This window comes from Garra rufa, chromosome 5 (genome assembly GCF_049309525.1).
Source record: "Garra rufa chromosome 5, GarRuf1.0, whole genome shotgun sequence".
Lineage (NCBI taxonomy): Eukaryota > Metazoa > Chordata > Actinopteri > Cypriniformes > Cyprinidae > Garra > Garra rufa.
In genome coordinates, this window is record NC_133365.1 from 9,727,659 (window position 1) to 9,871,837 (window position 144,179).

At 37.8% G+C, this 144,179-nt stretch overlaps 6 protein-coding genes across 8 annotated transcripts in view; 3 read left to right on the plus strand and 3 right to left on the minus strand.

The window, feature by feature from the left end:
- Positions 1-13,696: 13,696 nt before the first annotated feature.
- Positions 13,697-72,435, minus strand: LOC141335097 (mediator of RNA polymerase II transcription subunit 13-like). 2 transcript variants are annotated; one of them, XM_073840403.1, is made up of 31 exons: positions 71,781-72,435; positions 58,478-58,712; positions 45,006-45,090; positions 43,500-43,583; positions 43,070-43,209; positions 42,779-42,973; positions 42,559-42,696; positions 41,375-41,522; positions 41,213-41,278; positions 39,930-40,502; positions 38,400-38,589; positions 37,609-37,687; positions 36,594-36,715; positions 35,967-36,066; positions 35,680-35,888; positions 34,649-34,818; positions 33,559-34,439; positions 31,952-32,131; positions 31,612-31,835; positions 30,927-31,113; positions 28,563-28,806; positions 26,600-26,843; positions 26,337-26,525; positions 21,612-21,835; positions 21,385-21,527; positions 21,152-21,310; positions 20,826-20,990; positions 18,164-18,330; positions 17,918-18,079; positions 15,383-15,492; positions 13,697-15,020 (listed from the first exon to the last, which is right to left on the minus strand). In XM_073840403.1, the coding sequence occupies exons 1-31, from the start codon at positions 71,856-71,858 to the stop codon at positions 14,888-14,890; spliced, it is 6,024 nt and encodes a 2,007-aa protein (XP_073696504.1). In that variant the 5' UTR covers positions 71,859-72,435; the 3' UTR covers positions 13,697-14,887. The 2 variants fall into 2 exon arrangements, with proteins under 2 accessions (XP_073696504.1, XP_073696503.1); XM_073840402.1 differs by having other exon boundaries at positions 41,213-41,281.
- A 14,716-nt stretch (positions 72,436-87,151) lies between these two features.
- On the minus strand, positions 87,152-92,135 carry mtfp1 (mitochondrial fission process 1). The gene is made up of 4 exons (XM_073841274.1): positions 91,960-92,135; positions 90,087-90,214; positions 89,776-90,008; positions 87,152-87,688 (listed from the first exon to the last, which is right to left on the minus strand). Exons 1-4 carry the CDS (start codon positions 92,027-92,029, stop codon positions 87,622-87,624), a joined length of 498 nt encoding a protein of 165 aa, XP_073697375.1. The 5' UTR covers positions 92,030-92,135; the 3' UTR covers positions 87,152-87,621.
- Positions 92,136-92,942: 807 nt separating this feature from the next.
- lman2la (lectin, mannose-binding 2-like a) lies at positions 92,943-99,891 on the plus strand. 2 transcript variants are annotated; one of them, XM_073840384.1, is made up of 9 exons: positions 92,943-93,119; positions 94,607-94,725; positions 95,970-96,087; positions 96,184-96,266; positions 97,739-97,771; positions 97,890-98,051; positions 98,125-98,239; positions 99,198-99,317; positions 99,405-99,891. In XM_073840384.1, exons 1-9 carry the CDS (start codon positions 93,002-93,004, stop codon positions 99,545-99,547), a joined length of 1,011 nt encoding a protein of 336 aa, XP_073696485.1. In that variant the 5' UTR covers positions 92,943-93,001; the 3' UTR covers positions 99,548-99,891. The 2 variants fall into 2 exon arrangements, with proteins under 2 accessions (XP_073696485.1, XP_073696486.1); XM_073840385.1 differs by having other exon boundaries at positions 92,981-93,119; positions 93,940-94,725.
- Positions 99,892-102,156: 2,265 nt separating this feature from the next.
- wbp1 (WW domain binding protein 1) lies at positions 102,157-108,580 on the minus strand. Its single transcript, XM_073840349.1, has 4 exons — positions 108,341-108,580; positions 107,077-107,179; positions 105,685-105,852; positions 102,157-104,157 (listed from the first exon to the last, which is right to left on the minus strand). Exons 1-4 carry the CDS (start codon positions 108,401-108,403, stop codon positions 103,781-103,783), a joined length of 711 nt encoding a protein of 236 aa, XP_073696450.1. The 5' UTR covers positions 108,404-108,580; the 3' UTR covers positions 102,157-103,780.
- A 356-nt stretch (positions 108,581-108,936) lies between these two features.
- LOC141335125 (ADP-ribosylation factor-like protein 3) lies at positions 108,937-113,827 on the plus strand. The gene is made up of 6 exons (XM_073840447.1): positions 108,937-109,002; positions 110,644-110,787; positions 110,882-110,998; positions 112,059-112,109; positions 113,051-113,236; positions 113,483-113,827. Exons 1-6 carry the CDS (start codon positions 109,000-109,002, stop codon positions 113,528-113,530), a joined length of 549 nt encoding a protein of 182 aa, XP_073696548.1. The 5' UTR covers positions 108,937-108,999; the 3' UTR covers positions 113,531-113,827.
- Positions 113,828-139,269: 25,442 nt separating this feature from the next.
- pax8 (paired box 8) overlaps positions 139,270-144,179 on the plus strand; it is a 10,969-nt gene continuing 6,059 nt past the window's right edge. Inside the window, exons 1-5 of the mRNA XM_073839864.1 lie at positions 139,270-139,291; positions 142,118-142,283; positions 143,243-143,440; positions 143,539-143,615; positions 143,705-143,830. Coding sequence (XP_073695965.1) covers positions 139,270-139,291; positions 142,118-142,283; positions 143,243-143,440; positions 143,539-143,615; positions 143,705-143,830 — 589 coding nt within the window. The remainder of the gene's footprint in view (positions 139,292-142,117; positions 142,284-143,242; positions 143,441-143,538; positions 143,616-143,704; positions 143,831-144,179) is intronic.

Below are 144,179 nucleotides of genomic sequence, written 5' to 3' on the forward strand. Positions count from 1 at the left end.
TGGGAAGTCACGGGTTTGACTGCCGTTCGGGTGCACTTTCACGAGTAGAAGGTTGGAAAAACACGAGTAACGGGTTGCCTGGAATGCGGCATAAGACTTTGAGCTGGTTCAGGTGTGTTTAATTAGGGTTGGAGCTAAACTCTACAGAACAGTGGCCCTCGAGGAGCAGGATTCGACAATTGTTTCCTAAGAAGACTGAAAATCATAGGTTTGGAACATAAATGGTGACAAAACATTTCATTTCATGCAAAATGCCACCACATCACAGCAGATATGAAACAGCTAAATCTGATGTCTTTTTTCACACTGTCTGGACAAGTAATCATTGTTTTCTGACATGTTGATTAGTTATGGAAGGAGGACAGTCATCATCCTCTGTGAAACCTGTCCATTGATCACTGATCTCCTTGAGTGCTTCATGCATCAGCCTGAATCATCTCCTGTTCTTTCTTCGGCGAGGCACCGTTGAAGAAACACTCATACTTTTAGTCGATGCTACTTTCTACTTTAGAATTTTTTATGTTCAGCTTTAATCCTCCTCCTCCTTCTCCCAAGGTTTCAGGTGAAAGTGGTGACAGAACAGTAGTGTACTGTCTCCCTGTTTGCTGCACACTGTCTTTTGTAAATCTATTATCCAACAATAAATGTTTCAAACAGAAGTACATTATTATCACATGACCTCACTGCATTGCATGTTTAATTTAGTGAGTGGCGTCCAGTTAATAAATGTTGCTGGTAGCGAGCTGTTCATTCTCATTAGTCAAACAACAGGTATTTCCTCACTATGATCAGCCACAGATGTCACAGATTTGTTCTGAAATCAAATGTGAATTTTTTTTTAGAAATACTGTACACAGTAGCAGTGCTGAGTTTGTAAAATCAGCAATCAAAGTAATAAACGACTTCCTACCACTGTGTTGCATTTAGTTCAGTTCACTTTCACATAAACAGCATGTTTCCTTGCATATTTTCCTGTCAGCAGTGCTTTAGCAGCAGGCCCATAGTCCGAGTGCTGCTGCAGTTCTGCAGTCTGTGGTTCAGGCGATTCTCGATGGCTCTAATCAGCGTCTGCTAACGGCGGCTCAAAAACAGCAACTGTTTGAAGAACAGCTGCATTTGGCAGCTGCTGAGCAAGCCGATCTCAATGCTGAAACACTATCAGTTATAGAAGAGTTTCCAGTTAAAAGAACTGCAGATTATTTCAGGGAACGTGGCTCTCTGGGTTCGAGATGCTTCTGTTGTTTTTTGTGACGTCTGAAGCGCAATGCTTCTGGGTAAAAAACTCTCAAACAAATTATTTCAGTGTGGCGGTCGAAGGTTATAGAAGAACTGCTGTGAACATAATGAAGCTCTATGAAGTCTGTCTAAAGAAGACAACATGAATTCCAGTTTGTCCTGTTTACTCATATTAAATTTGGAAGTTGTTACTGTAAAAAATAATCATAATAATAAATTAAATAAAAAACAGCTTTGTTTGAAAAAAAATCATAGTTTGACCTACAAATTCTACAGAATAATCTGTTTCTCTGAGATAATGTTAAATGGTATGAATGCTGTTGGATGTAAATAATGACACTTTACAATAATGTATTCAATTAATGCATTAAAGCACAAGGTTTTTATAGCATTAAGGATCAATTTTCTTTTTTAATGCACTATTGATCATTTTTAATTCATGATTGTTCATTATACATTAACTTTATACAAACGTGAAAATGTATTAGTGTTTATAGAAATTTAAAATGTAAAAAAAAATACCTTTCATTCTTAATTCACCCTAGTATTTGCTTTAACTGATGTTAACTAACCTTTAAATTCATCTGGTTAAACATGACAGATTCAGTTACAGTTCTGTCATTTATTTTAAAGCTGCAGACACTCTTTTTCTTTCAAAGATGATCAAATAAATGAATCCATATTAAAGAAAGGCGTTCCATACTGTTTTATTTTCAGTATCAAAGCCTTTTAACATCTTAAGAACAGACCAAAAACAGACCGGCTTCTCTGTCTGAAGGGTTGATAGAGGACTGGAGCAGATTGCTGAAGCTAGCAGCCAATTTGTGTCTAAATGTAGTTTTGACAGACTTAAATCTGTTTGTGTTAGTAAAAGTACAGCCGTACTGAGAGCCTTGACGCGTCAGCCGCTATGTCTGGATCTTAATAACAAGTGTGCTGCATGACTGAAGTTGATTATTTTGAACTAGGTTGAACTGATTTTTGTTTGTGTGTGTAGTTCGTCATTATTGGAGAAACGCTCTGCAATGCTAGCTGGCAGCTTTATTGTGCAAGAAACCACATTAGCTAGCTAGTGCACGCTGCTCACAAGTCTTTAAGGGTTTGTGATGATGGAGTAAAATGATGATATATTTCCCTGATGGTTGAAAAACACTTTTGAATCAGTGCGTGGTCCAGTCGCGTATAGAAACACAACTTCAGTGGGGCGCACACTGATGGTCCATGTAGATGCCATTGTGAGTGTGTGTGTGTGTGTGTGTGTGTGTGTGTGTGTGTGTGTGTGTGTGTGTTTTAAGTGTGCATTCATGCTGTCGTGTCTGTCTGCCTGGGTGAATGGAGCATCTGTGATAGATGCTTTCACTGCTCTATTCTCCACTAATTGATTTCAATCTTCCCTCCTCAGAACATGCAGACACTCAGCGCCGCCATTCCCGCAGCTCAGCTCTCCGTCGGCTTCGTTCTTCTGCTGGAATAAAAAGCCGCTCTCGGGCCTTTAGTGGTGCCTGTGTGTTTGTTATAAATTTCCCACTAACTTCACGTGGCCTTTGATCTCTGAGAGAGAGACAGGCAGACAGAGGAAATGGTGGGTTTCTCAGACGCAGGAAATCATATAGATTATAAAACATAAAAGATTTTTTGAGTCCAGGTCTTGAAGTGTGTGATGATGTGAATGGTGGAGCTTCAGTTCATCAGTCACACTTTCACATCATACAGAAGTGATTTCTCACATCTTTTCCACATCCGCCTTTCCGTCGACTGGACACTTTATTTAGACACATTAATTGATTAATTACATGAATGCCATTGTTTACCATTTGCTTATTAGTGAACTAATTATGCTGAAAGCCGAAATTCTAATTCTTGAGTCCACTGACATAAGAAAAACAGCTCAACAGAGAGCCTGCTGGGATATGTTTACAGTGACATCTGCAAACTTCACTCACAGCTTGATTATGGCCAAAGGACAATTTGCTTAGGCTAATTAAAATGAATAAAGTAAACAATTAATACTGAAAAAAATAAAGTGATTTTTTAAGTGTTTTTATAAATTAACAGATCAAAGGCTCTGTTCTGTATCTGTGTGTATGAGTGTGTCTTTGTGTGTGGTTCAGGTATACCCTATGGGGACAAAATGCCATGACATGTCATGAAAATGACATTTTCTTGTGGTTTAGGTGTAGGGTTAGAGAAAGGGGATAGGAATACAGTTTGTGCAGTATAAAAACTATTACGCCTATGGAATGTCCACATAAAACATGGAAACCCACAATATGTGTGTGTTCGCGTTTAGCTACTGCTTTAGGAACAAATTTATCATTGCGCTAAATGACAAAAACCTCCATACGAGATACAGAAAAGTAAACCATGCTGTTTTTTATTCTAAATTGTAAAACGAATTCGGTTATGGTTTGTCTGTACTATTTATAATTAGCTGTATATAAAACTAAATCTATGGTACTGCATGTCCCTGTTTATAAACGCGTGTTTGACTCGTAAATGTTTGATACATGTTGTTTACACTCGCTTCATTCAGAGACTAATGATATTAAAGAGAAACAGCTCTGAAATTAAGTTCCAAATGCTATCGATAAATGTCTTTTCCTTAACGCTTGACTTTTCTCTACTTCATATTTTTATTTGTGCGTTTTCCTTTGTTTACTGTTTTAGTCTGTGAGGATTTTACGCCTGTTTAATAATCGACACGCCAAATTCGTTTATGTGATCATGCTGTGGCATTATATGAAGCAGTGAACTCATGAATATTACATTATCAGAGTGACTCTCATTCACGGACACTGCACCTATAATCGAACTACAGTAATTTTACTAACAATTATTTGTTATTTTATATGATTTTAGTAACTGAATTAACAACAAAAAGTCGGCTTTAATTTAAATCATTTAGCCTACACCTCTATACAAATGTATTATTTACACTTCATGCTATTATATGTAAAATATGTCAGTAAGATCATACAAAATATAATGTTTTATTTTTCTAAGCCTTATAAATAAAACAATTTTAAAATGCCTTATTCAACTATAATAATTATTATTATTGTTGTTATTATTGTTATTATTAAAATAATGGTATTTAGCGCCCTGCAGTGGTTGAATTGTAGTTTTGAATTCCTCGCTATTTTAAATTTAATATTTCTTGAATTTGACATTTATGATATGATCTCTTTCTCTCTCTCTTTCTTTCTCTGTCTTTGAGTGTGTGTGTGCCTATTTCACTATTTTGGAAACAAATATGTACTCATAAGTGAGCTAAATCTGTCCTACAAATGTGTTCCCGTTTGTAAAAAAAAAAAAATAATAAAATAAAGTAAAAAAAAAATGTTATTGTAAAATGCAAAGAGCTTTCTGTTAGGATTAGTGTGTAGGTTAGGGTTAGGTTATAGTGTTTATAACTAGCTGTATATATAAAATCAATAGAAGCGTATAGTCTCAATTCAGATAGCTAAGTAAACGTGTGTGAATGTGTGTGTGTGTGGAGAGAGAGTGTGCTGTGATCAGATACTTGATTTATGTAAATAGACACTTGCTGAAATGAAAGCTGGAGTTTGTTCTAATACCTTCATGAGAATTCGAATCATCTGTCAGTTCAGACCGTTTTAAGGAAACGCTTTCACTAGTTCAGAGGGATAACCTTGCTGGGATCGTTTGAAAATCTGTCTTTTTCAATGAACTGGCAAACTCTTCTGACCTGTGTTTTCACTTTAACCTCCTTTTTTGTCATAAATGTTAATTTGTTTTGATGTGTTGATAGTTTAATGTGAGTTTAAAAAAAAAGTCTGAGCAGATTTGTGACTGGAGGGAAATTATTACACATGGATAGAGACACATTTTACTAAATAAAGTATTGACTACAAAAAAAAAAAAAATCAAACAAAGTGGAATAAATGTTTCATCGGTTTTGTATAGCAGTGCTTTTTTCTATCTCACCATCAACGTGAGTTGTGATAAAGCCGAATCCGTGATCTGGGAATGAATGCAGACTCTATGTGTTTAAGGGATCGAGCAAATAGTCACAGACAATAAAACATCTGCAGTCAACTGTCTTTCTTTCTTTCTTTCTTTCTTTCTTTCTTTCTTTCTTTCTTTCTTTCTTTCTTTCTTTCTTTTACATTTCTGTGGTTTGGTTTTGGCTACATTGTGACCAAATGACACTTAAAGCTGAAATCAGCTACACTGTAAGGAGCAGTAAACACTCCCCATGAGAAAAACAGCTTAATAAATACAATAATGTCCTCATGGATATGTAAAACTGCCGGAAACGTTTAAAATACGAAGACAGAAGTAAGTTCAGTATTTAAAAAATGAATAAATAAATAAATAATATTTATAATATGTGTGTGTACCTACTTTATCATATTTTTCGGACAAACTACCCAGAAGTGAGCCAAATTCTTAAGGTTAGTGTGTGGGTTTAGAGTCAGATAGTATTTATAACGAGCTGTGTAGAAAACCAATAGAAGTGAAGGGAATGTCCATATTTAAATAGCAATCGTGAGTGCATAAGTGTGCGTGTGTTTGTTTAATTATTTCCTGTAGGAAAAATAATGAAACAAGAATAATTGTCTTTTTACAGTTTCTTTCAGAATCCTTATCATTTATATTGATGCACACACCAGTAAAATCCCATTTACTATCGGCTTATTCCATAAGATGACCACACGACCGTAGCCTAATTTTTGATTGATAAAAGTAAACAAATGTCTTGCTGTACGCATCCTAACCTTTCATAAGAACTTACAAAAGCTGAAAACTGTAATGCAAACTAAAATATAATTTATTAATGTTTAATGTAAATAATTAGGTTGGCCTGTGTCTGTTTAATTGTGTTTAAAATATTCTATAATATGTAGCCTATTCAACATTTACTTGAGCAGTGTGCCAATATTGTTCTCCTGGCTGATTTACGGTGTTTTCGGGCTTTTAGTCTCATCAGATCATCAGATTTAAAGGCTGCTCTGGGTTTCATTTGTTGAGCAACATCGCTCTCTAGTGGAGAAAAACTGTGTGTGAATCAGAAAAGATAGATCATTACACTGATCTCACGTGATAAGATTTAAGATAAAAAACAACAGCACTAGTAACTGAAGAAAAACTTTAAGAGAGAAAAACGTCCACATGATATGATACGTTCTGTCTCATTCATCCGCATTTATTTACATCTGTTTATGCGTCAGTTGAATAAGCCCAGACCTGTCTAGAGTCAATTAAAGGCGTCATAGCTGATTATTGAAGTGGATCAGTGAGCTTAACCCGTCTTTGAAGTGGTCTGAGCTCAGCATTCATCTTCTTTTTGGCGAGTTTCTTTTCATTTGTCAAATGCGGCATTTACAGGAAAAGAAACTCTGTTTTCACATTCTCTCAGGCTGTTAAATGACATTTGATTCCATTGCATATGACGATAAACACACTCTTCAACACAAACCAGATCCGATTCAGATTCACACCATAGAAACAATAAAACCAACCGGAATCGCTTCACTGTGTGCAGATTTGCATGTTTTCACAATCAGTCTTTTTATGTTATTTGCTGTGTTTTTGTATTTGTTAACAAGTGTTACAAGGGAAATAAACTCAATGCTGCAACATTAACATGATTAAACTTTATTCAATTTAATTAAAATTCAACACATGTAGTTCTGATATCCCTGCCAAAAAAAAAAAAAAAAAAAAAACAGCTAAAACCTGGGGGATGTGACCCTGGGCCACAAAACAGATTAGTATAGGACAATATTTGGCAGAGATACAACTATTTGAAAATCTGGACTCTGAGGGTGCAAAAAAGTATTGAGAAAATCGCCTTTAAAGTTGACCAAATGAAGTTCTTAGCAGCAATGCAAATTACTAATCAAAAATTAAGTTTTGATATAGCCACGGTAGGAAATTTACAAAACACACTGCAAAAAATGCTTTTCTTACTTAGACTTGTTTCCAGCCAAAATGTCAAAAAATTAAAACAAGTCAAAATTAAGTGAGTTTTTGCTTAGAACAAGCTAAATAATCTGCCAATGGGGTAAGAAAAATAATCTTATTTCAAACAGAAAACAAGATTATTTTTCTTGCACAATTGGCAGATTGTTTTGCTTGTTTCAAGCAAAAACACGCTTAATTTTGACTTGTTTTTACTGAAAACAAGAATATGTAATATATAATATATAATTTATGTAATTTTTACTTGCCTAGAAAATCCTTCTTGATTTAAGAATTTTTAGATATTTTGGAAACAAGACAAAAAAACTAAGTAAGAAACGCATTTTTTGCAGTGTATCTTCATGGGACATGATCTTTACTTAAAATCCTAATGATTTTTCAGCATAAAAGAAAAAATGATCATTTTGACCCATACAGTGTATGTTTGCCTATTGCTACAAATATACCCGTGCTACATAAGAGTGTTTTTGTGGTCCAGGGTCACATACAAAACCATGAAAGCTGTTCAGAACTCATCAAAACAACAGTGAGTCTCTCTGTGCACTCAGAACACACACACACACACACACACACACACACACACACACACACACACACACACACTGGTTTACATGTTTTATGGGGACATTCCATAGGCGTAATGGTTTTTATACTGTACAAACCGTATTTTCTATCGCCCTAACCCTACCCTACACCTAAACCTAGCCCTCACAGGAGATTGTGCACACTTTTACTTCCTCAAAAAAACTCATTGTGCATGATTTATAAGCCTGTTTCCTCATGGGGACCTAAGAAATGTCCCCACAAGGTCAAAATCTACTGGTATTCCTATCCTTGTGGGGACATTTGGTCCCCACAACGTGATGAATACCAGGTACACACACACACACACACACACACACACACACACACACACGAACACGCTCTGGTGTGTTTCTGTAGGTTCGGCTGCTTATAGTGTGTGTGTGTGTGTGTGTGTGTGTGTGTGTGTGTGTGTGTGTGTGTGTGTGTGTGTGTGTGTGTGTGTGTGTGTGTGTGTGTTTGCCCTCTCACCTAATAAACTACAACATCAACAAGAACATTGCTGACCTACCGCACAGTTTGACCTATCTGTGACTGCAGGCCTGTAACACACACACATACTATGACAGCTCAGAGCTGATGGTGGAGATGTCACAGCTCCTCAACACTATAGTTCATCATTGGGTTCATCTCACAAACAGTTTGAGTCATTTGAATGTTCTTAAACTAGTAGTTACATTTAAAACATGTGAACTAAAATGTTTCAATAAAACATTTCATGAACAATGTAGCCTATAAATAACATCCTTGTGCTTTTGTTTTGAGAACATTATAAAAGAATAGAGAACTTTGAATGGGCGTTTCATTAATGTAACTGGAAGAAAGGTTATTCATTGTCAGAACATTTTGAGAATGTTTGGCTGGTGTGTCTCTTTGTACATTCTCATTGTTATTGCATAACAAATTGCATAACCGTAGTACATTTTTGTTTATTTTCCCTAAATATGAAGATTATGTGCTCCTTTTTCTCACTACCAAAACAGTAATGACAATTATATGGGATAACACTCAAAAAAGTAACCTAGCTCAAAGATGCTAAACAGCAAAGCACAGCTCTGAACAGTGGTATACAGATAAAAACTAAATGTTATGGAAAAACTCCCAAAAAAGTGTGCTTTGTGATAAGACCTGCCTACTTACACCTTGTAGCTATGAGAGAGGGGGACACAGGAATATTTACTGATCATAAATTTATGGATTTAGTTAAAATCAGTCTCAATAGACTAAAACACACACTGTTTCGGACTTGAAAAATGTGGGACACATTTACATAAAGTTTCATAATTTACAAAGAATAAAAACTTCATATATAAATTCACTTGTTAGAATAAAAAAAAATATATATATATATATATATATATCATAATTTTCATGAATTGAAATTTAGGGGTTAGGGGTTCAGGACAGCCAACTTGAAACTGAAAGTACCCAATAAATGATGATTTTATATATATTAAGCTTACTGATATTTTAAATATTATTGTGGGTTTCAGTAGATAATAGAAGGATCTTAATAAATATCTAAGATTTAAATGGACTTAAATGCTTTTTAAATGCACTGCAAAAATGCTTTTCTTACTTGGATTTTTTGTCTTGTTTCCAGACAAATATCTAAAAAGGAATTTCTAGACGACTAATGGGTATTTACTTGTTTTCAGAAAAAAACAAGTCAAAATTAAGTGCGTTTTTGCTTGAAACAAGCAAAATAATCTGCCAGTGGGGTAAGAAAAATAATCTTGTTTTCTGTTTAAAATACATTTTTTTACTTACCCCATTGGCAGACTTAATTTTTACTTGTTTTTTCTGAAAACAAGAGACTAATTTTTACTTGTTTAGAAATTTGTCTTGATTTAAGAATTTTTTGATATTTTGGCTGGAAACAAGACAAAAAATAGAAATTAGAAAGTACGGTTTGTACAGTATAAAAACCATTACGCCTATGGAATGTCCCCATAAAACATGTAAACCCAACATGTGTGTGTGTGTGTGTGTGTGTGTGTGTGTGTGTGTGTGTGTGTGTGTGTGTGTGTGTGTGTGTGTGTGTGTGTGTGTGTGTGTGTGTTATTGTTCACCAGACAGAATCAGCTGGATAAATTTGACATGCTTTTGTTCCTTAGATTTTTGTCTTGTTTCCAACCAAAATATCTAAAAATTCTTAAATCAAGGAGGTTTTAAAAATTATTAAAATCAGAAAAACCAAGTCAACGGCTTGCTTTTTCTGAAAACAAGACAATAATTTTTAATTGTCTAGAAAATCCTTCTTGATTTAAGAATTTGTAGATATTATGGCTGAAAACAAGACAAAAAAAATCAAATTAAGAATAGCATTTTTTGCAGTGTGATGACTTCAGACCAGTCTGCTGTTTTATTAGACGGGCCTGTGCATATTTGACTTTAAGCGCATGTTATCGCGCACACACAAAGCGTATATTTCGTAGAGGCCATTTGGTGAAGAGGGTTTATGAGGTGAATGTGTGTCGTTTGTATGTGCGACACAATTAGCCCAGACTTTCTCTCATACATTACTGCCATTAGATGGCTGCCCAACTCTTAAAGTGACTCTTCAGCCTCTATTCAATGACCAGTGCATCCAAAGCCGGCCTCCTTATTTGGCCCTTAGTTCCCTTCATTATTTGTCTGTAGTAGCACCAAGGTCCCACGTTATTGAAATTCCAGGGTTGCTCTTAAGTGGGTTCCCTTTTCAGCGACCCTGATCTTCAAATGGGCACTCATGGGTCTCTTTGCTGTACGAATCATCTGTTCGTGTTCCTGAGCACCGCATCTGTCTATGCTTTCATCAAGACCTCATCTAAAGGTCGACAGATCTGCTGTTCTGCTAAAAAGTCGATGAGGTCAACCCACTAATCATCAGAACGAGGAATCGAGTCAAGCCTAAGGTTTCATCCGCAAGTGTTAAATGGGCTGTAAAACAAAGAAACAGTAAATGCCTAGCTATACTTGCTTTTCCACATTCTGCTCCGTCTAGTGCATTACAAAAGCAGATGGACATGTTTGCAGCATGCACACTACTTAGTGGACCTTTCTTTTCAAGAGTTACTGTAAGCTACTTCAATTTGGACATGAATGCATCCAGTCAAACGCACAGATTTTCGAAGTATACTCCATTTGAAAGCAGTCACAAAAAACTGCATGTATACAGTTCACATTTTTTATCCATGCTTTGTGTGGTTATTTAACTTCCGTTAAACTGTAATCAGCCAAAGATTTGCTCTGAAACACAATAATATGCATTTTTATTAATATTAATACAACAGACCATGAAGAACCCCAAAACTTGATTATCTCCACAGCAATATTGCAGATGTGTTAAATATCACTGTAATAACACTGTTATTACAGTAATATTTAACACAATATTGTTGTGAAGATAATCAAGTTTTGGGGGGTTCTTCAGAGTCTTTTGTAGTATTTATGTAACATATTAACTTATAGAAACATTGCAGTGAAATGTGGGAATCACTTTTAAAATAGTTTGTTTGCAATCATGTTTAGTCACTTAGCTTATATGCCTCAATGGCAGGCAACTATTTCAATTTGGTTGAAAAAATCCTCTTCCTAACATAAGGATCACACCCAACATATGTTGCGATTTTCTGTTTATATCTTTCTCTTGTAATAGTGTCTAAACCAGTACAGTACAGACTTTCATCTCTTCTTGTTCTGCTTTTTCAGTCACGCACGTAAAGCAAAACTTTTATTTAAATTCCGAACTGATTATAGCTTAGAAAGTGAGCAAATAGCGCTTCCATATAGTCACTAAAAAGCTGCCACTCACTTCAATTTCGACACTACAAATATCTTACCTTGTTTACATGTGTGTTTAAGCATTGAGTGCATTCTCACTCTCTCCCTGTATCTATTTATATATTTCTTTATTAATATCTTAACATATTATCTTAACCATTTGCACACACAAGCATTATCCGACACTCCTCCTGACCACAGATGGAGGTTTACAAGCCACTTTTTCCTGTGCTTTTCAGTCAATTTCTTGCCGTTGCCCCTTATGAACAGCTAATTTTTCATGCATGATAAAATCTCTTTGTGGTTTCTTGGTTTGACGGATTTGAGCATCCATAAGCAAGGCAAAACATAGGCATTTTAAGTTTTTTATAGTGATTCCTATGATGAAAAATCACTTCCTGCCCTCCAGCTGCATTTCACGCCACAGCAATGACGTCATGTGCGTTTCTTACAAGTTTCTGAAAGTTTTTTTCAATAATGGCTCTTCATAACGTCCTGAAGGACGGAACTCGTAGAATGGGAATTTCTCCCGAAAGAGCGTGCCCGCGCACACATAGGCCAGAGCGAGAGCAAGAGCGTGCCCATCAACGCGCTTCATTCGGCTGCACTGCTGCACCAAACTCAGTCGGGAAGAATGTCTCTAAAGAAGTGTGGAAGTGTAGGCAAAAATAACCTTGCTCAGCTTCCCGAAGAACCAGCGTCACGTGAACAGTGCATGATGCATGACTGCTTTTTCATGCTGTTGATGAATGTTTTATAAACAAGGAACAGTTCTAGAGGGATTTTGGCCACTGGTTTTAGCTGGAAGTAGCTGGTTTTAGCTGGTGGTCTCCCAGCCTGACCAGCTAAGACCAGCCTGGCCAGGCTGGGAGATCACCAGCTAAAACCAGCTACTTCCAGCTAAAACCAGCCAACCAGCCTAGGTTGGTTTTAGCTATTTTTTTTCAGCAGGAAGCTCAGCTGTTTTAGGAGAGAATCGTAAAACTGTATCTTTCTTTTGTAAATATAATAAAACTAAAGACTTTTTGGAGATATGAAGGATTCAGTACTATTCTATAGGTACTCAAGATTAAGATACGATTGGGTGAAACTGTGTGTGTTTTGCCCCCTCTAAACCAAAAACTGTTGAAGAGCAATAATCCTCTATAATCTAAGTCAACACTTCAACAATCAATCGGTTTAAGCTCTTCACTTCACTTGTATTCTCTTAGGAGCTCTTTTGTTTGCTGCAACTCCTCTGACAAAGACACATGGGACCAAGGACTCCTGAAGTCCTGGAACTGGTCTTTCTCACCCCCCCCCCCCTCTTCCTATGTTAAACTTTGACCTTAAAAGTGCTTTTCTACACCTTTTATATTATATATATTTATTTTGATGTTCATTTTTGCATTACTGTTAGACTTTGCACCGATTATCCACAAATGAAAATTATTAAGAAATAAATTGTAAATGCAAAAAGTGGTGAAGCTGATTGACACTTTTCAATAATCATTTTTTAAATGTTAAAAAAGTCAATCTCAAAGGTACCATTTTTGGCATAGCCATGTTACACATACTTACTACAGAAATAACAGAAATAATCCTATGTAGGAAAAACTGATAGTGGGATGTTATGTTTGAAACATTTTCCATGACTTTCCAAGAGTTTGTCAACATATTTGAGAATGGTCTGAACATGTGTGGTGCTCCCACATGAAAATATAATTTGTAATGTTTCTCAATCCAGAGCTGCTGAGAACTAATTCTGAATAATTTTCTATGCTTTTACTTAAAAAAAAAAACACATTTTATTTTTTTTAATTTTAGCTAGAATAAAAATAAAGTGTTTTCCATGTCTACCTTACATTTTGAGTTTGCTATGAATGAGCACTTCTTATCAAACATCAATCTGAAATCTCTTTGCCTCATTAGTTCAACCCCCTCAGCAATCATTTGTGTTTTTGCAATAAGGCAGGAATAGCAGCAGAGGAAACCCAGGTAAAACAAATCATGTGAATGTGAGTTCCTCCTGATTCTGAAGACTTTAGTCATGTTTGGTGTGATATTTATGCCTGAACATTTCAAAGATCCTGCAGATGTGCAGATAACAGAAGAAGATCAAACTAATCCTGTAAACACAAAACTGCTGAAATGACTGTCTACAAGAAAAACAGACAGGTCGATCTTCATTTGTCAGTCATTTACTTTAAAAAACGTGAAAAAGATACAAATCACTGTTGAGTCACATCAGCTTGATATTTAAAATGATGATTGAGTAACAAATGCTGTCATTGGTACAGAAAGCATCATGTCTTGGCAACGCACCCTTGGCTGTACTTCAATAACGTTATATCTATATATTTATTTATATATACTGTATATAGTCATATTTTAAAAAGGCAAAAAAGAAAAAGAACTTCATAGGAGTCATGTAGAATAAAAATGAATCAAACTGACACGAAATGTACAGTTTTAAGAAATATGAAAACACACTTATGAAAAGTGTATTTACAAAACATGCAGGAAAGTACAAATTGCAGGGCAAATTCTGCATCCAGGTCACTCTCGATGGACCGATTTGACATCTTCAAAAAGCAAATAGCAAATAATGCATATCAGTCGAAGTTTTATGCTGAGATATGCTGAATGAACTCTATTGCCTATTCAAGTTTCAATAGCAGAAAATGCTTTATAAATATAATTTGTGCTGCATTTTTAGTTAAGTTATTAAATAAGAAAAGGATTGAAGACATTTCATACGAGAAAGTCAAAAGTAATGCACTGTCATTCATAAAGGTCGTCTCTGGAAAGTGTTTTAGATGTGAACCGGAGCACAGCTGCTCACCACGACACCAGTATACAATCAGAAATACAGTTCATATATAAATATGGCATTTCAGCATCATTTAAAATTAGAGTTTACTCATCTCAAGGCTTCCACTCCGATTCTGGTTCAAAAGGCCTTGATTAAATGGATTCAAATGTTTCATAAAAATAATCTGCAAATGTTGCTTTTACACGATAAACATTCTGAACATGTCAGACATTACTTATTAAGTTTATCAATTCAATGTCGGATCACGAAAGTGCCTTTTTTAAAGAACTCTTTAGAAACATGATGATGCTGAGCTCTGTTTTTAAATGGATAATCACAGTTCATCATCCCGCTCTGTAGGATTTCTATAGCATGAAGTGATAGGGAAGCATTACACTAACGTGTAGCTGTCATCCTCAAAAGTCTCAGCCCTTTCCCTGTTTTAGCCATCTGTCTAGCGGTGAGGGCTCATGTTTGGACTCGGCTATTCAACGTCAGCTCCTCCTGTGAAACCACCAGCTGGCCGAATCCATTAGGTACTTGGAGGAATGGCTGTGAGATCTACAGGAGCTTGAGGATGGCGTTGTACATCTGTGTGAGGACGGTGAAATGAACAGGAAGGCAGGAGCGCCGGTCTTGAGAGGCAGGACTGCAGGTGAGCCAGGAAAGAGCGTTATACTGCTCCAGAACAAACCTAAAACACAGCAACACAAACATCAATCGCTGAAGGCCAGAGCAGACCTCCATACTGGTCCAGGCTGGTTTATAGACCAAAACTGATGGCAGGGGTTAAAGCAAAAAAAAAAAAAAAAAAAAAATCTTTTGACAAAATTATTTTCTCTCAGCCAAACACAATTCTACAGCCATACCTGTCACACACCCACTTAAGCAGTTTTTTTTCTTCTTGTAAATAGGAGTGCAGGAAAATGATCTGATCACCTTGCGAGTCATTTAGTTCATGAACATCATTAATCACACAGAAAACTAACAAATCATTCTGAGACAACTCGTTACTCCTTTAATGTAGAAATGAATTAATTGTTTACTACTACTGACCTGAGCACATCTGAGGTGGTTTTGGAGTCCAACGGGTGAATCCGTGAAGACGTCTTACCAGACACCAGATCGTCTGTCTGAGCGATGGAGATGTGATGATGCAGAGATGCCTGCAGACACAAGCACAAACACATCTTAAATGATTCACTCCTGATGCTTCACTCAAAGGATGAGTGTCACAAATTTACTATATATTCCTGTAGATCACAGCGCTAACAATGCAATGGTCATGGGTTGGATTCCACATGGTTCAGATACATGAACTGATAAAAAGTCTTTTTAGATAAAAGCATCTGTCAGTTCCTTGAACGTAAATGTAGTGAGAAAAAGCAACAGATGCATGTCAGAGTGAGTGCTTGTCCTGCTATCAGGCTCTGGTGAGATTTAGAGTTGTATGCAACGTTTCGGCAATGAGGTTGTCAACAACAAACTGTAAAGAAATTGTTTGTGATTTTTTTAATCTTGTCTCTCAGTTTAAGCAGGTCCCACCAGTGCAGACTGAGATAAGAGTGACTGATGAAAAATTCAGCTAAAAACCAGTTCACATCATTTATGTTTTCTTTGTTCTGTTTTCCTAGACATTTACGACAAACATTTGACATGACAGAACACATTTTTGATGTTGACCCATCATTGAGTGACAAATGTGCATATCTGTGACAAATGTGATCTGTCCCACCACATTAAAAAGTGTCAAAAACACATTATTGCAAGACACATTGTTTGTCTGACAGATTTTGAAAGCTGAGACTTCATTTTATATTAAAAGTACCAAAAGCACAAAGCTTATTGCTATTATTAGGTGGCTGGTGCACTACAAATATACCTAATTAATTCAATTGAAGACATGAAATATTATTTCCAAGCATACTGTCCCTGCGAGTATAACACATGGAAGGAATTCTGATAATAGTCCCACATATATATAAATATATAAATCAATTCCAGTGGCCTGGCAACTTCTCAAGGTGCTCCCAATCCAGGCCATTTGCATAGGCAGGTTATCTCAAAATATTATAACTTTAATTGCTATGAGTTAATTCTTGTCATTTTAACTTTACTCTCAAAAAATTTCAACTTTATTCTCGAAACATTTCAAATTTACTCTCGACTTTTCGACTTTATTCTTGTAATTTCGACTTTATTCTTGAAACGTTAAGACTTTATTCTTGTAAATTCAACTTCATTCTTGAAAAATTTAGACTTTATTCTTGTAATTTCGACTTCATTCTTGAAACATTTCAACCTTATTCACGAAACATTTCAAATTTATTCTCGAAACATTTTCACTTTATTCTTGTAATTTCGACTTTATTCTTGAAACATTTAGACTTCATTCTCGAAACATTTCAAATTTATGCTTGAAACATTTCAACTTTATTCTTGTAATTTTGTCTTCATTCTTTAAACATTTCAACTTTATTCTTGTAATTTCGTCTTCATTCTTTAAACATTTTCACTTTATTCTTGTAATTTCGACTTTATTCTTGAAACATTTAGACTTCATTCTCGAAAAACATTTCAAATTTATGCTTGAAACATTTCGACTTTATGCTTGAAACATTTCGACTTCATTCTCGAAACATTTCAGATTTATTCTTGTAATTTCGACTTCATTCTTGAAACAATTAGACTTTATTAGACTTCATTCTCGAAACATTTCCAATTTATGCTTGAAACATTTCGACTTTATTTTTGTAATTTTGACCCTATTCTTGAAACATTTCGACTTTATTCTTGTAATTTCATCTTCATTCTTGAAACGTTCCTACTTTATTCTCGAAACATTTCAGATTTATTCTTGTAATTTCGACTTCATTCTTGAAACAATTAGACTTTATTAGACTTCATTCTCGAAACATTTCAAATTTATGCTTTAAACATTTCAACTTTATTCTTGTAATTTCGTCTTCATTCTTGAAACATTTATACTTCATTCTCGAAACATATCAAATTTATGCTTGAAACATTTCGACTTTATTTTTGTAATTTAGACCTTATGCTTGAAACATTTCGACTTTATTTTTGTAATTTCGACCTTATGCTTGAAACATTTCGACTTTATTCTTGTAATTTCAACTTTATTCTTGAAACATTTCGACTTTTCTTGTAATTTCTACTTCATTCTTGAAACAATTAGACTTTATTAGACTTCATTCTCGAAACATTTCAAATTTATGCTTGAAACATTTTGACTTTATTTTTGTAATTTCGACCTTATGCTTCAAACATTTCAACTTTATTCTTGTAATTTCGACTTTATTCTTGAAACATTTAGACTTTATTCTTGTAATTTCGTCTTCATTCTTGAAGAATTTCGACTTCATTCTTGAAACATTCCGACTTTATTTTCCAAACATTTAGACTTTTTTTTTTTTTAATATTTTGACTTTACTCTCATAATTTCGCCCTTAATTCTCAAAATATTTCAACTTTATTCTTAAAATATGACTTTAATATCATAATTATAGATTTTTTTGTTTTTTAACGTAGCACTAAAACAGTGTCGTAGTAAATGAGTGCAACGGTTCGTACCTTAAGAAAGAGCGGACACTGATACTGTGCTTGCGGGTATGATGCCCAGAACCAGTGCGGCAGGCCGTCAGCTGGAGCCGTGGACACGTAGTATCCCAGAGCCAGTGGCTGCTGCTTCAGCTCTTCTGGAGCGTCCCGGGACATCAGACGCTCGCCCTGGCTCTGCAAACACACCAAAAATGGACAGTTTCACACAGGCATGTTAACAGCATGACGTACAGGAACAGAGCATGCATTCTGACCCACCCGCGTGTGCTGGAAGTGTGATCCAGAGCCCAGGCCGGACGGCGATCCAGGCGAAGGGACGGGGGACGTGTTGGGCGACGGGTGCAGGGTTCCTGTCAGCAGCATCATGTCGTCGTGACCGATGTCGCTCTCCAGCTCATCAGGGAAGGGCAAACCGAACATATCATCTAAGGATGGACAGAAAGACGGCCTTCAGATTGAGCAGATCTCATGAACACCACAGTCCTTGCATTCAGCACTCTTTATATATATATACAGTCAAACCAAAAATTATTCAACACCAGATATCATTTTTTATATTTTTTTTACTAGAGGGTGCAGGACACTATAGTTCATTTATGTAAGTGGGAATAGTAAAATAAATTAAACTGTGACATATAATATATCATTATAAAGATGAATTTGTTCTGACACTGTTCTGATCTTGTCATATTTTACTACCATTTTCTAAATTATAGCGAATAAACAGTGATAATGTGAGAAATGTTGAAGGTGTCTGAATAAATTTTGGTTTGATTGTATACTATATACTGTTTTAAAAGTGAACTGCTTGATTTTTTATTTGGTTGCCAAATGTAACTCTATTATTGCTCAGCTCTAATCTGCTAAATGCGATAAGGCATTAAGATATTAGGATATTATAAATATTAACATGATGGATTTTTTTTCTGTAAAGCTGCTTTGAAACAATGTGTGTGAAAACCCCTATACAAATACATTTGGTTTGACATTCACACGTCATCTATTTAAAGCAAAAAAAATTACAGAAAGCGGACTATGTGTTCATCACAGGACTGACTTTTCCAGTCAGACTGAGTTCCAGTGAAAGACTCTGAACTTGTGATGGTTTTGTGTGATTTTTGTTGTATAACTGTGATTGTCTTTAGCTGATTTGTTGTTTTAATGGGCAGCTTTTGTAAAACTAGATTTTACTTAAATAAAGGTTGCTGCGATGTCGTACGAAAAACAGCATCACCTTCTGGTGACATTATGAAACACACATGAATACAAGTCCAGTTTATATTCATCATCTGTGACCACTCACACAGTCTGCAAACAAATCAAAACCATCTTTACAGCTAGTGTAAATAACCTAAAGGATGATATTAGTTTTGCACTTTAATAATTGTCCTTTACTTTTTATGTGTATAATGATATTTGATTATTCCTACACAATATAATAGCTCTTATTTTGAAAGGTGATCCTGTGATTTTGTAAGTTTGGTAGCAGTTTATTTAACAGTCCTGTACAGACAAAATTACAATAACTGCGTAATAACTAGGCACTAACCCTGAAACTACCTTTAAACCTCATATATGACCCTGGACCACAAAACCAGTCTTAAGTAGCACATGTATATTTGTACATTGTATGGGTCAACATTATCTATTTTTCCTTCATGCCAAAAATCATTAGAATTTAAAGTAAAGATCATGTTCCATGAAGATATTTTGTAAATTATACCATAAATACATTAAAACTGAATTTTTGATTAGTAATAACAACGATGACGATGACGAAATCATTTCGTTGACGCCACTTTTTTCCATGACGAAAACGAGACGATGACGAGATAAAAATGGCTCGTTGATGACTAAAACATGACGAGACGTGTGTGAGTTTTCGTTGACGAGACGAGAATAGACGAAAATGTTAGTGGGTGGTCCGTCAGACGTTTAAAATGCATGACATTTCTGCTTATTGTGCATGCCAATTAAAACCGAAAAAAGTACCTGCCGCTATGGCAAGCCGTTTTAGCATTAAATGCTCTTTACCATAATAGTATGGCAAGCCGTTTTAGCATTCCATCCTTGTTTGTCTTTTATGTTTTAAAACATTCCTTCATTATTGTAATTATTGGTAAAAAAAATAGTCGATGCGGAAGCTCACATTGTGTTGAATTAGCCTATAGATCTGCTATTTTCAGAACTTATAAGTGACACTACCCAACAGCAAAATACTTACTGACCTACATTAATTTGTTAAAAGACTACTTTTCCCCCAGTTTATTGACTAAAACTAGACTAAAACCTTTTTGACTTTTCGTCGACTAAAACTAGACTAAAACCTTCTTGACTTTTCGTCGACTAAAATTGGACTAAAACTATCACATATAGAAGTGACTAAAATTTGACTAAAACTAATAACCATTTTAGTCCAAAAGACTAAGACTAAGACTAAATCTAAGATGGTTGTCAAAAACAACACTGTTGTTAAGAACTTCTTTTGGACAACTTTAAAGGCGATTTTCTCAATATTCTATTTTTTGCAACCTCAGATTCCAGATTTTCAAATAGTTGTATCTTGGCCTAATATTGGCCTATCCTAACAAAGCTTATTTATTCAGCTTTCAGATAATGTATAAATCTCAATTTGGAAAAATTGACACTTATGACTGGTTTTGTGGTCCAGGGTCCCATTACTAAGATCTTTCTTGGGCATGTACTACAAAATAAAGTGCGAGGATACGGTGAAATTATTTCAGGGTTTAAGTTCATGGATTGAATGCTCAAGGTCTGTTTGTTTACTGTGATGTAGGAGTGATTTATTCTATATTTGTAGGTCTCCTGACCATTTTTCTGGAAGGTCACGCATGTTGTGTTGCAGTAGGTGCAGTGTATGCGTGCGTCTTGTGTAGTGTGTGTGACGGTGTTGTGGTACCAGGGTTGTCTTCAGCGGGGTATGTGCTGGGCGCCACCTGTGTGGTGGAGGAGGTGGGAAACACCAGGATGTGCGTGCAGGACGCATCCTGAGGAGTGTTGAGTTGAGATGTCTGCAGGTTGAGTGCAGTGCTGCGGCCGAACACTGAGCCCATTGTCACTGCATCTGCACACGCATACACACACAAACACACACATTTTTCATTAGTTGATCATAATCATAATGATTCAGCTGTGCAGCCCTATCACTGTTAAGTCTTTACGCAGGTGTCTGATGTCCGAGACCACACAGAACAAAAGCAGCTCGCACAGAAGTGCACGTTTCACCTGGCATCACCACAAAAGATCCCTGCGGCTCCATGGAAACCAGGCATGCGCTGAGAATGGAGGGCGAATCAGCAGTGGACAAACCACACATAAGACACGCCTCCCTCAGCTGACGGCTAATAGAATGCAGCGAATGCTCGCCCAGCAGCACACTCCAGTCTGAAAGAAAGAGAGCCAGCTAATAAATATTCATGAGGGTCTTTGTTAAAAATATATCAGTCCAACTGACACACCTTTTAGTTCCCCATGGCCTAGTCTTCCCAAACGGCCAATCACGATCCTCCAAGGCAGCGATGTCATCTGAATAATGCTCACGCACCATTCCCATAACTTCTGGAGGCCAATTTTACGAGGAGAAAACTTGGGCCGCCGGGCTCTGCGAGTAAAGAGAGAATGCGCCGTTTCTTTAGACTGGAGCTGAAACATTGCAGGTAGATGAACTCAAATGAACAGGCGTCACCTGTTGGGTACGTCGATGTTGATGACACAGGTCTCCAGCAGCTCCCCCTGCTGATCTGTGCAGGACACCAGGATCCAGCGCTGGTCATGTGACAGACAATATCCCACGAACAGCACGTTACAGCGTGAGGGAGCATCTGAACACACGTCACCCACCTCAGACTGTTTACTGCGTGTTGGACCCAGGATGAAGGGCGGAGAATACAGACGTGTGACACTGGGGCTCTTTAACACACACAGGAAACATCATTCACTCAAAAGAAATGAGACAGCAGCAAGTATACAAATGAAACTAATGTAATACATAGTGTAAATACACTAGAGTTTAAAAGTTGGGGGTGGGAAAGATTTTGTAAAGGAAGTCTCTTCTGCTCACCAACGCTGCATTTATTTGACCAAAATACAGTAAAACAGTGACATATTTTTACTGTTTTATAAGTGAATGTATGTTAAAATGTAATTTATTCCTGTGAACAAATCAGAATTTTCAGCTTCATTACCACAGTCTTCTGTCACATTATCCTTCACAGAAAATTATAATATGCCGATTTGCTCAAAAAACATTATGAACGTTGAAAACAGTTGTGTTGGATCATATTTTTGTGGAAACCGTGATGCATTTTATTTTTCATTATCAATGACTTTATTGTCACTTGATCTATTTAATACATCCTTGATGAATAAAAGCATTAATGTTTTTAATTTATTTAATTTTTTTATTATTATTTTTTCATTTTACCAAATACTTTTGAATGGTAGTGTATTATGGTTTCCACTGAAGACTCAAGTAATGGCTGCTGAGTACTCATCTTAGCATCACAGGAAAAAATTATTTAAAAAAAAAAAAAAAAAATACAAAGTGGTTCCTTTAAATTGTAAAAAAGATTTTGCAATATTATGATTTTACTGTGTTTTTGACCAAATAAACGCAGCCTTGCTGAGCAACTTTCAAAATCAAAAACATTGCAAATTGGATACAATTTAATAGAAAAGATGTTTAAATATAAAGTATTTATATATGTGACCCTGGACCACAAAACCAGTCATAAGGTTAAATTTTACAAAACTGAGAAGTATACATCATATGAAAGCTCAATAAACAAGCTTTCTATTGATGTATGGTTTGTTAGGACAGGACACTATTTGTCTGAGATACAACTATTTGAAAATGTGGAATCTGAGGGTGCAAAAAAATCAAAATGCTGAGAAAATCACCTTTAAAGTTGTCCAAATTAAGTTCTTAATAATGCATATTACTAATCAAAAAATACATTTTGATATATTTATAGAAGGAATTTTACAAAAAATCTTCATGGAGCATGATCTTTACTTAATTTCCTAATGATTTTTGGCATAAAATAAAAATCAATAATTTTGACCCATACAATGTATTTTTGGCTATTGCTACAAATATACCCCAGCGACTTAAGACTGGTTTTGTGGTCCTGGGTCACATATTGGGTACTGCAAAAACATGAACAAATGATTCATAAATAATTTGTAAAGATGTGTAAATAGGGCGAATTCAGGTTAATCGGGACACTTTTTGCCATCGAGATACTTCTCCACTGCAAAAAATGCTTTTCTTACTTAGATTTTCTGTCTTGTTTCTAGCCAAAATATCGAAAAATTCTTAAATCAAGTAAGATTTTATAGACAAGTAAAAATGTTTTCAGAAAAAACAAGTCAAAATTAAGTGCGTTTTTGCTTGAAACAAGAAAAATAATCTTGTTTTCTGTTTTTTTGCTTACGCCATTGGCAGATTATTTCGCTTGATCTAAGCAAAAACTCCTTTAATTTTGACTTAATGAAAATGAAAATTGACTTTTTACTCATCTAGAAAATCTTACTTGATTTAAGAATTTTTAGAAATAAGATGAAAAATCTAAGAAAGAAAAGCATTTTTTAATGATTAGTAAACGTGTATATACACTTACAAATGATGAATAGATGGAGTACCGCAAAAACAGGAACAAAAGGTTGATAAATAATTTGTTAGGATCTGTCTACACAACAAAGACCAAATATGTGACCTTTATAGACTGTCATTATAAGTTAGTGAATAATATGTTAACATTAATATTTTGTAGATGTAAAATTTGTAAAAAAGCATTATAGGTTATATATAAACTGAAGTTTAATGACATTTGTTAGCATAACTTTCTGTTAAAATAATTTGTAGATATGCAGAGTGCATGAGACAGTTTAATGACATTTGTAAGCATTACCTAATGATCTATTAAGCATTATATAATGATTGTTAATGATTTATTAACATATCATATCACATATCACCCTTTAAATCATTGTAGAAGTGCATGAACTGAAAGTTGAATGACATTTATAAGCATATCAGCGACCATTAAATACCATTCTGTTAATCATTAGATAATGTTTGATAACACATTATTAAACATTAACAAGCACATTATCACATATTTCTAGATATGTGATCGGTTAAGCATTAAATAATAAATGTTTATTAATGATTTACTAGTGAAAGTTACTATAAAGTGTTACTGCATCAACTTAATGAATAAATGTCAACGCAGAGCACAAAACAAGAATGAGGTATCCCTCAAACAAAGCAATCTATACAGCTCTCTTTATGATAACAAGGGTGATTTATTGGGTTACACTTGTCGATGTTACAGTGTAATTACTGAGTAATATTAATTAACACAATAAAAAAAGTTTGTCGAGACAAACTTTAAGTTGGCTTGAGAAACATTTAAAAAAGTTTAAAAAGTTTAAAAAAAATGTTAAGTCTTAACATTTTTTAAGTTTGATTGTTTTCAGTCTGAAATAGTTTGAAGTTTAAATGTTTTGAAGGCAATACAATCTCCCAGTGATTAGAATGTTGCTAGCATGATTAGCAAGTTGTTAGCATGTTGCCAGCATGTTTCTAGCATGATTAGCAAGTTGTTAGCATGTTGCCAGCATGTTTCTAGCATGATTAGCAAGTTGTTAGCATGTTGCCAGCATTTTTCTAGCATGATTAGCAAGTTGTTAGCATGTTGCCAGCATTTTTCTAGCATGATTAGCAAGTTGTTAGCATGTTGCCAGCATGTTTCTAGCATGATTAGCAAGTTGTTAGCATGTTGCCAGCATTTTTCTAGCATGATTAGCAAGTTGTTAGCATGTTGCCAGCATGTTTCTAGCATGATTAGCAAGTTGCTAGCCTGTTTCTAGCATGATTAGCAAGTTGTTAGCATGTTGCCAGCATTTTTCTAGCATGATTAGCAAGTTGTTAGCATGTTGCCAGCATGTTTCTAGCATGATTAGCAAGTTGTTAGCATGTTGCCAGCATGTTTCTAGCATGATTAGCAAGTTGCTAGCCTGTTTCTAGCATGATTAGCAAGTTGTTAGCATGTTGCCAGCATGTTTCTAACATGATTAGCAAGATGTTAGCATGTTGCCAGCATTTTTCTAGCATGATTAGCAAGTTGTTAGCATGTTGCCAGCATGTTTCTAGCATGATTAGCAAGTTGTTAGCATGTTGCCAGCATGTTTCTAGCATGATTAGCAAGTTGCTAGCCTGTTTCTAGCATGATTAGCAAGTTTCTAATATGTTTCTAACATGATTAACAAGTTACTAGCATGTTGCAAGTCTTCTTCTTGCATGATTGTCATGTTACTGGCATGTTGTCATCATGATTAACAAGTTGCTAGCATGTTTCTAGCTTGATAAGCAAGTTGCTAGTATGTTGCTATCATCTTTTTAACATGATTAGCAAGTTACTAACATGTTTCTAATATGATTAGCAAGTTGCCAGCATGTCACTAGCATGTTTCTAATATCATTAGCAAGTTTCTAGTATGTTGCTCAAATTTTCAACATGATTAGCAACTTTCTAGCTTGTTTATAGCATGATTAGCAGGTTGCTAACATGTTTCTAACATGATTAACAAGTTACTAGCATGTTGCTAGTCGGCCAGTGACATGCTAGTCACGTTAAAAACATGCTAGTAACTTGCTAGTCATGCTAGAATCATGCTAGTGGCTTGCTAATCATGCTAGCAACTTGCTAATCATACTTGCAACATGATAGAAACATGCTAGTAACTTGCTAATCATGCTAGCAACATGCTAGTAATGTAATCATGCTAGCAACATGCTAGTAATGCTAGCAACATGCTAGCGACATGCTAATCATGCTAAAAACATGCTAGTAACTTGTTAATCATGTTAGCAAAATTCTAGTGACATGTTAGTAACAGGCTAATCATGCTAGAAACATGCTAGTGACATGCTAGTAACATGCTAATCATGCTAGAAACATGCTAGTAACTTGTTAGTCATGTTAGCAAAATGCTAGTGACATGTTAGTAACAGGCTAATCATGCTAGCAAAATGCTAGTGACATGTTAGTAACAGGTTAATCATGCTAGCAACATGCTAGTGACATGCTAGTAACATGCTAATCATGCTAGAAACATGCTAGTAACTTGCTAATCATGCTAAAACAACTAAAAACATACTAGCAACTTGCTTTTAAACTTTTAAAACTTTTTTCACTTCTTAAACTTTTTAAACTTTCTTGTCCGGCTTTCTCAAGCCAACTTAAAATTTGTCTTGACAAACTTTTTTATCTTGTTGTCATTATAATAGTAAGTACATGTAACGTGCAACAAGAACACCTTAAGATAAAGTGTTACCATTTACTGTTTTTGGATCACAACACATTACTTGCATCCAGTTCAGTACAGTATAATCAAGCCTGACCTCTGGGCTCTTGAGCGCTGACTGTATGTTGGATGCAGGGCCAAATCCAGTGAGGGACCTGATGTGCGTCTGTCTGGGTAGCAGACGGCGGCTCTGTGAGTATGTGGAGAAGGCCAGCGATCGCAGGTGCTGCAGATACTCAGGACTCTCTCCGCTGGCTGGCTGCAACAGATGCTGACACGGCAACACCTACAAATCAAAGTGAACCTCTGATACACCACTAATGATTTGTGAAAGACGTGTTAGGATGAACCTGTCCTGACCTGTAGCACCAGTGCAGGCTGAATGCTCTCTGGCAACGTGCTCAGCATATCCGTATAGCAGCGCAACAGCGCTAAAAGCCACACGCTGCCCGCATCCACGTCCTCCCCGCCCTCTTCATCTCGTGACCCCGCCCCCGAGCACAGGAAGGGATCCACCACATAAAGCACGATGGCTGGTGGGTGGGCGTGACTGTCTGCTGACTCCGCCACTGTAGGAATGCCAATCCGCTCCCTCTCTGCTAAACTGCAAGAACAATGACATTAATCTCCAACTGCAATAGTTGGTAACTAACAATAGTAATAAAAAAGGATGATAATGATTTAATAAGTTGGGACATTATACAGTTGAGGTCAAAAGTTTACATCCCCCCTTCAGAATCTGCAAAATGTTAATTATTTTACCAAAATAAGAAAGATCATACAAAATGCATGTTATTGTTTATTTAATAACTGACTTGAATAAGATATTTTACAAAAAAGATGTTTAGTCCACAAGGGAAAACAGTAGTTGAATTTATAAAAATGACCTCATTCAAAAGTTTACATCCCCTTGTTTCATAATACTGTGTTCTGACCTGAATGATCCACAGCTGTGTTTTTCTGTTGAGTGATAGTTTGTGAGTCCCTTGTTTGTCCTGAACAGTTCAACTGCCCGCTGTTTTTCAGAGAAATCCTTCAGGTCACACAAATTCTTTGGTTTTCCAGCATTTTTTTGTGTATTTGAACCCTTTCCAAAAATGACTGTATGATTTTGAGATCCATCTTTTCACACTGAGGACAACTGAGGGACTCAGCTATTACAAAAGGTTCAAATGCTCACTGACGCTTCAGAAGGAAAAAACACGAGAAAAAACATTAAGAGCCAGGGGGTGAATTTTTTTTTTTAACAGAATAGAGATGTGTAGGCTACATTTTTCTTATTTTGCTTAAATTTGTATTTTTTTATTTATCACTGCCCTTCAGAGGCTATAGAAGATAGTTACATGTTTCCCAGAAGACAGTAAGTTAAATTTACCCTGATCTTTAAATTCAAAATTTTTCACCCCCTGGCTCTTAATGCATGTTTTTTTGCTTCTGGAGCATCAGTGAGCATTTGAACCTTCTGTAATAGTTGCATATGAGTCCCTCAGTTGTCCTCAGTGTGAAAAGATGGACCTCAAAATTATACAATCATTGTTGGAAAGGGTCAAATACACAAAAATGCTGAAAAACCAAATAATTTGTGGGACCTGAAAGAATTTTTCTGAAGAACAGCAGAAAGTTTAATTGTTCAGGACAAACAAGGGACTTATGAACAACTATCACTAAATAAAAAAAACACAGTTGTTGATCATTCAGGTAAGAACACAGTATTAAGAATCAAGTGTATGTAAACTTGGGTCATTTTTATAAATTCAACTATTATTTTCTCTTGTGCACTATATGTAAACATATTTTATGTGGAATATCTTATTCAGGTCAGTACTAAATAAACAATAACATGCATTTTGTATGATCCCTGTTATTTTGGTCAAATAATTAACATTTAGCAGATTCAGTAAACTTTTGACCTCAACTGTATAAACAATTATAAATTTTCACTTGAAAAAGATTCTGCTGAACGTTTTTAAAAAATTGGGTTTTTCAACAAATTTTCTGCTATTTGCCTTAAAGTGCTGCATTATTCCAATCATGGCATACGTTATTCAACTCTAATGTAAATAAAACTTTGATAACTGAGTAAATTCTGGTAGTACCACTCAGTGACACTACAGTAAATATCACACCACATTGGTGTTGGGGTATATTTTACATAATCAATGAAATACAATAGTAAAATCTATCAAATGATGTGAATTAGCAGTATACTAGTTATTATATCAGTGGTCAGTCATGGGACACACCAGTTCACACAGCATGACGTTCTTAACTACAGTTAAAGACTAAAGTTGTAGGCGCTCTGTGCTGTAGAGTGATGTCTCACCTCTCGGCGCTCTCAGCTGATGGTGTGTTGTTTGAGTCGCCTGTAACCACCTGTCCCGGTTCTGCACCGCTGGACTGGCATGTGGCGGCGGAGATGGGGTTAGGGGTGTTTCCTGAGTTGCTGTCTCCATCAGTGGATACAGGCTGTTGGGTGGATGCTGGCGGAGTGAGAGGAACAGAAGCGGGTGGAGGCTTTGGAGGGACGAGGAGGCTGCTATCCAGCATCAAGGTAGAGAGCTGCGGCCCTGAAAAAGTGATTTGATTGACAGCAGTGGGTCTAGAGGCAGTGTTGTCCAGAATGAAGTGTTCTATCATATGATACAAATATTGGCCATATGTCCTAAAAAACATGCAATGCACAATTATTTACACTCTTGAAAAATACGATACACCCCCTCCAGTGGCCAATTTCTTTCAAACATTTTCACAGACCTTTGAGGCCATGAGTCAAACAGGCCCACTGAGTTTCGTTTTGATCGGCCTCTATCAACCTTGTCTAATGTGTGCTCAAATGTCTGCGGCCACTGGCGACCATGTTTTTTTTTTATACGCGAATGTCCTTAGATACTTGTGGTACTTTGGACCACGATTGTGCACAGCGATTTTCATGTTGAAAGGACAAATGTTTGCATAGTTATAGCTATGTTTTTTCTCTCTTACAGTGCCACCAAATGGCCAAGGTTTGGCGAGGATATCACATTTCATTCAGGGGTTACTAAAAGTGGGCCCGCCCCTTTCAAACGTTTTGAAATTCCTTTGTGACATTGAGTTGAAAGTTAAACTTTTTTTGATAATTATTGATATGCACTCTCCGGAGAATGTTCCTGCAGTGGTTTGGTTCCGATTGGGTAAAAAAAATGTAGGACTAGTTCGCAAAAAAGTAGATATTTCAAAAAATCCAAAATACCCGAAAACTCACAATCAAATTTGAGGCATGCATTTTGTCCGGCGTGAGCCAAGGATTCCAACGACATAAGACACTTGAGCCTGCGACTCACAGTTTAGAAGAATGTTGCTCCAGAACTAACAAAAGAAGTTGATCCAGGAACACATCCTACTTGGTTAAAGGTGCCATAGAATGGAAAACTGAATTTACCTTGGCATAGTTAATAACAGCTCAGTACATGGACATGACATACCTGAGTCTCAAACACCATCGTTTCCTCCTTCTTATATAAATCTAGTATTTGCAAAAGACCACCGAAAAATAGGTCAATTCCAACATAACAGGTCTGTTACGCAACTTCCCCGGGATAGTTAATAGTTACGCCTCCAGCATTTGCATCCCCCCGCCCCAATCATCAGTAATGTCAGCACCTCAGTTAAACAAGGCGAGTCACTCAAGGGACACGGTTAGCTTAATGCTAGCGCTAGCCTGTTACATTGCTATACATAGGATTTCACTTACCACATAAACAGAGAGATGAGTGCGCTGATGATGGTGAATGATGGAGAAATAACTGCCTGATGATGGCGAATGATTTACAGATCTGGAGAATCACTGACAAGCAGCTCAACTTGATTGGTAAGTACTTGTGTCTCTGCATTGTAACTTTACACAGAGCACATGCATCACAGTAATCAGACTAATATATCCGCGATTCAAAATGGCAGATTCAACAAACCGCATATTAAAAGCGGCTAGAGCTCCTAATTAAATATATATTTTTATATATTTAATGTGTGAGCTATTGATAGAGCAGGTCTGTGAAACGGCCAATCAGAGCAGAGCTCATTAATATTCATGAAGCTTCCAAATAACAGAGCATTTCATTCCAGGGGCAAATCCTAGGGTTGTAAATGCACCTGTAAAACCATTTCTGGAGATTTTTTGCCCTTTCCTATGCCATATACCTTCTATGTAGATATCAGAACAATTTAAAAATATTGTATAAATGCATTCTATGGCACCTTTAAATTACTGCAAAAAAGGCTTACCTTACTTAGTATTTTTGTCTCGTTTCTAGTCAAAATATCTAAAAATTCTTAAATCAAGATGCATTTAGTTGATAAGCAAAATAAAGTTCACTGCACATCGTTAGTAAATCCTGACAGTACTATTTTAATGCCAAAAGACGGGTTGCGCTGGCACAAGCTGTTAGTAAATCTGGCTCTCAGTTTTGTTTCCTGGGGAAAAATTTCTAAATTAAGTGAATTTTGCTTAAAACAGGTAAAATTATCTGCCAGTGGGGCAAAGAAATTCCTCTTAAAACACGATTATTTTTCTTACCCACTCCAGCAGATAATTTTAGTTGTTTTAAGCAAAATGTGTTTAATTTATTTTTTATTTTGCAGTGATCATTGGCACAACATCTGGTGATTCACTCCAATGAAACAGGAACAAAATAACAGAAGGGGTTCCTACCGAGTGTGTTTCTGCAGATGTGTTTGTAGAGTTTGAGTTTGTTGAGGTTTTCCTCCTGATGTTGTCCAGCCCAGAGCCCTGAGAACCACTGATCTTCTGTCTCCTCCTCACACTCCATTGAACCCACCGGGACAATCCCATCTCTGGACACCCGTGCTAGCGGACGATGCTTCCCCAGCCGACACGTCTGTGTGCAAGAAGAGAAAACTGAGTTGCCAGAACTCTTTTGATGGACACAGTCCACAGGTGTTTGATTGGACAACAATTTTTAAACAAAAGTGCAAGGAGAGTCCTCAACATTTTCTATTTTCTCAAAATAGTTTTTCAGTCTCAGCAACCTTTCTTTTAGACTCAGGACAAATCTAATTTACTCTGCACCTGCTTCATGAGATAACTGCATAATTAAACAGAGATTAGGGAACACTAATCCTGCTCCTGGAGGACCACTGTCCAGCAGAGTTTAGCTCCAATCTCAATTAAACACACCTGAACCAGCTAATCAAGGTCTCTGGGATTATTAGAAACATCCAGACAGGTATGCTGGCTAAATCGGAGCTAAACTCTGCCGGATATTGGCCCTCCAGGAGCAGTAGTGCACACCCCTGATGTGGATGAAACGAAATGTGCTTCTAATTGAAGAATCACTCATTTACATAAGGGCAATACATGAGTGATAATAATATACCTCATAGACGGCACTGAGCTCCTGGAAGAAAGCTTTGGCGCTGCTGAGCAGGGTGTCATAATTGGGACACAGTACCAGGAAGGCCACATCCCTCTGACCTCCGTACGGCTCCAGCAGAAACTTCTCCCAGAAGGGAAGAGCAAGCGGAGACAGAGACAGAAAATCTCGATCGTATCCCAGTAGCACGCTGGGGATCGGCAGTGGCTCTGGGGATTCCTCGGAACCTGATTGTTGGAATGAGATGTTTAGTCTCAACAAGATTTCAAGATCTGAGTCAAGAAAATACTTTTTATAATTATAGAAAATACTTGTAATGAAGATCTGATGGGTGTAGTCTCACCATAAGAACCTCGTCCAGCCATCTTGTGGAACTGCTGCCATGTGAGAGGACCCTGAACATGCTGAATATTCTCCCAACTCCTGCCCGTCCTCTTCTTCTGGATCGCATCCTGCAGGAATGGCTGGAGGGACAGCAGCATCCGCACCACATCTTGAGAGGATAGCTTGCTGATGTCCAACACTGAGGACACACAAGGTGAACAAACACGTCAATAAGAACACACTGCACTAAACTCACCACCATATATATATATATATATATATATATATATATATATATATATTTGCCAAGCTATGAAACATGCTACCTGTTTCTGAATCGGAAATGCTAGTTCATGCATTCATGACCTCTAGACTGGACTATTGTAATGCACTGCTAGGTGGTTGTCCTGGATCTTCAATAAACAAGCTACATGTAGTTCAAAACACAGCTGATAAGAATCCTTACCAGGTCAAGAAAATATGACCATATTACCCTAATTTTACAGTTTCTACACTAGCTACCTATTAAGTTCCATTTCATTTAAAAAATATACTACTTACTTATAAGGCTCCTAATGGTTTAGCTCCTACGTACCTAACTAGTCTTCTATCACGCTATAATCAAGTCGCAAAACTCCAAACTTTTGGTAGTACCTACGATAGCAAAGTCCACTAAAGGAGGAAGAGCTTTTTTGCATTTGGCTCCCAAACTCTGGAATAGCCTTCCTGATAACATTCGGGGTTCAGACACACTCTCTCTGTTTAAATCTAGATTAAAAACACATCTCTATGTATCTCATAACCTTGTACTCCAGTTATATCTGATCAAATGCATATTATCATTCATTTGCTTGGGTTGAACAGCACCTACGCTATTTTTTTCTCTATTTGCTTTGTTTCTGCCATTCCAAGGTAGTTAGGAAACTACACAAGCTTAAATCTGGATCCAGCTTCATACAAAGATCTGAGATGACCTGAGAAAAGACAATGCCAGCCACTCAGAGAACCCCAGATGATGCCATCCCTGAAACAACATACAACTACCAAATTATGCTATAAATTTGATCGCAACATATAATCATTGCTGTTAATAGTGTTCATTGTCTGTTTGATTACATCATTAAATGGATATCAACTTGACACAGTCAACACTGATAAGCTACTTCTAAATATAACATAGAAACATTACTTTTCTGTAAAGCTAGGGTGTTCGGAGCGGTTGCTAGATAATTTCTTGTCTGGGTGTCAAGGTGTTCATTTATTTGTTAAAGCAGGGATGGGCGTTTTCAGTCCTGGAAGGACTCCAATCCCACAGAAACACACCTCTGCTTTTAATTTTCAAGACTTTGGTTGAATTTCTTGGGTGTGTTTGATTAGGGATAGAGCCAAACTCTGCAGGACGGTGGACCACCAGGACTGTTGCCCATCCCTATGCTAAAGTGTTCTTGGTGGTTGCCGTCATCCCTCTTTTAAGTGGTTGGTAGGATGTTGCTGTGTGGCTGCGATGGTATTCTAGGTAGTTTTCATTTGGTCTGGGTGTTTTTTAGCTGCACTGCTATGAAACTGTCATGCATGATATTCTGGTCTCTAGATCTGGCTTGAGTTCTGCCTTTTAATAAGTCTTACCATTGGTTTGTGGCCAGGTGTGCAGTGCGCTGCTCCTCACCGTAGCCTGTTCCACCTTTCCTCCAGCTGCGTTGTCCACATACTGCAGTCCCTGCACGAGGGCATTATAACACTCTACACAAGCGTCGCTGCTGTCCGTCCACAGCCTGTCTGCTGCCCAGCTCTGCAATAGTGCCCTCTGGCGGCCATGACAGGAACAGCCCGGTGATCTATGCAGAGAGGTCAAGGACGTGATTGGCTGAGAGCACTGCTCCTGTAACAGAGCAATCACCGAGGTAGGTGTCTGTTGCTCCTCAGCTCTTCGGCCGGAAGGGACTCGTCTGCACAGCGCTAGTCTCCTCTCTGCCGCCCGGCCCGCCTCAGAGCCACGGCCAAATATGTCCAGTTCATCCTCCAGGAAGAGGCCTGCCCCGTGCGCCAGCTTTCGGTTTACAATCGCACTGAAACCGCACATGCAGCGGTATTGGTCCTCACAGGTGGAGTCTGGGATATAAACACCAACATCTGCCCCTTTAACATTCATGTTACAGGCACAGATGCAGCAGCTGTCAAAGTTGCGGTCTTTGAAAACATTCAGGACTGAATCAGACAGCAGCAGTATAACGTAAAGACTGTGTGCTTCGGGCAGCGGTGGTCCCGATACAGACGGCTCGACTGAGCTAAGCGGCACGCTGGTGGAGGGGGTTGACGCTGGTGAGCTGAGTTCAGTGCCATCCTGCCTGACAGAGCCTTGTCCACTGGCTGCACCCATGCCACGAGGGGTACGAGGGGTCGGCACTGAGAAGCGAGAGGCAGCCGGAGAGGGGAGGACGCCTGTGGCAGTACCAGTGGAGGCAGCGTTCATCGTCATAGAAGTGTAGTCCTGCTCCAGAAGAGCACCACTGCTGAAGAACATTCATGTGAGATCAAAATTGAACGTCAAATGTATTTTGCCACAAACATTTTTTCGTAAAATCCTTGACCTTCATATAAATCTTGATTAAATGCAAAAATAATTGTATCTTTTATTTCACATTTCACACATTGGATTGTAGTGTCAAATAGTATTTCTTCACGTGATATTTTGAAAAAATTGGACATTTGGACTTACACGTATGTGTCTCTGCTGAAGGGATTTTGTGTGGTCAGACAATACTGCTCCATCTTGGTCATATCTGTCCAGGACGGTCTGTAGTAGCAGTGCTCAGGGATTTTAAGAGGAGGCAAACACTGGCTGGGTAAGGAACGCAGTGGGGTGTACATGGAGCAACCAATCAGTGGCTGGACAGAGGACATATGGGACACAAATGAATAATCAAAGACATGGAAACAAAATAAACTTCAAGGCTTCAACATTTAAAACTTTCAGACAAGGGTTTTCCATAGCAACACTGAAGTTTTCTGTGATGAATTTTCTTATTTTCCCATTATGTTTGCCCTAGTGAAAAGTAATAGATTTAAAATGCATTAATTTCATATTAAATATCAAGTTCAAGTCAATGAACATATTTAGTGATAATTTGGTTAAGACTTACTGGTATAAAAATTCTAAAAATAAAAGTTGTAATTAAACTTCATTTGAAGTACTACTTGTGCACAATACACAATACACATTTCTTAATCTTAGGCAGAAAATATATTTTAATGTCAGTATTGATAAGGATTGTATGGTCTTTAAATAATATTGCTCTTTAAATGCAAAATATTTAAAGTGTACCTACAGTATACTTGCAATAGTTCCACTTTAGCCCAATCAAATATACTTTAGTTGGCCTTCATCACTATTTCCGCACAATTACAGTGCATTAAGTACAAAATTAGTTGTTCCAATTTAGCAGACTGTGAATATACCAGTTTAGTATACTAAAAGTACAATTGCAGGTAATTTTTATTAAGTATATAATATGTAAATGTATTTGTAGTGCACTTAAAATGAAAAAAATAAGTATTTTAAATACATTTTAGTATATTTATTTTTCACTAGGGTCGTTACCGTTATTGCTAAATCATTGTTGAAGTTCATCAGTATCAGTATTTAGACATCATGTTTCAAGCTGCTGCTAAAACCAGCACACAGTCATGAAGCCCAAAGGAGTTTTTGCTTATCTTATCATAGTGAACTAATTTTGGAGCAAAACGCACATGTACATCCTCGGTCATGTCTTCCTCCATGTCCATCTTGAAGTCCATGAAATGGCTGTTGGACTGAGAGCCGCTTGGCTGATCGTGAGCCACCGAGGGGCCAGCTGGCTCTTGACTGGGGGTGTCACGATACGTCACAATGGGAGAGAAGGCAGCGTGCTGCTCTAGAGACGGAGGCGTGGGGAACATGCGCTGGAGCTCTGCTACTGCTGAGAAGACACATCCACACACTGTTAGGGATGATGGTTCTCCTAGTATCTGCTTATTTGTAGTGCTGCTGGACTTACTTGAGGGATATGGCACTGCAGCTCTCCCTTCAACCCCTTGCGGCCGCTCCTCTGCTCCCACAGACCCAGACTTGGCTGATTGCTGGTTTGGAAATGTGCTCTGGTTTGGGTTACATGGAGAAACTTTTAATAATCTTGCCACATTTGAGACATTTTAGAGTACTGAATGGCAGGTCAATGTTTACCAAAATAATCATAAGCCTAAATAGATCATAGTGAGTGTTAGTTTATACTTAAAAAAAACAGCATATGGTTTGAGCTGGTTTAAGCTGTTCCTTAGTTGGTCAGGACCAGCTTATAGCCAGCTTAGGGCCATGCATTACTTTTAATGGAAAATAATGCATTATGTTACTTTTGTGTTACTTTTTGTCACCTGACTGGGCTTGCTTATTTGTTTTTTAATAACAAAAAAAGGCTGAAGAAAGTGCCTCTGGTATGCACTTCACTCCCAGTTTCTCACAGGGACAGGGATATTTCAGGAATAAATGGGAAACACCTGGTTATGATGTTACAAGCAATCCAGGTGTTTACCTACTTGTTTATGAGGTTTGTTTATTCCAGTGTGTTAATGTGCACACAATTTAGAGGATGCATTCACAGCCCTTTCAAGAAGATTTAATATCTCACCGCTAGTTCATCTTCCTCCTCCCCAAAGATATTCTCCAGGTCAGAGATGAGCACGATGAGATCCTTCTCTCTGGTCAGGGGAGGGTTTACTTTGGCATCTGATTCATCTGGACTTGACTCATCTGAACAGGACATCAGATTTTGAGTTATTTGCCATATACAGTTGAAGTCAAAAGTTTACATACACCTTGCAGAATCTGCAAAATGTAAATTATTTTTACCAAAATAAGAGGGGTCATACAAAATGCATTTAATTTTTACACATAAATTATTTCACATAAAATACATTTACATGTAGCCTACAAGAGAAAATAATATAAAAATTACCCAGTTCAAAAGTTTACATACACTTAATAGATTTTTAATGCTGTGTTCTTATCTAAATGATCCACACCTGTTTTTTTGTGATGATTGTTTGAGTTCCTTGTGTGTCTTGAACAGTTACACTGCCTGCTGTTTTTCAGAAAAATCCTTCAGGTCCCACAAAATCTTTGGTTTTCCAGCATTTTTGTGTATTTGAACCTTTTCCAACAATGATTGTATGATTTTGAAATCCATCTCATATGCAACTATTACAGAAAGTTAAAATGCTCACTGATGTTTCAGAAGAAAAACACTATGCATTAAGAACCAGGGGTGTAAACCTTTGAAAGAAATGAGGATGTGTACATTTTTCTTATTTTGCCTAAATATCATAATGTTTCATTTAGTACTGCTCTTCAGAAGCTACAGAAGATGTTTCCCAGAAGAAAAAATGAGTTACATTTACCCTGATCTTCAAATTTAAAAAGCTCTTAATGCAATGTGTTTCCTTCTGGAGCATCAGTGAGCGTTTGAACCTTCTGTATTAATTGCATATGAGTCTCTCAGTTTCTGCAGTGTGAAAAGATGGATCTCAAAATCATACAGTCCTGGTTGGAAAGGTTTCAAATACACAAAAGCCAATGAATTTGCAGGACCTGAAGGATTTTTCTTTTGACTTCAAATGTATCTCAGTGACTAATTGTGAACTGACCTGACTTTGGGGCTGAACTAAAGATGGACATGGCATCTTTCCCCTCAGGAACCACACTGTTACCGTTTACTTCCTCTGACTGCAAGACACAAGACAAACATGTTACAGAGAACTTTTTTTACATGGAAAAAAAATAAGACACAAAATCCTGTGCATATTAGACACAAAAACAAATGAGTGTTTTCCAAAATATGCTGGTTTGACTTCACACACTTTCCGTGAACCAAAGGCACAGGTTTATCTCAGCGTTTACAAAGAAATAGTTGCTCATTTGCGGACTAAATCTGCATTAAGCTCATTAATACTTATGGAAAAAGTTTTTTCTGATCTTAATTCTGATTTAGGTGTTTTTGTCTTTTACTGTGGCATTATTGAAATTGCCAGTGTGTTAATTTTCAGATTTATCCACTTTTAATGGCTACACAAATCAGTGAGCCATCTATATGGCTCTTCATGTCTAAGTGGGCCAGACATCAACTGCAATGTTTAGTTATCGTACATTCTTCCCTGGTGAAAAAAATAGCTAAAACCAGCCTAGGCTGGTTGGCTGGTTTTAGCTGGTCAACCAGCCTGGTTTTAGCTGGTCAGCAGGCTGGTTTTAGAGGGGTTTTGGCCACTTTTCCAGCCTGGCCAAGCTGGTCAGGCTAGAAAAACAACAGCTAAAACCAGCCTGACCAGCCTGGCCAGGCTGGGAGACCAGCTACTTCCATCCTAAACCAGCTAAGACCAGCCAACCAGCCTGTTTTGTTTTGTTTCAGCAGGGTTAACAAAGCAATAAACTCCAGGTAAACCTTAGATTTGCGGCTTGGGTCTCGGCTCAGTCCTTTCAGCTTTTTGGTGACAGGGAAGCTGTACTCAATGTCTCCCTCTTTGAAGTCATAAGGATCATCGGCGGGATCGTCCCCTCCGGCCTGTGACAGTATGTCTTTCCTCACATGCTCCTCTGAGATCTTTAACCTCTTCTGCATCTGTGTGAACAGCCTGAGAAGAAATCCATTTAAGTGTGTTGCTATTGTGAGTGTTTGTGTCTAAGGATCCCACTAGAAACATACTACTTCATAAATACACAAACTTAAGCACTTCTAGCTACACAAATGCTGACCCTGTTGAAAAAAGCAGCATTTGCTGGTCATGTGCTGGTCCTGAGCAGGAGCTAGTTGGTTAGGACCAGCACATGACCAGCTTAAACCAGCTCAAACCAGCAGAAATGCTTCAAAACATACCTAACCAGCATATGCTGTTTTTTTGTCAACAGGGGAATACAGTTAAAGCACAGTCAAATACAGCGGTTTGGACAAAATAATGTGAACACCCATTATTATAGGGTTAATGATTATGTTAACAGTCTTTATGATTATGACAAGACTTCATCAGTGAAGAAGAGTTGTTGGCAAAAAACAAAAGTAAACGATAGAGATCATCAAACACTAAGACGGATTGAGTCCAAACAACACAGAGATACTGCAGCAAAGAGACAGCAAACCTCAATATTCACTTTGAAGAACATGTTTCCACATGTTCCAATTGACCATGAGAACTTCACAAAGCCACATTCATGAAAGAGCTGCAACTGCTAAAGCTTTAATCACAGACACCAGTGTGAAATATATGTAAAATATGGTGTGATGATCATAAAACCTGGACAGTTGGAGTACTAAGATGAACATCAACATCCGTCCTGACCAGACAATTCATCTATACTGAATATGATCAAACCACTTCGGATAGTTTTGGAAAGAAGAAACGATTTTCCTATCTCCAACATCTCTGAAACATCTGGCTGAAGTTGTGTGAATGAAGTTGTGTTAAAGGAAAATGGCAGTAAAAATATGAATATGAAAATATGATGTTCACATAATTTTGTCCAATCCCCGTATGTGTTTACGTTCTCAGTGCCATCACAAGGGTGAGTGCAAATATCTATAGAATCTATTTTCACTATGTTAAAATAGTAGGATTTTCTGCTATTTAAACTACTTATAGTAAATAGTGGCAACTATCTGCAACAATATGCAATAATAATGTATTGAGTGCAAATTATAATTTACAGTTTAATAATACAAATTATTAAATGGATGTGACCTAATTGGGATAATAAAGCCCACCCTATACCTACCCTAACCCTACTCAATATTTTTACTTTTACTTTTCAATTCTTTTTTTAAGTTTTCTTGAAAATAAATGCCTTTTCAACGTGATATGATATTTAAAAAGGGAGAAAAAAAGTTAGGCAAAAGGCGGATTCGAACTCGGGTCGATCACGTGCAAAAAGACTTCACATGTGCATAGAGAGTGTTTCTGTCCTAACATGTGTTCTTTACCTCTTGAGGGCAGCTCCTTCATTTTCTGGCCGGTTCTCCTCCGAGTTGCAGCAAAGATCTGGAGGTTTTATATTATCTGCCGTGGGAATCTTGTACCTTCTCCACCACTCGTTGGTGGTGCCATTTGTTCCCAAAGGCGTCCCGTACAGCATGCTTTCACTCGCCTCCACATGTGTGGGTCCTGACGGCCCCTCCAGACAGTCTGGGATGCCCACTGGGGCCTCCGTCAGCTCGGGGTCCTGCGCCCGTGGCTGGGGGCTCAGCGTAGGTGGCAGCGGTGAAACTGGAGAATGAACGGGGGACTCGGTGGATTTTCTGGCAACAGATGGAGGTTTAGAGTATTTGCAGTCTGACAAAGGCTGGAGTGGAGCATCCAGAGGCATCAGGCCGAGCTCTGGTCCAGAGGAGAGCTGCTGATCCACACACATACGGTGGTGGAAAGGGGTCAGAGACACGCGTTTGGGGCCTTTCTCTGGTTTATCAGGCTTTTCGACTGACTTGTGTTTTTGGGTGGAGGAAGGAGGGATGGAGCTGGTGGATGAGCTTGTGCTGTTCATCTGATGCTGCTTCAACCTACACCATCAAACAGACAGGAAAAGATCAATCGAGCACAATGTAAAGGGTGTTTACTGTCAAGAATCAAGCATTTATAGTTAAAGAAAAGTCAAACTCTGGAATATCATTTTGAGTATACAGTTTAAGGAAGTTATTACATGCAATTTTGCATTGACTGTTTGAGGTGTGTGTTCACAGAGAATCTCTGCATATAGTCACACAGATTTGATGCAGTCCAGGAATAAAGCGAGAGCAGGTGGTCAGTCTGAAAATAGCTGGTGTTTTGAAGGGTTCTTCTTTATGCTTTTATACTATAAATATACTGTTGAAATATTTTAATACAGTATCCATCTTACTGCGAAATTTCAGAAATCAAACTTTGTCATTATTCCAAAACCAGCTTTTATTGAAACCAAGCTTCGACTGAGTTAAGGTCTTTGCACAGTGTGTCTGAAATTTTTGCATGTTAAAAAATTATTCAACCTCACGTTGTGTCAATCATGTCACAACGTTAATAGGAAAGGATGAAGAATCCAAAAAAAAAAATGCATATGAAAACTTCTGATTCAGTGTGCAATGACCTTAATTTTTACAAGCAAGCTAAGGGTGCTTGTATGATTACTGAATGCACTGATTTATCGTGACTGTAAAGTAAGAAACCATCATGAATTGTGAGCAGCCGGACTTCAAGGAGAAATGTGTGTCTGTGCTGTGATGAGGAGACTCACCTGGAGCAGCCGCAGAGAACTTGCTCTTTCGGGCTGGAGAAACCCCACACGCTCGAAGACAGACTGCTGCTGGATCACACACAATCACAGAACATGCTCATTAGTGCATTAACAGGCAATCAGTCTGAACAGAAATAAACTCTCACATCATGTTATGCTCACTTGCACTGAAGTGGATTGACATAACATTCCCTCCAGGCCTCATGGAGCATCCGATTCATCAGCTTCTTCCCAGAATGCTTTGGGCTGACGTTTGGAGCGCTCTCTTGGCTAGACACACTGGAGATGGTCGTCTGATAGCCACTGTCTCCTATAGATTACAGTTTAAACACACATGCACACATTTACATTTATGTCAGAAAGAAATACTGCTGAATGTTAGAGATCAACAGGCATCTCAAAAGCATGACATCAGTCTGAAGCACATTAACCTCTACACTGCAAAAAAAGGGGTTATCTTACTTAGCATTTTTGTCTTGTTCTAGTTAAAATATCTAAAATTTCTTAAATTAAGATCCATTTACTTAATGGATAATTAAGATCTCCCCCCCCCCCCCACTTAGCTCAGGATTTAGCTCAGGATCATTCTTGTCACTTGTGTATTTTACTACACTTCAAGTAGAGTTAACCTGTGGCAAATTCATTTGAATAGGTATGATTTAAAAAGGCACACACTTCTCAATAAAAGTTCTAACAGCTGGAAATGCATATCAGGGCAAAAAGCAAGCCCTGAAGTCAAAAGAACTGCCTTTAGAGCTCAGAGAAAGGAGATCTGGGGAAGAGTTCAGAAATAAATGTGCTGCATTGAAGGTTCACAGAAGCATGTAGCCTCCATTATCCATTTAAATTTTAAGCAGTTAAAACATCACAAAATGTGAAAAAAACTAAGGGGTATGAATACTTTCGCAAGGCACTGTATATCACATTTCTATAGCGTTTTATACAATATGGATAATTTCAAAGTCACTTTAAAGAAATAAAAAGGAAAATAACAGAATCGATGCAAACTTCATCAAATATGTGACAAATCCAAATGCCAAGTATCCTTATTCAAATCAATTAATTTCAATGTTGATTCAGTTCAGCTCAATAAATGTCAATGTTGCAAAAATGCATTATGAAAAAAACTGATTCCGCTTTAAAGCAAAAGACAGTAGTGTCATTATTTAGCTTCACGTTTGGTTCTCATCTGATCAGTGTCACTGCTGTAAAATCGAAGATGTTACTAAATATTATGTGTTTTCTTAAGTTTAATGGATTTTAAAGGTTCTTTATGGAAGTACAGATGCCAGTAATGAAGCTTTATTTGTAAGAGTGTACAACACTAGATGTTTTGGAACTATTACCTGAGCAGGGCCGTCCCGGTGAGGTGGGGGGTGTGAGGGGGGTTCCACAGCTTGAAGAGTCTCTGACCGACACCTGCACAGGTGCATCACTCTGAGCCACCAGCACTAAGGCTTCTGGGTAAACCATCCGCACTCCTCCTGAACGCACACACACAGAGACGTGAGGTCTTTGGACATGAGGACACACACAATTGGACTTGTGTTGTTATGAAATACTGACCTACGATGACCTCGAGTGCGGCATAACTGTGAGGGTCAAAGGTCAGGACACCATCCTCACCGACCATCTCTTTGTGTTTCAGCACCACGGGATAGAAATGACTCCAGTCCTCCATGAGTTTCCGCACCGCAGGGTCGGTCATCTTAAACGCCCGACCCGTCAGCGTCCCGCACAGGCCATATGGACTTAATACCACTACAACACACACACATAACGTGTGACACTCATCATCATGAATTATGTTGGTTCATGCAGCAGCAGCACAGTGAATGCAAGGAAGATGTGACGCACCCTGCAGTGAGCGGCTCTGAGCCAGATGCACATGCTCCTCCGTCACATGATACAGCGGCTGATGTTGTGAAACCTCCACGCTGGTGCACACGCTGCTGTCGCCATGCAGGAAGAACGAGAAGCAGCACGACAGGTGCTCACTGCACACACACAGAGAGAGAGAGAGAGAAAGAGTTAAACAGAGTGAGTGGGTTCATCACTGTACTCCCCTGCAGGAGGCGCCAAACCCAAATGCTTTTCAAACTGTCTTCCTCAAGCATTTCTCAAAAGCCTCTCAAACTCTCATCTGGTGTGGCAGCAGCTGCTGTAAAAGTGTTTCCTCTGAGGAGTTTGTTGTGAGTTATTCACACATTTATAATCAGAGATGTTTCTCTTTTGCAGCGACACATGAAGAAAGGCTTGTAGATGAAGATTCTGGTTGGATGCTCACCTGCTGTTGAGGGGCTTCTCCCCAGTCTTGTACGGCTTGACAAACCACTTTCCAATACGAACAAAATCTTTATCCATCAAACATCTGTAAATTAAACACATTAGCCATTCTAGCTACATCAATGGAACAAATACGTGGAGATAATATTGTTATATTGGGACAGTGTGTACAGTATGAGCATGTGTGAACACTATGTGTGTGTACCGGATGAGTGTGTGTTTGTGTGAACAGTATGAATATGTACAGTATGAATACACTCCTCACATTTCAGCAACCATTTTAGTATTATCTTCTCAAGGGACAATACTATAGAAATGAAACTTGGATATATTTTAGAGTAGTTAATGTGCAGTTTGTATAGCAGTATAGATTTATTGTCCTCTGAAAATAACTCAACATACAGCCATTATTGTCAAAATACCTGGCAACAAAAGCGAGTACACCCTAAGTGATAACAGCAGTATGTTGCTTGACCATGCAAAGCCACATGTCCTATTTATCATGTTAATGTTTTTGTCTGCTTGACAGGACCATACAAAGTTGTGTATCTTATATTAGAGCAGTTCAAATGAGGTGTTTTAAGTACAAATCTCTCATACTGACCACTGGATGCTCAACATGGCATCTCATGGCAAAGAACTCTCTGAGGATTTCAGAATTAAAATTGTTGCTCTCCACAAAGATGGCCAAGGCTATTAGAGGTTCAGTAACACCCTGAAACCAAGTTACACTGCAGTGGTCAGGATCATACAGAGGTTTTCCAAAATGACTTCCATACGGAACAGGCCTTGAAAAGGTCAATCAACAAAGTTGAGCACTCGTTCTGTGCGTCAGGTGCAGAACCTGCTTTAAAAAACTGATGCATGAGTGCTGCCAGCATTGCTTTAAAGGTAGCAGAAGTAGAAGGTCAGTGTTCAGACCATACACCGCACACTGCAACAAGTCGGTTTGCAAAGGTGTCGTCCCAGAAGGAAGCCTCATCTGAAGCTGGCTCACAAGAAAGCATGCAAACAGTTTGCTGAAGACAACCTGTCCAAGAGCATGAATTACTGGAACCATGTCCTGTGGTCTGATGAGACTATAAGACAAATTTGTTTGGCTCAGATGGTGTCCAGCATGTGTTGCGATGCCCTGGTGAGGAGTACCAAGAAAAATGTCTCTTGCCTACAGTAAAGCATGGGGGTGGTAGCATCATGGTCTGGGGCTGCATGAGTGCTGCTGGTACTGGGGAGCTGCAGTTCATTGAGGAAAACATGGATTCCATTATGTACTGTACATTCTGAAGCAGAACATGATGCCTTCCCTCCGGAAACTAGGCCAAATGGCAGTTTTCGAACATGATAACGATCCCAAACACACCACCAAGACCACCACCGGCTATACAAGCTGCACATTGACTACTCTAAAATATATCCAAGTTTCATTTCTATATTATTGTCCCTTGTTGCTGAAATGTGAGGGGTGTACTCACTTTTCAGTTTGAGCATGCACATTATGAACACGTACCTCTCCAGCAGATTGTGAATAGCCTTGAAAAGCAGCGTCCGGCACTCATATGACAGGCCACATTCCCATAATCCCTCTTCCACCACTGTAAGACAATTCCACAACACAGCAGTTAATCACAACTATCTGCATTGTTACAAAACTATACACACACAGACAGAGAGCAGTGGATCTGAGGGTTATTGTGTGTTTCTCATCTGTTATCTCATCTCGTGAACGCTCAGACACCCTGTCAGAAGCAGCACTCAATGTCTGCTCTGAAGAGCCCCTGAGGCCCCTGGAAAACACAGAAACACATCAAATGCTCATTTACATATAAAATAGGAGGAAACATACTTTTGATTGAGCTGTGTGCTTATGGTATATTTATATAAAATATATGGCACTTGTTTTGATGTATTTTGATATTTAATGCAATGACATGTATACATTTGAAAACTGGCACTTTAAGGCTCCAAATATTTTCTTTATCTTTAGTAACAACATTTTGAATCATCTAACTTTTAACCAGTAAGAGTTTAAATGAATTGCATTAGCACCTTCCAGTATTTCCAGAGAATTGTGTTGAAAACAAAAAAAGCATCTGCTCATGTGTGAAGACGGGGCAAACTAGAACGAAGGAAGTGCAAGAAAAAAAAAGTATGTGAAAGCTTTCAAACCAGTGAAAGGAACATGGTGGAGCTTCAGACATGAAGGTTAAGACCAGTTTATCTCAAATAGCACTGACTGTCACACAACAGCACCTGTACCCAAGCTGCTAATGACAAGCACATCAATAAATCACTGCAAAGATACAGCCACAGTGTGAAATACAGTGCCTATAGAAAATCTTTGTACCCCTTTGAAATAGTTACTTTATTTGTCATACAGCCTGAAATCAAACCCCATCCCAAATAACTTTTCCAGCTTTATTTACAAAGTTGGTCTTAAAACATAAAACCAATGACAGAAAAACCACAACAATTCTGCAAATTTATAGAAAAAAAAATTAGAATAACAGGGTTAGTAAAGTCATCAGTCCAGTGATTTAATGCTTGAAGAGCCACCTTTTGCTTTGATAACAGCCATCAGTCTTTTTGGATATGTGTAACCCCTACCCCCAGGTCCTACTAGCACCCATTCTGAGCAGGTCTCGAACCTCTGGCATGGAAGGCGGATGCACAAACAAGGAGGCTAAAGACTGCAGCCCCTCGTGTCTGTCGCTAGTGCGCCTCTTGAGATCAGGGGAGTGAGGTTTACTTTCACAGCACCTACCGCTGGCCTCTGTTACACTCACCCCCCTAAACCTTACTCCCACCCGGGTCACGGCACCAATGTAATCCCTACACCCGGGTCCTACTCTCACCCACTGCAAGTGGGTCTCGAACCCGGGTTTCCGTCATGGGAGGCGGGCGCACAAACAAGGAGGCTAAAGACAGCAGCCCCTAGTGTCTGTCACTAGTGCGCCTCTTGAAATCAGGGGAGTGAGGTTTACCTGCACAGCACCTACTGCTGGCCTCTGTTACATGTGTCTGTGCTAGCTTTGCACACTTGATTAAGGAATATTTGCCCATTCTTCGGTTAAATTCTGTGGTAAGCACCAATGGACTGCTCTCTTAAAATCCATCCATAGATTTTCTATTGGATTTACATCAGGGTTCTGACTTGGCCACTCAAGGACATTCACCTTTTTATCCTTAAGCCATTTCATTGTTGTTTTGGCAGTATGTTTAGGGTCCTTGTCATGTTGAAAGGTAAACGCGTGTTGAAGAGGGACGCAGGTTTTTCTCAAGAATTTGGATGTACTTGGCGGCATCCATTTTCCCTTCAATTCGACCAATCGCCCAGTCCCAGCTGAAGAGAAACACCCCCACAACATAATACTGCCACCACCATGCTTCATAGTAGGTATTGGTGTGTTTTGGGTTTTTGCCCAACATAGAGCTTGGAGTTCAGTCCAAAAAGGTCAATTTTGGTCTTATCAGAGCCAGAAAGTAACTTTTCCAAATGAGTTTCTGCATAGCATAAACGAGAAAGGCTTCTTTTGTGCCACTCTGCCATACAGGCCAGCTTTGTATAAAGCTTGGAAGATAGTTGTCACATGCATAGATTGACCAGACTTTAAAATTGCCTTTGGCCTCCTGGTAGCTTCTCTTATCCATGTCTTCCTGCCTGATCTAGGTAATGTGCTGGTTGTGCCATACGAGGGATAGCTAAAAAGTGTTTTTGTAGCCTTTTCCTAACTTGTGCCTTTCTACAACTTCATCCCAGATGTCTTCTAAAAGCACTTTCCCAACCATGGTGAAATCTTTGATGTTCCATGCACTACTAACAGTGGAATCTTCAAGAAAACAGCTTGTTTTATTCCGAAGTAATCAACGGCACTACTACTGATGTCAGGTTGGGCAATTAGCCTGGTGTTTATTCTGGAAGTTAATTTCTTGCACCTGAGCAAGTTTATAATGGTATACTCAAAGAGGCAGATCACTTTACCAAACCAGCCATTTCACTGATTAATTTTTAATAATCCTCCAGATTTTTTTTTAATTATATTTTTACTTTAATGATGCGTGTACATGCAGCTCAAAAAATGTAGACTTAATTTATTTTATTTTCCGGGGTGTAATGTGACAAAAAGTTAAAGGTTTTCACAGGGTATGATGATTTTCTATAGGCACAGTATCAGAAAGATTATTATTACATGCTGGTGAAGTTCTTAGAAATGTTTTCTGAACTAAAACATTTTTGACTAGAAAAACTGATTTGAGTGAAATTAAAACCACAAAGTGAAGCTGCCAACTTCAGCCACTCACCATGAAACAAAGGATCAGATAAAAAACTGACTTTAGTCTGTTTATCTAGGCCATTGTGTGTGAACTTAGAAGCTGAAACACACATAAAGCACTGAATTGAGGCTATGACCTCTACAGTGACCTCTACAATAACGGGGGAACAGATACAAACCAGCGGAGCAGAGGCTGGTGTTTGGGTGCGGCGGTGCTCCGTGATCTGCTGCTTTGTTGATGTTTCACAGCAGACTGAATGAAATTTCCTTACTCGCCAGAATTTCCTCGTAACCATGGCAACACAGCCGGAGAAACACACACACACACACACACACACACACACACACACACACACACACATTCTCATACACACACACACTATAGTGCTAATGGAGACAGACAAACAGCACTGAATGAAGATCTGACAGTCTGTACCTACAGCTCACACACACACACAAACACACACACACACACACACACATGATGAGATCTACACACTACCATTTGTCTCATGTGGCAGTATGTGATACATGCTCAGCTCTATCAACAGTCAATTCAACTAGACAATAATTTTGATCTCCTCTGTTATGTGTTTATTCTTCAAAGACAGTCATGCAGCTGTCATTGATCTACTCAGCCTTTATTGTTGTCAAGTTTTTCATAATGATGCACAGTTCTTGCATCATTTTCGGTCACCAACACTGTCTTGATCAATGATTTCAGTCAAAACCTTTTTCTTTTTTTTCAGACACATATTTCAAATAACCAAAATGTAATGCTATGTAACTTCACACAGTCCAGATCAGTAAGTGACTGTGGTTTCTGAATAAATTTGGATCTGTGTACATCTACTGTAAGCGCATGAGGGCTCAGATAAGTTTTTTTTTTTACTGTGGTGAGAGACTTTAGGCCTGAAACACAAAGCTTGTTTTGAACGTGCAGCAATTGTTCAAGCTGTTATTACTTTGACTCGTGTATGATCTCACATGCTTTAGTAACTGGCCAGCAGATCTTGAGTGAGTTCACACGTGTTTATTTCAGGCTGTTCTCTCTCTCTCCCTCTCTCGCTCTCTCCCTCTCTCCTCAACACAAATGAGCAGTGACTGAACTGGGTCGCCACTGCATGTGCTGCAGCGCCTCAGTCTGGCCACTAGTGGGAGTCGTGCTGGTGGTGCCGCCGCACACAAAGCTGCTATTGAGTCATGTAGCTGATGCCAGCATGTCTCCAGTCCATTTGATCAATACACTGAGAAGCAGTGGCCACACACACTGCACACTGACAGCGTCTGAATGCAAGACTGAACTACTTCAGTGCTTAAGTATACGTAAGGTTCACACGTCAGTCATGAAATTGATGACAATGAAACAGTGGTAACCATAGCAAAGTTTTGATTTCTTGCAGTTGAGAACAAACTTGATGGCAACAGTTTTACCCATTGACTAAACACTATTTTGGAGCAAAACATCAGGTTTTTACTAACCCACCACTGACACCCTTTGTGTTTAGTTCGTAATTTTGACTTTATTCTCAAAATATTTTGACTTTATTCTCAAAATAATTTGACTTTATTCTCGTCAATTTGACTTTATTCTCGTCATTTCGACTTTATTCTCAAAATATTTTGACCTTATTCTCGTAATTTCGACTTCATTTTTAAAATATTTCAACTTCATTATTAAAACATTTTGACTTTATTTTCAAAATATTTTGACTTTATTTTCAAAATATTTAAATTTTATTCTTGTAATTTTGACTTCATTTTTTAAATATTTCAACTTTATTATTAAAATATTTTGACTTTATTCTCAAAATATTTAGATTTTATTATCGTGATTTCGACTTCATTTTTAAAATATTTCAACTTTATTATTAAAATATTTTTACTTTATTTTCAAAATATTTCGATTTTATTCTCAAAAAATGTTGACCTTATTCTCGTAATTTCGACTTCATTTTAAAAATATTTCAACTTCATTATTAAAATATTTTGACTATTTTCAAAATATTTTGACATTATTTTCAAAATATTTTGACTTTATTCTTAAAATATTTAGATTTTATTCTCGTAATTTCAACTTCATTTTTAAAATATTTCAACTTTATTCTCAAAATATTTAGATTTTATTCTCGTAATTTCGACTTCATTTTTAAAATATTTCGACTTTATTTTCAAAATATTTTGACTTCATTCTCGTAATTTTGACTATATTCTCAAAACATTTAACCTTTATTCTCGTAATTTCGACTTCATTTTTAAAATATTTCAACTTTATTTTCAAAATATTTTGACTTTTCTCAAAATATTTCAATTTTATTCTCAAAACATTTCACCTTTATTCTCATCATTTCGACTTTATTCTCAAATTATTTTGACTTTATTCTCGTAATTTCGACTTCATTTTTAAAATATTTCAACTTTATTATTAAAATATTTTCAAAATATTTTGACTTTATTCTAGTAATTTAAACTTTTTTTTTAATACTACAACTTTATTCTTGTAATTTCGACCTTATTCTCACAATATTTCAACTTTATTCTCAAAATATTTAAACTTTTTTCCTCGTAATTTCGACTTTATTCTCAAAACATTTCGGCTTTACTCTCATAATTTTGACATTCTTAAAATATTTCAACTTTATTCCTAAAACATTTTGCCTTTAGTTTCATAATTTTGAGGAATGTTTCCATAGTTCTTCTCATGTGCCATTGACAGCAGTATCACATATAGTATAATATAATGTCATTCTAAAAGTTCATGTAAATGTTTCCTCTTCATCCACAAGCACATGTAAGCTGCTCTGTGTATTAAGTCTTCCGTAAAAGGATTGTAAGTGCTTTTGAAGCTGTATGACCACATGAACTCACTCTGACAGCACGTCATCCACTAATAAAATCACATCTGGAGTGTGTTTCCAGGTAAAAAAAAACTTTCTGTTTCAGTGTAAACCTCCAGCTTTCACAAAACTCCAGAAATTCATTCATATGTCTCAAACTCTTTGACTTTTGCATGTGTGAGTCATTTTTTGTAAACGTGGGCCAAACTGGAGGAATCTCCTACAGCTTCACTCTCTCTCTCTGTTCAACATCATGATCCATCTGCATCAGATCATCTCATGAACTCCACTATCACACACATTCACATGCCAATCACTAGTTTTTGCTGTTATAAACACTAATTGACTGACTGTATTTGAAGAACAGAGGAGTGTGTCTGTGAACAGAAGTGATGGAATTAAACTGCACTGACTCTTCATTCAGGCCTTGTGCTATGATTTATGGAAACGGAAACAAGAAGAATCTGTTCCCATCCCAATAGCCTGTATTCTATTGACTGAAGTCTATTGACTCCTGCTCCAGATCTCACTATTTTCATAGACTCCAGTGCCAGTTACAGTATACTAATAATTCACTGTAATTTTAAAAAATGCCATGGAGATTTTTACAATGAATATACATACACTTTATTATCAAAATATTTAAACTTTATTCTCAAAACATTTTGACTTTATTCTCAAAATATTGAGATTTTATTTGTGTAATTTCGACTTTATTCTTAAAATATTTTGACTTTATGATCAAAACATTTTGACTTTATTCTCATAATTTGGACTTTATTCTCGTAATTTTAATTTTGATTTTATTTTCATAATTTCGAATAAATATACATTTTCACTTTATTATCAAAATATTTTGACTTTATTCTCAAAATATTTTTACTTTATTCTTATAATTTCGAGTAAATATACATTTTCACTTTATTCTCAAAATATTTTGACTTTATTCTCATAATTTTGACTTTATTCTCAAAATATTTAGATTTTTATTCTTGTAATTTCAACTTTATTCCTAAAATATTTTGACTTTATTATTAAAATATTTTGACTATTCTCATAATTTTGACCTTATTCTCAAAACATTTTGATTTTACTCTCGTAATTTCGAATAAATATACATTTTCACTTTATTATCAAAATATTTCGTCTTTATTCTCAAAATATTTTGACTTTATTCTCGTAATTTTGACTTTATTCTCAAAATATTTAGATTTTTATTCTTGTAATTTCAACTTTATTCCTAAAATATTTTGACTTTATTATTAAAATATTTTCACTTTATTCTCAAAATATTTTGACTTTATTCTCGTAATTTTGACTTTATTCTCAAAATATTTAGATTTTATTCTTGTAATTTCGACTTTATTTTTAAAATATTTTGTCTTTTATATCAAAATATTTTGACTTTATTCTCAATTTTTTTTTACTTTATTCTCGTAATTTTGACTTTATTCTCAAAACATTTTGATTTTATTCTCATAATTTCGACTTCATTCTTAAAATATTTTGACTTTATTCTCGTAATTTCGACTTTATTCTCAAAATATTGTCTTTATTCTCATAATTTTGACTTTATTCTCAAAATATTTTGATTTTATTTTCATAATTTCGACTTCATTCTTAAAATATTTTGACTTTATTCTCATAATTTCAACTTTATTCTCAAAATATTTTGACTTTATTCTTGTAATTTTGACTTTATTCTCAAAATATTTAGATTTTATTCTTGTAATTTCGACTTTATTTTTAAAATATTTTGTCTTTTATATCAAAATATTTTGACTTTATTCTCAAAATTTTCTTACTTTATTCTCGTAATTTTGACTATATTCTCAAAACATTTTGATTTTATTCTCATAATTTCGACTTCATTCTTAAAATATTTTGACTTTATTCTCGTAATTTCGACTTTATTCTCAAAATATTGTCTTTATTCTCATAATTTTGACTTTATTCTCAAAATATTTTGATTTTATTCTCATAATTTCGACTTTATTCTCAAAATATTGACTTTATTCTCATAATTTCGACTTTATTCTCAAAATATTGTCTTTATTCTCAAAATATTTTGACTTTATTCTCGTAATTTTGACTTTATTCTCGTAATTTCGACTTCATTCTTAAAATATTTTGACTTTATTCTCAAAATATTTTGACTTTATTCTCGTAATTTCGACTTCATTCTTAAAATATTTTGACTTTATTCTCGTAATTTCAACTTTATTCTCAAAATATTTTGACTTTATTCTCGTAATTTCGACTTCATTCTTAAAATATTTTGACTTTATTCTCGTAATTTCGACCTCATTCTCAAAATATTTAAAATTTATTGAATGCATTTTTAAATTCAATTTTTGAATTGAATGAATTTCACATTTTTATAATTTATATACATTTTTCTTGTGTCTAGTTCTAAAATGCTTCATTAGATAAATTGTAAGTAAAACTTACATGATTTTTTAATTCTCTTTTTCATTTTCCTGATAATGAATCCATTGAATACAGTTGTGGACAGGAGAGACATTTGAAGTCAAAAAGGTTATGAATCACTGTATTATGGGCATATTAAATCAATTATGTTGGTTGTTTAGAAACTCTGACATTTCTAAAAGTCACTGACATTCTTAATGTTCTTTTTATGTTCTATGTCAGAATGTGCTGATGTTTATTTGTGTTGAAGTGTTTGGTTATTAAACTGCTTCTGCCAGTTAGCATTCAGAATCTTCACTGCAGTCGTCGTCATCGCTCACTGTCTCTATATTCATCAGCTGAACAGTGATTGTGTTTCTGCTGTTTGAGGAAGTAGCGCAAATCGCCTGGTTTCCTGTGCAGAAAAATGAATGCTCACTCCAGCAAGCAGTGATGTGGAACTTCCTCATTCATGACTCAGACGATGGCGCTTTAACACTGCTCTCGACTCAGTCATTCATCTCTTCCATTCAGGTGCACTGAGGCATAAACAGGAAATTGCTGTGGTCATGCCCCAAAAAAACCAGGAAGTCCTGTGAAACATTACCAGCGGATATCAGATTCTCCTTGCCAGTTTAAAACATCTAAGCGAGTGACGACAGCACGTCCGATTATTACGCATTATGACAGCCGCAACAATCCTGTGTGTATAAATAACTATGCAAACGATTCTGCTTAATGAGTGATTATGGGTGAACTCACGTCATCTACTCTTACTCAAATCACCACCACTCCAGTCATTATCACAGTAACAGTATACACAATATAATAATATAACATAACAATATAATAATTCAACTCAAAACTGTGAGTTTGGGACTGACAACCTTATTTTTTGACAGGTGTGGCTCTCAAACGACTCGTTCTCACAGCAGCAGGATCGCTCGCGGATCTTTTAATGTGAAACACAGTGTAATAAAAGCGAGAGATTTTCTCCATCAATCATCAGCATGAGAGAGATTTATGATTCTGCTGAAACAATCATTTCAGGGTGGATTCTGCCAAGAAGAAGAGAAAATGTGAAAATATTCGATGAGAGGATATTTGGGAAATGCACAGATGTGAGAGAGCATCAAAAAAGACGAGAAAACAACAGAAAAAACGTCAAAGAGGAGATGCTGTGTTACACATCAGTGCATTCAGTGCTCAACATGCCGTTCACAACACGACTGCTCTTACATTCACAAACACAGTGTGTTTATAACCGTCAAATAATTAGACTCTGCAACTATAAAACAAAACCGTGACCCAAAACACACAGACGCCATGGTCAGCTTCATCAGCACACGCAAACACACATGTGCTGTTTAAAACAACATCATCCCTGTATCATCAGAACAATAACTCCAGCCATGAATATCCAGAGCTTTCCTCATGTGTGTTTGACACAAGCACCCCTCACATCTCCACAACTCTGTTGAATGTGCACTTTTAATATACTTCAAATCTTAAACATATTAAATAACCTCTTAAAGGTGCCATAGAATGGAAAACTGTATTTACCTTGGTATAGTTGAATAATAACAGATCTGTACATGGACATGACATAAGGTAAGTCTCAAACACCATGGTTTCCTCCGTCTTATATAAATCTGGTGTTTGCAAAAGACCACTGAACAAGAGGCTATACAACAGCGACTACACAATAGTCGCGATCGTTAATAGTTAACCCTCCAACATTTGCATAGCCCAATCATCAGAAGTTCTGCAAGTAGGCTATTGTGAAAAACAAAGTGAGGACAATAGCGAAAATGGCAGATCATGGAAATAAATGTTATGTTCCAGGTTGTGCAGGAGATGTTAAGTGCAGGGATGGGTTGGTGTCTGTACTCAGAAAGGCAAGGAAAACAAATGATACGTTCTAATAAAATAAGGCGAGACACTAAAGGGACACGGTTAGCTTCTTTTGCTAACACTAGCCTGTTACATTGCAGTACATAAGATTTCACTTACCATACAATCATAGTAAGGAGAGATGACTGTGTGGTCGATGGTGAATGATTTACAGATCCTGAGCATCACTAACAAGCATCTAAACTTGTAAAATATGTGGTAAGTACTGCCGCTGTAGTATAGCGTTACACAGAGCTCGGCAATCGCAAATCAAAAGTGAAAGTAAAATGATCGTGCATTCAAAACGGCAGTTTCAATGACCCGCATATTAATAGCTCGGGCTCTGTGATTAAATATATATTTTCCTCCATGTGTGAGCTACTGAATGAGCTGCTCTGTGAAACTGCCAATCAGAGTAGAGCTCATCATTATTATTCATGAACCTTCCAAATAAGGTAACAACAGACCATTTTACTCTAGGGACAAATCCTAGGGTTGTAAATGGACCTGTAAAACCGTTTCTGGAGAATTTTATCATATACCTTCTATGTAGATATCAGAGAACAATTTAAAATATTGTATTAATGCATTCTATGGCACCTTTAAAAATAACGGTGTTTAAAGGGTTCTTCAAGCCATAAAAGAACCATTCAGTCAAAGGTTCTTTAAAGAACCATCTTGGATTTCATCAAAAATATCTTAATTTGTGTTCCGAAGATGAAGGAAGGTCTTACGGGTTTGGAACGACATAAGAGTGAGTAATTAATGAGAGAATTTTCATTTTTTGGGTAAACTATCCCTTTAAGTGCAGTACATGCACTATATATATATATATATATATATATATATATATATATATATATATATATATATATAACAATCTCTTTAAGGTCTACAGTGTATCTGGAAAGTATTCATAGCGCTTCACTTTATCCACTATTTGCCTTATTCTACAATGGATTAAATTGATTAATTTTCCGCAAAATTCTACAAACAATACCCCATAATGACAATGTGACAGAAGTTAGTTTGAAATCTTTGCAAATGTATTAAAAATAAAAAAAACAATCACATGTACATAAGTATTCACAGCCTTTGCTCAATACCTTTTTAAAGGACCTTTGGCACCAATTACATCTGCAAATCTCTTTGAGTATGATTCTACAAGTTTAGCACACACATTTTGAGGCAGTTTCTTCCATTCTTATTTGCAGGACCTCTCAAGCTCCATCAGGTTGGATGGGGAGCGTCGGTGCACAGCCATTTTCAGATCTCTTCAGAGATGTTCAATCGGGTTCAAGTCTGGGCTCTGACTGGACCACTCAAGGACATTCACAGAGTTGTCCCGTAGCCACTCCTTTGTTATCTTAACTGTGTGCTTAGGGTCATTGTCCTGTTGAAAGATGAACCGTCGCCCCAGTCTAAGGTCCAGAGCACTCTAGGGCAGGTTTTCATCAAGGATGTCTCTGTACACTGCTGTCATCTTTCCCTCGATCCTGACTAGTCTCCCAGTTCCTGTTGCTGAAAAACATTCCCACAGCATGATGCTGCCCCCACCATGCTTCACTGTAGGGATGGTATTGGCCAGGTGATGTGCGGTGAACGTTTGTCATGTGCCTTTTACTGAGGAGTGGCTTCTGTTTGGCCACTCTACCATACAGGACTGATTGGTGGAGAGCTGCAGAGATGGTTGTTCTTCTGCAAGTTTCTCCTCTCTCCACAAAGAAATGCTGGAGCTCTTTCAGAGTAACCATTGGGTTCCTGGTCACTTTCCTGACCAAAGCCCTTCACACCCGATCGCTCAGTTTGGCCGGGTGACCCGTCTAGGAATAGTCCTATGTGGTTCCAAACTTCTCCCATTATTGGATGATGGAGGCCAATATGCTCATTGGGATCTTCAATGCTGCAGAATTTTTGTCAGTACCCTTCACCAGATCTGTGCCTCAAAACAATCCTGTCTCGAAGGTCTAAAGACAATTCCTTGGACCTCATGGCTTAGTTTGTGCTCTGACATTCTCTGTTAACTGTGGGTTAATATAAACAGGTGTGTGCCTTTCCAAATCATGGACTTAAATTAAGTTGTAGAAACATCTCAAGGATGATCAGTGGAAACAGAATGCACCTAAGCTCAATGTCAAAGGGATAGTTCACCCAAAAATGAAAATTTGATGTTTATCTGCTTACCCCCAGGGCATCCAAGATGTAGGTGGCTTTGTTTCCTCAGAAAAATACAAACGAAGATTTTTAATGAAAACCGTTGCAGTCTGCCATCCTTATTATGGGCTTGGATGGGCACCAAACCTTTAAAAGTAAACAAAAACATGCACAGACAAATCCAAATTACACTCTGCGGCTCGTGATGATACATTGATGTCTTAAGACACGAAACGATCGGTTTTTGTGAGAAACTGAACAGTATTTATATCATTTTTTACCTTTGATACACAGCCACGTCCATCTGTCCTGAGCACGAGTTTGGCATCAGTCACGTCACATATGCACGCGCTCTAACGTAGAATACGCAAACGCCGTAAGGGGAAATCAGGGAAAAGTCCCGGATGAGTTCGCGCAAGCAAACGTAATCTTTTAGCTTTAAATCGGTTTAAACAATCAGGATACGCTCAAGTAATTACCATTTTGAATAGCCGCTATACCCACAATCTCTGTGCTCTGTGTAAACAATGAGTGTCGTATTCATGCAACAGATCGCTTACGGCGTTTGCGTATTCTACGCCAGAAGCGCGTGCACATGTGACGTGACTGATGCCAAACTCGTGCTCATGACAGATGGACGTGGCTGTGTATCAAAGGTAAAAAATGATATAAATACTGTTCAGTTTCTCACAAAAACCGATCGTTTCGTGTCTTAAGACATCAATGTATCATCACGAGCCGCAGGGTGTAATTTGGATTTGTCTGTGCATGTTTTTGTTTACTTTTAAAGGTTTGGTGCCCATCAACGTCCATGATAAGGATGGCAGACTGCACCGGTTTTCATTAAAATTCTTTGTTTGTGTTTTTCTGAGGAAACAAAGTCACCTACATATTGGATGCAATGGGGGTAAGCAGATAAACATCAAATTTTCATTTTTGAGTGAACTATCCCTTTAAGTGTTATAGCAAAAGCTGTGAATACTAATGTACATGTAATTTTTTAGATTTTATTTTTAATACATTTGCAAAGCTTTCAAACTTCTTTCACGTTGTCATTATGGGGTATTGTTTGGAGGAAAATAATGAACTTAATCCATTTTGGAATAAGGCTGCAACATAACAAAATGTGGAAAAAGTGAAGCGCTGTTAATACTTTCCAGATGAACTGTACATAAGTGAATACAAACATACTTGCTTTTAGAGTATTTTATCTCCATAACAAGCACTCTGTTTAAAAGAACACTACAGTCAAAGGTATTGTGTGCCAGTTCTTCAATGTAATCCGTCTGCTTGTCATGGTGTTACTAAACAGCTGGCGAGGTGTTCTGGGTGGGTTAAATGTGCTGCTTTGTGGTTGTTAAAGTATTATGTGTGGTTGCTAAGGTGTTCAGCATCACTCAGTAAGTCAGTCTTACCCTCCAGCTCGCGGTGGATGATGTCAGTCAGGTTTGGTTCTTCACCCCACCAGAAGATCCAGAGCTCTTTGGCATCAGGTTTGATCTTGCGTCTCCAGACACACAGCAGGTTTGCACGAACACACTGCATGAAGCTTCGTAAAACCGGGTCGTCCTGCGCCGGAGCGGAAATCACCGGCCCGTACGCCAGACCGCCAACGCTGTAGCAGCGCCATTTAATGCCCGTCAGCTCTGCCTGCACAGGAGAACAATTAACACATCAAACGATGAACAGTCACCTACACACTGAGACAGGTGCATGTACTGTAGATGCACACCAGTAAATCATTAATACAATAGTTAATCTAATTAAACAATCAACCCAGATTCATCTAGCTACAACTGATTATCATTTAACACCTGGATCTGTGCTGCACATTTCACGTGCCATTCATAATGTCATATCACTGTAATGAACAACTTCTGATAAGTAAATGACGCATGATAAAGAGCAGCCCTATCTGAAAATGCTGCATTATCTCTGTGTAATTCTTCTGTTTATATGACCATTATCTCTGATGATTAATAGTCGTGGTATCTTGATTTTGTCTCATAACTGGGACAAACTTTCACTGCAAACATCACAGCTGTATTTAATGAGGAACATGAGTGAAACAGTTTTGATAATGAACGCTGCATTATAATGTGTCCATTCATTAAAATATCACTGTCAATGCAATATATCGATATAAGAAATCCAGAAAAAAATATTCTCCCTTTTTTTCACTGTCAACTGGTATATTGAACAATTGCTGATCATTGTTTTTGTTTGTGGTGTGTGCATTATGCATTTTGTGTTATTAATAAGCTGTAATGGCCTGCTGAAAAAACATTAGAAACCATCACAGAAATTCTAATAGTTTTCACTATAAATACCATTACAAACATTACAAACCATCAACTTTGAAAATGGTTTCCTTTAGTGTGTTTTGGACATATTCTATTGGGATTTAGTGGATTTAATAAGCCACCAATAGAAGGTGACCAATTAGAGACCAATAGGCAGCATTACAATTTCCATTAAAACCAGTAAAACCATTACAAATTCTGTGTTTTTTTTTTTGTTGTTGTTGTTTTTTCAGCAGCATAGTGTGATATTACACCTGTGGAAGCCAAAGACAAAATTTCATGAACATAAATAAAGATTCAATGAAACAGGAACATTGTTGTAGACAAATGTTAACTTCTGAGTCCTGTCAATCAGTGTAGGACATCTTCAGCGTGTGGTTTGTCAGGATCAGATCTGAGAGAAGACTGATAAAAAGGATTTTGTGGTGAAGTAAATAATACAGAAAAACAAATGTAATATCTGCATTAAATTAATTTAAAATGTGAACCAGTGTTGTTTTTGACAACCATCTTAGATTTAGTCTTAGTCTTAGTCTTTTGGACTAAAATGCTTCTTAGTTTTAGTCAAATTTTAGTCACTTCTATATGTGATAGTTTTAGTCCAATTTTAGTCGACGAAAAGTCAAAAAGGTTTTAGTCTAGTTTTAGTCAAAAAAAGGGAAAAAGGTAGTCTTTTAACAAATTAATGTAGGTCAGTAAGTATTTTGCTGTTGGGTAGTGTCACTTATAAGTTCTGAAAATAGCAGATCTATAGTTCAACACAATGTGAGCTTCCGGATCGACTATTTTCACCAATAATTACAATAATGAAGGTATGTTTTAGAACATAAAAGACAAACAAGGATGGAATGCTAAAACGGCTTGCCATAGTAGTATAGCAAAGAGTATTTAATGCTAAAACGGCTTGCCATAGCGTCAGATACTTTTTAAGTTTTAATTGGCATGCACAATAAGCAGAAATGTCATGCATTTTAAACGTCTGACGGACCACCCACTAACATTTTCGTCTATTCTCGTCTCGTCAACGAAAACTCACACACGTCTCGTCATGTTTTAGTCATCAACGAGCCATTTTTATCTCGTCGTCGTCTCGTTATCGTCATGAAAAAAAGTGGCGTCAACGAAATGATTTCGTCATCGTCATCGTTGACGAAAACAACACTGATGTGAACTTATAAGTATATTTTACTTTGAATTGTTTGTTATTTTTACAAAGATTGTTTAAGCAAATATCAAAGTCATGATCCCGTTGTTCCCATCATGCACTTGGGCATGAATAATTAATAAGGCACATTTTTTTGCTCAAAAATGATTCACTGATTGTTGCCGTCATAGTGTATCAAGTGCCAAGTAGGTCTCTGTGTTAATTTGGTTAGTAACTACATTAAGTCAACATATAACCTTAAAAACAATAAGGAGCATGTTTTCAGTGCCATGATGTTTTGAGTAAAGTTTACAAACCATGGCTGAGTGAATTGTACTTCAGGATTGCAGAGTAAACTTAAAATTATTGAGTGGAAATTACTCATCAAACTTATTTTACTTAACTTTGTTAAGTAGATTTTACTTAATTCCATACTTAACTTTTACTTTAATAATGTGCGTGCAAAAACTTGCCAAATAAAAATTAAGTAAATTTACTTATTGATTTTTTCAGTGAACCTTGTGAAACTGCTGCCGTGCCACATCAGACCTGATGAGCTTCAGCTGATTGGAAGTGGCTGGAAACACATGCATCTGCACACAGAGGAACTGAACTAACAGAATGCTCTCTTAATGAGGAGAAGAAAGTGAGAAGCTTCATGAGCAGCAGAAACGATCAGCTGTTCTATCCCTGATTCGGCAGATCTCACAGCTGGCATCTGAAGAACATGAACATGAATTTCTAAACATAGCAAATACACACGTGTGTGCATTCATCACTACCACATTCACCTCTGTTTACTTAGAATTAAATTAAAATATCACTCTTTCACAACTGAATTTGTCTTGTCCTGGACTTTCCATCCAATCTTGTTGTGCTGTGGCAAATGCCCTTTAAAAATAATGGTTTGATCTTCACAGTATTTATGATGGTGACATCTTCAATAAAATTTCACATTCTTCAAAATAAAATAAGTTTTCTCTTACAGCCTTTATTAGTAGGCTCTATCACTGGCCACATTAAGCATGAGTATACTGACTGTATATGTAATGTAGTGGAATTTAATGGTAGCTGAGGTTATTTTTGGCACTCAAAAGTCTTGCAGTGTTACAGGATTGACTCAAAACCTCTCTAGGAAGGAAATGACTTATGGGTTCATATTTTCAGATGATGATGTGTGATTTATTAATCTCAGATGCTCCACAGTCCCTTCACGAAGCATCTGATACAATCTGCACACATAAAACTTTCTCTGTGTAAGATGATCTAAACCTGTTTGGCTAGTTTTATGCAACTTCTGAGTGTAACTTGCACAATGCAATGAAAGGTTTTATCAGTTCACCTGGAAGCAAAGTTTAATTTACAAGGTCAGGTCAAGGTCAGGTTTTTATTTATATAGCAAAATTTATTTAAATGCATAAATTCTGCTGACCAAAGTGCTGCACAACAGACAAAAAATGCTTCACAAAAATATTTAGAGAAAATCAAACAAATAAAAACATAAAATATACTATAAGTGTAAACTAAATTATTCATAAGCCTAAGAAAATACTGGGTTGATAATTCACATATAATAAAAAAAAAACTATTATGGTGTCCGATCAAATACAGTGCACAGCATAAATGAGCACACCCACTTTGATTAAATACAAAAGATGTATTTTCTTAATGATCGCTAATATAATTTATAGTAAGATGGCAAAATGGAAATGTATTAAACATGTTCTTAATAAAAACAGAGAAATATATGGCATTAACATCTGTAAAATAAGTAACCTGGCCAATTTTGTTTAAATGAAGGATTGTAGAAATGAGGACACCCTAGATTGAATTCAACAAAGTGTGTTATTCTAGCACAGCTTTAGCACTCTCACATCCCTATATAAGAGCTTTAATACTGTACTCCTCCTCTAGCAACACCATAACATTTTGGATGCTGTTAGATCCAAAATGATTGACATGGTCTCATGAGACCAGAGTATGGATTCCCATAGTCAATATTTTGTAAATAGGGGCTTTGGAAAAAGCTAAATGAATTTACTGTGCTTTGGCTACAGTAGGTAGTTCTGGTGTGGATAAACAACCATGCATGTCACTTCTTCAGCCTTACTCTGTGAGATAAAGTGTCACTCTTTTCCTAGATTTTTCCGGCTGTGAGACACTTTCTTGATGCTTCTCCTGCTGTTTTTCTTGCAAAAACTCACTCATCACTAAATGAAAGCTTAAAGTTAAGACCTAATTATTTCAGGGACCTTTTCACAACTCCATTGTTTTTGAATTTCTGTTATTTTTGCTATATTTTCACACTTAAAACATTAATTTGCCATCCCTTTTCTACCATTGCCTTTTATTATGCTAAGAATTAAATCTCTTCACAGTTCTTTCTCAAGTAGTTTCACTGTTGTCAGCATTAAGTCTAAGTATGCAAACACTTCCATAAACTCTACAAGAATTTAAGACTGCAGACCAGGATTCTTCAATCTGGACCTCAAGGTTCACCACCCTGCCAAGTTCAGATCAGACACACATGCATGTACGTTTCTAATGATCCTGAAGGGCTTGATCAGGACAGTCCAGATCTGAAGAACCTGCTGTAGAGTATCAAATCACACACTAATGATCGGATGAGCCCTGGTGAAACAAACCAACATATGATCACATCACAGATCTCCAGATGAATTTTTTTCACAGTCAGAAACCAAGGAAGTTAATGATGAACGTTTCCTAGAGGTATAAGTACAGTCACCTGGCAGAGTTTGGGTTCTTTGCCACTGTTGCCTTTGGCTTGATTAGTTAAGAGTTCAAAAGACACTTAATATTCAGTGATATTGTCAATTTGACAGCACTGACACACAAATAAGAACAAAACTGAACTGATCTAAATAATGACTCCATTTGTCTGCTGTAGAGCTGATTTACAGCTGAAACTGAATTAGTTTCCTAAATAATTTACATTGTTATTTTCCTGTCATGTACGGGGTTCTGTACTTATTCAGTGTTTGTTATCTGACATCAGAAAGAGGGGATCCATGACTAAAAGAGGCCTGTAGGGTCTCTCTGCACAAAATGAAGTGTCCATGAAACATCAGACGTGTTCTGATCTGCACTGGAGACTCAACAGCATCGACCGAGGCGTTTTTATTGCTCCTCTTAAATTATCACAGTAATAAAAGCATCTCTATGCCTTCCACAAAGGACATCAATAACAGAACTCACACAGACACCAGCTCCAGTAGGAAAACCGTAGGCTTGATAATGAGCTGATAGTCCGACCTCTTCAATTAACTCAATGGAATTAGATGAAACCAATCACTGTGCTGTTTGCCGTTTTGGACTCTGCACAGGACGGCCCATGTGCTAGAAGTCTTCTCGGGTCCTAACATCCGTACCTGACCCAAATCGAACCGAATCACTTCTTACCCGAACCTGACGTGCATAAATTTATTTTTTTTAAGAAAAACTCGACCCGAGATAGACCCAGTGAATCCAACCCCACCCCAAAGGCATTTAGGCTATTTTCAAACCTGAGTGGGCCGAGCATAAACAGCATTGACATGTGTAGCCCTGTAGTTATTCAGGAAAAATCCCAGTGTTCTGACTGATTTGGCTGCTGCTCCATTACTTTCATTTATTTATTTATTTATTTATCATTACTTTATAAACATGAGCACCTTTCCTTTAGACCTGCACTCACCGAGCTGAAACTTTAATCGCCATTGTGTCGACTCAGGGGCAGGGGAAGACAAGAATGTCACCGAAATGAGCGATTGAGGTGTTCTGTTGTTGGATGTAATACTGAACATAGCAGTCATCATTTACTCTGGACATCTGAGCCGCTGAAGATGCAGAGGATTAACGTTACTTTCGTTTTTGAAAGCAAAGCGCTGATCCAGATCTACATATGCGTCTATGTTCGTACGAATCATTTGTGATGCAGCTTCACCCACAACATAAGTGAGTATAAGGGTTTTTTATGCATGTGTTTATGCAATGTGTTGGATAGAAAGTTTCACAGCTAAATGAGGCTAAAGTAAACATTACAGGTTCATCATCCTGCGCCAGAGAGGGGCGGGGCGAGCAGAGCTCATTAGTATTTAAACTACCAAACTACCATTAGGAAACTTTAACCAAAGTATGTTATAGACTCATTAAGACCCTAAAGAATCATATCAACTTGTGAAAAATGGGTATGCGATGACCCCTTTAAAAAATTAATTTATGCACGTCAGGTTCGGGTAAGAAATGATTCGGGTCGGATTTGGATGTTAGGACCCGAGAAGACCTCAGGTTTTCGGATCCAAATGGACACATGAAGACTTCTACCATGGGCCTCACATCTCTAAACAGGTGCTTCCATTCTGCTGCCACCTTTACCAGGCCATACAACAGCAGGAGGAGCAGCTCCACCCATTCAGTCGCAGCCGTTGGCCCTTGGAGAGCGGAGAAGCCAAGCGACCCAATTAGAGCAGGCGTCGCCCCGCGGGCGGAGTGACGGATGTACCTGCCAATCAGGCGAGAGCACAGAGCGCCACATCGAGCGCCGACTTCTCACCTCTCATGGGCCGTCGCGTTGGGCAAACGTACCTGACTGCTGTTATGAACAATGAACAAAGCTGAGTGGAGCAGCTTCAATGGCAAACAAAGGCCACGAGGCAGATTCTCTTCAAAACGGCAGAGCAACCTAAACCGCCGTCCCTGCTTACGCTGAATTATTAACAGGCAGATAAATAAACCAAAGCCTTCTTTACCAGCTCGTCTCCTGTGCGACTTAATTAACTCTGACAGGCACGGAGAGACAGGAGCGGGAAAGAGAGGCAAGTCAAAACAGTTGCTAGGCAACATACAACATCTGTAGGACTTCAGCAACTTATTCCATTTTCAGGATTCTGTCTCCAGGGTTACAGCAGAGCGATGCTGTTGCCAGCCGTTCACGGAGCTTTTCTATTGACTGCACACGACAAAAGGGATGTAATTCACACCAGCTCAGGGTTTCACATGCTCCGCAGTCATATTTTCACTGTAAAATGTGAACAGAGTCTTGATTTGTCGCCACACAGCCGACAGCACGCAGGATCGTCTTGCTGGATCAACCTGGCCGTCAGTGTCTCGCCCAAGGGCGAAGGGATCAAAGATCACCCGCTCAGATCATCAGCTAGTACACCTGTTTATTTACTCATAACTATCTGTTTGCTCAAACAGACTCAAAATCATACATTCATTTGGCAGACAGTCTGGTCAGGTACTGTGAAATCAAAATTGGCAGCTCTTTATCTCTGCACATCATTACTTGACCTTGGCGTTGATAAAGCTATACTCTACTGCTTGAACTACAAGAATGCACTCACAATTGCAGTTTCTGTTTTATGACGGCTTGTTGAGTTGAGGAAAGGTGCAAGTGGGAAAACAGACCAAACAAAGTCCCAGGACTCTCAGGTCACAGTAGTGTAATGATCCACAGCTGAATGCATATCATTACAGCACTGCTACTATTTGTTTGTTCACAATTAAAACTCCACAGAGCTACCTTTTAATTAACGACCCCATGGAGTCTGTTTTATTTTCCCCTAATATCTTAAAGAGATTCTATTCATGGCTCAATACTAATTTTTTTTTATAAAATTGTGTCTGATGAAATGAATTAATAATTCTTTGACTGTAATAAAATGAAAAAAAATTAATCTACAACAAAACACTGCATTTTTTATTTAACAGCATGCATAACTGTATAAATGAATGAAAAAATACCTACACCAATATCGTGATATCACAATACCAAAACTGTTTTCATTGAATCTGGAGTTTTCCTTCAAAACAAAAGCTCTACTGCCATTTCCATCAAAATAAAAGCTTAAAAGTGTAGTATGAATTGCTGACAGCGAGTGGTTTAAATGTAGTCCAAATTCAAAATATCTCTTTCAAGTGTAGAAATTAGGAAAGAAGCATTGTAATTTCCCTACTATAGTGAAAACTAAAATAATATATCTATTAAATATTAATTTTCATTTATTTTACAGTGCAGTTGTTTTACAATATATGGCTATTGTCATTGTTGTTGTCATTATTATTAATATATTCTAAATTGTTTAACTTCCTAAAACACCTGAATGTAATTTAGACTGAGACAGTATATCACAACTAAAAAGATGGCCGAGTCCCCTTTAAAGTTCAGGTACAAGTCAACTCACTTTTTTCTGACTTAAGTTTTCTAAGTTAAGAACATGCATTGGAGCTCTTAATTTTGAACTCTCAAAGTGCATTAGATAGAATAATTGAAGTTTAAAATGTACAAAATTAAAATTTTTCCCAATTTTTAATGTCTTTCATGTAAATATTGCAATATTATAGTATCGTGAGATTTTAATTTTGTTACATCCCTATTATTATTATTTGAAAATTAGTATACAGTAGTAATATATTTTGTCATAATTTCTTCAAGTTAAACCAGACTTTTAATTTGACGGTTGTCAAGAAAATCTTTCAGTTTTACTTTCAGTTTCAGTGTGTATTTGACAGTAGCTTTTCTCAGAGTAAATGGTGAAAGATTACTGACTCTCAAACTGCTCTGAAGATTATATTTATGTGGTAATGTTGTCATATAGTGAGAAGCAGATGCAGAAAACACCACAAGAGAACACCGCTTTTTTGTTTCAGGTGAAAACGACATGCACTGACTGACTGACTGACTGTTGTCGCCTTTATTTCTGCTGTTAGTTTAATCCATATTGAGCAAAAATGTCCAGGGATTATCGTCATTATAGACAATAAGACTCAATAGACTCAATATATTGCTTTTTTGCCTAGCCCCATAAGAGAAAATATATGGAAGCTCACCTAAAGTTCAGAAAGTTGCTAGTTAGTGGCACAAACAAACTCAAAAAGCACCTCAGTCAAAGCTAACATGTATAGTAAAGAACGGAGCGCTGCACCCTGAACAGGTCACAACCTGCACTGCAGATCGCATTTTATCTTCTATCGCTGATTTGCTTGCCAAAGGGTGTGGCATTGATTCATAAAGTACGACCTGATTTAAATCCGCATCCAACATAAGAACGCAGGACGACAGTTGCACTTGTGCATTTGCGGTTTCAATTAATGCACAAAGCCTCACGCAGTGGCTTCTTCTTCTTCAACGCCCATCTTCATAACAAGTCCTCGTCCCTAATTGCTTCAGCTTTGGACACCTAGATAAAGACTAGACGCTGTGATTAACTGAGTTCGGGCCGTCCCTCTAGATGAAGTCATTGCAGTCGGGACGTAACAGACGGCCACGTTCAGCAGCGCTGCTGGAAACATCAATATAACCTTGAAGCGGAGCAGACGGCCGTAGGATCATCGCCATCCTTTACGTCCAGCATGCGCGGTGGCGGGAGCAGCACGGGCTGCGTTTCTGCCAATTCTTCTTTGCTATTCCCTGGTGTGTCTCTGCGCGCAGGAACACCAGAGGCTAAGAATAGCACACAGCTGGCACTGCAGGGTTTACATATTTCACACTCAAACCACCAGCGCTCACGAATATCAGCCTGCAGACGCAGCACTGATGAAGCTCAATGAAGCTGATGATCTGCAGCCATTAAAACAGTCATGAAATCCAGAGCTGCTTTTCACATTAGGAGGTCATTCCCTTAATTAGTGCAGTCAGTCGTCAATGGTTCACTAGTACCAGTGTTGACAGTGATGCACTAAATCCTTTGGTTGAGATGGTTGAGTTTGTGTTTGTGCTCCAGTTATGAATGATCCTCAGATCACGTGTGTTGTTGAGGAGAGTGTGCTGATACTGCACTGTGAGTGATCAGACTGTTTTCACCTGCTGGACCAGAAAACAGAAGGAACACAACACACATCTATAGACACTCCTCAAACACTGCAGTAAAGTCTAATAGTATCCCACTGCCAGACACTGATTTCACAGGGTGTCACCATCAGCTCCATCTGTCTGGTCTCTATAGGGTGACAGTGCGGGACAGTCCCAAGCTTTGTCCAGTGTCCTGCAAATCATAAGCAGTATCCTGCATTTCAATTTTGCCTATATTTTCCTTCCCTGAAATTATAATGTCACAATAAAAAAAATGGTGTTTAAAAATCCATTTGTGCATCCATCTTGTAGTTGGAGAGGAAAATAACCAATAATAACCAGCATTCAGACAGAGGATTTGTTTTTTCCCCTTGATGATTACTGTATAAACGGAGCAAAGGAGCCAGTGTGGACCTGATCAAACGTGAACTCTGGCTGAAGGTTAAATACAGCTACACCAGCCAAGAGATAGTTCACCCTAAAATGAAAATCTGCTGTTCTGAAGAATGATTCCTTTGCAAACCTTACATTACTTTGAACCGTTGTTTTTTTTTGGACAGAATGTTGTAAATAATTATCATAAAACCATAGAGGAACACTCCACTTTTTTTGGAAATAGGCTTATTCTCCAACTCCCCCAGAGTTAATAAGCTGAGTTTTACCGTTTTGAAATCCATTCAGCCGTTCTCCTGTTCTGGCGATATCACTTTTAGCATAGCTTAGCATAGATCATTGAATCCTATTAGACCAGTAGCATCGCGTTCAAAAATGACCAACGAGTTTCAATATTTGTCCCGGAAAATGTAAAGCTACGATTTTCTAGGCCGATAAGATTAGGAACTACACTCCCATTCAGGCCTAGTCAAGGAAGTTTGCTGCCATAATATGGACGCAGCAGGCGCAGTAATATCACGCAGCGCCTGAAATTAGTTCCCAGCTAGGTTTGCATTTGCACATGTGCAGCGTGATATTACTGCGCCTGCTTCGGCCATGTTACGGCAGCAAACTTCCTTGATTATTACGCCAAAATGGAAGTGTAGTTCCTAATCTTATTGGCCTAGAAAATCGCAGCTTTACATTTTCCGCCGGTATTAGTACACGATATTACTACAGAAGAGTCAAGTTTTAAATAGGAACAAATATCGAAACTCGTTGGTCATTTTTGAACGTGATGCTATTGGTCTATGCTAAGCTATGCTAAAAGTGATATCGCCAGAACAGGAGAACGGCTGAATGGATTACAAAACGGTAAAACTCAACTTATTAACTCGGGGGGAGTTGGAGAATGAGCCTATTTCCAGACAAAAGGTGTTCCTTTAATACGACAATTACCCCATCGACTTCAGCCAGAAATCTTGGAGTAATCTTTAATGACCAATTGACTTTTAAAGACCACATAACTAAAACTGCTCGATCTTGCAGGTTTGCACTGCACAACATCAGAAAGATCAGGCCCTTCCTAACAGAGCATGCTGCACAACTCCTCGTCCAGGCCCTGGTCATGCTCTTTTAGCTGGTCTTCCAGCATGTACAATCAAGCCTCTACAAATGATTCAGAATGCCGGAAGCACGACTGGTCTTCAATGAGCCCAAAAAGGCCCATGTCACACCTCTCTTCATATCACTGCACTGGCTACCGGTTACAGCTCGCATCAAATTCAAGACACTGATGCTGGCATATAGGACAGCTACCGGCTCTTCTCCTGCCTACCTCCATTCACTACTACGAATCTACACTTCCTCCAGAAGTCTGAGATCCTCTAGTGAAAGACGCCTCATTGTACCACCACAGAGAGGCATGAAATCACTTTCCAGAACATTCTCATTCAACGTTCCTGTCTGGTGGAATGATCTTCCCACCCCTATCCGGAATGCACACTCCTTAACAGCTTCCAAGCGTCTGCTGAAAACCCATCTTTTTCGACACTATTTGACTCAATAAAAAAAAATAAAAAAATCTTTTTTGATCTTCCCTTTCTATCCAGCACTCATCTAACAATGCCAGAGATATATGGTAATTTTGAGCACTTCCTATGTTGATCTGCCTCCTTAGGATGAATCACTTGTTGTATTCCCAATTGTAAGTCGCTTTGGATAAAAGCGTCTGCTAAATGAATAAATGTAAATGTAAATGTAATATGTCATCAGGTGCCATGAGTATTCATTTTGTTGCATTTGACTCAGACTTTTTATTTTTTTAGAAAAGAATACTTTCATTTATTTACTCATAATTTCTTTAGGTTAAACCGGACTTTTAATTTGATCTTTCAGTTTTACTTTTAGTATTAGTTTGTATTTGACGGTGGTTTTTCTTAAAGTAAATGATGAAAGGTTAGTAAAGTGACTCACCATTCATTTACACAAAGACACATAAAGAGACACGTGTCCCGCAAAATCTGCTGTCCTGCAACAGAGCAACAACTTGGTGGTTGCGCTAGTTCATTGTGTATCGTCATGTCATGATCTCACTGATGTTATTAGAGTTAAAGCGCTGTGTGTGTCTGTGTGTATGAGCTGAAGGAGGTGTGTCTGTTCCTCTTACTCAAACTTTCAGTGGTGACTGCAGTGAGCAAGGCAGAAACTGGGCTGAAGCTTAAACTCAGGAAATGCACACACACACACACACACACACACACACACACACACACACACACACACACACAATACTTTCCTAAAACGAAAACAGATTCCTCTGCTCCCACACTCCTCTCTCTCTCTCTCTCTCTCTCTGCAGCTGGACATGTTTTTGGAGCTCAAACACTTTTTTAGACATTGCTGTCTTGTTTTCCTATTGGTGGCAAGAGTTTCCAAGTGCGCTGTTTTATGTCAGTCTTCTGTGAAAGTGTGTTTGTATGTTTGTGGGAATGTGTGCACTGGTTTCAATATTGACTTGAACAGCACTCCCTGAAGAGGGAGTTTCTGACTGAAAACAACACTAACTCACACAGCCTTCACTCTCTGTGACTCACAGCATCACCGTCATACCCTTCACTTACAGTCAAGAGCCAATGAAAACACTCATATTTTCATCCAAAACATATCTAACTTTCTGTGACGTACAGATAAAAGATCCTGCCTAATTTAAAGTAATTCATAATCAAACTGGCAAACTAACACAAGATGAAACATCCAATAGGTCTGTAAGGACTGTGTTTAATTATAACTAGTCTACATTTTAAAGTTTTCTAAAAAGAATAAATAAGAAGTATTCATTTCTATAATGTTACAGTATTTAATACAAAGGACAAACAATAATCCTTCTTCGTTTTAAGATGCTGTTTTTGTTATTACATTATTAAAGGTGTATGTGTATATGATTACCTGTCAGTCTTGAGTTTTGGCAGGAGTAACACTGTTAAAGAATGACAGATCGTGACCTTTGAACTATGGGCACTGACCCATGGCCTTAGGAGAAGATAAATGCAGTATAGACACACATGAGACACATTCGAGACATGAATGAGATTAGACGTCTGTACCAGAGAGAAGAGGTTGGAATGACAGTCTTCTAAACTCGCCCCGTTCGCCACCCAGTTCGCTGCTGTAGTCATAATCATCCAGAGCCGAACATTCCGATTAAAGCCGATCAGAGCCGAACATCACAATTAATCGCAGAATCCATGCCGAACATCGGAAGATCAACCAGATGAATCAACGCAATAAACATGTGCGTATGTCAATCTTCTGCTTTATAGCTTCTCATGGGATAAAATCCGTAATCGTTCCGAACCGAATCATCTTCAATCTCGAATGTTTTTCAATCCATGACAGATGCAGCGTCCATAAATCATATATTCCACAACACGACTGTGAATACAGACTGGCGCTCGTCAAGTTTCGGATCATCCGGTTGACAGTGAAATGAAGAATCGGTCAGATGTCACACACACGCACATGATCACACGCAGCTTTCACTTTAATCACACACACAGTGAAACAGAGCATTAAAATCCTTCAGATTTCCTCCTCACAGACTGAAGTGAGCAGTCAACATATCTTCCTCATTTCTCTGAGAGACCATGACGAAACAACGACACACAAACACCGACGCCAGTTACACATTGTAAAGATCATTCGCCAATAATCATCCACACAAACACGCAACGCTGTTGAAATGACTCCAGTCTGTGCGCGCATTGTTCACGCATGGCTCATACAGTAGCGCTGAGCGCGCGCCCGCGTGCAAGCGTGTGTGTGTGTGTGGTCATGTGATCAAGGATTACAGCAGCGCTGGAGAATCTGCGGTAAGGACGCGGCTCGGCCGCTAGAGGCGATGCTGATCAACAGCGTCTTGACTTGTCTTTTTAATCTTTTTTGACCTGTTTAAGACACACTAAATTCATTATAGAAAGTGATCATTTTAAATTGAGTGCAAATGTAGTTGCTGGTGTCCCTGTGACTTAAAATTAAAGCTGTTTTTCTTCTTTATGTGCAGCTGACATGGATGATCATATTCAAACCATTATCGTTTATCCACACAGTTTAAAATAATGTTATAGTATATCAAGAGACTGTCTACATTTTTGATAATGGCCTTCAATATAAATTAAACCTGTGATCTACATCAGTTGATCACAATAATACACAAACACACGTGGACAAATGTATTTGCAGCAAACAATGAAACTGAAAAGTATACACAAGAAAAACAAACAGCTAAAACCAGCCAAACAGCTAAAGCCAGACTGGGAGGCCAGCTAAAACCAGCTTCTTCCAGCTTAAACCAGCTAAGACCAGCTGTTTTTTTTTTTTTTTTTTTTTTATAGCAGGGAACATCAAATAAGTATATCAAACCAAAATCTTGGCTGGAGTCTAACATATTGTTAGTTGGTCAGTTCTTGAAATCCGTATCATAATTTTGTGTGTTGAATATTTAGGTACAGTTGAGGTAAAAAGTTTAAATCCCCCTTTCAGAATCTACAAAATTATTTTACTAAAATAAGAGGGGTCCTACAAAATGCATGTTATTGTTTATTGTTTACAAACAAGGGACTCATGAACAAGTATCACTAAACCAAAAAGCACAACTGTGGATCATTCAGGTGAGAACACAATATTAAGAATCAAGAGGATGTAAACTTTTGAACGGAGTCATTTTTATAATTGTAACTATTATTTTCTCTTGTGGACTATATGTAAACATCTTTTATGTGAAATATCTTTTTCAGGTCAGTACTAAATAATTTGTGTGATCCCTCTTATTTTAGTAAAATAATTAACATTTTGCAGATTTTGAACTTTTGACTTTAGCTGTATTGTAGGTTTGTTCACACTGTACTACATTAAACAAAATTTCTAATAAAGCACTAACAATAGTCTTATGCCTAAACGGATCATGCAGTTCTGTGGCTGATTTTATATAAGGGCTGTTCAGAACAATGCGCTGAAATCCTGCGAGGCCTGACCCAAATGCTATAAACTTCAGCGGCGCAATCAATGTTGTGATAAGAACAGAGGCCGTATCCCATTTGCCAAATTATGGTTATTTCCGTAATGCATTGTAAAGCCCAGCTGTATCTGATAACCTGCTCTGCTAGAGAAAAGTGGATTCTGGCATCGTGCCTCTTCTTATTACTAAACTAAAGAGAGAGAGAGAGAGAGAGAGAGAGAGAGAGAGAGAGAGAGAGAGAGAGAGATTAGAGCTGAGCACAGCACATATCGATCTCACAGCTTCAAGAACATGGCAGAATTCATTTGTAGTTTCTTCATCTTGTTTAATATGCCCAGCAGGTCTGGAAAGGTCTTTGCTAAGCAGCAGTCCAGTCATGTTGTGGGGAGTTTCAGAGCTAATATACGGGGTGTTCTCTTGTAATTCAAAGGTCCACTCATGTACTTAATGCCACAGAATGAGTCCGAGTTGAGGGAGACATAACATGCTAATGATTTCGTCTAATGCGGTTTTATAACATTTATGACTTTAATAATGCATTTGACACTGGAGGCCTGAATACAAACTTCACAAGCACAAAAGATCTCTTTGCATTTATGATATTAGAGATGCTTGCAATCTTGCAAGTTTCATTCTAAATATATCTACACACAGAAAGTTTGTCCTCAATATAGTATAATCCATCAAAACAGTTTAGTGCAGCAACAAATCAACAGAGAAAATCCCAAACATTCATTGCACACACACACTTTTTCTCTCTCAGACGGACTCCAAACACCTCAGTGGCATTTCCTGGAAAAGCGGCTGTCTGGCAGAAGAATAGATGGCGCGCATTATAATGAACACAGTCTGACACAAGCTCATCGATCATCCAGCCCGGGAAAATTATAGCACTGTGGTCATGTGAGAACCTCTCGCAACCACTTCACAAAGACACAGCACTGCTCACACAACATGAAGTCCAATCTTGCCTTCACCTGAATGAAGCTACAGCTAATAATAATTTACTGCTGACATAATTGTATTTATTTATTTTCTTCCTGGTCAAAAATGATCACCTTTTAAAAAGTCTCTTTATGCTATATATTACCACCAAATCTTGGATTCAATCTTTTTACTCAGTGAGTTTTTAATCAGATTTACTATTTGTTTTACTGATCGTGGGTTTCATTGATCTGTGCTTATGCACTCAGATTTCTGAGTGAAGATTGTGGGTAATTCTGGCAAAATGTACTCAATAACTGGTGCACAACACTCTTAAAAATAAAGGTGCTTTAAAAGGTTCTTCAAGCAATCCCATAGAGAAACCAATTTGGGTTCCACAAAGAACCATTCAGTCAAAGGTTCTTTAAAGAACCATCTCTTTCTTACCTTTTTAAAAGCTGAAGAACCTTATTTTGTCACAAAGAACCTTTTGTGAAACAGAAAGGTTCTTCAGATGTTTAAGGTTCTTTATGAAACTATTTAGACAAAAATGTTTTTCTATGAAACACCTTTATTTTTTAGAGTGAAGTTTAGATCAGTGAGATATACGATCAATCTGCTCCAAAAAGAAATACAAAACATACAAAGGTTGAATCAAAGATTTTATGTTAATATAGCATAATTAGAAATGTAAGAACATTTTGTAGGCTGGTCATTACTAACCAGAAACCAGTGTAATAATATAGAAAAAAAGTACAAAAATGATCACATTTGCTTGTGAAGTTGTTATACCCTGTGTGAATTCATTAGTCAAATGCAAATTTTGAGAAAAATAAAATCCTCTCCAGGTCAGAATGACCAAACACAACATGAGGGTTTAATGATGAAATTCATCATTGTGAATAGTGTATAAATAAATAACACAAATTAAGGCTTTGCTTTTTTATTTTAAATTAAAGCCACTGTATTTTAATCATGCAGCATACATGCTCAATTATTATTTTGACATCTGTTGTAACAGAATGATCTGATTTTAGTTTTGTGAAATTATACCACAGTTCGGGAGGAGCTTAATCATTCAGTCGTGTCAATCATCATTACAAGCCTATACTGTATAAGTAGCACTCATTGTACCATCCCAGCATCAATTCTTCCAGCATCCCTCCACCTCCCTATCTCCTCCTCTATTTCTGTTATTCTTCATCTAGGTAGTACCGCAATAGGGAGTTGAAGTCGGCGCTCAAGCAGAGCATCAGGTTCGAGCCTCCATTAAAAGAAGTAGTTCATTTTCAGAACAAAAATTTACAGATAATCACCCCCTTGTCATCCAAGATGTTCATGTCTTTCTTTCTTCAGTCGTAAAGAAATGGTGTTTTTTTTTTTTTTAAGGAAAACATTACAGAATTTCTCTCCATATAATGGACTTCTATGGTGCCCCAGAGTTTGAACTTCCAAAATGCAGTTTAAATGCAGCTTCAAAGGGCTCTAAATGATCCCAGCCGAGGAAGAAGGGTCTTATCTAGACCCTTATATAAAACTAAAACTTATATACTTTTTAATCTCAAATGCTCGTCTTGCTGAGCTAGACAAGATGAGCATTTGAGGTTAAAAAGTATATGAATTGTAATTTTATTTTATTTTTTTAGAAAATAACCCATCATTTTGCTAGATAAGACCCTTCTTTCCTCGGCTGTGTTCGTTTAGAGCTCTTTGATACTGCATTTTGAAAGTTCAAACTCGGGGGCACCATAGAAGTCCATTATATGGAGAGAAATCCTGAAATGTTTTCCTCAAAAAACATAATTTCCTTAAGACTGAAGAAAGAAAGACATGAACATCTTGGATGACAAGGACATCCTTTAAGGACATCAAGCCAAGTTCATTTTCTGTTAACCACCAGGACTGGATGGGCAGGCATTATTGTAAATCAGCTCCCAGTGCATCGTTACATCCCTAGTTGAAAGCAAATATAAACTAACAAAGATGCTACCAATTTTAAACATGGTAAAAAAAAAAAAAAAAAGAAAGAAAAAAGAAAGGAAAAGTTTTTCCATGATGACACAATGAGCCCCTGAGATCACAGCTGTGTGGAGGAAGGATGGACTAAACTGAGATTGAGCAGATCTTTGTGTGAGGACTGAGTTCACCTCATTCTTGCACCCGTGGCCAAAGCCCAGACACACCTCAGCATCACAGACACGGTCAAGGTCAGTTTCACAGTCATGGTCCATCTCAAATCCAGCCCTTGTCTGAACTACAGCTATGCATGTGTATATCATAAACACCACCTTGGCTGCCACAAATCTTGCCACATGATGAGTTCAACCGGATTCTGGCAATGCTGCGGAAGACTGATGCCAAACTGGACCAGCACTGCCTCAAACTGCCTTTTGCTTGAGTCAACACCACTGATACTGTTTATTACCATGAAACAAGGTAATTATTACACTGAAACAATGTTTACTACACTTGGGGCTGGCAAGCTGCATTGTAGAGGGAGCAATTAGTGCATGCATTATTTTGACCAGTTTTGTGTCTTAGAGAATAAGGGAATAAAAGATCGTCTCAACAGGCCCACTGCAACTCCAGCACCTGGAAAATGATCTTTCAATAGAAGATAGCGCTAATACAACAAAAAGATCTATCATTATGGTGCAGATTGATGGAAAAAAAAGATTTAAAACAATTTTTTCATAAGGCAGCAACATAAAATAAAGAAAAAGGGTATGATAACTTTCGCAAGGCACTGTATTTTCTAATACAGGCCTAAATGATCTCTAAAATAAATGAATTCATTTTAGTTATTAAAAGAGTTAAAATTAGTGCTCATTTGTGCATATAAATATATTCATGCATATTTATTAAATATATTTATATAATTGCATATATACTTTTAGATTTAGGCAGATTCTGCCCTTATAAGCCCTGTTTAGTTCCTTACTTTTTTTGGTGATGTACATAAACGCCAACTCCAACTGAACCAGACTCCCAGTGCATTACTGTTCTTATGTAAAAACAAAAAAAATCAGAGATGGCATAAAGTGCATAAAACAATCTATCATACACAAAGCAATTTATTTAATCCTTACACCCAAGTAAGATCATTTTTACCTTTATTGAATTGTAAGCATTGCCTTTTTTACCTTTATTATTTTACAGTAAACCTAAGTTGAGACTTTGTCAAAGTTTGACAAAAAATGCGTTACAAGAAACTATCAAATTTAGTCATGCTGTTGGCTATTCAGATATCTGTTTGTTGACATGAATGGTAAGAATTGTTTTTATCCTTTGAACATTCACAAGAACCAATCAGCACCTTCTCATTCAGCTTTTCTAAGCGTGTAGAGATGAGGGCAACTCCTGCTGGAATCAAAGAGCCGTGCAAGTGACAGATGAACAGTGAGGCCGTTCTCCCTACCACTCCAAACAAAGCCTCTATCACCAGCTTCTACAGATTAATTCAATTCATCAGCCCTTTGTCTCCGTGGGCCTCCTAATGTGACCTGATATTGCTGGAGGCTCCACATAATGAGTGTTTGTAGATGTGATCGGGGGCCGGCGTTAGCTCAGGCAAATTAAAACATTACTCTCACAGCGCCTCTGCGCATCTCCAACCTGCCAATTGCAGCAGATTTCTAATTATTGTAATGAGCAGGAGATTCAGCCCATTCAGCCCTGGGGCCGTCAAGTGAAGAAACACTCATGTATGAGAGCAGCATGAGACGCCGTGACGTCAAACCCGGATCCAGAACTCAAACAACAAACGCCATTGAGACTTTATTTTAATTAATAGGTCTGTGTATTAGGTCAGTTTTGTTTGCACTTCTCAGCCATTCATTCAGCCAATATTTCATAACTGTAATGTTTATAATACCTTAATATCTCAAACTCCAGTGGTTCTGCTCCAGGGATCTCAGAACATTCTTCAAAATGAGGCATAAAAATGACTAAAAATAAGACATAAGCTTCAATTTAAGACAAAAAAGGATTAAACCCAATATATACTGTTGTTCTTATATATGAAGCAAGCAACAATGTTTTAAAACATAATTAAAATCTTAAATCCACCTTTTCAAGCGCTCTGCTTTTCTTTTAAATGTCCATCTGCTCAAACTTTTGCAGGTATGAGAGGAAAAAGGAGGTCTCTGACGGATAAACGTTGGTGCTCCAGCGCCCTCTGATGGACAAAACACCAGCTCTAACAAAAGCATGAGAAAAACACACTGCAACCACTTCAAAACATTTATTTAAGATAATCATCAGTATTTGGTAAGCAGATCTCTGCTGGGCCTGTAACCCAAGCGTCCTCCTCTCCAGAAACACAGGTAGTAGCTCACAGACAAAACACCCATGACTGTCACCAATGCCGCTGCCACTGCAACCACCAGCAGCCACACTGGCGCATCAGACAGATCTACACAATCCAGAACATACACATCAAAAACTTACATACACTCTTAAAAATAAAGGCGCTTCACGATGCCATAGAAAAACCCTTTTTGTCTAAATGGTTCCATATAGAACCTTTAACATCTGAAGAACCTTTCTGTTTTATAAAAGGTTATTTGTGATTAAAAAAAGGTAAGAAAGAGATGGTTCTTTAGAGAACCTTTGCCTAAATGGTTCTTTGTGGAACCAAAAATGGATCTTCTATGGCATCTCTGTGAAGAACCTTTTTAAAGCACCTTTATTTTTAAGAGTGTAGTCACACAGCCTTTAATAAATAACCTGTTGAAGAGCACAAACCATGTTCAGAGCTGGACTGTGAGTCCTGAGACATGCTGGTCTGAGATTCATCCTCAATCACAAACGGTCCTAGAACTTCAAGCGCTGACACACCTAGTGGAGTAAATCAGGCCGTTAAAGGGTTAGTTTAGCAAAAAATGAAAATTAGCCCATTATTTACTCACCCTCCAGGAATCCTAGATGTATGTGACTTCCTTTTTTCAGACAAATCCAATCGGTGTAATATTAAAAATTGTTCTGGCTTTCCCAAGACTTATCATGGCAATGGGGTAGGTGTTTCTCTTCGTAAGTCCAAAACAAGTCCAATAAAGTGCATCCATCCATAATAAAAATCCATATCCATATTGAAAACGTAATAATCACTAATCTAGCTTGCACAAGCTGTTGTACATGGAAGCTGTTCCAGGCGGATGTAGGATGTCTGCGTTGTGCATGCGCTGCTGAGAAGTGGCGAATGCGGACACGCAAAGGAGAGACCAAAACAACAGACACGAATTAGAAGTACAAAACGAGGATTTGTAAAGCAAAATGTCAGAGAATTTCATTATAAGCCAAGAGGAGACTAAAGTAAGAAAAAGTTGCTTCCTTTGCTCCTGTAAACAAATGTTGGTTTTCACGAGACTCAAAGGCGCATACGCAACGCATTCGTCCTACGTCATCCGCCCGGAACAGCTTGTGTACGACAGTTTGCGCAAGCTAGATTAAAGTGATTAAGTTTTAAATATGTTTTTTTTTTTGTTTTTGTTTTTACAAAAAACGCATTGATTCGCTACAGGAGACCTTTATTCACCCCCCATGTGAGATACTTCAATATAGATGGACGCACTTTACTGGACTTGTTTTGGACTGATAAAGAGAAACATCCACCTATTGGGTCCATCTGAAAGAATATGCACCTAGGATGCCTGGTGGGTGAGTAAGTAAGCAGCTAATTTTCATTTTTGGGTGAACTAACCCTTTTAATAGTCACGTCGGACAGATCAGAAGCTTCTAACAGCAGAACACATACCTTTTGTGGAATCTGTTCCCCTGAAGCAGGTGGAATCGCAGCAGGAACACGCGTAATTCTGGGACGGATCATCCAAGAGTTCCCACCTACCACAAAACATGCATCACAAAATATTCAACAGCAGAACAAGCTCCTCTGGGTATACATGAACTTGAAGTTGTTCATGATTAGTTTGAAACAGAAATTGGTTTGACCTGCGCTGCTGCTGCATGTAGTGGCATGCCTTCCTGTCCATGTGCTGGACATCCCATGCTTCCAGATCGCAGTGCAGGAAAATCTAACACAAAAACGCAGAGCAACTGAGAATGACAAAACATCCAACATCATAAAGCAAGCACTGAAAGTGCAGCCCTCACATTCTGTCCAAGAGCAAACTTGAAGGCTTGGAGATGAAGGCGTATTTCAGCAGGACGCCGCCTTGGCAGAAAGCTGGAGTTTCCTGATTTACTTTCCATCAGACACCTACGAACGACACACAGAATCATTAAACACACATGATGAACACTCATGTTATGTTTAGTCATTCTGACTAAGAGAAGAGGAAACTTACTGACTTTGCCCACACAAGGTATAACAACTTGCCAAATAAGTTGCTAAAATTTGCTTCTAAATCTCTTTTAGGTTATTTGCTAATTTTGGATTCAATCTTTATAAACCCTTCAAACATTATTTATTTGGTTCATTGTGCAGACATTCTTTTGCTTTTCTTTCAATTAACATAGATCTGCATTGTTTTTTGGAACTGATTGATGGTAGGCCTCATTAATTTTTTTTTTTTGAAGATGAATAGTCTTGAGTGAAGTTCTCTCACTTAAAACCTGAGGTGCATAAGCTCTGATCATTAAGGCCTACCATCAATCAGATCAAAAAAGAAACCCAGAAACAGTGCTAAATGAAATAAAACAAGCTGACAAAAAGATTGAATCCAATATTTGCTGATAGAGAGAGATTTACCAAATGAGGTGAAGGATGTTAGCAAATGGTAAAGAAAGCCATGCGTGGTTACCCAGCGTTGATGATGATGGGATGCACCTGAGCAGCACGGCTGATGTCGGCATCTGTGGCGGCTTCACACCTTTTCATGTAGATCCACAGTGGCCTGTGGCTTTGCGACTCCACCACAGCCCTGATGGGAATAAAAGAGCCCAGCCTGAACCTTGGAGATGGAGCTGGAGCGCTGAATTCACCTGCAGACCATTATTAGAGGAGTCATCCCAAACACATCACCATCCTACACACGATATACTCAGGTGTACATGTGACAGGTTAGCAGCAAGTCTAAGAAAAAAAAAAACTGGGAATGAACGCTGAAGATGAGGAGTAATGTAAAAGTGAGTTTAACACTAACTGTTCATGAGCTCCAAGCTGAAGGTCACCGGTCCTTCATTCTCATCTTCTTCCACAGCGCTGAATGCTGCCGTCTTGCTTACAGCTCTGTGCAAAACAAGTTTAAAGGCTGAATGAAAGCTTAAATTAATCTGTCTTCTTCATGAATTCAGTGTTGGGGTTGCTGACGTGACATGGCATTTTCACTGTCCCACAAGATAAAAATAAAATAAAAGCATAAAAAGGTTAATAAATACCTCCAGGATAACTCTACAAGTGTCTATTTTAGTAAATGGCTTTTTTTCACGCATATATTCTGAAAGCGTAGGAACTTGATACATATTGGCTTTGAAAACCATATCACTCCATAATTCAGAAAAAACTGAACAGTCAGAAAATACTTTTATTTTTTATTTTTGGAGGAATGAAATGTTGTATAACATCAAGCAAATTATATAGGAACAAATCCCTCTGTAAAAACCTTCAGGACATTGACAGGAATAATGTAAAGTTTGGTGTGTAAGTGCTACTGAAGTGGAGATTTATGGCTTAGTGTAGGGGGGAAAAAACTCATTTTGAGAAAACGGCCTTTTAAAAATATGTATTGTAATTGAAATCAATTGACACAAATAAAGTGCTATAAAAGAAACACTAAACAGTCTATTTTAGATTTTTTCTTTCCACTATCCTGAAAAAAAAAAAAACACTTTATGAAAAATCAAAAAGCCCAAAATGTCAAACTTGACAGGTGCATGAAAAAAAGCGTTTTTGCCTGCAGTGTCTCCCCTTAAACAAACTACTTTCAGAAAACTTTAACTGTTATGAAGTATAATAAAAAAAAAGTATAAAATGTGATACTTTGACTTTTAGATAGAAGAGTTTCAGTAACATACTGATTGTCTGAGAGACTAAATTTTGTTGATATATATATTTTTTTTGTTTAAAAAAAACATTGATATAGTTTTTAACAAAATTAAACTTTCTTTCTCCTTCGACATGTTCAAAATCAAATAGAAATAATTCAATAACTACTATTTCTGTCCTTTAGTGTGACAATGTCCTATGGTGAGACACAAAGATTTGTTTTTATCTTAAAATGTATATAAAAAGGTGAGTATTTCTATATGGGGGATACAAATATCACTCATCTTAAAATGGTATAATGTTCAGCAGTTTTGAACAGATTTTGAAGTTTGTTTTGTCAAAGTTTGTCTTGAAATTGTTTAACAAGTCATGGGGGAAAATTATGTTAATTAAAATGGAATATTAAATAAATAACACTGAATGAAAACAAGTGTCTAACAATGAAGATACATCTCTCTTATGCCATTTGTATATTATTAAAGGAGTAGTTCACTTTCAGAACAAAAATTTACAGATAATGTACTCACCCCTTTTTCATCCAAGATGTTCATGTCTTTCTTTCTTCAGTCGTAAGGAAATTATGTTTTTTGAGAAAAACATTTCAGGATTTCTCTCCATATAATGGACTTCTATGGTGCCCCCGAGTTTGAACTTCCAAAATGCAGCTTCAAAGGGCTCTAAACGATCACAGCCGAGGAAAGAAGGGTCTAATCTAGCAAAAATGATCTAGAAAAAAAAGACAATTTATATACTTCTTGTCTAGCTCTGTGTGGAGATTAAAAAGTAAATAAATTGTAAATGTTTTTAGAAAATAACCGATCATTTCGCTAGATAAGACCCTTCTTTCTCAGCTGGGATCATTTAGAGCCCTTTGAAGCAGCATTTAAACTGCATTTTGGAAGTTCAAACTTGAGGGCACCATAGAAGTCCATTATATGGAGAGAAATCCTGAAATGTTTTCCTCAACAAAAAAAAAAAACACACAATTTCTTTACGACTGAAGAAAGAAAGAAAGACATGAACATCTTGGATGACAAGGGGTTGAGTACATTATTTGTAAATTTTTGTTCTGAAATCGAACTACTCCTTTAAGAGTTTTTTTTTTTTCTCCTTACTTTTTCCCTTACAAAAATGTATGGTACAGTTCAGTAAAAAAAATAAAAATAAAATAGCCTAAATAAAGAATTGACAAAGTTAGCGACCATTTATATTGTCTCAAAGATTAGACTTCACACTACTTCAAAATCGACTTTTACTGCCAACTTTGTCAACTAGCCATAAAATGAGATCTGATCACCTACAAGTCATAGATGCACTGGACCGATTGGGAAATGACAGGCAGCTCCGGCCGTCGGTCATAGATCAGCATGTTGGAGAATGTGACTTTATCCGCCGTCACCTGTGGAAGAGACCGGTGGAGTCAGCAAGACTATTTATCTGAATTAATCTCCAAATCACACTCATGTACCTGCTTGAAAAAGCCGCAGTCTCTCAGTAACACGTAGAAGAGCAGCGTGTCGTCGGACAACGTAAAGCTTGGCTGACAGTTTCCCAGCAGTGCTCTGGATGGATCCAGCTTCTGAAACAAATCCAGTCTGGGTCTCCACCGGACAGCAACCGAATCATCGTCGCCGCAGTCTACAGATAAATCTGAACACAAACAACGAACAAGTTAACGAACACACACATCTAACACAAAATGAGATGAGAAACGTACCGTGCTGAGCCATTGCAGCGGCTACAAACATCAACAAAAGGCGTCCTGAAATCATTTTAGCCAAACAAGAAGAGCAGCGTCTCTCCTGCTTTTAGTAGAGGTTGGAGGTAATCAGGTTAACCAGCGTCAGTTAAGCGTTAACTCAGTAACCAGCCGCTTTCTAACAGGTGAGAAACACAGGTGTAAATCACAACATCTTGGTACAAACACAATGGCAGGGGTCACCAGACTCGGTCCTGGAGGGCCAATCAACAAACAACTGGGTCAGTGAAGATCATGATATTGTTGCCTAATTGTAAAATAATTTTAACAACAACAATTTTAAAGTTGTCTTTGGTGTAAAAACACCTTTAAGCATATTTCATTTGTAAAACAGTGTTTTAAACCAAATATCACCATTATTTAAATGTCCCCAGGCCTGTGTCTGCCATTTTGATGATGAATACAATGCTTAATATGAGTGTTTTTGTTTTGTTTGATTTTTAAAGGAGTAGTTCAGTTTCAGAACAAAAATTTACAAATAATGTACTCTCCCCCTTGTCATTCAAGATGTTCATGCCTTTCTTTCTTCAGTCGTAAGGAATTTATGTTTTTTGAGTAAAACATTTCAGGATTTCTCTCCGTATAATGGACTTCTATGGTGCCCCCGAGTTTGAACTTCCAAAATGCAGCTTCAAAGGGCTCTAAACGATCACAGCCGAGGAAAGAAGTTACTTTTTAACCTCAAATGTTCATCTTGTCTAGCTCTGCAAGACAAGCATTTGAGATTAAAAAGTATATAAGATGTAATTTATTTTCATTTTTTTTAGAAAATAACCCGTTTTGCTAGAATAGCCTCTTCTTCCTCAGCTGGGATCGTTTAGAGCCCTCTGAAGCTGCGTTTAAACTGCATTTTGAAAGTTCAAACTCAGGGGCACCATAGAAGTCCATTATATGGAGAGAAATCCTGAAATGTTTTCCTCAAAAAACACCATTTCCTTACGACTAAAGAAAGAAAGACATGAACATTTTGGATGACAAGGCGGTGAGTAAATTATCTGTAAATTTTTGTTCTGCAAGTGAACTACTCCTTTAAATATTGTTTCACCTTATATATATCAGTAATAGTTTTCTATATATACCCATTTTTCAATGTGTATATATAAAGTAGCAATTGAAGTTATTTAGCGCCCAAAGACTGAAGTTCTTTACAAATACAAGCTTTTCTGAAGATGCATGACTTTTGCTTCTATAACAGATTACTGGCATATTAAAAGTGATAATGTCAATATACAATGCAATATTTTTAAATTTTAGGATTTTTTAATAACACAGCTGTCATAATTATTCAACCCCTGTTTAACATTGCTGTTTAGTAGCTTATTTGTATGGTGGGGAACAAAATTGTCTTAAAACACTATTAAACTTTTAGAAACTCTTAGAAACCAGAATTAGCTTGAGCTGTTACACATACATAGTTAACCCATGTATGTGCTGAAGCTTGAGTAGCTAATAAGTCAACAGAGCTCTCACAAAAGCTATAGAGAAGCTATAAAGAAGAAATAGTTTTATTACTTTAGAAAGTTTAAGGCTATATGAAGATTTCCAACACAGTAAATGTTCCTATAGACACAGCTGGCAGCCTTATTCCATAGTTTAAAATATGTTATACCAGAAAACCTTTCAGGGTGTTGAACAAAAAAGCACAATATCATAAAATGTTTGATCAGAACAACTGAGGAAAAACCTGCAATGTACAGTCAAGACTTGCAAGAGGAAAGGAGGAAAAACATTTCAATGGGCATAAGAACATTGGACAAGTATGGTCTTCATGTTGAGGCATCTTGACGAATACCACTCTTGACCAAGAAGAACAAAAAGGCTTGAACATGCTAAGATTCATTTGACCTGTGGAATTCTGGAAGATAGTTTTGTGGAGTGATGTGACCAAACTGGAACTTTTTGGACCCATGGATCAGCGGTATGTCTGGTGCAAAAAAAAAAGGCAAAACTTATAAGCAAAACCATCTTCATCATCAAATTTTGAGGTGGGTCAATCCTGTTATAGGAGTGTTTTACTGTTGCAGGAAGTGGAAATCATGACTGTATGAAGGACGTCATGGATTCTTTGAAGTATCAGGCCATTATGGCAAAAATTGTGATGCCTTTGGTGCAAAGATTGAAGCTGATGAACAATGGACTTCCCTACAGGACAGTCATCCCAAAGTATACATCCAAATCTACTTAAACTTCGTTCAGAGATCAGTCAGATTTTTCTTGAGTGTTCAGTCTCCAGATTTAATTCTTATTGAAAATATTTGGTTGGATTTGAAGAAACTAGACACAATAAGTGATCTGAAAGCTTTTCCGGCGAGAAATGGGCCAAGATTGCAGTAGAGAAGTGACGGAAGCTTTTAAGCACTTCCAAGCATTTTTTTTTTTTTGATGGTTTTAAAGAATAAACATTTCTGCAACAAATTTGACTTTTGGGGGTTGAATAATTATTGCAGGTCAAAGGGGTTAAATAATTTTGATTGCAACTGTATTTCCTAAGTATTACATTCATAAAAATAAATAAATATAAAGGTTTTTATATTGTCCACACGGTTATATTCAAGAAAAACCTAACAGAGTGGGAACATTTAGTGTACATAGTGCTAGTGACAGCAACAGATGTTTAAGCTGAAGAAGTAGTGTATTTAAACTTTATTACATTTTACATATGGTATGTTTTACGTGGTGCTTCCACCACAACCAAGTTCAAGCCAAATTAGTGTTGTATTGAGCTGTATGTCTCTCAAAGAATGCCTTGGTTCGCTGAGAATTGATTTACTGATAAACTTTTATTATGATGGAAACACCTTTCTGAATCAGATCAGATTGAGAAATAAACAGATTGTTGATTAAAAATATTTTTTAATGCCACTTTTTATGCTTCTGCAGAACATTTACAACTGAACTTGCATAGAGACTATGGCTTCATGAGAAATTCACCGGATCCCTTTACCATGAAATTAAACATTAATGACAGATCATCAGAAACAGAAATATTCCAGTATTTAGAAACTTAACCTTCACTAGTTTATCATTTGCACAGTTTGGAAACATACAGTACTGGATTCTTCAACTGTTCACCAGAAACATACAGACTTTAAAGAGCTCTAATAAAATGCAATAATGTGACAAAAGAGCTGACGTAAACATCTGAAAACAAACAACCGCACAGATAAAAACACATTATCATGTGAGACGCATGCAAACGAAGGTCTTTGAGAGGCACAGTTCATCTAAAAAGCCAGAAATAACGTCAAAGTCAGAGACGCTCATGCTGGCTGGAGGGGTCTGAGGTCAGTGTTGTCACAAGGCTCATTCACGTTTTTCTCCTTCCTCATAAAGCTTCCGCAGACTGGAGTCCAACAGGAAGTCCACCGACCTGATGAAGAACAAACAGACTGATATCAAAACACTGAGACACTTACATTTACAGATTTTTGATCGTGGACGATTAAAATGTCTCCACGATAAATATTGTACTATCATTCATATCTTACAGAGCCTGATTACTGGACATATCTTTCACGTCTGATTCGCTAATACTGTCAAAAACATGCAAAGATTACATATAAACACTGTTGGTCTAAAGTGTCTAAAAGTGAAAGTAAACAGTTGAGAAAAAAAACATGTGCGCCTGTATATTAGATGTGTGCAGCTCTTAAAGCGACAGAACTATACATGCTGCTGATTGTCATTAAAGGGACAGTTCACCCAAAAATTTAGTCACTCACATGTTGTCCCAAATCTCTATTAATAAAAAAGATATTTTGAAGAATGTGGATAACAGTAGCAGGGGAAAAATACTATGGAAGTAACCGTTTGGTTACCCACATTATTCAATATAAGTTTTATATTCAACATGTTTTATGCTTAAAAACAAACCTTGAGCGTGAGTAAATGAGGACAGAATTGTCATTTTAGGGTGATGGTAGGCTAATAAAACAAAACACAAAGTAAAATCACTCACTGCTCTCGACTGAAGAATACCCAGAAGCTACAACGATTTATCACGGCACATTAAAAAGCGCCAAAATGGTATTTATTGCTTGATTTTCCTAATGAAATCAACAGAATTTGAAATTTGAGACTTTGTTTCATTGCGATTTATTGGATGGGAGGCGCACTATGTACTGTTCATTCATCAACTGAAAACAGCATAGACCAAAAAATCGACTGGGATTTACAAATCGATATCGGTCATAAAAATAAGAATATATTAAAGGAGTAGTTCACTTTCAGAACAAATATTTACAGATAATGTACTCACCCTCTTGTCATCCTGGTCATAAAGAAATTGTTTTTTGAGTAAAACTTCTCAGGATTTCTCTCCATATAATGGACTTCTATGGTGCCCCCGAGTTTGAACTTCCAAAATGCAGCTTCAAAGGGCACTAAACGATCACAGCCGAGGAAAGAAGGGTCTTATCTAGCAAAACGTCTAGCAAAAATCTAGCAATACACTTTTTAACCTTAAATGCTCATCTTGTCTAGCTGGGCAAGACGAGCGTTTGAGATTAAAAAGTATACAAGTTATAAATGTTTTTCGAGAATAACCGATCGTTTGCTAGATAAGACCCTTGTTCCTCGGCTGGGATCATTTAGAGCCCTTTGAAGCTGCATTTAAACTGCATTTTGGAAGTTCAAACTCAGGGGCACCATAGAAGTCCAGTATATGGAGAGAAATCCTGAAATGTTTTCCTCAAAAACACCATTTCTTTACGGCTGAAGAAAGAAAGACATGAACATCTTGGATGACAAGGGGGTGAGTACATTATCTGCAAATTTTTGTTCTGAAAGTGAACCACTCCTTTAATAGCCGTCACTGCGTAGTTGCATAAAATAGCTGTTGAACATGAAAAGTTACTCATCTGTTCATCTGTTCTCTTCAAAATAAATGCATAAAGCCTATATCGAACTGTATATTCATAATTAAAAATGAAAATGTAAACAAAAAGAAATGTGTTTGTACAATTAAAATATGAAAATGACGGGTAATAATGGATTATGACGGATTATAACGCAACCTCTGGTATATAGTGTTTTATTTTTATATGTGTTCATTCGAATTCTTGAATGCTACTGATAAGTACGCCTACTGTTCCAGAAAATTCAAGCACTATTTGTTTTATTAGTGTATTATATGTATTTGTAACATGTAGCCTATCTTTGTTCTCCTTTTTTAATAACAAAGATAAAACAATGGCAAAGATTTTTATGTTCGCCCACTTTGGCCTAAATATCTGCCATTCTTTATATTTTATGTTTTGTTACCTTGGGGTTTTGGTTTTAAAATAGGGAAATTAGTTTGGCTGTACTGCTCAGAATACTTGTAAAATAGTAAAACCAACACGACAAAGAAGCGTGATAAAATCGTGATATTTTGGAAAAAAAATCATATGATATGATATTTTTTCCATATCGCTCACCCCTACTCTCACACAGTCACATACACACATGCTCTTTCACCTGTCGATAGGCTTGATGATGAAGGGGATGGTGGAGAGCCCAATAGCGGTGGTCGTCCACTTGCGCACAGGAAGTGGCCAGCGTGTGGTTTTTCCCAGCAGGAAGAGCGACGCAGCACAAACGCGGTTGATGGTGAATCCAGGAATGGCTACTGAAGCCAAAGCTTGCCAGACAAACGTGTCGACCACAGCGACAGCCACCCGCACCGCCTTTCCATGATCCTCAGTGTGAGCCTGCAGACACAAACCAGGCAAACCGTCAGAAGATGGTGGCCATCAGAGCCAGTCTGATCTAGACAGATTCAGACTCACCGCTGCTGCTTTCCTGCCTTTGTCCAGCGCGTCAGCAGACACGTATGCAGTGGCCACAGCGTAACTGGCCCACACAGCACTGACCGGCACTAGTGCACGAAACGCCTCACCCACCTCATTAGCGTAACCTGCGGATGCATATGCATATGTTAAACTTCATCAGAACCTCTTATCAAACACACAGAGCCGTTTATCATTGCTTTGACACAAAATACAGCCAATGACTACAGGGTCACTCCGTGTCAACTCAATCAGAGGTCCCCGGCTGAAATTTCTGATTTTTTTTGATTTGGCTGAATTATTAATTATTCTGAAGAAAGATAGACATGCATATTGATGAAAGCCAAAATTTTAAATTTTAAATTTTAAATGTCATGGATGAATATTTACTGAGTAAATGAATGATGCTAAAAATTCAGCTTTGAAATTACAAGAAATAAATTACATTTTAAAATATTTTCAAAAAGAAAATTATGTTAAATGGTAAAATGTTACTGTTTTGCTGTACTTTGTATAAAATAAAAGCAGGCTTAGTGAGCAGAAGAGTCTTCTTTAAAAAAAACTAAAAAATATTGGGTGAAAATCTTCACTAGTGTTATGAAGGATGAGTTGATCTGAGACTGTTTTTTAGTGCATTTTGAATGTGCAATGAACTGTTGCGTCAAACTGAAAGTTGGTTAGAGGAACTGTAGGAAGTGTTTAGAAAAAGTGAGCTAACTACTGAGAAATGTGTCATAGCACTTGTAAAAAAAAAAAACTGTAAAGAGTAAAGGTATTCAGTCAGACTAAAGCAATAATGTGTCTTTTAAAATGTCATGTCAACATTTTAGTGAGACTGAAGTCCAAACCAGACAGTAGCTTTAGTTTCATCCCATGCATAAAACTGTTAATCAGACTATACTTGTCTTCAAAATGGACATGACTGTGCGACATTAGCGTGCCAGAACATATTAAAAAAGGACAATGGAAAAAAAAATTAGAACTTTATTCAAAATGTCTGCAAGGGTTATGAGCTGTTTGCATGCTTATATTTTCTGCTGATTTATTTGGGAAGTTTTACTTAGTACAGTGAAAAGCTTTCGCAAAATTTTACAAATCCAAATTAAGACTTTGGCAGTCATTATACAAGAGTTGGTTCTGTTCCATAACAGCACTGGAACAGTTTTACTGTTACTGAACTATTTCAGATAGGAAAATAAACATGTCTGAAATGTCTGTTTCCTATGTTGACAGTGTTTTGTAAGGATAAAGCAACACACAGAAGCTGATCTGAAGTGTGTCGTGCACTAGATACTGTAATAATTACTGCTAAGTCCTGCTGAGAGACTCACGACTGAATCAGCCACAAACAATCCGTCTGATTACAGTCTTCAGTGTGTGTGTCAGTGTGATTGAATATGACCTTGTGTTTTTATATCCTGGTGGAGACTTAAACCTGAATACACACCAACTCACTGGGACCTGTATCACTGTGGGGACCTAAATTGAGGTCCCCATGGGTAAACAAGCTTATAAATCATACAAAATAAGTATGTTTGAGAATGTAAAAATGCAGAAGGTTTAAGCAAAGGTTAGGTTTAGGTGTTGGAGTTGGTGTATGGCAATAGAACATGTGGTTTTTACAAGAGTAGTAAATTTAGACATGTGTAAGAGTGTCCATCTCACCCTGATGAAGCCCAGAGGACATTAACACTTCAGTTTAATTCCTCTATTATGACCATTTATAAGCTGTAATAAGGCTAGTACAAAATACTGTCATAGCTGCTCAATTAGAAACACTAAAGAGCTCAATTAAAAACATGACAGACCAAATCAGACAAACACACAGGTGGGTAAGTAACTCCTGGAGGTCACATAAGTGTCTTTGACTCACCTAGAAATCTCACCCATGTGTCCCGATAAATATCCACTTCTTTGCTGTCTTTCTCTGGCGTGAGCTCCATCCTGACCCGCGTGTGTTTGTCTTTGATATCTGATACAGATCTCTGATCAGATCAGATGTTATATGTTGAGTTCTGATATTCACATGCAGTCAGACGCGCCATACTGCAGCTGAGCCAAGGGAGCGTCTACAAATCACACTCTCTGACAAACTTCACATCACAGGATTTTACCCACTGATCTATTATAGATCAGTGATTTTACCTTATCTGATGTTTCGGCTTCTTAAAAGTTAATTTACTATTTCTGTTAACCACATGGGGGCTTAAATCTAGACTGATGAGTGAGAGTGTAAAATCTCCACATTCTGCTAATATCAGATTCATCAAATAACAATCACCAGCCACTTGACAATATGTCCGTTTCATTGACTTTACATAAAATCGTGTATTATAAGTGTGAGGTTTGATAAAGCAACCTTCACTGTCTTAAATTGAAAGTCTGGTGTTGGTGTCCGTTTCCTCGTGATTTTTATCAGTGTCGTTTTACGATAGTCCCTAAATCAGTTCTTACAAAATATACTCCGGAAGTAAGACGACTCTATATTTATATTAATATTAATAATAACAATAACAATACATTAGTAATAAGTTACTATTTTGTAGATTTGTTTTGTGCATTCTCTAAAATTTTCTAAAATATGAGACGTGCATACAAATAAAACAATTATGTAAAATAAATAAAAAATAAGAGCAAATTCCGCCGTCTATAAAGGAGTGAAATATATAAAGAACATAAAGAGAGTAAGTAATCACTAACAAATCGCAAATCTTTTATGATCACAATTTCACAAACCTTCGGTCCAGTTTGCTGATGTGTGGGCGGGCTTTGATTTTATTGACAGGTGAGAGAGCCAATAGATGCGCGCCGTGTAAGAGCAGCAGCCAATCGGGTGGCAGCATTGACCGATAGTGGGATTCGATGGCCGCGAGCGTGTATTCGGTGGTCGCGTTTGAAAATCTTTGAATTAAATCATGATTTCTGGATCATCGTTGATTTTATTGGCAGCTTTCAGTGTTAGTTTATGTGATGACGGTCATGAAATGGAGGAGTTTTTAAAGAGAGAGTATTCTCTGTCCAAGCCATACCAGGGTAAGAGACACAAATGCAGTATCAATTCATCATTCTTGCGACTCTCTCATTTAGCTCTCTCTTCATCATAATTTTTATGCGTATATGATATACATTATCAGTATTGTGTGTGTTTAATGTCATGTCTTTGGCTTATGCATTAGATTGTGGGTGCGCAGCTAGTTATGAGTGTGTGTATCCTGATTTTATAGCCTATGGTATAATAACATGGGTACTACAACGTAAACATAGTTTATGAGTAAACCAAAAGGCTTAAAAACTTACTAAATTAAAATTGCTAGTAGTTTTCTGTAAGGTCATCACATATGCAAGAATGTGTGTGTGTGTGTGTGTGTGTGTGTGTGTGTGTGTGTGTGTGTGTGTGTGTGTGTGTGTGTGTGTGTGTGTGTGTGTGTGTACACTATCCCTATCAAATAAACTACAAATAATATCTCTTTCTCTATATATATATATGATAAACTAAACCAGTTGCATACCCGTTGTGTCATAAAAAATAATTAAACTTCAGAGATTTAACTTAACTTCAGTGCCTTACTTTAAAGTGCTGGTTCAACTTACCCCACAGCATTTGGCTTACTTTGCCCCATAGCTGGCATTTTTAAAAACAAAGCAAGCTTTCAGGCTAAAATTTGGCTAAAATGATTTGCATAGTTTTATATGTTGACAAATCATGCATCATAAATATTTTTCGACCTGGATCAATTTGTTTCGATGTAACAGCCATTACATCTGTTATGCTAAAATTTTACTTTGACAAGCCAAAAGATTTTAGAGTAAATGGGTGCCTTACACTTCTCCCATGTGTTTCTCCTTTTCACAGTCTGGCTGAAATGTTGTGTGATTCCAAAATGCATGGTCACATGACAGTAAAGTATACAGTTGCCAAGATACAGGGGGTGGCTCAATTTACCCCACTCTTCCCTACCTGGTTTTCCATGTGGACCAAATGCCCAACAAGGATAGTAATACCAGTAAATTTGAACAATGTGGGGACATTTTTGGTCCCTGTGTGGAAAACAGCTTATTAACCACACAGAATTGAGTTGTTTTTTTAAATGTAAAAATGCAGAAAGTTTTGTGTGCAGAGAAGGGTTATAAAGGAATAGAAAATACATTTTGTACAGTAGAAAAACCATTACACCTATGAAATTTACCCACAACAGATGTTGCATGTGTGTACGTGTGTAACTATACTTGTGAGGACCAAATGTCCTCACTTTTATTGTGAAATACCACTATTGAGGACATTTTACTGGTTGTTACTAGTTAAAAATGTTTATGAATCAGCCAAAAGATGTTTTTAATTAAGTCTATTGTTCTGCACATGTTTCTGTGATGGGTAAGTTTAGGAGTGGGGGTTGGGTTAGGCTGGGATAAAAAAAAATCATTAAACTGACTAAATCAATGGAAGTCTGTGCAATGTCCTCTGCAATATAGTCAAACAAACATGTATGTATTGTATATTTTATGCTGTGTGTGTGTTGCAGGTATTGGTGTGTCAGGTTCGTCTCACTGGGAGCTGATGGGAGACGCTCTGGTCACCACCGATTTTGTGCGTCTCACTCCAGACCAGCAGAGCAAACAGGGAGCCATATGGAGCCGAATAGTGAGTCGTCATCACTTACTAGAGTGCTTACTACAGCTGCCATGCCATTCACATTACAGTTGAGGTCAAAGGTTTACATCCCCTTTTTAGAATCTGCTAAATGTTAATTATTTTACCAAAATAAGAGGGATCATACAAAATACATGTTATTGTTTAATTAATACTGACCTAAATAAGATATTTCACATAAAAGATGATTACATATAGCCACAATAGAAAATAATAGTTGAATTTATTTTTTTAAAAATGGCCCCGTTCAAAAGTTTACATCCCCTTGATTCTTAAAACTGTGTAGTTACCTGAATGGTCCGTTGTTTGTCCCGAACAGTCCCAAACTGTTTCAGCATTTTGGTGTATTTTAACCCTTTCCTACAATGACTTTATGATTTTGAGATCCATCTTTTCACACTGAGGACAACTGAGGGGACTCAAATGCAACTATTACAGAAGGTTCAAACACTCACTGATGCTCCAGAAGGAAAAATGATGCATTAAGAGCTGAAAACTTTTTGAATTTGAAGATCAGAGTAAATTTAACTTATTTTGTCTTCTGGGAAACATGTAACTTTCTTCTGTAGCATATAAAAGGCAGTACTAAATTAAAAAGTATGATATTTAGGCAAAATAAGAAAAATGTACATATCTTCATTCTGTTCTCTTAATGTGTGTTTTTCCTTCTGAAGAATCAGTGAGCGTTTGAACCTTCTGTAATAGTTGCATTTGAGTCCCTCAGTTGTCCAAAATCATACAGTCATTGCTGGAAAGGGTTCAAATACACAAAAATACTGGAAAACCAAATAATTTCTGGGACCTGAAGGATTTTTCTGTTCAGAAAAAACAAGGGACTCATGAACAACTATCACTAAACCAAAAAAAAAAAAAAACACACAGCTGTGGATCATTCAGGGAAGAATACAGTAATAAAAATCAAGGGAATGTAAACTTTTGTGGACTATATGTAAACATTTTTTATGTGAACTATCTTATTCAGGTCAGTACTAAATAATCAATAACTTGCATTTTGTATAATACCTCTTATTTTGGTGAAATAATTAACATTTTGCAGATTCTGAAAGGCGAATGTAAATTTTGACCTCAACTGTAAGAGTAGTGTCTTTGTAGTGACATTCTTATTAAATCATAACTCTAACCAACTTCTAACCATTAATCAGAGGAAAAGTCTATTGTTCAAGCTGACCTTGCAACCAGCAAATACTATGACTAAACACGGTTTGTGTGTGTAGCCGTGCCATCTGAGGGACTGGGAACTACAGGTTCATTTTAAGATTCACGGTCAAGGGAAGAAGAATCTGAACGGTGACGGTCTGGCCATCTGGTACACCAAAGAGCGCATGCAGAAAGGTCAGAGCAGCAGATGCTTGTTTTATCAAATCGAGACTGATCTCCGGTCAGAGTTTGTTTGTTAATGACTGTAGATCATCCCTCACCTGTCTGCAGGTCCAGTGTTTGGAAACAGGGATTTCTTCACAGGACTTGGTGTGTATGTGGACACTTACCCCAATGAGGAGAAACTCCTGGAGGTATAGAAATCCAACACTGCCAGCACAACCAATGACAAACCTATATATATATAGACAGTGCCTTGCGAAATTATTCAATTATTCATTTGGAAAATTTGCAAATCTGGTTTTTGCTTTGTCATTATTATGGTGTATGGAGTGTAAATTTGACAAATTTATTAAAAATAAAACACTGAAATAAGTACATTGCATAAGTATTCATACCCTTAACTCAGTACATAGTTGAAGCACCTTTACAGCCTCAAGTCTTTTTGGGTATGATGTGACAAGCTTTGCACATCTGCATTTGGCAATTATCTGCCATTCTTTGCCTCACCTTTTCACCTCTCAAGCTCTGTCAGCTTGGATGGGGACTGGCAGACATTTTCTAGAGTCCTAGTTGTTCCAATCGTCTTCCATTATGAATAATGCTTCTGTGAACCTTCAATGCAGCAGATTTTTTTCTGAACTCTTCCCTAGATAATTTCCCGGAACGCAAGTCTGTCACTGAGCTCTACAGGCAGTTATCTTGACCTCAGGACTTGGTTTTTGCTCTGATATGCATTTTCAGCTGAGAGGTGTGTGCCTTTCTAAATCATACTCATTCAAATGAATTTGCCACAGTTTAACCCCACTCGAAGTGTAGAAGCAATATGAATGCTCCTGAGCTAAATTTCGAGTGTCCCGGAAATATGAATACTTATGCGACGGGATTTTTTCAGTTTTTTATTTTTAATAAATTTGCACAAATGTTAAAAACGTATTTTTTGCTTTGCCATTGTGGAGTAGGGAGTGTAGATTGATGTGGGAAAAAAGTAATTTATAGTAGTTTAACATAAGGCAGCAACATAACAAAATGTGAAAAAAATGAAGGGGTATGAATAATTTCGCAAGGCACTGTATCTGTGTACAGGACTGAGAACGTGTTTTTTACTTCACAAAGACATCTTAGTAACACTTTATTTATATCTTGTTACACATGTTACATGTACTTATTATAATAACACTTAATTATACATAATTATATACAAATAACCCTAAGCCAAACCCTAATCTTAACCCTAACCATATAGCAAGTACACATAGTTAATTGATATTACTTAGTACTTAAATGTATAATTCAAACCTGTGTGACTGACTTTTGTAAAATAAAATATTTTCATTAGATCATTAGAGCCCATTGACTATATGATCAAAAACACTGAAACATTTTTCAAAATAGCTTGTGTTTCAAAGAAGAAGGTCATGCAGTTATGAACATACAGGTTAAAGATTAAGACATAAATTTTTAAAACATCCATTCATGATGAGAGCTGATGAATCACTCACAATGTGTTTGTATTTCAAACCTGATTCAAGAGCACATAGCCACATTTACATGATTACAGTGAACACTTCTGCAGTGTTTTCAGAGTAGTCAGACTTCTGCGGACACATGTATGTTTTGACACGTCTCCTTTGTGTGTGTTTAATGTGTTTGTGTCTATTTGTAGGCCCAGAGGAAGAGATACACGCCCCGCTCAGAGGTAACAGTCGCTCAGCAGCTCTACTCAGACTAGTCAAGTCCTTCAAAGTGTCAGTGTTGACTAGTTGTGTATCACATGTTAAGTTCATTCCGCTGTCGTTTCTTCTGCTCATCATCAGAGGATATTCCCGTACGTGTTGGCCATGGTGGGCAACGGCACTATCAGCTATGATCACGAGCGGGATGGGCGGCCCACAGAACTGGGCGGCTGTAACGCCATGGTGCGCAACCTAAAGCATGACAGCTTCCTGTTCATCAGATACGTCCGGCGCAGACTCACGGTGAGAGACACCTGCCATAGATGCAGACTGTTCTACCTGATGTCACACTGACATATGTGTGTGTTTGGTGCAGATCATGCTGGATATCGATGGGCAGCATGAGTGGAGAGACTGTCTGGATGTTCCCGGCGTGCGTCTGCCACAGGGCTTCTACTTTGGTGCCTCGGCTATCACTGGAGATCTGTCAGGTGACGAGTGCCACCTAAACCATTAGTCCACATTAATAGCAAATAGTTTTGCTCTTAAATACTCATTTAATCTCACATGCCGTAATGTAAGGGCCTGCAATTTGTGTATTTGAACCCTTTCCAACAATGACTGTATGATTTTGAGATGCATCTTTTCACACTGAGGACAACTGAAGGACTCATATGCAACTATTACGGACGGTTCAAACGCTCACTGATGCTCCAGAAGGAAAAACAATGTAACAATGTGAGCTAGGGGTGTAAACTTTTTTTTTTTTTGCCTAAATATCATTTTTTTTTCATTTAGTATGCCCTTTATAAGCTAAAAAAAAAGATACTTACAAGTTTTCCAGAAGACAAACTAAGTTAAATTTACCCTGATCTTCAAATTCAAAAAGTGTTTACCATCTAGCTCTTAATGCATTGTGTTTCCTCCTGGAGCATCAGTGAGCATTCGAACCTTCTGTAATAGTAACATATGAGTCCCTCAGTTGTCTTCATTGTGAAAAAATGGATCTCAAAATCATACAGTCATTGTTGGAAAGGGTTCAAATACACAAAAAAACAAAGGATTTGTGGGACCTGCAAGGTTTTTAAGAAGAGTAGAGGGCAGTTTAACTGTTGAGGACAAACAAGGGACTCGTGAACAACTATCACTAAACAAAAAACACAGTTGTGGATCATTCAGGTAACAACACAGTATTAAGAATCAAGTGTATGTAAAGTTCAAAGCTGGTTGTATTTATTAGTTAGAATATGTGTGACTCAGTTTTTAATTACAGGAGCTAAATAATCGATCAAAGGCTAGTGATTAACTGATAAAATAATTGTTGATTAGTCGATTAATCAATCTAATGATCATTGGATTGAATGATTTTCAGAATAATTGTTTGTTGCAAGCCGAACGCCACACGCAATCCTCATGATGTCATGATCCTCGTGCATGTGTGTGTGTCAGATAACCATGACCTGATCTCCATGAAGCTCTACCAGCTGACCATCCTACGCAGCAAACAGGAGGATGAGGAGGAACAGACGGTGCTGATACCCAGCGTGGACAATATGGAGCTGCTGAGACGTGAGTACGGGCTGAAGATGAGCGAACATATGCTGACATGCTGATTTGCAGACAAGTAACGTGTGTGTGCGTGTGTGTGTGTCTCAGCGTATGCAGACGTGGAGGGCATGAGCAGCATCGCCATTTTCTTCAGCGTGCTCTTCTCCATGCTGGGTGTGTTTCTGCTGGTGGTGGTGGGACTCGTGCTGTACGGACACTGGAGCGAAAGCAGGCGGAAACGCTTCTACTAACCCGCTTTCGTCTCAGCCTCTCCTGTCTGAATGTTTTTGCACTGTATGAATGACGTGATCCACTGAACTTCTGACCATATTGACCTCTGAACACTCGCCATCAGGTTTCAGCTTCAGTAGAGATCAGACATGATAATGAGAGCATCACGAGATCTGAACTCTCTCATCCTCCGCTTCTGTAGCCTTCATTTTCACAACAGATGCCATATTTATTCTTTATTATTTATTTATTTATTGTACAGGACATGTACCATTTTGTTTGATGGCAAAATGATTGTCTGTGTCGATTAAAATGGGAAATCTATAGATCTTATGGAATCTAAATTAAAGTTTTGTTCCTTTTACTCTCTGTTATTATTATGCCATTGCCTTTGCATTATTATGCTACTTTCTCTGAGATGAAAGTGAATGCTAAAGTAGAGAGATCAGGTTGCACAAACTAACCAGCTAGTCAAAACCAAAATGAGCAAATTATCAGCACATAGTTATTTCACAGTATTTATTTCTATAGTGTTTCATACAACACAGATTGTTTCAAAACCGCTTCACGGACATACAGTGCATCCAGAAAGTATTCACAGCTCTTCACTTTTACCACGTTTTATCATGTTACAGCCTTAATTCCAAAATGGATTAAATGGATTATTTTCCTCAAAATTCTACAAACAATACCCCATAAGGACAACGTGAAAGAAGTTTGTTGGAAATCTTTGCCAATTATTAAAAAATAAAAAATAATTCACATGTAAGTATTCACAGCCTTTGCTCAATACTTTGGTGAAGCACCTTTAGAACCAATCACAGCCTCAAGTCTTTTTGTGTATGATGTGACAAGCTTTACTCATCATCATTTGGCAATTATCTGTCATTCTTGTCCTCATCTCTTCACCTCTCAAGCTCTGTCAAGTTGGACGGGGGCAGACAGACATTTTCAAGTTTTTCCAGAAATGTTTGATTGGGTTCAAGCCCAGGCTCTGGCACCTTGTACCTTCCACAATGAATAGTTTAGTATTCTTTTATGACTGTTAAACTTGAAGGGGTCATCAGAGGCAAGACTAACTTTTCCAAGTTGTTTAAACATTAGTGTGTGTTGGCAGTTTGTGTACACAACCACCCTACAATGATAAAAAATCCACCCAGTGGTATTTTTTTAATCTTTAAAAGTAAAAAGTTAAAAATGAACAAACACGAATGTTGTCAAGTTTCTTGCCCTGGAAATACTGGTTGAGTTTGTCCAACAACAAATGCATTTTGTTTATGTTTTTGCACTCTTCTCCTTAATTTGTTAACTTTTCTCCAAATGTTTTTCCCGGTCGATCGATTAGTACAGCCCAAAACATGACAATAATTGACTATTTTCAGAAGCAATAATCAGCAAAAGTTTGAGTTTCATTCGGTTCAGTGGAATTGTTTACATTTAATGCTGCCAATATGGCCGATTGATGACGAGTCGTGAAAACAATCTATTGTTGTTTGACATCTGAGATCACAAAATCAGAGATGCCTGTAAAAATGGCTTCTGAATTTCCAGAGAACACTTCAGTCGCTCCAATAAAGATAAGTAAACATTTGACATTTAAAATCTTACAAGTTACACATACCTCAGTTCCCTCTCATAATCTCCATTAATCAGTATGTCTCAGGCAGCATTTGAAGGAATAATTCACCTATAATGACTCAGGAGTTGTTGGAGGTGAGGTGCGTCTGTGTGAGGATTACCTTCCCATTTTATCAGTACAGAAACTGGCCATTTCCTGTGAATGTGTCAGATTTATGATACATTAGCCAGGGTATAGAAGCACCTAACCCTGATTTTAAGCCTAAAACTGACATTTTCTGAAAAGTTATCCCTCAATTCTGATTGGTTGATTGAAATTTTGAACGTTGTACTTGGTGAAATCACATTCACCCATGTTAAAGGTGCAGCATGTAATACTGACCACTAGCGGTTGAAATGAGTGCTGCACTTCATCCTGAGACTCGACTCTCCTGCGGGTTGCCAGATTGAGGACAAGCAAAAGGAATCAGCGTAAATACTGCAGCAGCAACACTAGTATTACCTCTCAAAAGAGTTAAATATCAATGCTGAAGATTATGTTTTAGTCCATTAGAAATATCTTTAATTGTTAAAGGGATCCTATTATGCTTTTTCACTTTTTGAATTTTAGCCAGTGTGTTGTGCGTATGTTTGGACATAAAAAACATCTACAAAGTTACAAATCTCAAAGTCAGCGCAGTGGGACTGCTAACCAATCACAACACTTTTCGTTTTTTAAAAGGGGGAGGAAAGCTATTGTAATTATGTAAAAACACATTTTTCAAACAACCAACCATGAGAGCATGTTCTAGTGCACCCAAAAAACAAAATAAAGACTTTGAAAAGGGCATAATAAGACCCCTTTAACAAATCATAACACTGCATTTGATGTCAAAAATAAGAGAAGTCTGATTATCAGCCTTGCAGCAGGAGTTCTACAAGTTCTGTAAGTGATTTATCGGTAATAAGCTGGTCAAGAATGGCGTGAAGGCTAGTAGTAATCATCAGTACAATTAAGTCTGGATCAAACTTTATGTGAGCAGATGAACAACAGAAACACAGACGGACAAGCTCAGTGCCAAAGCTGGTTTATTGTTTTTATTACAAAAATAAAATACAAATGACTATAGAGACACAGCAGACGTCTTACTAAAGAACCGACAGTAGAAACGCCACAGCTCTCAGTGCTGAAACCACAAACGTGTCTGTAGGTCTGTGAGCATCTCCACATCAGCTGCTGTTTGGCAGAAATCATCATCATCATCATCATCATCACTAGCTGCTATCAGAAAACCTCACGGACTGTCAGATGAGTCAAGTAAATGCGTTACACACTTCAGCGGAGCACTACTATTATAAATGAGTATGAAATCAAAACAGCTCGACGTGCTTATAGAAGAACCGTGATGCAGGTTTGCGCTGTGATTTGGCTCGATATTAAATGTTTTTTTTATTATTAAACACATTTGACAACAGACTTGGAGCTGCTCAATGTCAAAGGCTTCATATTTGAGAGCACCTGCATAACGCAACAGACACTCAAACGCCTCAGATTTCACCTTTAAATGGTGATCACTTTATCCTAAACAAAGGCGTTACGAACACAGAGTTAGTCGACAAACTAAGAGAAACAAACATCATGACAGACTGACACAGTAATACGTGTCCAGTGAAGAAATGAACATGAACGCATTCGATTTGATTACACAGAAAAGAAGTCAATCGCATTAACATGAACGGTATTGCTAATCAAGATGCTGCAGTGTTACTGCAGCTCACAATGGAGAGTCCTCGTCTTTTTGCATAGACTAGTTAATCTGGATCTCCACCGGGAAAGGCACAGAATCTGTAAACTGGGTTGGAGTTGAAGAACTTTGTAAGGACAACGGCGTCCTTCAGTGCAACAGGAAACAAACCGGGGTTTGCAGCCGCGTTCAGAGGGCTGTCAGAAACACGTTCACAGAAACAAGCGCGATGGACAAGAAAACCAATTGGAAACATTCCGATCTTGATTTCAGCCCTTAATTTAGGTCACCGATCACATAATCTGCCGTCCGATCAGACAGGAAGTGAAGGCTGACTCATGCAGCTATCAGCCTCTCCAACACGACACACATCGCCTTCATTTGTGGCGTCATCTGACTATATCTGTGCTTCACTAATAAACATAAATCATAAAGGTGAGCCATGTGACTGCAGCAGGTGTCTCACGCACACACACGGGACGCCACGTCCTGTTTGACACATGCTTGTTTACTGCAGCGTGTGAATCAGGTAAGGCCACGATGAGATACATGCGCATGAGACAATCAGCCGACTGTGTTTATCTGCTCTACCCGCGCTCATGGGATTCCTCAGCACACAAACATCATTTAAAGCGACGTGCCACCCTGTGTGTGTTTGAGACTCTGTGTGTGTGTGTTTCCTGTGGGAGGAGATACATGTCGCTCTGTGTGTGTGTGTGTGTATATATATCTCCGGCGGGAGGAGCCGCGCGTCGCTCTGGGCTGAAGTCTTGGTGCAGCTGTGAGAAACAAACAGTGGTCTGGATCATTCACTTAGTCTGTGAGAGGAAAGCGAGAAGGATGCTGGGAAACGGACACACGACGCAGTCAGACTGTAGAAACGCACTTAAGCCGCTTTGACGCTCAGGAGCCAAAGTCTCTCACTCCCTCATTCCTGAACCCGACAGCGTGTCACACCCGGTGGTCGGTGGCAGCAGCGGGTTCTGGCGAGAATTCTTTGCCGGCGAGGGTTTCACGCTCTGAGCAGCATTCGCCATCGGCTCCCTGACACAGCGATTCCTCCTCAGGCCCCGAACCCTCATCCACATCCAGTTGGCACACGCACACCTCGATGCCCGAGTCGCCCGTCACGTGTCTGCGCCGGCCATTAGGCTCCTCGTCCTCCTCCACAGGTGTCTCCTGCACGGGTGGCTCCAGAACCACGGCTGCCTCGGTCCGGCTGCTGAGCGCTGGGACATCCGGCGGAGACTCTGAGTAGGGTGGAGGGGGCGTAGGCGGGTGGGCAATCACCTCCTCATAGTCGGGCAGCTTACAGTCTGTCCAGAACCCTGAAAGTGACGGTCACAAACGGTCAGAGTGTTGCTCAACTTGACCAAAATAACAGAAGCACGGACAGCTGCTGTGCTCGTGTCAGAGCTGACGTGACACACGTGTTATAGCCCCTCATCACTGAATAGATGACAGGAGCACGTCAGTAGAAGCTGGATGAGTGTTTGCATTAGGTCTGTCACTATCGATTATTTTGGTAATCGAGTAATGTCAATTATTCTAACAATTAATCGAATTATATTTGTGTAATAAGTTAACAATAGCCTTTAAAATGACTTAAGTACATATATAATAGCAATGATGCTATAATAATTAATTCAAATAAAGTATCAAAAGCAAGCAGTCATATGGTTTTATTGAACAAAACTGTTCAAATACATAATGTATTATAAACAGTAAAGCTAATGTACATAACGCATTCTAACAAATGCCTGCAGAGGGTGCCAACGGCCTGACGATTGTTTTGTTTTTTTACTTTAATATTTGTTTCATCCTTGTTTAATATTGACTCAACAAACATTTAATTCAAATGTCCACTTAATCTTTAACATTTGGCCATTTCTTTACGACAGAAATGATGCAGACACTGTAATTTGTTGAATATGTGGACATCAAAATGTGTAAACTCAGGGCGAGTGTTTAAACCTTTCTTTTGAAATCGCGATGAACAGTTAGCACATAGAGAAGAGATGTACTGAAGTGTCCTGTGTTTGCGTAGGGTTATAAATCATATACCTTACAAATCTGATGAAATAGCACACGTTGGCACACATTTAACTGAATCGTAGCGTTTGCGAATTTTTAATAGGATTATGCTTTATTATCATTTTAAATGGGTTAAATATATGGAATGCGCCACTTCCGGTATTTTGCCGATTACTCAACACAGGCAAAATGCAATCAAGGATTTTTTAAAATCGAATACTCGAATAGAATCGAGGAATCATTACAGCCCTAGTTTGCATGCGTCTAACTAGCTGGCATGAATGCAGTTAACTGGTTGGTCTTATGATGGACTGATAAACTAGGCTAAATATGGATTACACTTCTGAACGTAAATTTGTTTATAATGAAAAATGATGAAAGTGATACCATAAAGCACCATGACAGTTCTTCACATGACTCTTCTGATATTGTATGACTATCCAACATCACTGAGGTTTGCCTTCAATGAAAAACAGCAGCTTTGGACTTCTGCAGGATTTTTAAGCTCAAATTTAAGACTTTTCAAAACCTTTTTTAAGACCTGCACAAATAAAGTTAATACTATATGAGCGGGGTAGGGCAATAGTACCATATTAAACTGTAAAATTACTGTAAAAAGCATAATTTACAGTTCAGATACAAGTTCTCACAAAAAAACTAAAGTTTTATGAAATGAATGAACTTTACATTTCAGCTTTAATGTGCAGGAACTTGTGTCAGAGACGAGTCACACTATGGCGAGCTGCTGAACGCTCCCGTGAGCTGATGACGGTGTCACAGGTTATGCATCTGTGATGGTGTGGTGTGGATGCGGTACTCACGCAGGTTGAGAGGAGGAGGAGTGATGAAGGAGCTGGAGGCGCCCTGATATGCCATCAGACTGATCTCTCTCTGTCTTTGCTCCTGCTGCAGACGCATCTTGACGCGCCTGTGTCTGTAGGCACAGCAGCAGCTCAGCATGATGATGAGGGTCCAGACCAACCAGAACCCTACAGACACACAATCATCATCATCAGTCATAGAGTCACACTACTCTAAATATCATGTGATCAGTGCTGCCACTAAATGCATCTCTGGATGATTAACAGGCAGCACTTCACCTACAGCGTCACGTGAGATTTGGACTTTGTGATGAAATCATTAATACCAATAACTGACTTAACCAATTAATTGTTGATTAATCCATTCCGGCACAAATGTGTTTCGGCACTTACGGTAACTTACGTACAGATATACAATGCACAGCACAAATGAGTACACCCCCTCTGAAACTTAGAAGACATGTTAGCCTTCTTTAGAGATATTCCAATAAGCCAGCTTAATCAGTTACCAACAAAGCATGTCAAAATTATTCAGGAAAATAAGATTTTCTCATAAAAGTGTGAAAATGTGAGCAGGAGAAATACCTGGCTAAAGCTATTTAAAAAAAAAAAAGATTCAGCCTGCAGAAGAGACATGCATGGTTGTTTATCCACACCACAACTACCTACTGTAGCCAAAGCATATTAAACTCATTCAGGCTTTTCCAAAGCCCATATTTACAAAATATAGACTTCTGGGAAACCATAATCTGGTACCACAAGGCCAAGTCAATCATTTATATATTCATTGTCACAAGGTGAAAATCCTTCAGTGGACAAGCATTACACCCAATCTTAACTTTCTTGAGCACCTGTGGGGGATTCTGTAGAGACAAGTTGAGTAACACTCCCCATTAGAGATCAGGAGCTCGCCATTCAGGAGTTAAAACAGGACAGATGTGAAAATTTATAATGAATTTAAACACTTAGTGCCACAAAGGGTCTGAGCAGTGTACTTAAATTATAGAGGACATACGAAGTACTAGAATAGTACTAGAGAGGAACCATACTCATTTATGCTGTGCACTGCATACACCGGTGATATTTAAAGTTCTCCACATGCTTTAACATTAACAGTTATTAAAATTCCTAGTAAGGATCATCACTGGATATAAAGTAATGCAAATCATTCTGTCCACACAATGATTATACATGAGAAATTATCATCATATGAAGTTGTCAGAGTTTAAATAATACACATTACATTGATTTAACATTGACAATGTAGAGGTAAGTGTATTTAAATAACATTTTAATGTCATATATAAAAACTAAATAAATCTCATGTGAGCCTGAACACCATAAGTGTGTGTGTGTGTTTGTGTGTGAGACACATGAAGCTGCTGCACTTACACCAGAGCTCGTAATAGTACGTGCAGCACTCGGTCTCGCCACAACAGTAGCCCATCTCACAGCGGTACTGTTCATTGTTCACGCCGAAACAAAACTCCTTCCCCTGTCAAACAAACACAAGCATTGAGTGGAAGACAATAGCACAGATCTGAGCTCTTCATCATGCGCACTCCAGGCTTTACATCAGTGTTTGTGTCTGAGGACTGACAGTAAACACGCAGAACACTCAGAGAAAGAGTGTGAGCACAAAGACAGCAGACTCGCCACTCAAAATCTGATTTCTGTGTCAAAATTCACATATGTGAGCCTGGACCACAAAACCAATCTTACGTAGCACGGGTACCAAAAATACATTGTATGAGTCAAAATTAACGATTTTTCTTTTATGCTAAAAATCATTAGGATATTAAGTAAAGATCATGTTCTATTAAGATATTTTGTAAATTTCCTACCGTAAATATATCAAAACTTAAGTTTTGATTAGTGATACGCATTCATTCGGACAACTTTAAAGGTGATTTCCTTATTATTTTTGCACACTCAGATTCCAGATTTTCAAATAGTTTTATCTCAGCCAAATATTGTCCAAACCTAACAAACCACACATCAATGGAAAGCTTATTTATTCAGCTTTCAGATAAACTGACCCTTATGACTAGTTTTGTTGTTCAGGGTCACAAATATGAAATTATAAGGACAAAGCAATGCAACTAAAGTTAAAATCAATCAATAAATAAATATGAACCATTATACATGTACATAATAAAATCAATGAAAGTGAGTCCTCACATAAAACACTGTATATATCAATAAAAAAATGCTGTGTTTCCTGTTGGACAGGTGAGTCATTATGTATTTGCTTGTTCGCTATAATGAGCGCTAGATCTTTTATCTACACAATGACCTTTAAAAACAATAAGTACCAAACCTAAACCCTTACATACACAAACACAACAACCTACATATACACTAAATAAACACTGCGGAAACCCCACAATCACAAACACTGAAGTACAGCCCATCAACAAGGACAATGTTTTGTCTCGAATCTCTTCATCTCCTAAATGTCCGTGATTTTAAAATGTTAAATATTTATATTGATTAAAAAAATACCCACTCAGAACGGACTTATTATCTTTATAACCATTGTTCCACGATGTTGGTTTATGTCTTTATTTGAGTTGTTTACCGAGGCCTTGCACCGCGCTGATCCCGGAGCTCGAGTTCAACACTCGCCGCCTCAGAGGCCGCATAAACGGCTTACCTGAACTAAACACGTCCCTGTGCAGAGAAGCCCCACCACGGAGCCCAGCAGCTTCTGCGGCATCTTGCTGCGTTTTTCTTTCCAAACTCGAGCGGAATCATAAAGATTCAGTTGAACAGACGTGATGACCGTCCGCGCGACATGTCTGTGTTCATGAATGTGATTTCATGTGATCCACATACAGAGGGCAGCAACATCACACAGACGCAACAATAACAGCAGTAAAAGCGGCACTGAAGCCGCTGAATGCTGAAACACATCCGCTGCTGCTTCTCATTATATCTCGGTAAGTACGTGACTTTTACGTTATATTTATCGGTCTATTAAATAAAATGTTATAATATGAAAAATCATATTATACTCATTGAATTAAAGTGCAAAATATATATTTTTTACAATTTTACAACACCAAATCACATAACTTACACATTTTAAACGTTCTACTGAACATCGTAATTTAAAAAATATATATATAAAACGTATAAAACTACTGAATATCTTTTTTAACGAATAAGTTTTTTATCAAACGCGGAAGTTTTGCATATTTTAAGATATTTTAAATGTAACACATGCAGTATTGAGGCGTTATTATTCCCCTGACGTCAACCGGATGACATCATACGCGCGTTCTGAGAGACAGCGGGACCGCGCACTGAGGAATGGTGAGTATCTCGGCTGATATCACATATACTTTCACTCACATACACACACACTCACAATCATCTCATTGATTTATGATGAACAGTCCGATTGCTACAGTTTGTCAGTCGGATCGATCAGTTTTAAACACTTTCTAGCGGTTTGTATTCAAACCTGTTAACTGTTTGAGACTCATTTATTCTTTATAGTAATAAACAACAGCTTAACGGTTTATTATAACGCGCTTACGTTACATATAATTAGAAAATTGTTTTGTTCGTTTTTAAGTCTTGGTACAGAGTTACTGAACACTGTAAATGTATTCTATACACTTATATTACGCATCTATTCAACTAAATAAGAATCATTTATCATTTAAATTAAGGTAGATATTAGATCATATGAATGTAGTATGAAGGACACTGTGTCTGTTGAGTGTTTACTGTACAAAAACTGGCTTAAGGTTTATTTTGGTTAGCAGCACGTGGAGCTGGTGTTAAATCTGTGTCAATCCTAATCAAAGCAGCTGATTGGCTCATCCGATCAGAGTCTTGTGTGATAGGGTGAGGTTTCGAAGAAGCTCCTCTGCTCAGGATAACTGTGAGAGTTCTGATGTTTTTACCTTAAGTAGCCTTATTTTTGTTCCAGCACTATAATGTAGCCTAAGGATCAGACAAAGTGATTGGTTTAATATCTATTATTCCCTCATATTCCCTGAATCTCTCACACACTTCTTTTTGGAAAAGACAGCAAAGGCCTAATGTTTTCTGTAAGGTTTAAGTTTGTAGGATAGAATATAAAGTTCCATCCATTCAGCCGTTCTCCTGTTCTGGCGATATCACTTTTAGCATAGCTTAGCATAGATCATTGAATCCTATGAGACCAATAGCATCGCGATTAAAAATGACCAGCGAGTTTCGATATTTGTCCTATTTAAAACTTCACTCTTCTGTAGTTATGTTGTGTACTAATACCGGCGGAAAATGTAAAGCTGTGATTTTCTAGGCGCAGCACATGTGCAAATGCTAACCTAGCTGGGAACTAATTTCAGGCGCTGCGTGATATTACTGCGCCTGCTTCGTCCATATTACGGCAGCAAACTTCCTTGACTATTACGCCGGAATGGGAGTGTAGTTCCGAATCTTATCGGACTAGAAAATCACAGCTTTTTACATTTTTTTTACATTTTAGTACACGATATAACTACAGAAGAGTCAAGTTTTAAATAGGACAAATATCGAAACTCGTTGGTCATTTTTGAATGCAATGCTATTGGTCTAATAGGATTCAATGATCTATGCTAAGCTATGCTAAAAGTGATATCGCCAGAACAGGAAAACGGCTGAATGGATTTCAAAACGGTAAAACTCAACTTATTAACTCGGGGGGAGTTGGAGAATGAGCCTATTTACGAAAAAAGTGGAGTGTTCCTTTAAGTAGCCCTATTTCCGTTCCAGCGCTATAATGCGGGATCAGACAAAGTCATTGGTTTAATATCTATTACTGTAAGTCATCCCCTCGTGAAGAATCTCTCACACACTTTTTTTTTTTTTTTTTTTGAAAAGACAGCAAAGGCCTAATGTTTTCTGTAAGGTTTAGGCTTAGAGGATAGAATATAATATCATGTCTACAGAAAGTTCTTAAAAACCCACCGTGTGCATCAGGGCCTGCTGTCGGTCTTAAGGAGACTGAAGCACTCTCCTGAGCAGGAGGTTAGAATCCTCCTGTTGGGTTTGGACAATGCAGGCAAGACCACCATACTGAAGCAGCTGGCGTCAGAGGACATCAGCCACATTACACCCACACAGGTCAGTCAGACAGAGATTACAGCAGTGCTTTATCTGCCTAAACGTCTAAGTGTCAGTCTGCAGTGTCATTCACTCTCAATGTCTTTCTAAACAGGGCTTCAACATAAAGAGTGTTCAGTCTCAAGGGTTCAAACTGAATGTCTGGGACATCGGTGGACAGCGGAAGATCAGACCTTACTGGAGGAACTACTTTGAGAACACAGATCTCCTGGTGCATATAGTTCATTAAATGTTATGTTTTGTTTGGAGAGTATTTTGGAAACTCACTGGTGTGTATGACAAACATTATTGTTGAAGAGGTAATCGGATGCAGAATTCACTTTTGCATGTTGTTTGAACATAAATGTGTGCTGGCAATGTCTGTACACAACCACCCTATAATGATAAAAAACCACCCAGTGTTTTTTTTTTTAAACCTTTCTCAGATCAAGCCATTCTCAGACTCTTGGCTGTGTGACGTCACACAGGCCCAGGCCCCTCCCACAATTGTCACAGGCCCGCCCTGAGTAAGCTGTAAACAGTCCGCCATTGTTTCGACACCACAGTGGTGTAAACAAGAAAGACTCTTAAGCGATTGGATGTAATAATGAACATAGCAGTCGTCATTTACTTCTGACATTTGAGCCACTGAAAACACAGTGGAGTACTTTTGGGGGTTTTTTTGCCTCCGATCTACCTAAATGTGTCTGTTCACGTGAATAATTTGTGATCCAGCTTCACCTACAGAGGAAGCGAGAATACGTTTTTTTTTTTTTTTTAGAAATCTTTGCAAATTGCCTTTCTTAATAATGTGCTAGTTATCAAGTTCCGCGGCAAAAAGTTTACAGTCTCAGAAAACTGCTCATCACCCCACAGAAGAGAGGGGAGGGGTGAGCAGACCTCATTAGCATTTAAAGGGACATGCACCGAAATGACTCACAACTAAACAGCTGTTTTTGACAAGATAAAAAGGGTGTTGTTTTACACTACCATTGAGAAATTTTAACCAAAGTATGTTATAGACTTTTTATTAAGACCTTAAAGAATGCGTGGCCATTTGTATCTTAAATATGCAAGGCTTCTATTCACTTTCAGTTATTTTAGCTTTGAGGTTAGAAGCATGGAGGTGCTGTGGATGCAGATAGTTGCTCTGACAGTGGGCATTATGGGTTGTGATTGTTGTTTCATTTTGACTTGAAGTGAATTTGATTGATCCAGTATTATTTCCCTTTGCCAGTGTTAACCTCACACAAACAAATGAGATTCTGCTAATGACTGTTGATGTATTACAGATTTATGTGATTGACAGCTCAGACAGAAAACGCTTTGATGAAACTGCACAGGTGAGACCTTCATCAGTCTCTGTGTTATCATACACTACCAGTCAAACGTTTTTGAACAGTAAGATTTTTATTTATTTATTTATTTTTAAATAAGTCTCTTCTGCTCACTAAGCCTGCATTTACTTGATCCAAAGTGCAGCAAAAACAGTACAATTTTGAAATATTTTTGCTATTTAAAAAATGTATTTTCTGTTTGAATATATTTTAAAAAGTAATTTATTCCTGTGATTTCAAACCTGCATTTTTAGCATCATTACTCTAGTCACATGATCAAAAGATTCTAAAATTCTGATATTCTGCTTCTCTAAAACATTTCTTATTGTTATTATTATTATTGTTATTTTGTTGAAATACAGCTGAATAGATATTTTTTAGGTTTTTTATTTTATATATATATATATATATATATACGTTGACTTTTGAATGGTCTAGTGTATAATGTTACAAAAGCTTTTTATTTCAGTTAAATCCTGACAAAAATGTACTCAACTGTTTTAAATATTGATGATAATAATAATAATAGTACATTTATCTTGAACAGCAAATCAGCATATTAGAACGATTTCTGAAAGATCATGTGCCACTAAAGACTGAAGTAATGCTGCTGAAGATGTAGCTTTGATCACAGGAATTTTAAAATATATACAAATAGAAAGCGGTTATTTTAAATAATATATTTTAAAATATTTCACAATATTACTGCTTTTGCTATATTTCAGATCAAATAATTGCATGCTTGGTGAGCAGAAAAGACGTCTTTAAAAAAACGTACTGTTCAAAAACTTTTGACTGGTAGTGTAAGCTGTCATTTACATTTCACTGAATATGAAAAAGTTGTTGTCAGCCTTTGATAAAGTCTTATAGTGGTGCCGTGTCTCTTTGAAAACCTCACTAAATGATAGCTTTTTCTGTGGTGTGTGTGTAACGCTGACCATCATTAGGAGCTGGCAGAGCTGCTCGATGAGGAGAAACTGAACATGGTGCCCCTGTTAATCTTTGCCAACAAGCAGGACATGATGACGGCAGCGACGGCGGCGGAGATTGCAGAGAGCCTGAACCTGCACACCATACGAGACCGGATATGGCAGATCCAGCCCTGCTCCGCTCTCACTGCAGAGGGAGTCCAGGTACACACAATCCACAGGCTTAATGGTTTTTCTGCTGTACAAACTGTATTTTCTATCTCCTTACCCTAAACCTACCCCTCATACAAAATATTCTGTATTTTTACGTTATCAAAAAACTTAATGCTGTACTTATAAGCTGTTTTCCTCATGGGGACCTAAAATGTTGCTATCCTTGTGGGTAACATTTAGTCCCCATAACGTGTTCATGTGAGAGACACTGATGTAGATGTGCTCTGTCTGCTGTAGGACGGGATGGTCTGGCTCTGCAGGAATATTCCAACCAGGAAGAAATGACTGACCAGAGTTTGAGTTTAATCTTAATCCAGTGCTGCTACTGTACAGACCCTCTATCCTGTGTTGTAACATATATTTATCAGCAGGAGCACGTTCTCCTGTTTGTAAAATGGCCAATGACAAGCACCAGCTGGGGTTTTTATTGATGGGATGCTCAAATGCAGTATTTATTTGTAGAGAAGCTTTTTTATAGCCCAGGTTTTCACATTAATGATCTCGTCCGGTCACTGATGATGACAGTCTCTGTCTGACAATTAACTGGTGGTTTTAATAATAAACAAGTCTCATTTAGCACTATTAGTGCCTATTTGCGTTTGTCTTGCGCTGAATGAACCTGCAGTTTTTCATGATGAACACTAGATGGAAACCTTTCTCAGCGTTCACTATTATTGTGCTACAGCTGTACTGATGGGCAAAAAACATTTTAATACACACCAGCACATTATTACAGTAATAACTCTACTACAGTAACCATGTGAAGTTGTGTGTTTTCCATATGTAACGGTAATAGTGATCAATAAGAGAGTTTTCCTATATCACAAAACACTCCCTCAGTGGTGCTAGACTCATTTTTGCCTGCAGTTCTTCTGTTTTGCACCTGTGCATTTTTCTTGCATTTACAATAAATCAAAACGCACCATCTCACTATTCAATTTCCAGAGTTCTCACCTTGTTCACCATGATTTACCGCGAGGCGCTGGCATTCTCCTCCGGTAATCGGCTCGGGCGCGGCGCTTTGCTCTTATGGGACATTTACATACGACTCTCTTTCCAAGACCTCTAATAGATCTCCAATACAATTTGCATTTATATAGCCCACTTCATAGCTACATGATTTGAGTGTTTTGCCATGATGAAAACCCAGCGGCCCAGCCTTGACTTGCGTGTGTTCTCGCGTTCTTCCTCCGTCCGGAGCTGGACACTCAGCTGGAGCTCAAGGTGAATCAGCAGTCAGCATTCAGACAGATGGTGCGGCGAGGGAGTTCTGCTGAACGGACAGATCAGGACTGCAGACAGAAGAGAAAAAAAAAAACCACTCTTCAGCACAGAACCCATGTCTGTATACGCTCGAATCTTAATGATTTCATGATTTCAATTAATTAGACATACTTCTTGACGGCTATACAATTTAATTTAACCATGAAAAAAGTCTAGAAAGAGGGAACCAGAAGGGAGAAGACTGAAAACAGTTCTAGATGTTTGATTCTTCCAATCAGCATTTTAGTTACTGGGTTCCCTGTTGAAAAAAACAGCATATGCTGGTTAGGTATGTTTTGGTGCTGGGATGCTGGTTTATGCTGCCCCTTTGCTGGTTTATGCTGGTCCTTAGATGATCATGTTGCTGGTCAAGGACCAGAAAAAACCAGCAAAGGACCAGCATAAACCAGCAAAGGGGCAGCATAAACCAGCAAAGGGGCAGCATAAACCAGCAAAGGACCAGCATAAACCAGCAAAGAGGCAGCATAAACCAGCAAAGGACCAGCATAAACCAGCAAAGGGGCAGCATAAACCAGCCAAGGACCAGCATAAACCAGCAAAGGACCAGCATAAACCAGCAAAGGGGCAGCATAAACCAGCAAAGGACCAGCATAAACCAGCAAAGGGGCAGCATAAACCAGCAAAGGACCAGCATAAACCAGCAAAGGACCAGCATAAACCAGCAAAGGGGCAGCATAAACCTGCAAAGGACCAGCATCCCAGCACCAAAACATACCTAACCAGCATGTGCTGTTTTTTTCAACAGGGTTCTGAGCCCTGGTCCTAGTTGGACAGGAGTAAGTAATTTGGGATTACTCCTTTGTCTGACACACCCATGCCAGGTTTCTGTTGATGAGTTTCATGTGCTTTTCACGTTACGTCATCAATCCGGAAGTCAGCCATTGTGGTGGCACTGAACGTAAACAATGCCATTGAACTGAATGGAACTCATGCATGGGCTTGATGAAAAAACTAAGTACCTGTACCGGCTTCCAGGTACTTTTTTTCGTACCACCTCCGGCGAGGTTCCAAGCAAGCTGAGGCGATACTAAAATGTGACGTGAAAACACAGCAGACTGCTGATTGGTCAGAGAGAATCATCACTATTCACTGCGTCATCATTGCACGCGCCAGCAATAGTATCCAGAATAACCCTGCCATTTTTAAAAAGTTTGGCCAGAGATTGCGTGACATATCCAATCCATTACATATTATGGCAACTCGGAAGAATACGCCGTGGTCAAACGAGGAGGTGCAGACAGCGGGGGTGTGTCGCGTAGAAGATCACGTCACGGCAGTTTCCTGCAGCGTCGCTATGACAACCAGGTACTATTGTGGAGGTACAGGTACAACTTTTACACAGTGGAAAACCAAACAGAGCCGAGTCGAGCCGAGGCGAGCTGGTACTGTGTAGTGGAAAAGCGCCATAAGAAACAAAAGTAATTCACTATGTCAGTATAAGAAATAGAAGAAAGATTGTACAAATATTGACCACCTATTACAGGGCTCAATGATATGGACTGCTCTATGGCACGGATGAAACTCGTACATTCACTGCACTGCATTCATGTTCCAAAATATAATTTGTGTGGAAATATTACATTATTATTATATTTGACGTGGCATGGTATTTTCACCGTCCCACAAGATAAAAATGAGTATAATTTGTGTGATTCAAACTTCACTGTAATGAACACAGGGATTACATCTGTAACCGTTGTTGCTATCCTTACTCTTCTCATTTGCTTCCTTTGCCGCTCATTGGTAATCTGTGTAACATGGGTTTGTTAATTCAGAAGTGTTCAGCTCTCCCAGGATAGTGCTGTAGAGTGTGATGTAATGAGAGCGGGGATCTAAAACCATAGTGGACCATAGTGGACATTATCGAGTGCACTCATTCAGTCCCACAATGCATCTTCGTAATAAGTGTACATCTAGGCATGGACATTGGTTCAATTCCGATTTGCTTTAGCACTGTGTAGCCAATAAGCCCTGTGATTGACATGACCAATAGAATCTTCAGAATGTGCAGCAGGTCTGGGTTTGTGCTTACCTGGTTTAAGGAAAATCATGTGAATAGAGTCTAGCTCCAACTTTCCTAACATTCCTGCTTGAAAGATTCTAGTAATCCTTAAAACCTGGATTACTTTGGTTCAGGTGTTTAATTGAGGGTTATGCTCATATCTGCAGGACAGTGGCTCTCATCGGTGCTAATAGCCTTGTGGGCGCACCTCCAGTGACCTGACTTTAGTTCCCAGCTCAAGGTCCTTTGCCAACAAGTGTTCCGTTCCCCTCTCTCAGCTACTTTCCTATGTGATCTGCACTATCCTATCCAAAAAAAGGCCCTCCAGGAGCAGGAATGGACACCCCTTCGTATAGATCAGTGGTTCCCAATCCTGTTGCTGGAGCCCCCAGCACTGCACATTTTGCATGTCTTTTTAATTAAACACACCTGATTCAGGCCATCAGCTCATTAGTAGAGACTCCAAAACCTGAAATGTGTGTGTCAGACAATGAGACATGCAAAATGTGCAGTGTTGGTGGGCTCCAGGTACATGGATCAGAAACAGCGGGTATAAAGGGTGATTTTGAATACAGCAAGTTAACCAAATTCCTGTCTGGATAACAAAGCATTCAGCATGTAAAAAAAATATTAAGGTTAAAAAGAGTTACTCAAAAAGTACTTGTGTTCTAGTGGTTTAGCAATAGAGGGTTTGCAACTACGTCACGTTTTGGTCAGGTACCCGGATGAACAGCCATTGTGGCGATACTCTAAGGTAAACAGCAGCATGGATTGCATTAATGTACTACTGAAGACGTTGTTTTACTAATTTATGACGTCTAAAATGGAAAAATTGTTTGGATGAAACTCCTACCAATTTATTAGGAGTTTTTTCTGATATTTTGTGCATCGTGTAACAGTGAGAATGATCTGCCTACTTCACTCTATGTCTGTCTTTAGTGTTTCTGGCCTCTGTTAATGGCCTTTTACAGACTAAATATGGGTAGTTGACAAATAGGAAGTAAAAGTATATATATATATGTTTTGTAAAATACCATTTTTGAAAAACAAATGCATATATTTACGTAGTGTGAAGTCTGATCTTTGAGAAAATATAAACGGTCCCTAATTTCATCAATTCTTTCATTGTGGTTTTGTCTTTGTACATTTTTACTGAACTGTACCATATATGTGACCCTGGACCACAAAACCAGTCATAAGGTTAAATTTTACCAAACTGAGATATATACACCATATGATATATAAATAAATAAGCTTTCTATTGATGTATGGTTTGTCAGGATAGGACAATATTTGGCCGAGATACATCTATTTGAAAATCTGAAATCTAAGGGTGCAAAAAATCAAAATACTGAGAAAATCACCTTTAAAGTTGTCCAAATTAAGTTCTTAGCGATGCATATTACTAATCAAAAATTAAATTTTGATAGGTTTACAGTAGGAATTTTACAAAAAATCTTCATGGAACATGATCTTTACTTAATTTCCTAATGATTTTTGACATAAAAGAAAAATCAATACTTTTGACCCATTCAATGTATTTTTGGCTATTGCTACAAATATACCCCAGCGACTTAAGACTGGTTTTGTGGTCCAGGGTCACATATGTGTCCTATGGTGTGACAGCAAAAAAAAAAAAAAAAAAAAAAAAAGCATGAGAGAGATTTATCTTCATTGTAAGACATTCACATAGTGTTATTTATTTAATATGAAATTATAATTAACATCATTTTTTCCCCATGCCTTCTTGGACAATTTCAAGACAAACTTTGACAACAAGGCAAACTTTGCTGTCAAAACTGCTGAAAATTATACCACTTTAGGATGAGTAATATTTATATCTCCCCTATTGCAATATTCAACTCTTTTATAAAGGTATTTTGAGATAAAATAAATGTTTTTTTTTTTTTTATGTGTGTCAAAAAAAATCTAAATACTGTGGAAATCGCCTTTAAAGTTGTTCAAATAAAATTCTTAGAAATGCATACTACTCAAATTAAGTTTTCATATATTTATGGTAGGACATTTACAAAATATCTTCATGGAACATGATCTTTACTTATATGTAATCTTAATATAATACTTAATATTATATATAATACTATACTACTTACATATAAAAGCATATGTAATTATATATCCTAATGATTTTTGCCATCATTTTGACTTATACAGTGCATTTTTGGCTATTGCTACAAATACACCCATGCTACTTAAAGGAGAAGTTCCAGAACAAAACATTTACAGACAATTTACTCCCTTGTCATCAAGATGTTAATGTTTTTCTTTCTTCAGTCGATAAGAAATTGTTTTTTGAGGAAAACATTTCAGGATTTCTCTCCATATGTTGGGCTTCTATGGTACCTGCGAGTTTGAGCTTCCAAAATGCAGTTTAAATGCAGCTTCAAAGGGCTCTAAATGATCCCAGCTCTCATTTTCTTCTCCAACTTTAAAATCGTCCTACAGATTTCCAAGACATTAAACATACCTAAAGACACAGCTGCCAGCCTTGTTTCTTAGCTTAAAATGTGTTGTACCAGAAACTCTTTGAGGGTGTTGAGGAAAAAGCAAAATATCATAAAATGTTTGATCAGAACAACTGAGGAAAAACTTGCAATGCACAGTCAAAGACTTTTAAGATGACCCAATGAAGTGTGGGAAAAAAATTCAATGCTGAACATGAGACAAGCATAGCTTTCATGTTGGGGCATCTTGCTGAATGCCCTCTTGACCAAAAAGAACAAAAAGGCAGACTTGAACCTGTGGAGCTCTGGAAGATTGTTGGAGCGATCTGACCAAAATGAAAGTTTTTGGATCCGTGGCTCAGTGCAAAGAAGGAAAAACTTATGAGCAGAAGAACACTATCATAATCAAACACTGAGGTGGGCCAGGGCCAAGATTGCAGTAGCAAAAAGCATTCAGATCTCTGATAATCTTTGGTTTTCACTTTGCCTCTGTTTTCTTCAAATTCAACTAAATGAAATCTGAAGACTGAACAGACCACTCTAGAACTGTTTATGACTGATCCCTGATTTGGATGTTTACTTTTGGATGGCTGTCCTGCAGGAAAGTCCATTGATCATCAGCTTCAGTCTTTGCACCAAAGGCATCACAAAATGGCCTAATACTTGAAAGAATCCATGATGTTCTCTATATAGTCATGATTTGCACTTCCTGCAGCAGTAAAACACACCCATAACAGCACTGGCCCACCTCAATGTTTGATAGTGTTCTTCTGCTCATAGGTTTTGCCTTTTTTTGCACTGAGCCATGGGTCCAAAATCTTCCATTTTGGTCATTAATTGGTGGTTTTAAAGAATAAAAGATGCTGGACCAAATTTGACCTTTGGGGGTTAAATTATTATGAACATGAATGTTTAGAGACAATTAGATTTCAACTTACGTTCTCAGAATTACTCAAATGTGTTATAATAAGCTTTCTCTAATAGTGTACTGATGCCTTTATTGAATTGTTTTAACAAAATTTTGTTCTCTGCAGCAAAATGTCTTGCAGCTTAAGGGGGTTGAATATTTCCAATTGCAACTGCAGCTCACATTTGCACCCTGAATTTTTTGCATTAATTAGTTAGGAGCTGCTACTGAAGACAACAACAATAGCATTGATGAGAACTTCTGTGAGAAGTCTAGTTTAAACAAGTATACAGTATATACATTTTTTAGCACTAATAACTTTAAAGAGAAAACTGGACAAGGACTTTCTAGTGTGCATGTGTGGAGTGCCTGTGTTTAAAGATGCTATCAAACAGAGTATACAGTCGTGGCCAAAAGTTTTGAGAATTACATAAATATTGGAAATTGGAAAAGTTGCTGCTTAAGTTTTTATAATAGCAATTTGCATATAGTCCAGAATGTTATGAAGAGTGATCAGATGAATTGCATAGTCCTTCTTTGCTATGAAAATTAACTTAATCCCGAAAAAAACTTTTCACTGCATTTCATTGCTGTCATTAAAGGACCTGCTGAGATCATTTCAGTAATCGTCTTGTTAACTCAGGTGAGAATGTTGACGAGCACAAGGCTGGAGATCATTATGTCAGGCTGACTGGGTTAGAATGACGGACTTGACATGTTAAAAGGAGGGTGATGCTTGAAATCATTGTTCTTCCATTGTTAACCATGATGACATGCAAAGAAATTGCGTTGCATAAAAATGGCTTCACAGGCAAGGATATTGTGGCTACTAAGATTGCACCTAAATCTTTTAAAATTTATAGGATCATCAAGAACTTCAAGGAAAGAGGTTCAATTCTTGTTAAGAAGGCTTCAGGGCGTCCAAGAAAGTCCAGCAAGCGCCAGGATCGTCTCCTAAAGAGGATTCAGCTGCGGGATCGGAGTGCCACCAGTGCAGAGCTTGCTCAGGAATGGCAGCAGGCAGGTGTGAGCGCATCTGCACGCACAGTGAGGCCAAGACTTTTGGAAGATGGCCTGGTGTCAAGAAGGGCAGCAAAGAAGCCACTTCTCTCCAAAACATCAGGGACAGATTGATCTTCTGCAAAAAGTATGGCGAATGGACTGCTGAGGACTGGGGCAAAGTCATATTCTCCGATGAAGCCTCTTTCCGATTGTTTGGGGCGTCTGGAAAAAGGCTTGTCCGGAGAAGAAAAGGTGAGCGCTACCATCAGTCCTGTGTCATGCCAACAGTAAAGCATCCTGAGACCGTTCATGTGTGGGGTTGCTTCTCATCCAAGGGAGTGGGTTCACTCACAATTTTGCCCAAAAACACAGCCATGAATAAAGAATGGTACTAAAACACCCTCCAACAGCAACTTCTTCCAACAATCCAACAACAGTTTGGTGAAGAACAATGCATTTTCCAGCACGATGGAGCACAGTGCCATAAGGCAAAAGTGATAACTAAGTGGCTCGGGGACCAAAACGTTGACATTTTGGGTCCATGGCCTGGAAACTCCCCAGATCTTAATCCCATTGAGAACTTGTGGTCAATCCTCAAGAGGCGGGTGGACAAACAAAAACCCACTAATTCTGACAAACTCCAAGAAGTGATTATGAAAGAATGGGTTGCTATCAGTCAGGATTTGGCCCAGAAGTTGATTGAGAGCATGCCCAGTCGAATTGCAGAGGTCCTGAAAAAGAAGGGCCAACACTGCAAATACTGACTCTTTGCATAAATGTCATGTAATTGTGGATAAAAGCCTTTGAAACGTATGAAGTGCTTGTAATTATATTTCAGTACATCACAGAAACAACTGAAACAAAGATCTAAAAGCAGTTGAGCAGCAAACTTTGTGAAAACTAATATTTGTGTCATTCTCAAAACTTTTGGCCATGACTGTACTTTAAAAGGCTGTGCATTCAGCAAAAAGTACACTTTTATTTTTGTTCCCAATTGTATGTTAGACGAGAATAATATGGGCCTTTACTGAAATGTACTTTGGCTTTATGCTACACATATGATGTTTCCACATGTGTTCCTGGCTACCTCCATATGTGATTTCAATGATTTAAAAAACATTTTAGACACTGTTTGCACCTGTATTTACCACTTAGTGTGAAAAACTGATGTTAATGCCTGGTGTAAACGATCACATGACACAAGCTCATCAGCTCAGGCCACTCAGGTGTCCATTAGTGTTGTTGTCTTTTCTCTCGCACACGTTTTTATGTGTAAAGACAGGTGTGGAATGAACACCAGAGGACAGTGTGGGTTTATCTCTCTCTCTCTCTCTCTCTCTCTCTCTCTCTCTCTCTCTCTCTCTCTCTCTCTCATTAAATCACACTTTTCTCAGTTATTCTTAGATGTGTGGACATCAAAAATAAGTACACATTATTTTACAGTATGTGTACTTACAGTGTACCTACCTATACATGTACCTACTTGGTAGTATAAGATAACTACTTTGATTAAGATTAGGATTAGCTGCAGGTTCAGGGTTATTACCTAGTTATTACCCTGTTGTTTTATTTGCTATAATAAGCACATAGTATGTACATGCGGAACAGGATTGTTACATAAAGTGCTACCCAACTGTATACTTAGCAAAAATGTAAATTGAGTAATGTTGTTCATTAGACTGCTCTGAATACCTGACTGTAATTGTTCATGAAGTGCTCAAGTATTATTCTTTCATAGCTGTGCTCAGATGATAACATGATTTAAGCTCAGATTTAATGTGTATGATAATCATCTGTAGTAAGCTAAATAATGTAAAGTTGTTCTCACAAAATAAAATCCTTCAGGGTGACACAAGCCCTTTGTGTGCCTTCCTGATCCCCTCATCAAAGATAATGACTAGCTGTACCTGTGTCCTGTTCTTATTTTTTCATCTCTTTGCCTATGAAGAATGGAGAAAGTATTGTCTAAGTTGCACAAGAGAGATCTGAGCTCTCATTTATGTACATACTGTTTTTTGCGCTTCTCAGAAAGCAATTGCTTTTAGGATGTGTGCTATAAATATCATGTTCACTTTAAGTGGTGCTAAAGTTCTGCTTAGTGCTTTGAGAAGCCCTCCAATGACATTTGAATTTATTTCCCAATAAACAAGCAGTTTTCCTTCAACATCAAGTAAAGTCAGTAACTGCAACCAAACTCCTTCACACCATCCAAAGCAGTAAAGTGTGTGTTCAATCAAACTTTTCTCTGTTTATAGTGTCATAACAGTCCCACTGAGAGACAATCCCACAATCTCCATCATCATCCACTGATTACGCCGCCACATGCCGCTATGATAAAAGCAAAGCAATGTGAGCCAGAGCTGCCGACGTGTCGCCCCTCCGGAGCCCAGACCGTAAACGCTGGATGGGGGAGGACAGAGATCGCACCTCAGAGTGGGTCACGGGGCGGTCCGTCGGGCCCAGCAGGGGTCCAGTGTTCTGTTTGAAGGTATGCCGATACAGACAGATGAGGAGATAGTGGCTGGATGGAGAGGAATCGGATGGGGGGTGAGAGGGGAGCATTTCCAAGTTTTTGGAGCATTTAATGCAGAGTTTTATGAGTATGGGACATGATAGAGCATGCAGCTTTATCATGAGATATGTTTAAAGTGTCAGGTGGATTGCCTTCTTTTTAGGAAACATTTTTCTTCATCTTTCAGATTTTTTGTAATGTTGTATTGAACAGTTTTGTCTTTGTCTGAGAGTTTTTGAATAGGATGTGTGTTAATAAAGGCACACGATGGAAGCTGATCAGTGTAGATCATGTTGAGTTTCATAATCATTAATTTTATTAAAATACCTGACACTTAGCCATTTGATCAATTGAAATGACCAGTCATTCTCTGTAGCCTTGTGAGGATAATGAAACACATAAAGCATCAATAACACACCTAAAATCTTCATATTAGTGCAGCAATGTTAAAAAGCTTCGTAAATTTGTCAGTAATGTTTTCTTTACTCAAACCCTTCTTACATCATAATTACGACTTCCAAACCCGTAGGAACCTGCTTGAGGACAGATGAAGAAGCATGAAGAATCAATGAGTGCTCAGCTGCCTGCTGCAGGTCAAAGGTCACGATCTTGACTCCTTTCTGACCTCTGACTCTAGATTTCACTCACGCCAGCCGAGAGACAGCAGCCATCGCTCACGGACTCACAAAAATCAAGTCCTCTTCGCTGACTGATCGTCCTCATTTTTGAAAGAATCTTTTTTCATTTCCTGCGCCGACCGTCGGTCTGTCCTCACGAGTCGCTCTGTCTGTCTCCGCTTTGACTCTTTATCACCTCTCGCCGCGAGAGAGAACCGCCGCCATCCGTCATTACGGCACACGATGACAGCTCCTCACGCATGCATGAAAGAAATAGATTTTTACATTTGGCCAAATCCGGGGGGTTACTTTAGTGTAACCGATTCGATATTCTCCAAACGAGCCAGGCGATATATACGAACACGCCGAGACAGATGTGATGATCTATAGCTCGCTCTTAATGGATTCTGTCAACTTTAGAGAAAAGACAGGCCTTCCACTTTTAGGGAGAAAAAGACATAATGTGTGCAATAAAAACATAATTATTCAATTGATTAGGCCTGTAATTTATGCCATTCACATTCGCCGCTGTCTGAATAAGACGGGAGCGTCAAAAGGTGGCCTAAGTAGGAAATGAAGCGACAAAAAAGAGGCACTTTGACAAAATAGCGTCGCGTGCGAGTCCTGCGGCCAGCGAATCACATCATTACACAAACACACAGCTGGGCTGAGTGCAGGGCAGCGCTGAACGCCCTCAGATCAGGTGAACAATCAGCTCAAACGAGTCTGATAAAGAGTGCGTCAGTCACTGCCAGCTAAAGAAATAACTTCAGCTGACATACAAACACCACAAGGCTCATCTGAAGGCGGGACCTTTGTTATGTTGCTCTTCTACAGTGAGTTTTTCAATTCATTCACAGATCATATCTTTTACATTCATGTCATATTTTCTCAATCATTGCCATTGAAGGAGGTGGGCATCATCAGGGCCCACCTCAAAACGACGGAAGGTTCTAGGCTGAACTCATATCTGGTACTGACAAAAACCTGAATTCATGTGACTTTATTCATCAGAACTTTTGGGTAGATATGGATTTTATGTCAGTTTGGTTAGGAAATGTAATGGTTTCTCTCAAAATCAGATTTTTTAGTTCATGTGTCTCAATCTGAATGGTCAGAATTTCCTCATTCATCATCTCATTAAATGCTTTTCTTACTTAGATTTTTTTACTTGTTTCCAGCCCAAAAATCTAAACATTCTTAAATCAAGTACAAATTATATTCTTGTTTTCAGTAAAAACAAGTCAAAATTAAGTGAGTTTTTGCTTAGAACAAGCAAAATAATCTGCCAATGGGGTAAGAAAATAATTTTATTTCAGAGAGAAAATAAGATTATTTTTCTTACTTTTCTTTTTTTTTTTTTTTTTAGATATTTTGGCTGGAAACAAGACAAAAAATCTAAGTAAGAAAAGCATTTTTTGCAATGTATGCATGAGGTGTTGCAGCAAGAACAGCACATCTGCTTCTCAACAATATATTAAAACTAAAAGTAAAAAAAAAGGTCACAGAGCTTTTCAAATATCTCCCTTCATAAACAACTTGAACTCAGCAAGCCGAATTGTCCTGAGGATGACACGTTCCCACACTGCAAAAAATGCTTTTCTTAGATTTTTTGTCTTGTTTTCAGTCAAAATATCTAAAAAATTCTTAAATTAAGAAGGATTTTCCAGACGAGTACAAATTATTTTCTTGTTTTCATAAAAAAACAAGTCAAAATTAAGTATGTTTTTGCTTAGAACAAGCAAAATAATCTGCCAATGAGGTAAGCAAAAAAAAAATCTTATTTTGAACAGAAAACAAAATATTTGCCAGATTATTTTGCTTGTTTCAAGTCAAAACAGACTTAATTTTGACTTGTTTTTTTTCTGAAAATAAGACAATAATTTTTACTTGTCTAGAAAATCCTTGTCCAGATCAAGTGATCTTTAACAGACATCTTGCAGACGTATTCTGTTACTAAATTTACTAAACTAGAAGTAGCTGCTGAAAAAAACAGCATATGCTGGTTAGATATGTTTTGGTGCTGGGATGCTGGTTCTTTGCTGGTTAATGCTGGTCCTTAGCTGGTTAATGCTGGTCCTTTGCTGGTTTATGCTGGTCCTTTGCTGGTTAATGCTGGTCCTTTGCTGGTTTATGCTGGTCCTTTGCTGGTTTATGCTGGTCCTTTGCTGGTTAATGCTGGTCTTTTGCTGGTTTATGCTGGTCCTTTGCTGGTTTATGCTGGTCCTTAGCTGGTTTATGCTGGTCTTTTGCTGGTTTATGCTGGTCCTTTGCTGGTTAATGCTGGTCCTTAGCTGGTTAATGCTGGTCCTTAGCTGGTTTATGCTGGTCTTTTGCTGGTTTATGCTGGTCCTTTGCTGGTTAATGCTGGTCCTTAGCTGGTTAATGCTGGTCCTTAGCTGGTTTATGCTGGTCTTTTGCTGGTTTATGCTGGTTCTTTGCTGGTTAATGCTGGTCCTTTGCTGGTTTATGCTGGTCCTTTGCTGGTTTATGCTGGTCCTTTGCTGGTTTATGCTGGTCCTTTGCTGGTTAATGCTGGTCCTTTGCTGGTTTATGCTGGTCCTTTGCTGGTTTATGCTGGTCCTTTGCTGGTTAATGCTGGTCTTTTGCTGGTTTATGCTGGTCCTTTGCTGGTTTATGCTGGTCCTTAGCTGGTTTATGCTGGTCCTTTGCTGGTTTATGCTGGTCCTTAGCTGGTTTATGCTGGTCCTTTGCTGGTTTATGCTGGTCCTTAGCTGGTTTATGCTGGTTCTTTGCTGGTTTATGCTGGTCCTTTGCTGGTTTATGCTGGTCCTTTGCTGGGTCCTTTGCTGGTTTATGCTGGTCCTTAGCTGGCTAATGCTGGTCCTTAGCTGGCTAATGCTGGTCCTTTGCTGGTTTATGCTGGTCCTTAGCTGGTTTATGCTGGTTCTTTGCTGGTTTATGCTGGTCCTTTGCTGGTTTATGCTGGTCCTTTGCTGGGTCCTTTGCTGGTTTATGCTGGTCCTTAGCTGGCTAATGCTGGTCCTTAGCTGGCTAATGCTGGTCCTTTGCTGGTTTATGCTGGTCCTTTGCTGGTTAATGCTGGTCCTTTGCTGGTTTATGCTGGTCCTTTGCTGGTTTATGCTGGTCCTTAGCTGGTTTATGCTGGTCCTTTGCTGGTTTATGCTGGTCCTTTGCTGGTTTATGCTGGTCCTTTGCTGGTTAATGCTGGTCCTTTGCTGGTTTATGCTGGTCCTTTGCTGGTTTATGCTGGTCCTTTGCTGGTTTATGCTGGTCCTTTGCTGGTTAATGCTGGTCCTTTGCTGGTTTATGCTGGTCCTTTGCTGGTTTATGCTGGTCCTTTGCTGGTTAATGCCAGTCCTATGCTGGTTTATGCTGGTCCTTTGCTGGTTTATGCTGGTCCTTTGCTGGTTAATGCTGGTCCTTTGCTGGTTTATGCTGGTCCTTTGCTGGTTTATGCTGGTCCTTTGCTGGTTAATGCTGGTCCTTTGCTGGTTTATGCTGGTCATGTTGCTGGACCAGCATAAACCAGCAAAGGACCAGAATAAACCAGCAAAGAACCAGCATAAACCAGCTAAAACCAGCATCCCAGCACCAAACATACCTAACCAGTATGCTGTTTTTTCAGCAGGGTTGTTTTGATGATGAAATTGTTCTCATTAAGTCACAAATATCTTGTTTTAAACAAGGAAAGGGAACTTTCCTAATGAAAGACATTTTGAATGAATGGCTAGCTGTGTTACAGGAGTTCTAATGATGAACTCATATGTCCAGTTGCAGAAAAGTGACCTTAGGATTGAGACTTTAACCGACTGTGAAAACGCCGGTGATTAGACCTCAGGATGTCATGATGAGTGTCATCCACTAATAAAGGACAGATTTCAGGGCGCTTCAGGATTTCAGTGTACGAGAAAGCGAGGGAGACGAGAGTCGGCGTTAGTGTTTGGTTAAATATCTCTCTTTTAATGGTTTGTTTCTACGAGCATGTGTGACGTGGAGCGAGGGAAAGCAGAAAACGAAAGAAAGAGAGAGACTGAGAGAGAGAGTATTCTCAATTTCCCTCTAAAAAGAAAATTCATTTGCGCTTGCTAATGTAATGTCATCGTTGTGTTTACTGAGCGTGGATGATGTATAGGGGATGTTGCATTGAGTGAGACTGTTTAATGATGCATAGAATTAAGTCTGCAGCTTTCAGCTGAGCTCCTCCCGCTCCTGCGCCGCTCGCTCCTGTTCTCCTTCCCTCTCTCTCTCCCTCTGTGTCTCGGACCGCTGGCCACACGCCGCTCCGCGCTCCCATGCTTCACTCCATCAATCACTGCAGAGAGAGGGGGTACGGAGAGTAAAAGAGATATTGTTAAAAACAGGCCCAAAGCTCCACACAACAAACAATGATGTGACACAAAAACACACAGACGTACAAAGGCACGTTATTTACGCGCAGAAATCGCCGCATATGGTCTCCGGCGGACACGAGCCACTAAAACCGCCGGATTGCCTTCAGAGTCTCAGTGAATATACTGAGAAATGAGAGCGTGTGATTATAACTGTTATTGTGATGATGGCGATTATGATCCCGTTTATGGTTATGATGATGATGATGTCATATCCTCTGTAATGCGAGTCTGCAGTGAAAACTATTCATTGTTGCAGGACAAACGGTCATAACAAAACCGAACAGACAGCAAACTCGCTTCACAATTACAGACAGACAGATGCTGACGGATAAAATAATCGTTTTTAGGAGTGTTTGTCTAAACTGTGCAATCACTTGCACAGGTTTGCAGTTTCAGAAGGAAACCTTAGCTACAGGACTGAAAAAAGTGACCTGAAACTACTGTTAGAATCTGGATTAGGTAACCACCCTGCTGAAAAAAACAGCATTTGCTGGTTAGGTATGTTTTGGTGCTGGGATGCTGGTTTTAGCTGGTTTATGCTGGCCCTTTGCTGGTTAATGCTGGTCTTTAGCTGGTTTATGCTGGTCATGTTATAAACCAGCAAAATACCAGCATGAACCAGCAAAGGACCAGCTTAAACCAGCAAAATACCAGCATAAACCAGCAAAGGACCAGCATAAACCAGCAAAGGACCAGCATGAACCAGCAAAATACCAGCATAAACCAACAAAGGATCAGCATAAACCAGCAAAGGACCAGCATAAACCAGCAAAATACCAGCATAAACCAGCAAAGGACCAGCATTAACCAGCTAAAACCAGCGTCCCAGCACCAAAACATACCTAACCAGCATATGCTGTTTTTTTTCAGCAGGGTGCAGATTCCAAAAATTAGATAGGCTACTTGTAATTAGATTAAATTACATTTTAAAATACTCCCAATCAGACTACAGTTACTTTTCTGGGTCATTCTACAGAAACGTCCACTTTTCTGTCCATAAACAGAAATATTACAATTGAAAAACACATTAGGCTTACAATTTCTTTCATATTTTAAGATGAAACAATATGTTATTTGGACAATTACACCTTTCTGAGCCATCAACATGGCATTATTTTTTCAAATTAATTATATATAATTCTAAGTACCACAAAACTGTTTGTCCCCACAGCCATGTACAGAGGGAAAGTGCTTTATTTTGAGGTCAAAAACAGGATTTTCAACCATTTAAAATATAAAGGTCTATTCATAACTATCAAATATATAATGTAAATGACATTAAAAAACAAAGTACCCCCAAAAATTATAAAATATATAATGAAAACAGTGGTCCCCTGAAGTTGTCACTGGTGTTACTGTTTAACAAAAGCCTTTAACTGTGAAACTACACTGTAAAAAGTTTTTTTTACCAGATTCAACTCAAAAACGTAAGTTCAGCAGCTGCCTTACAATTTTAAGTTAAATCAGCAGTAATTTTAACTCAAATAAAATAAAATGAGTTGATTTAACTTGTGAGTTGAAATGACTTAAGTTGATTTAACTTAAAATTTTAAGGCAGCTGCTAAACTTTAGTTTTTAAGTTGAAACTGGTGAAAACTTTTTACAGTGTAGAGTACAATTGGATTATTAAGTATACCATGATTGACAACATGTGGTTTGATACCTAGCAGCAAAGTAACCTAGATGTTACCTTCCTTTCCCTTTATATAAATAGATTTAAAAAAGAAAATCATTAAGCTGTCATTTATGTGTATTCATAAAGTCAAAATTTTAAAAGTAAAAAAAGAAATACGTTTTAAGACATCTTGCCATACCAAAAGTGGACGTTTCTGTAATGACCCTTCTATGGATTACATGGTAACATATTATGTACACAATAGAAATAAATTATTCATAATTTATTGATTCTTCCTATTTCATCTTTTTCATCTTTTAAATTTTCCTTTCTAAAATAGCCTCCACTCTGTAAGTCTTCCAGTTTTCTAGACATTGCAAAAATCATTTCAGGTTTAAGGAATGTTCCAACACTTCATCAACAAGGCTACTGATGAGCACATGGATTTGTATTTTAATTATCACTGTAGGTTATTTGACCATATTATACCTTTGGAGGGCTTCTTTCAAACACATTAAACTGCACAAATTCACTTTTTTGTCATCTGATCCTCTTTATAAGTATAACATTTGCATATTCATTGTTCTTTGACGTTGATTATGGTCACATGACATACAGGTAAACAAATAAAATATTTTTTTTTATTTTGATTGATTTTACAACAATTTATTTTAACATTTTATGATTAAATTAATTATGAACTTTTCATTAAACTCCAGTTCCTTTACAAACACCAGTTTGGTAAACCTTGACGTAATATAATGCTGTAATATACTACATGTTAATAACAACAAATGGAATATATTTTGTATAACTCTGTATTTTTATGTCAATATGGTACAAAATTATCCTATTTAAATTCGAAGTGATAAACAAGTTTGGTCAAAAGTAATCCAAAAGTACGCTCTTAAAAATAAAGGTGCTTCATAATGCCATCGAAGAACCCTTTTTGTCTAAATGGTTCCATAAAGAACCTTTAACATCTGTTTTACAAAAGGTTCTTTGTAATGAAAGAAGGTTCTTCAGATTATAAAAAGTAAGAAAGAAATGGTTCTTTTGTTTATTTGATGATAAATCATCAGTTAAATCATGGTTGAAATTGCTCTTGAGGTTATCTGAGGTGAGTTGAGCCGCTGTCACTGTCGGATGAGATTTGGCACATTGTTTTCATGTTCTTTCCACACTTTTTTAAATTGTTAGTCTATATCAAATGCTCAAGATTTGTCTGGTTAGCATGGGTCAGTTAGCTCCTGCTGAATTGAACCAGAAGTTTGAAAAGCAGATTCTCACACAGCAAAAGCATCGATGGCCAACTATGGTTGCATTGCATGTTCCATCATTAAAAACATGCAACAGTTTGGTGTTTGCTGAATCTATTGGTCCAATGAACATTTGCAACAGCATTTCAGAGTTCTCGACCAATGACTAGAAGCAGAGTTTATGTTAGTCTGGCCAACACTCTTAAAAATAAAGATGCTTCACAATGCCCAAATGGTTCCATAAAGAACCTTAAACATCTGAAGAACCTTTCTGTTTCACAAAAGGTTCTTTGTGGCAAAAGAAGGTTCTTCAGATTATAAAAAGGTAAGAAAGAGATGGTTCTTTAAAGAACCTTTGACTAAATGGTTCTTTGTGGAACCAAAAATGGTTCTTCTATGGCATCGCTGTGAGGAACCATTTATTTTTAAGAGTGTATGAACTTAAATAGATCATGCTCTTGGGCACATAAACAAACTAACAGGTAGTACAGTTTCTTTTTTTATTCCTTTACATTCATAATGTCATTAACGACAGTTCTATCCAATGTGGTTTGGCATTTTTGGAAACAGTTGTCACTAGCTTCTCTAACATTGCTTTCATTGTTTGGGAATGCATTGTTTGGGTCTGCTCTGCAGTTGTTTTACAGTATGAATGATCAAACTTTAGGGCTAAACAGCTCAGAAAGTGTATAACCGCAGTGATGGATGTACATACGTTTTATGAAAAAACAGATTGTACCTGCAAAACTGCAGAAATAAGTCATACATTTTTATTTGACAAAGTCCTGCCATCTGAACAAGAGTTGTGTGGGTTCATCATTACTGATAAACGTGTGAATCCTCATCTCTCCATCATGACTCATGTCAGTTATTGAACTAGCAAAACAACTGTTGATTATTTCCACAGCGTTTATAGTAACAGCACAATGTGTCTCTACAGCTCCATCCATCATCTGCCACATATACTGTGGAATTATTGTTGCCTTGATGTGTTAAAAAATACGTTTTACTGGCCGTCAATTCATCATCTGGACGGAAAGTCACAGACAGACAGACAGACAGACAGACAGATGTGAGGTGGACTCTGCAGTGCTCTTAAATAAAGAAAGGAAGAAGATGAGGACAGAGAGGAGAGAAAGAGCAGAGAGAACTGCTCCACTGCTGCCTGTCTCTCTCTCTCTCTTTCTGTCTCTTTCTCCAAATGTCTGTGATAATTTATCACTTCTTCTAGCTCAACTGACAAACTATTTGCAGGAAAATGAGTTTTTCCGCTACGGATTTGTCCTCTGGGAATGAAAAGGGAAGCAGTTGTGTTTTTATCCTCTTTTACACACACACACACACACACACAAACGTGAGCACATGAGGAACTACGAGTGTCACACACACACACGGATACTGTGAGTATGTATGTGGGGTTTAAGATAAATGAGGTAAATTAATAGAGTCACTGAAGGAAAAGATTCAGCCTTCACTCCGACCCACTCGAGACGCACTGAAGAGACGCTCTCGCTCTCTCTGTCTGTCTCTATGTGTACAGTGAACATATACACACACACACACACACACACACACACACACACACACACACACATATCTCAGTCACATCTACAATGGTCCACTATGATCCCTATGAGACTAGAACTGGTGATTTAATGACTTAACGTGTGTTGCATTTCACTCCTGCATGTAGAAGTGTCTCTATTTCAGTCTCATTTGCTGTGTGTTTCTGAAGTCATTAATAAAGCCTGAACTTTATCATCTGCGGTATCGATTTATCCAGAATGTTTGATCAGGTTTAGGCCAAACACTTGCTGAACCGATGAGCCAAACCCAAATAGTGTTAGCGATCTGCTCTACATCGGTCCTCGTAAAACTCTCGTCACACATTGACCTGAGATTCTTGAGGAGCTGCGAATGAGGGTTTATATAATCACAGGGCTCGACCAAGGTCAGCGAATCCAATTTTCTCTCTTGCCCTCAACAAACAACACACTGACAAGCATTTGATGGAGAGTTACGGGACTATAAAGGCCTAATTGCGCTGAATTTACACAAGAGTGTTTGTAAAGCTCAGTGGATTTCTCCACAGGGTTTCCTGCCAGTAAATCTCCTGCAGACGCTCGTGTGACGGGGGAAAAACTCCCTTGTTATAACTTAACGACTCTGAAATGCATCGACCGCTAATTGGAATATAAAGCGCAGCTCAGTTTTACTGCATAGAGGTGATAAATATATTTGACTGAAGCAGAGAGAATGAGACGCTCATGGCTGTTTTCACTGTAAACTCGTGTGACGAGGATTTTATCAGCCAGAATGTTCAAGCATGACGTGCTTGTTTAAACTCTCTAAACTAAAGTTTAGGGTTGTGTTACTTTTCATTTTTAAGAGGGTTGAAGCCCATCCTACTGCTGGCATCTTCATCCGCTTTTATTTTCCTGTCAGTAAAGCATACAAACAGATTGGGTGTCCTTCAGATTCTACAGTGTTGGTTTGTTTATGCTCTGTATTCAATGAAATCCTTTACTGCACATCTAACGGCCATCAGTTACAGCGACCCACATCGCTTCAGTGGGTTACACATAACCGTTTCATTTCCACCTTTAACAACTTGACCTTAAAAGTCTGTTTGGCTATAATAGTCCCTCTGTAATAAATAAGAATGTGTTTGATCTCTGATCTTCTAGATGCTCTTATTGCAATTTTTGTTAATGCTAAAATTCTGTAATAAAAGACTGTTGAAATATCTGCTCAAGAAACACAGATCAAACTTTGAACATCAGTGAGAGAAGCACTTTTTATCCATTATCCATCCAGAGATTTTATCCATTACGCTCTGCCATAGAAGAACCTTTTTATCTAAATGGTTCCATAAAGAACCTTTAACATCTGAAGAACCTTTCTGTTTAACAAAAGTTTCTTTGTGGCGAAAGCAGGTTCTTCAGATTATAAAAAGATAAGAAAGAGATGGTTATTTAAAGAACATTTGACTAAATGGTTCTTTGCGGTACCAAAAATGGTTCTTCTATGGCATTGCTTATTTTTAAGAGTGTAGTGGAAATGTGCAGCACAATTATGTTAAAAAACAAGATGACATCCAAATGCAAAATGACACAGAATAGATGATTTGGCAGTGAGAAGTCAATCAGCAGAGCGGAAACAGATCTAGATCATCTCAATGTTATCAGTCACAATGTAAAACTGAATCACCTCTAATTCCTTTGATACTGAACATGTCAACGTACTGCCTCAAAATCTCATCAAAAATCTTTACCGTATACCAGAAACTAACACGAAAGTCAAAATGATTTCATAATCTCTCCTTTACTGTCCATCACTGACTTAGTCTCTACGTCTTACCGTTAAACTCTAATAAAGCATGTAGATAGGTGCTGTTTTTCTTGCATTGACCATCTAAGACTTACAAACTGTTCTGATGTTTCAGATTTAAAAGGATTGTACTTCAATCATGACCTCTAAAAACTCACCTGGACTCCTCAAACCCTGATGAGGCTCTTAAACACCCAGAACATGCTCTGCCCTGCGCCGGGTGGCGCTCAATCCTCCTGCTAATGGGCTTTTAATGCTTTCGCATTACTGTGGCACGTACAATGGCCGGCATGCTGAGGTTTTGTCACGGCTTCTCTAAAACAGTTATCAGACCCCCAAACTTTAGAGGCGAGCGACCAATAAAGAAAAGAGCAGGTCTAGGAAACGGGGGGAGATCAGAACAGGGTTTAGGGTCAGAGGTCACAGGCCGAAGCGGAAATGGGAGACAGAGACTGAACAATGCTGAGGGCTGGACCAGCAGACAGAGATGGAGGGGGGCGACGGCGCACAAAACACCAAGAAGACAGGGATGAGCAGAGAACAGAGAGAAAGCTGAAAACAGATGGTTAAAGAAGGAAAAGAGAAAAGAAGAAAAGCCACAATCAGGAGAGAATCTGTGCCTGCGTGAAATGCATATGGTCCACTGTAATATCAAGAGACAGTCTCACAATAAGTAAAATAGGCTGATAATTAAATATCAGTTATTACCATTTTGTCCCATTTTGTAGAAAAAAACGCACTGTTGTATATAGATGAAACCGTTTTAGTCCCTGAACAAGGGCTGTTAACTGGACCTAAAGCTTAAAACACGACAAACTGTCTGTCAGACATTGAAGAATAACACATATTTACAAAACAAAACAACAAAACTACAAAACGAATGGAACCGTCATCATCGGGGCGTTTCCTATATGCTTAATGGTCGAATTGTTATGAAGGTTAAAGGACGGGTTCAGATAAGCGCAAGCTTAAATGTATGAGACTAAAAACGAGCACGCGTAAGTTTCACGCTTGTAGCCTGTCCTTTAATCAAATTGCATAGCTTTTGAATCTATATTTTAAACCATTGTAAATTACAGAGTCTTTATATGATTGCTGGAAGTCTTTCTTGCGAATGAAAAAAAGACACGTCGTTATTAAAAATGCTTAAGGAAGTTTTACAACTGACAAACATTGCTGTTTTGCACGAGTAGATAGAAGGAGACTAATAATTATTTGTATGACATTGTGGACATTGTTGTGAGTTTCAGCATGAATTATCATCACACAAAAAAAGTAGGGTTAGCCTACTTTTTTTAACATTCAAAACACACCACAAGGATTTGTTGAATAAAATAATAAGTTGTCCCAAACCCGCAGTCACCTGCATTACTTAATGTAATGAGGTAAAGTGGATGACAGCATGACAACAGTCGCATTGTTTCAGCTCTTCTGATCGGTTTGGACTTGAAAGATGCAACAACATGAACCTTTGCCCTCTGATTTCCATACGGACACACCCGAAGCGCTGCACTTTATCTTGATCGCCGTGGGAATGAGAAAAGTGCGAGAGGAAACTGATTTAGCAGCATAATCAAACCTTTACAGGGTTTTCAGTCACATTTAAGAAAACATCTAACACCCATGAAAACGGCATTAATAATAATAATACGTATTATTATTATGCCTATTACTATATTATATTATTTAATTAGTCTTTAAAAATAAAAAGCTACACTTTTGTAGCCTTTAGATTATAATAGTACAGACCTTCGTGCATGTTCCGCAGTGTTTAAAAGTAAACACGCGGGTTATTTTTAGAATCCTTATGCGTTTATCAGGTTTTTTTTTTATTGTCGATATTTCCAGTGTTATCATGTGTTGATCCATGTAAGTTTCACAGAAACTTTCTTCCTGTAAAACATAAACTGACCTTGCTAATATTTCTTTAACCGTTATCGCAGACGATATCTGTCCATTAAAACAAATGCAATAAATCAGATATATGAACTAATGCAGAATGTGAATAAATCTCAGTCTGTCTTTTTAAAATATTTAATTATAGGACTATACTAACTGTGCGATAGTGAAACAACAGTTCAAGGGTGAATTTCAAATATTTTACACTATAATGCAGTCATTTTGTCTGTCTAGCACTGCTGAGCACTGCGGTGTGGCTAAGGTGTTTTGCTCACTATAAAATTAACTCTTTGAAATGCATTTCGAATAGAAGGCCTGTATATCTAACATGTGCCACTCAACATAAAGCCGTAGCACACACACACACACACACACACACACACACACACACACACACACACACACACACACACACATACATAGTGGTTTTCATTTTGTGTGGGGACATTCCATAGGCTTAATGGTTTTTATATTGTACAAACTATCCCCTTTCCCTAACCCTACCACTCAACTTTTCAAAACACTTCATTCTATGTGATTTATAAGCTGTTTTCCTCATGAGGATCATAAAAAGTGCCCACATTGTCAAAATTTACTGGTATTAGGCTACTGTACTATATTTGGTCCTAATACCAGGTACACACAGCTGTTTTAAACAAAACACATGAAAAACACTTCAGAGCATTGTTTTTCTTTACTTGACTTCAAATCATTTCTCATAAGTAGTTACTCCATTAAATAAATAACTAACCACTTTTGTGCGTTTAATGCATCATTAATTTAGAACTAACATATTTTTACATTATTATAACGCAGATAACTATCGCTCATGGGTTTAATCCCTTGTTAAACTTTCGGTAACCTCTGTTTCTCTTTCTTTCTCCCGTTCTCTGCCCTCTCCTCAGGCGTTTGTTCTTCATTCGATCTTTTTGCACTTAAGAAAGGAATTTTCTGCTTCCATTTACTGTGATTCTCTTCACTCTGTATTTGTCTGAAAACACCAGCACTTTGTTCTGCACTCGCTGTATTTACACTATGCACCGGGCGAAGGCATGAATACGAATGAATGAAATGAAAGAGCCTTCAGAGGAATAACAAGATAAGAATATGGAGTGCGTTTGGCCTGTCTTATTTTTCTTTTAAGCATTTTAATGTGGTTTAATTATCTTCTACTGTGGCCACATCCATGTACTGAGTCCAACGGAAGCACAATTCATTGTAAAAACACTCCACCTTTAGCTCTTCTTCATTAATGTTTGGTGTCAAAATGTGCTGATAAAATATTTGCTCCTTTCTGCAATGCCACGCGCCATATGGCAAAGGCCAAACAACGGGCTGTCATAAATGAGTAATTCGGGTTGTTCTGTTTGTTTTAAAGTTGTGAGAACAACATAAACTGTGTGAAGATGCCCGGGAATCCAGTTACCCTGCTGAGAGTTAGTTTATTCACGGGGAGCCGCTCTCAAGTGTCAAAACAGCCCAATAAAAGGCAGCAAGAGGACCTTGGGTGCCCAATTTCATACAGGACTAAAACTAAAGACACTTTAACTGCAAGCGATTAGGTATTACTTACAGAGAATTACTATTACGTTATTGTTATTGTTGTTATTATTACCATTATTAACCTATCATCATCATAATAAACAACAACAATAATAATAAGCTTAATAATAATAATAAATTAAATAAAAAATAATTGATACAATCCAGTAATTATTATTTTTGATCGCCTGCTCTATCAAGAGGGAGCTGAGGTAAACCACTGTAAAGTGCTGGTATCCATCAAGTAAGGGATCAGGTATTTGTCATGATAGAATAACAGATTATAGCAAATCATGAGTCCAATTGTGTGTGAACGATGAGCGCGTTCACATCGCCCCAGGAGGCGCGTCACATCTCACATCTAATCACTGAGGGGGTGAATGAAAACAAGCCCGATCCTTGACAAATATTTCCGTAAACGTTGACGTATCGCTCGGTGTTTTGTTGTGTTCTGGAAGCGCCTGAACACTTAGAATCATCCATCCGTACACTTTGGTCTGGGCGACACCCCGGTGGAAACGTCAAGCTAGACGAACCGCCCCTAAATCCATCGTCCAATGGTTGAAGCGCGTCCTAAGCGCCCGAGAGCCGCCGGGATAAAACCTCCGCCGGGCCCGTCAGGCGCTCTTACGGCTCCGTTATACCGGAGGAACTCTAATCCATCCAACCTAGCAGCCAAACAGAATATGTGCCATTCTAATTGACACTGTGGCGTTGGATAAAAGCCGTCGGATATTTACATGCGTTTCCTCTCCAGAAGGTAAAACATGCATTAAATTTCATTTTGCGCATTGATTTGATGTGGATTTATTGGGGTCGGCAGCTGTAAACTTATTGATAACTGCAGATTGTTCAGACAACAACTTCTGTGCCTTATAGTAGGCCTATAACACGCAGTAAAACAAGCGAAGTCTCTTTAAAAAACGAGGAACTTGGCGTTAATAACTCATCGACTAAACATAAAGTGCTTACCTATCGAATGTGAGAGGCTGTTTGATGCAAATAGCCATTCATAAATATTAGGAATAATAAATATATAACAATAGCCGTAACTGTCAGGTTCACCATAAAATGTCCTTTTGCAGGGAATAAAACTATCCACGCAGGAATATTTTCACGCAAGACCTCATATGGACTAAAACACAACAAATTAAGTGAGAGTGGACACTCGGACATATAACCAGGACATCAAGAGACCAAGACTTCTCTGAGAAATGTCCAACACAACTGGGCGAGGTAAAAACAATAAACGAATTATTTTGAAATCTATAGCGGATCACATGAAATGTCTAAATTTATTCATTTAAATTATACTTACCATATAGACAGCGTAATGTTTATCACTGTACAAATTGACATTCAGTGCAAGAAGCTGCTCAGCGAATATCAGACAGACTTTGCTTTTTTATTTTATTTTGTTAATTTACTATCAGTTTAAGAGAAATATAGAAAATGTAAATTTGCCAGTAGTGGTTTGACATTTTATTATAGGAAGTTATGTGTCATATCGCTACATTTCCAGCAGACCGTGTTGGTCTAATGTTATATGAGGAATACTTGCTGATATATAGGCTATATATTTATAACAAATAACAAAATGAGATCCTTCCACATTCATAACACAAATCCGATTTTTGAAAAAAAATTAAAATCCTAATGAATTTGTTGTTGTTTAAATAGTTTATAAGACTGGAGTGCAGAAGAAGATAGCAGAAATCTCGAGAGGAGTTAGACTCGCACAGATATTGACTCTTCTTTAGAGGTTAATGGTTTAAAAAAGTTGTTGCTCAGTTCAACAATAAAAGCAATTAAGCAAACCTGCTCTAGAAACCACATTCTAACACGTTTTTTTTGCCGGTGTTTGAGTGATAGACATTTTGACACTGTTGCTTAATATTGACATTCGCAAAAAATAAATAAATTAAAATAATATATATTATTTAAATATATATATATTAAAGAGTATATATATATACCAACAATTTACGACTATATAAGATCGGCGATGAGAGATAAAGCATTCAGTTTTTGTGTTTGCCCCCGAAAACCGCTTTTCTCTTTTTTTTTACATGAAAATTAGCCTAATATATTTATAGTATTAACGGTGCGTTTTATAAGTTTGCTTTTACGTGCTATAATATGTTTTAAATTGTTTTATACAACATCATATGTAGCACTTCTATGGAGATGATTTTCCCCCTATGATTTCGGTTTCATATTTTACCTGAACATTTCGTTTTCCATGGTTTTAAACTAATGTACAATTTAAATTCTTTTTATATATTTAAGTGCTCAGTAAAAGACGATTATTATGGTCTAAATTTGTTGAAATTTCGTCAGATTTTTTTTCACCCTCATTGCGTTGCCTACTAAAATTGTACGCAAAAACTTAATTGTATGAAATGGCCCAAGTGTCCATAATGTCAGAAGAAAACAGATCTAACATTTGCAGTAAAACAAGTGAACATCCCTGTAAATAATTAGTTAAAATCATTTTGTAAGCTATATGCGCCATAGATTTTTGTAGTTCAGGCCATGATCCAAAACAACTCGCGTTAAAAACTCTTTAATAATGTGCATAACCAATTAAAATCCATCAATAAAACTAGGCTGTACGATTTGGCTGCGGGAAAACGAACGTAAAACGAACTTAAATTGGTACAGCATTTGGAATCTGTGTTAATGGCATGATTGTGTTTACATAAAATATTCCCAAACCATTATACACAAAACAAGCATTTTGGAAACTTGTACGCAGAATTACGCAAATGTCATTTGTTTTGTGAAAGCGGTATTTAAATAATAATAATAATAACAACAATAATAATGATGTTTTTATTGTGAAAATGCAGTAAGTTTTCTGTTAGGTTAGAGTGTGGCTTAGTATTTATATAACTAGCTGTTTATAAAAAAACAACAACAACAACTGAAATCTATGAAAGGTCACCATTTAGATTGCTCTCTCTCTCTCTCTCTCTCTCTCTCTCTCTCTCTCTCTCTCTCTCTGTGTGTGTGTGTGTGTGTGTGTGTGTGTGTGTGTGTGTGTCTATTCTCCTGGGATTTCTCTGCTTTAATATCCTGTCGCTTGCTGACTCTTGGCGAGGAGAGTTTGACACACTCCGCTAACACCGTTAATAGCACCGTTTGATGTGGAAATGAAAGCTGCAAAAGAGCAAAAGGGGAAGAAGAGACTGAATGGGTTAAATTAAAAGTGAGGCGCTTGTGAGAGTCACTGGTGCGGCGCAGCAAGACACACGAGCGCGGACAAATTTCGTCACAAAAGGGCGTATGGCGAAAACACGAAAAACGAACAGTAACATCTGCTGCTTATCATTAATTCTATTATCCAGACACTAAAAACAAAACAATTATATTAGTAATAATGATTACGTATTACTGAACAATAGTTCTCTTGTGAACATCGTATGTTTAATATTTCAATATATTTACATTTTAACAAGTAAGCCTCTCCATTATTCGTTTCCACTAATAAAATTGTACATGTTTTATAGTTTTAATTGTCTTAGTAGCCTAGGGTTACGTACTCAAAGACAAAAAAGTTAATGGCTAATCTGATAATAGGAGTAGGTCAGCTCATATATTATCAGAATTTCTTCTATATCTGAGGCAGGTTTAATGCAGTCACTAAATACAAATATTCTAGGACATCTGTGTTCCACAGAAGCATGAGATACAGATATGAAACCTTTTCCAGCAAACTTGCACAGAGAGGTCTAGACCAGAAGCTGTCTGCATACAGTACTGGAGCTTTATATGATTGCTTTAAGTGTGGAATAGGTAACTATTTATAGTATAGTAACTAAGAAAACATTGGAAATGCTGAAGACATCAGTAGATCTAAGTTTGTAGAACCTGGAAAGGTTTTATTGTGGACACTGTTGAGAATGTACATCACTTTTTAAGAGTGTTAATGTGAGATTTCTGTAATGAGGCAAAATAAATTCACCTGTGCTGACAGAGGCAGTGTTCATTGTGCACGTTTGTGTTTGTCTCACACATTTGGCGTGATGTTTATGTGTGTTCATGTCCTTTCACCCCCAGGTCATGGGGGTCTTAATCAACTAGGTGGCATGTTTGTGAACGGACGCCCGCTCCCGGAGGTCATCCGGCAGAGGATTGTGGACATGGCGCACCAGGGCGTACGACCCTGTGACATCTCCCGCCAGCTGAGGGTCAGTCACGGCTGCGTCAGCAAGATCCTGGGCAGGTAAAAACACTCACACACAGACACAGACACATTCATGCACAGGCACAAACACAACAGGATGGCCCAAACACATTCACTTATTTTCAACTTTTCCTCTTTTAGTGTTGGTTAAGTCTCCTCTGCTCCACTGTCAAACACTGAATATGTAGAAAATGCTATATTGGCATTTGTTTTTTGTATTTTCAGTTGTGTTTTTCCCCCTATGGATGCTGTAATTTGATCAGACACAAGTTGTTTTAGCATATCTGACATTCAGCCAGAATTAGGGTGTATGTTTATTGACAAAGCTTGACAAGTGCTAATTTGCTCTAAAGTAAGCATCCCATATGAAGTATTCCATATCTATATGTGATCCTAGACCACAAAACCAGTCAAGGGTCAAAGCTGAATACATAAGCTTTCCATTGATGTAAGGTTTGTTAGGATATGACAATATTTGTCTGAGATACAACTATTTGAAAATCTGAAATCTGAGGGTGCAAAAAATCTAAATATTGAGAAAATCGCCTTTAAAGTTTTCTAAATTATGTTCTTAGCAAAGCATATTACTAATCAAAAATTAAGTTTTAATATATTTACAGTAGGAAAATTACAAAATATCTTCTTGGGAACATGATCTTTACTTATCCTAATGACTTTTGGCATGAGAGAAAAATCAATTATTTTGACCCATGCAGTGTATTTTTGCCAATTGCTACAAATATACCCATGCTTCTTAAGATGTTTTTTTTTTTTGGTTTAGGGTTACATATAACGTTACACACAATATACAATCTATAAGATGATGTACAGCACAGTGCATGATATACACATGCAGAGTGAGCAGACTGAGAGTAGAGTAGAAATAAGTGAAGAATAAGTGAGCAGACGGGTGACAGAAGGAAGCAATGAAAGCAGTCAATGAAACTCACTCCCAGCAGCTGCGTGTACATTTTGTTTAATGGTTGCTTCTCCTTCAGGTACTATGAGACAGGCAGCATTAAACCAGGAGTCATTGGGGGCTCAAAGCCGAAAGTGGCGACTCCTAAAGTGGTGGAGAAGATAGCGGAGTACAAGCGGCAAAACCCGACTATGTTTGCTTGGGAGATCAGAGACCGACTTCTGGCCGAGGCCGTTTGTGACGGTGACACTGTGCCCAGTGTCAGCTCCATCAACAGGTACTGAGCACTGACCTCATCAAAGGACATTACAAATCCCAGAACGTGCTTGAAAATCTTCTATAGTCCTTAAATTATGCTGTTTTTTTCTCTTAAAGGATTATTCGCACAAAAGTTCAACAGCCATTCAACCTGCCTCTCGACAGTAAAGGCCTCAGTCCTGGACATACACTGAGTAAGAACATTCACTAATTCACAATAATATCTGATTTAGTTCAGTGTGGTTAATGTAATAAAGTAATAAACTGTCTGTTTGACTCACAGTTCCCAGTTCAGCTGTCACTCCTCCAGAATCTCCTCAGTCAGACTCTCTGGGTTCAACCTACTCCATCAGCGGCCTGCTGGGAATCCCACAAACCAGCACCGAGGGCAAGAGGAGCCACGATGACAGTGAGTCTTAAACACTATTAATAATAGCAGAACCTCCAGACACTAAACATATCCCAGTAAAGTTTAATAAACAATGACATACTCCAGTGTTCCTTACTGCTATTTTCATTAGGTATAATTTTGATCTTAAAACATTAAATTCCAGGTAGGATTAGGAGATGTGTTTAGGAAAAATGCATGGCTGGAATGAGAGCAAATCTATTGAAACTGGATTAGTTGATGCATCTTATTTAGCGTGAGAAAATCTTTTACTGTCATTAGTGGAATTTGTATCTGCTGCATCACATTTTTATGGTTTTGCAGAAATGTCTGTACACACCACCTGAAAGCTGATTCAATAAGCTTAACA

Excerpts from the sequence above, each read along its gene's own strand:
- LOC141335097 (XM_073840402.1), bottom strand. The coding sequence starts at position 71,858 with ATGATTATGACTACAGCAGCGAACTGGGTGGCGAACGGGGCGAGTTTA. Across the intron at positions 32,132-33,558 it reads CACCTGGCCACAAACCAATG|TGTTGGACATCAGCAAGCTA; the intron begins GTAAGACTTATT and ends GTGTGTCCTCAG. Across the intron at positions 31,114-31,611 it reads AGCTCAGTGCCGTCTATGAG|ACGTGTCGGCTGGGGAAGCA; the intron begins GTATATTATTAT and ends TCTTGCACACAG.
- mtfp1 (XM_073841274.1), bottom strand. The coding sequence starts at position 92,029 with ATGGAGCTCACGCCAGAGAAAGACAGCAAAGAAGTGGATATTTATCGG. Across the intron at positions 90,009-90,086 it reads AAGGCAGGAAAGCAGCAGCG|GCTCACACTGAGGATCATGG; the intron begins GTGAGTCTGAAT and ends TTGTGTCTGCAG. Across the intron at positions 87,689-89,775 it reads ATCATCAAGCCTATCGACAG|GTCGGTGGACTTCCTGTTGG; the intron begins GTGAAAGAGCAT and ends GTTCTTCATCAG.
- lman2la (XM_073840384.1), top strand. The coding sequence starts at position 93,002 with ATGATTTCTGGATCATCGTTGATTTTATTGGCAGCTTTCAGTGTTAGT. Across the intron at positions 97,772-97,889 it reads GATACACGCCCCGCTCAGAG|AGGATATTCCCGTACGTGTT; the intron begins GTAACAGTCGCT and ends GCTCATCATCAG. Across the intron at positions 98,240-99,197 it reads TATCACTGGAGATCTGTCAG|ATAACCATGACCTGATCTCC; the intron begins GTGACGAGTGCC and ends TGTGTGTGTCAG.
- wbp1 (XM_073840349.1), bottom strand. The coding sequence starts at position 108,403 with ATGCCGCAGAAGCTGCTGGGCTCCGTGGTGGGGCTTCTCTGCACAGGG. Across the intron at positions 107,180-108,340 it reads CAGGGACGTGTTTAGTTCAG|GGGAAGGAGTTTTGTTTCGG; the intron begins GTAAGCCGTTTA and ends TTTGTTTGACAG. Across the intron at positions 105,853-107,076 it reads GTACTATTACGAGCTCTGGT|GGTTCTGGTTGGTCTGGACC; the intron begins GTAAGTGCAGCA and ends GTGTGTCTGTAG.
- LOC141335125 (XM_073840447.1), top strand. Across the intron at positions 110,999-112,058 it reads TTGAGAACACAGATCTCCTG|ATTTATGTGATTGACAGCTC; the intron begins GTGCATATAGTT and ends GATGTATTACAG. Across the intron at positions 112,110-113,050 it reads GCTTTGATGAAACTGCACAG|GAGCTGGCAGAGCTGCTCGA; the intron begins GTGAGACCTTCA and ends GACCATCATTAG.